Consider the following 107,272-nt stretch of genomic DNA (forward strand, 5'->3'; position numbering starts at 1 on the left):
AGAGAGGGAGGGGGGGACAGAGAGAGAGAGAGGGAGGGGGGAACAGAGAGGGAGGGGGGGAACAGAGAGTAAGGGAGGGGGGAACAGAGAGAGGGAGGGGGGGAATAGAGAGAGAGAGGGAGGGGGGGAACAGAGAGTAAGGGAGGGGGGGAACAGAGAAAGAGGGGGCGAAACAGAGATAGAGGGAGGGGGGAACAGAGAGAGGGAGGGAAGGGGTCTTGCTGAGAGAGAGAGGGAGGGCGTGAGAGAGAGGGGGGAGGGAGGGAAGGAGGGGGGCTGAGAGGAGAGTGAGGGGGGAGATTGGAGAGAGACCTCTTCAAATCCGTTGCACTGGCTGTGTGGGCAATGACAGCTAATCACCCTCGGGGCAAGTACAGGGGGTGGAAGGAGGGCGGGCGGGGTGAGATTATAGGGCATTAGTTTACATTTTAAATTTAATTCTGAAAGCACCAGCAGCTCTCAAGTGAGCACTCCAGACCAGACCACAAAATATAGTCACAAATTCAAATTATACCAGCAAAACACTCACCTTTATCTATTATATAAAATGACAACCTTGTCAGAAAAAATGAAGAGATAAACGAACACCCAGCACCCTCCCCACTGTACTTACCTCCATGGGTGATGGGCTGATAGTGATCACTCAGCCAGTGTAGCGGTCTGGGGGGTTCGATATCCTCTGTCTTCTTCACCTTCTTTTTGAAGTACTTCTGGGACAGATCAGAGAAGTGCCAATTTCTCAGTGCTGTACCATCCAAGAAGCACGACAGAATGACAATGACAGCTAATCATCCATGGAGGAGCAAAGTACAAAATATAGCCACAAACTCAAAATATAACAGTAAAATAAACATATATGCAAGTTGCGTGCTGCCACCTAATGGCACGTGATATATCTGTATTTATCAACAAAAACAAATGAATATAATAAAATAAAATGTAAACATAAAAGAGGAAAGTGAACAGAGAGCTGCTGCTATCACTTATATGTGTTCTCACATCAACACCAGAAATGTCATGAATATGTAATATGTGATAGCGCTGCTTATCCACTTCCGGACTGGCTCACGCCGATATACGTCGGCATTTTGAAGAGGGATATCGTTGTTATGGCAGCAGCTAACTGCCATAAACGCGGTATCCTCTTCTTTAGTGAGCGGTTTCCCATAATAGTGGTCTCTGCGGGCGGATTCGCCGCTCTCCGGTGCCCTCCGCCACTTACTGGAGCCGACGTTAGCAGCGGAGAATCGGGTCCTCTTCCTGGCTTGGTATGGAGACGAGTGAGGGGAAGATGGCCCCCACCCGTCTCCATACCATTGCAGGGCAGAAGCGGCGTCAAAACTTCACTTCCGTCTATAACTTCTAAAGCAACATTTTTTTATTTTTTTTAAATTAATTTCATATTTTTTATTGAATTTTAGTGTAAATATGAGATCTGAGGTCTTTTTGACCCCAGATCTCATATTTAGGAGGTCCTGTCATGCTTTTTTTCTATTACAAGGGATGTTCCTTGTAATAGGAAAAAAGGTGACACATTTTTTTTTTAAAAGAACAGTGTAAAAATAAAAAATAAAAGGTGAAATAAATAAGAAAAAAAAATGAAATTTTTTTTAAACGTGCCCGTCCCGCCGAGCTCGTGTGCAAAAGCGAACGCATACGTGAGCAGCGCCCACATATGAAAATGGTGTTCAAACCACACATGTGAGGTATCGCCGCGATCGGTAGAGTAAGACTAATAATTCTAGCCCTAGACCTCCTCTGTAACTCAAAACATGCAACCTGTAGAATTTTTTAAATGTTGCCTATGGAGATTTTTTTAGGGGTAAAAGTTTGTTGCCATTCCACAACAGGGCGCAATTTTGAAGCGTGACATGTTGGGTATCAATTTACTCGGCATAACATTATTTTTCACAATATAAAAAAAAAAAAAAAAAATGGGCTAACTTTACTGTTGTCTTATTTTTTAATTCAAACAAGTGTATTTTTTCCAAAAAAAGTGCATTGTAAGAACGCTACGGTGTGACAGAAAGTACCGCTATTTTATTCTCTAGGGTGTTAGAAAAAAAAAAGGTATAATGTTTGGGGGTTCTAAGTGGTCGTGCGACGCTGTACCCAAAACAAAATGAATGTCCTTTTTTTCCCCACACATAGAGCTTTCTTTTGGTGGTTATTGATCACCTCTGCTGTTTTTATTTTTTGCGCTATAAACAAAAAAAGAGCGACAATTTTGAAAAAGAAAACAACAATATTATTTACATTTTGCTATAATAAATATCACCCAATTAAAAAAAAACAAAAAACATATTTCTTCATCAGTTTAGGCCGATATGTATTCTTCTGCATATTTTTGGTCAAAAAAATATCCCAATTGACGTATATTGATTGGTTTGCGTAAAAGTTATAGCGTTTACAAAATCGGAGATAGTTTTATGGCATTTTTATTAGTTTTTTTTTTTTTTTTTACTAGTAATGGCGGAGACCTGCGATTTTTAGCAGGACTGCGACATTGCGGCAGACAGATCGGACACTTTTTACACTATTTTGGGGTAACAAGTGCTTTAAGGAAACATACCTGAACAGAACATTTATTTTTTTTTAAACCAGAGTTTAGTGTCACTCTTGTAACATTTTGCAACAAAGGAGCGTGATTGGCTGGCTTTAGGGGGAGGAGGAGGCCAGATTTTTTTTTTTATAACATCTTGCAAAAAACAGTGTGATTGGCCAACTACAGTGCCTTGAAAAAGTATTCATACCCCTTGAAATTTTCCACATTTTGTCATGTTACAACCAAAAAATGTATTTTATTGGGATTTTATGTGATAAACCAACACAAAGTGGCACATTATTGTGAAGTGGAAGGAAAATGATAAATGGTTTTCAAAATGTTTTACAAATAAATATGTGAAAAGTGTGGGGTACATTTGTATTCAGCCCCTCTGAGTCAATACTTTGTACAACCACCTTTCACTGCAATTACAGCTGCAGGTATTTTTGGGGATGTCTCTATCAGCTTTGCACATCTAGAGAGTGACATTTTTGCCCATTCTTCTTTGCAAAATAGCTCAAGTTCTGTTAGATTGGATGGAGAACGTCTGTGAGCAGCAATTTTCTAGTCTTGCCACAGATTCTCAATTGGATTTAGGTCTGGACTCTGACTGGGTCATTCTTATGCCATGTACACACGACCGGACTTTTCGATAGCAAAGGTCCGACGGAACGAATCTGCCGGACAATTCGATCGTGTGTGGGCTTCATCGGACCTTTGCTTTCCAAAAATCAGACGGACTTTAGAAATAGAACATGTTTCAAATCTTTCCGACGGACCTGAGTCCGGTCGAAAAAATCAGTTTGTCTGTATGCTAGTCCGACGGACCAAAAACGACACAAGGGCAGCTATTGGCTACTGGCTATCAACTTCCTTATTCTAGTCTGGTCGTATGTCATCGCGTTCGAATCAGTCGGACTTTCTCGTGATCGCGTGTAGGCAAGTCCGTTGCGTCGGAACTCCGTCGAAAGTATGTCAAAAAGTCCTTCGGAGTTCAGTCCGTCGAAAGTCCGCTCGTGTGTACACGGCATAACACATGAATGTGCTTTGATCTAAATCAGCCTTTTTCAACCACCGTGCCCAGGCTCTCGGGGGTGCCTTGAGGTTTCTTCAGGGGTGCCTTGGCAAAATGCCTAAAATTTGCCCAAAAATTGTATACAAGCCGGTGTGTGGATGAAGCTGCAACCTTCTAGCTGGCAGAATCAATGACCTCATCAGTTGATAATGAGGATGTCCGTTGTTTGCATAGCGTCCTTGTTTGACCCTCCCCTGCTCCTCCCCATCAGCGTTGGGGTCACATTAGCTGAGTGATAGAGAAAAACTAAGGGAGAAGAGAAACATTGGAATACTAGTCAGTAGCAGTTTACAAAAGTGTATTTGCTTTGGAAGAATAAATCCCCACTAATGCTGGGTGTCCTACTTGGATTTGTGGATGTTGCTGCGTTAGAATAGCACTAGAATTAGAATTCAGTATTAGAATAGCTTTTACATTTTAGAATGAGGTGCCTTGAGATTGTCCATAAGTTTTAAAGGGTGCCTTGACTGAAAATACGGTTGAGAAACACTGATCTAAACCATTCCATTGTAGCTCTGGTTGTATGTTTAGTGTCGTTGTCCTGCTAGAAGGTGAACCTCCACCCCAGTATCAAGTCTTTTGCAGACTCTTAACAGGTCTTCTTCTAAGATTTCCCTGTATTTGGCTCCATCCATCTTCCCATCAACTCTGACCAGCTTCCCTGTCCCTGTTGAAGAAAAGCATCCCCACAACATGATGCTGCCACCACCATGTTTCACGGTGGGGATGGTGTGTTCAGGGTGATTTGCAGTGTTAGTTTTCCACCACACATAGAGTTTTGCTTTTAGGCCAAAAAGTTCAATTTTGGTCTCATCTGACCAGAGCACCTTCTTCCACATGTTTGCTGTGTCCCTCACATGGCTTCTCACAAACTGCAAATGGCACTTCTTATGGCTTTCTTTCAAAAATTGCTTTTTTTCTTGCCACTCTTCCAGTTGTGCCATACTCCTTCCATGTTCAGATGATGGATTGAACAGTGCTCAGTGAAATATTCAAAGCTTGGGATATTTTTTTTATAAACTAACCCTGCTTTAAACTTCTCCACAACGTTATCCCTGACTTTTCTGGTGTGATCCTTGGCCTTCATGATGCTGTTTTTTCAGTAAGGTTCTCTAACAAACCTCTGAGGGCTTCACAGAACAGCTGCATTTATACTGAGATTAAATTACACACAGGTGGACTCTATTTACTAATTAGGTGTTTTCTGAAGGGAGTGGATTCCACTAGATTTTAATTAGGGGTATCATGGTAAAGGGGGCTTGAAATTGTCCAAAATGTCTTCGTATGCTGACACCTTAAGAGTTCCCTTCACTGGAACTAAGGGGCCAAGCCCAACCCCTGAAAGACAACCTCACACCTTATCCCCCCTCCCCCACCACCAAATGGTTTGGACCAGTGCACAAAACAAGGTCCAGAAAGACATGGATGAGCGAGTTTGGGGTGGAGGAACTTTACTGGCCTGCACAGAGTCCCGACCTCAACTCGATAGATGGGATGAATTAGAGTGGAGACTGCGAGCCGGACCTTCTCATCCAACATCAGTGCCTGACTTCACAAATGCGCTTCTGGAAGAATGGTCAAACATTCCCATAGACACACTCCTAAACCTTGTGGACAGCCTTCCCAGAAAAATTTAAGCTGTTATAGCTGCAAAGGGTGGGCCAACTCAATATTGAACCCTACGGACTAAGACTGGGATACCAATAAAGTCATGTAAAGGCAGGCGTCCCAATACGTTTGGTAATATATTGTATTTATTGCAGTTAGCAAGTGGTTAATGGTAACATCAAAATAATTAAGATCCGGGCATGCGAAGACACACCGTGAAGCTGCGCAAGGTGTATTGGAAAAGATTCACAGATGGGCCGTGTCTCTCTGGCAGTTCTCTATCCTATCAGAGACCCCATGGTGTGGGCGCACATACACAACATCTCCTGGGTTGGATATTTACACATCCCAAAAGGCAGTTTGCAAGATGCTGTGCATGCACGCACATTCAGGGGTGCGTTATTTTGTTTTGACCTAGGCCCGAGCCAGAAAGATAAAACAAAAATTTTTTTTAACTTATTTCTAACCTAATTCTAATAATCTGAATGATCTTGAAGTTTGTAAACGTACTTTGTGAAGATCCGCACACATTTTATGTACCTCCTGGAATTCTGTGACACGTCCTCACTATGCCCTGTAGGAGGCACTGCTGTGTCACACCTTTCACAGAGCCTGCCTTCTAAACTACAGAGGTGGAGTGTCAGGAGGCGGAGTCAGTACAGGAAGCTGCTAAGCATGCAGGGAATCCAGGAAGTTGTGGGAAGAGATGACCAGCAGACAGGCAGAACAGATAACTTGAAAGGAGATTTTTCAAGTAAGCTTATATTGAATTGGCATTAATAATTATTGTTTTTACTGCTATTATAATGCTGATGTTATAGGATTAAAGCGGAGTTCTAGGCAAAAATTGAACTCCGTTTGAAACAAAAGCACACCCCACTCCCCCTCATTTTTGGATTTGTTTTTTTCATACCTTTTTGGTTTTCTTCAGGACTTCTGTGACTGTCCCATGTCACCACAGCGAGGTATGTCACTTCTGTGTTTTGTCCCCCTGAAACCTGGACATGTTGTTCAGACTGGACTGTGGCTTCCCATGTGGCCTCCCTATCACTCCTGGACAGGTGGAGCGGTTGGGGGGGGGGCATTTACTAGAACTGATCAGATGTATTTTCCTCCTGAAACCCCTGAAAGCTTCTCTTAGTCTCCCTCCCACTGCCATTCAGAGGCTGCAGCAGGAAAATACAGCCGGTCGGTCTAGTAAATTCTGCCCCTGCCACCCCTCCTGTCCAGGTTCCATTTCTTTCAGCTGCCTGGGCCACCCCCCGCCGTCCATGTTGTGGGATGGAGAGTGGGGGAAGGGGACAGTAAATATGTAATTTACCGTCCCCTTTCCTTTTCTGAATGAACACAGTGAGCGTTCAGTACCGATCGCTTCTGTGTCCATTCATAACTGAAGCATCATAAACTTTGTTAATGATACTTCAGTTTGTGCATGAACAGGAAGCTGCTCAGCACAGAGTACTTCCCATTCATTCACTGTCCAGTGCAGCTGAGGCTGCAAGGAAAAGGCTCTGGGAAAGCTCTGTCCTCTGTCCCTTCCTGTGTCTCAAAAGTGAGACATCAGAGGTCTGTTCTGATATTTCACCAAAGTCCCCCAACGGGCCTGTTAAAGTATTTAAAAAATTATTAAAAAAGTGAAACTACTGACACCATCCACTGCCCTACTGAAACCAACCCCTGCTCTACTTACACCATCCTCTGCCCTACTGACACCATCCACTGCCCTACTGACACCGTCCATTGCTCTACTGACACTGTCCACTGCCCTACTGACACCGTCCACTGCTCTACTGACACCATCCAATGCTCTACTGACATCGTCCATTGCTCTACTGACACCGTCCATTGCTCTACTGACACCGTCCATTGCTCTACTGACACCGTCCATTGCTCTACTGACACCGTCCACTGCTCTACTGACACCGTCCATTGCTCTACTGACACCGTCCACTGATCTACTGATACCATCCATTGCTCTACTGACACCGTCCACTGCTCTACTGACACCGTCCATTGCTCTACTGACACCGTCCACTGATCTACTGATACCATCCATTGCTCTACTGACACTGTCCACTGCTCTACTGACACCGTCCACTGCTCTACTGACACCGTCCAATGCTCTACTGACATCGTCCATTGCTCTACTGACACCGTCCACTGCTCTACTGACACCGTCCATTGCTCTACTGACACCGTCCATTGCTCTACTGACACCGTCCACTGCTCTACTGACACCGTCCATTGCTCTACTGACACCGTCCACTGATCTACTGATACCATCCATTGCTCTACTGACACCGTCCACTGCTCTACTGACACCGTCCATTGCTCTACTGACACCGTCCATTGCTCTACTGACACCATCCACTGATCTACTGATACCGTCCATTGCTCTACTGACACCGTCCATTGCTCTACTGACACCGTCCATTGCTCTACTGACACCGTCCATTGCTCTACTGACACCGTCCACTGATCTACTGATACCGTCCACTGCTCTACTGACACCGTCCAATGCTCTACTGACACTGTCCACTGCCCTACTGACACCATCCACTGCTCTACTGACACCGTCCAATGCTCTACTGACATCGTCCATTGCTCTACTGACACCGTCCATTGCTCTACTGACACCGTCCATTGCTCTACTGACACCGTCCACTGCTCTACTGACACCGTCCATTGCTCTACTGACACCGTCCACTGCTCTACTGACACCGTCCATTGCTCTACTGACACCGTCCACTGATCTACTGATACCATCCATTGCTCTACTGACACCGTCCACTGCTCTACTGACACCGTCCATTGCTCTACTGACACCGTCCATTGCTCTACTGACACCATCCACTGATCTACTGATACCGTCCATTGCTCTACTGACACCGTCCATTGCTCTACTGACACCGTCCATTGCTCTACTGACAACGTCCATTGCTCTACTGACACCGTCCACTGATCTACTGATACCGTCCACTGCTCTACTGACACCGTCCAATGCTCTACTGACACTGTCCACTGCCCTACTGACACCGTCCACTGCTCTACTGACACCGTCCAATGCTCTACTGACATCGTCCATTGCTCTACTGACACCGTCCATTGCTCTACTGACACCGTCCATTGCTCTACTGACACCGTCCATTGCTCTACTGACACCGTCCACTGCTCTACTGACACCGTCCATTGCTCTACTGACACCGTCCACTGATCTACTGATACCATCCATTGCTCTACTGACACCGTCCACTGCTCTACTGACACCGTCCATTGCTCTACTGACACCGTCCATTGCTCTACTGACACCATCCACTGATCTACTGATACCGTCCATTGCTCTACTGACACCGTCCATTGCTCTACTGACACCGTCCATTGCTCTACTGACACCGTCCATTGCTCTACTGACACCGTCCATTGCTCTACTGACACCGTCCACTGCTCTACTGACACCGTCCATTGCTCTACTGACACCGTCCATTGCTCTACTGACACCGTCCACTGATCTACTGACACCGTCCACTGCTCTACTGACACCGTCCACTGCTCTACTGACACCGTCCACTGCTCTACTGACACCGTCCATTGCTCTACTGACACCGTCCATTGCTCTACTGACACCATCCACTGATCTACTGATACCGTCCATTGCTCTACTGACACCGTCCATTGCTCTACTGACACCGTCCATTGCTCTACTGACAACGTCCATTGCTCTACTGACACCGTCCACTGATCTACTGATACCGTCCACTGCTCTACTGACACCGTCCAATGCTCTACTGACACTGTCCACTGCCCTACTGACACCGTCCACTGCTCTACTGACACCGTCCAATGCTCTACTGACATCGTCCATTGCTCTACTGACACCGTCCATTGCTCTACTGACACCGTCCATTGCTCTACTGACACCGTCCATTGCTCTACTGACACCGTCCACTGCTCTACTGACACCGTCCATTGCTCTACTGACACCGTCCACTGATCTACTGATACCATCCATTGCTCTACTGACACCGTCCACTGCTCTACTGACACCGTCCATTGCTCTACTGACACCGTCCATTGCTCTACTGACACCATCCACTGATCTACTGATACCGTCCATTGCTCTACTGACACCGTCCATTGCTCTACTGACACCGTCCATTGCTCTACTGACACCGTCCATTGCTCTACTGACACCGTCCATTGCTCTACTGACACCGTCCACTGCTCTACTGACACCGTCCATTGCTCTACTGACACCGTCCATTGCTCTACTGACACCGTCCACTGATCTACTGACACCGTCCACTGCTCTACTGACACCGTCCACTGCTCTACTGACACCGTCCATTGCTCTACTGACACCGTCCTCTGCTCTACTGACACCGTCCACTGCCCTACTGACACTGTTCACACACCATCCACTGCCCTACTGACTGACACCATCCATTGCCCTATTGACACCAACTTCCACTTTTAAGGAAGGCCGAAGTTCTTATTTTTACAGTGACAGTGTTCATCTAGGCATATTTTATTAATACAAGAATGCTTTGATTTTATTTAAAGCAGAGTTCCACCAATTTCTGTGTTTATTAAAAGTCAGCAGCTACAAAAAGTGTAACTGCTGACTTTTAATAAACAGACACTCACCATTCCCACGGTCCAATAATGTAGCCGTATGAAGCCTCGCTTCTCTCCTTCTCCTCTCCGCGGCGCTGGCATTGCTGTGACAGCTTGCGGCTTCACAGCCTGGTGCGCACTGCACATGTGCGAGTTGCGCCGCGTGTTCTGAATGGCCATGCAATCTTCTGGGATCTGTGACGTGTCCCAGAAGTTTGCAGGGAGGGAGGGGGGAGAGGAGAATTTCCGCTCGGCACCAGATCAAAACTAGGTACCCCCCCCCCCCAAAAAAAAAAATGACATGCCAAATGTGGCATGTCAGGTGGTCAGGAGTCCTTAAAGCGGAAGTTCCACTTTTGGGTGAAACTCCGCTTGAACCATGCTCCTTTAAGCCCCTCCCACTGTTTATGCAATTTGGCCACACCCAATGTTCAGCATTACTACTCTCCTTGGTGTACTCAGGTCTTTTGCATTTCTATAGTGTATACCAGTGGTCATCAACCCTGTCCTCAGGGCCCACTAACAGGCCAGGTTTTATGTATTACCTTGGGGAGATGCAGATTACTGCCGGTTCACACAGGGGCAACACGACTTGCAGGCCGACTCACCGAGGCGACCTGCACACGACTTCAGCGGCGACTTGCAAAATGACTTCTGTATAGAAGTCAATGCAAGTCGCCTGAAGTCGCCCCAAAAGTAGTACAGGAGCCTTTTTCTAAGTTGGAGCGACTTGAGTCGCTCCTATTAGAACGGTTCCGTAGTACAGAATGGGACGCGACTTGTCAGGCGGTTAAGTCGCCTGACAAGTCGCCCCTGTGTGAACCGGGGCTGAGAATACTGCAATCACTGAGCAGTAAATATCACCTGTGATGTATTTCAGTTATCTTGCAAACCTGGTCTGTTAGTGGGCCCTGAGGACAGGGTTGATGACCACTGGTGTATACTACAAAAAAAAGTGTTCAGGTTTGGCTTGAAGAAAAGGTGGCTGCATGTGTGCCCTATGCACACATGTCGTTCAAAAGAAGCTCCTGCTCCTTTCTGGGCAACAAGCTTTTTTTTTAACAGTGCAGTTCTATCAAGCGACAATCATGGCAGAATTGCCATTAAGAATAATGCCACCCAAAAGCACGTTCTGCAGCAATTTGGAATCGTGGGCAGTTTTACAGCGATTCTGCCCACAATTTAAAATCGCCTTACATGAATGGGGTCTTAGTGCCCGGACCTTGGAAACTCCCATAGCCAGGCGTGCCTCTAAGTCAGTATGTGTGTATAGGTACAGGACGACAGGAGAAACAACCTATGGAGTATGGAGGTTGGCCTGTTACAGATGAGCTCCAACGTGGGCTGAGTGTTGGAACTTCAGTGGACTCGGCCATAGGCCATCTACACTGCTGTTAGTGAGACATATCCTGTGTTTAGGATGGGAGACAGCTGGGGGGAGTTAGTTAAGCACTGGATCCCCTCCCTATACACAAGTACTAGATGGATCAGCAGAGAACATTAACAAATGAAAAGTCCCAGTATATTCCCAACATATATAAGAATTGTTCTTCACTTTTTGTAAACCTGCTCTGCAAAGTACAGGGCGAGTTTACAGCACAGCCAGGTAGAGTTTGGAAGGCAGAGCAGTGGGGACTCACATGGAAGAAAACTAACATCCATCCTGTGAGATCTTCATGTTGGGAGAGCTGTATGATGTATGCAGGGGGCGGAAAGCAATGATCGGAACTGCACTGTTGTATCATCTTGCTCCGCCCACCTGTAGAGGAGCTCTCAGTGTCACAGCCCGATCCAGCCAGCCAGACTGATGAGAAATCAAGGCCAGTAGAATGAATTCTTCTCCCTCTGTGCCAGAATGTGGTTGCCGCTGTAGAGAGGAGGCAAGCAATATGTATGGGTGCATCCTCAGCCCACTTTTTGGGCAGACTGTAGCATTGAGTGGAGCCATAACCTAAATATTCTCTGCATGCTCATGCTGCTGTCGGCGACCTAGAGCCCCCCTCCCACACTCCTCCCACACCCTGCCCAGGGCAGCCGATCCTCCCGCCCACCCCTTGTACCGGCCCTGCTGCCTATAGATGGCAGTGCTGAGCCGATGACGTCACTGAGAATCCAGCTTCAAGATAAAGAGAGCACTGCTATAACATTGCCGGACGCCGTGGCGTACGTCCTTAATCCAAGCCAACTGGGAGGTATATCGTCAGGTCCACGAGTTCTAGTCTACCCTGGGCTATGTGGATCGGGTGTGCAACGCACACTTTTTTTTTCTACATTTTTTTAATTATTCATTTTATTTATGGTATTTATGGTTTTCATTTATTATTTTTATACCCCTTTATATTTATTCATTATTCATTTCATCAAGCACCCATTTTTATACACCATTATTTATTTTTAGATTTACCCATTATTATATATTTTTTTTCTTTTTCTACACCATTTTTTATTTTTCATATGCATTTATTATTTTTATACACCCTGATTCATAGTTATTTTTATATTTATTAATTATTATCCTCATTATTTAGAGTTATTTTTATACACCCTTATTTAGAGTTATTTTTATATTTATTAACTATTATATTTATCATTATTATTTATTTTATACACCCTTTTTTTTATCTTTATTCTTTAAATTTATTCATAAATGTATCCTTTTTTATTTTTTTATATACATTTTTATTCATTATCTTTATTTTTTTATGTATATTTATACTCTCTTATTTTTTTATTTTATATTACTTTTATTTGTTTATATTTTTAACCTATTTTTTTCCATTCACAATCTTTTATTTATATTTATTTATTATTAATGTCATCACACACCCATTTTTATTTTTATACACCGTTATTTATTTTTAGATTTACTCATTATTAAGAAAGCGGGGCCCCATTCACAGGGGCCCTGGGGCCCAGGAACCATTCCTAACAAGGAAGAGACCTGGTGTAGTATAAAAGGGGTTTTTAACCGATTCAGCCCTCGGAAGATTTTACCCCCTTCCTGACCAGAGCACTTTTTACGATTCGGCACTGCGTCTCTTTAACTGACAATTGCGCGGTCGTGCGACGTTGTACCCAAACAAAATTGACGTCCTTTTTTTCCCCCCACAAATAGAGCTTTCTTTTGGTGGTATTTGATCACCTCTGTGGTTTTTATTTTTTGCGCTATAAACATAAAAATAGAGCGATAATTTTGAGAAAAAAAAAGCAATATTTTTTTACTTTTTGCTATAATAAATATCCCCAAAAATATAAAAAAAACCCTTTTTTTTCCTCAGTTTAGACCAATATGAATTCTTCTACGTAATTTTAGTTAAAAAAAATCGCAATAAGCGATTGGTTTGCGCAAAATTTATAGCGTCTACAAAACGGGACAGTTTTATGGCACTTTTATTAATAATTTTTTTTTAATTAGCAATGGCGATCTGCGATTTTTACCGTGACTGCGACATTATGGCAGACAATTTTGACACTATTTTGGGACCATTGTCATTTATACAGCGATCAGTGCTTTAAAAATGCACTGATTACTGTGTAAATGACCCTGGCAGGGAAGGGGTTAACCACTAGGGGGCAGTGAAGGGGTTAAGTGTGTCCTAGGGAGTGATTCTAACTGTTAGGGGGGGGGTGGGCTTCAACACACAGGACAGTGATCACTGCTCTCGATGACAGGGAGCAGTGATCTCTGTCATGTCACTAGGCAGAACGGGGAAATGCTTTGTTTACAAAAGTATCTCCCCGTTCTACCTCTCCGTGACACGATTGCGGGCATCCGACCGACATCGAGTCCACGGGACCCGCTGTCACGGAGGACGTGGCACTCGCGCGCCCGCAACACCGCTTCTTAAAGGGGACATACCTGTTTGCCCTTTTGCCCCCAGTGCCATTCTGCTGATGTACATCAGCGTGCGCTGGTCAGCAAGCGATTAAAATAGAAATGGTAAGCAAAACATTTGTGTATAGATATAAAAAATAAAAAAATTATAAATATCTTTGTTGCCTTTTTTATAAGTGATCACATTCCCTCTGTTCTCAGCTGCATAAGAGCTTGGGGAGGAGAAGCAGCAGCACACTGATCTTCTCAGTGAAAAGCTGTGCAGTGGGGGGGGGTGTCAGGACAAGTCTGATCATTGGAGGAGAGCAGGCTGAGTTCCCATCATAGCTAGAGAACTGACCACGCTGTGCTCTCCTGCTTAGTGTGGTCAGTTTTTATTAGGAAAGCAGAGGGACTGACAGACACACCAGGGATTTCACATAAAGGAAGCAAAACAAAGAGAACAGGAGACTTTCTCATACAAGTACATGGTACAGCAGGCACATATCAGGAATAGGAAATGTTGGGGTAACAAACACCTTCCATTCTGGGCCAATTCTGACATCTCTCTCATACACGGTACAATTCGTTTTTTTTTTTCTTGGAACCCACAAATATTATATATTTTATAATCAGAGACCTTGGAGATTAAAAATGGTGGGTGTTGCAGTTTTTTATGTCACAAGATATTTGCATAGTGGATTATCAATTATCAAACTTTTTAGGAAAAAAATACACTGAGTTTTAGTACATAGAAATGCAGTCTAATACTCAGTTGTTTGGTAAAAAAAAAAAAAAAGTTCCGCCGAGTATATAGACACCTAACACGCCATGCTTTAAAATTGTGTATGCCCGTGGAACAGCGCTAAACTATATTACCTAAAAATTTTCATAGGAGACACTTTAAAAGCCTTGACAGGTTACCAATTCAGAGTTACACAGGAGGTTTAAATTTTTTTTGGATTAACTTTATTGCTATCACAAGGGATGAACAACATCCCTTGTGACCGCATGAGCCTTGACAGGTCCTCTTTATGGTAAGATCTGGGGTCTTTCAGACCCCATATCTCTCCTATGCCCTCCAAAGCATCCGATCTGAGTTTGGTTTGATCGCCTGTAGAATTAAGATGCTGTTGCTCCCAACGTAGAACTCAACATTTTATCTGGCATAATGCAATGTCCGATAAAAGCAGGAATGTGTATTAAGCCAATTTGTCTCCATACACCTTCTTGGACTGGGTGTTTGCTAGGCGCTGACAGTATGGGGGAGATTTACTACAACTGGAAAGTGTAAAACCTGGTGCAGCTCTACATAGAAACCAATCCGCCTCCAGGTTTTATTGTCAAAGCTTCATTGAACGAGCTGAAGTTAGAAGCTGATTGGCTACCATGCACAGCCGCTCCACATTCTGAGTGCTCCAGTTTTAGTAAATCTCCCCCATTGCACATGGCACCTTTTCTGTAACCCGTGTGAATGTAACATTACAGGACTATATATATACAATTATTTTGCCATGTGTCTTTGTATATTTAACTTGCTCTCCAACAATTGTTTTTCTTTGTCGCAGTCCTAATTGGCTGTTTTACTTTTGATTGACAGGCCAGATTCTAAAGCCGTAGTTCTGGTGGAATCCGGGATCAGAATTCACACCACGGAGTTTGAATGGCCCAAGAATATGATGCCATCTGGGTTTGCAATGAAGGTTTGAAGGAAATCAATTACAGTCTCACTCAAAACATTAGTCATGTCATGGTCTTCTGAAGCTAGTCATAGTCATTACATTCTTAGTGCACAAACTCCTTTTGGAATAGTTATGTAGTATATGGTAGGCCCTCAGACTACATGGTAGGCCCTCAGACTACATGGTATTCCCTCCGACTACATGGTATGCCCTCCGACTACATGGTATTCCCTCCGACTACATGGTAGGCCCTCAGACTACATGGTAGGTCCTATGGTAGGCCCTCAGACTACATGGTAGGCCCTCAGACTACATGGTATTCCCTCCGACTACATGGTATTCCCTACGACTACATGGTAGGCCCTCAGACTACATGGTAGGCTCTCAGACTACATGGTAGGCCCTCAGACTACATGGTATTCCCTCCGACTACATGGTATTCCCTCCGACTACATGGTATTCCCTCCGACTACATGGTATTCCCTCCGACTACATGGTAGGCCCTCAGACTACATGGTAGGACCTCAGACTACATGGTATTTCCTCAGACTACATGGTAGGCCCTCAGACTACATGGTAGGCCCTCAGACAACATGGTAGGCCCTCAGACAACATGGTAGGCCCTCAGACTACATGGTAGGCCCTCAGACTACATTGATGGCCTTTTTCTGGCACCATCCTTCTATGTTTCTCACGAGCTTCCCAAGTATTATTTGATTGGTATGGTTGTCTGTTGAGCAGTTGGATCTTTTTTGAGATGGCCTTGGGCCAACCTTGTTTAAGAAAAGCCTTTTGGCATTCCAGCTGTGTAGGGTTTAACCACCTCCTGCCTGGTCTATTGTAAAATTACAGCCGCCCCGGAGCCTCTGTCTTCTGGGTGGACGTTATATGACACCCTCCCGGTTGCGTGCCTTGTGTGTCCTCTAGGGGTGTTTCGTCACATATGGCGACCCATCACATTTGGCTGCCCGCTGGAGTGGGCATGCGCGACGCCGCCATATGCGTTCCAACACTTATAAAACTTTTGTCACTTTTAACACTTTTTTAAAAGTGTTTAAAAAAATAAAAAGTGTTTTTGTCACTTTTAACACTTTTAAAATGTAAAGTTTTAAAAGTGTTGGAACACATATGGGGCGCTGTCGCGCATGCGCACTCCAGCGGGAAGCCAAATGTGATGGGTCGCCATATGTGACAAAACAGGGGCCGTGCAGTGGCACAATCTGTGACCTGCTGTGTCCACCAGACACAGCGGAAGACAGATCGCTATACCGGGCCGGCCCTGGTACCATGTGATGGCTGTGACCAATCACAGTGACATTGTTGCCAACCATCAGTATTTATACTGGCAGCCAGTAAAAAACAGGCACTTTTCTACTGCCAGTAAATGCCAGTGACAGGAAGAAGTTGCCAGTAAAAAAATGTCTGACGGTTGGCTTGATACTGCACATGTACAATTCTGGTCTGGAGCCGGCCGAGACTATTGAAGTGCCTGCTACAGTGTGTTCGGGCAGCACCGGCAGGGGCGGGTCTACCACAGGTGTGCCTGAGCATGTCGTGTGAGGGTGCAAGGGAGCTGAGCAGAGCGGCCGGAGCCTCGTGTGCAGGTCTGTGGGACAGGAGTGGGGCTGTCAGTGCTGTTTGGACTGAAGGGACCACCTGGTGTGGAGAGAGACTGTGATTCAGGAGGAGACGCGTGGTGTCGGTGAGGTGTCATCATCATCTGTGCTGCTGCACACTGCTGTCAATGTCATTGTGAGAGTCAGTTTCATGTGTGTGCGTGCCTCCCCATTCTTATTTCTTGCCTCGTGAGCTACTTACTATATCAAAAATAAGATAGAAATATATTTTTTTTAAGTTAATATCTACTTTTGGAAAATTCCAGTAAAAACTTGGCTGTGCCAGTAAATTTTGGATGTTGTGTCAGTAAATTTCAATCTGGTAGGTTGGCAGCACTGCACAGTGATCACATGTCAAATGTACACAATGGCTTATAGTCATAGCCAATCATTGTGTACTGTTGTGATCTCTGTGATTGGTCCCTGTGATCACATGGTACAGACAGGGCTAATCACAGCACACCTGTACCATGTGATAGCCAATCACAGTTATTGCAATAATACATAATGACACATGAATTGATGCCATTCATAAAAAATAAGCGAGTACACCCCTCACATTTTGTAAATATTTTATTATCTTTTCATGTGACAACACTGAAGAAATTACACTTTGCTACAATGTAAAGTAGTGAGTGTACAGCTTGTATAACAGTGTAAATTTGCTGTCCCCTCAAAATAACTCAACACACAGCCATTAATGTCTAAACCGCTGGCAACAAAAGTGAGTACACCCCTGAAAATTGTGAAAAAGTGAAAATGTCCAAATTGGTCCCAAAGTGTCAATATTTTGTGTGGCCACCATTATTTTCCAGCACTGCCTTAACCCTCTTGGGCATGGAGTTCACCAGAGCTTCACAGGTTGCCACTGGAGTTCTCTTCCCCTCCTCCATGACGACATCACAGAGCTGGTGGATGTTGGAGACCTTGCACTCCTCCACCTTCCGTTTGAGGATGCCCCACAGATGCTCAATAGGGTTTAGGTCTGGAGACATGCTTGGCCAGTCCATCACCTTTACCCTCAGCTTCTTTAGCAAGGCAGTGGTCGTCATGGAGGTGTGTTTGGGGTCGTTATCATGTTGGAATACTGCCCTGCGGCCCAGTCTCAGAAGGGAGGGGATCATGCTCGACTTCAGTATGTGACAGTACATTTTGGCATTCATGGTTCCCTCAATGAACTGTAGCTCCCCAGTGCTGGCAGCACTCATGCAGCTCCAGACCATGACACTCCCACCACCATGCTTGACTGTAGGCAAAAAACACTTGTCTTTGTACTCCTCACCTGGTACCGCCACACAGGCTTGACACCATCTGAACCAAGTAAGTTTATTTTGGTCTCATCCCCAAAAATGGGGATATTTATTACAGCAAAAAGTACAAAATATTGTTTTTTTTTCAAAATTGTCGCTCTTTTTTTGTTTATAGCGCAAAAAATAAAAACCGCAGAGGTGATCAAATACCACCAAAAGAAAGCTCTATTTGTGGGGGAAAAAAGGACGTCAATTTTGTTTGGGTGCAACGTCGCACGACCGCGCAATTGTCAATTAAAGTGACGCAGTGCCGAATCGCAAAAAATGGCCTGGTCATTCAGCAGCCAAATCTTCCAGGGCTGAAGTGGTTAACCACTTGTTTACTGGGCACTTAAACCCCCCTCCAGACCAATTTTCAGCTTTCAGCGCTGTCGCACTTTGAATGACCATTGCGCGGTCATACAACACTGTACCCAAATTAAATTTTTATCATTTTTTCCCACAAATAGAGGTTTCTTTTGGTGGCATTCGATCACCTCTGCGGTTTTTATTTTTTGTTAAAAAAATTTAAAAAGACTGAATTTAAAAAAATATATATATTTTTTTTATATTTTGTTATAAAATGTTGCAAACAGGTAATTTTTCTCCTTCATTGATGTACGCTGATGAGGCTGCACTGATGGTCACCAATAGGCTACACTGATAGGCACCGATGGGCTGCACTGATGGGCACCGATAGGGCAGCACTGGTGGGCACTGAGAGGTGACACTGAGAGGTGGCACTGAAGGGCATTGATAGGTGGCATTGGTGGGCACTGAGAAGTGGCACTGATAGGTGGCACTGATAACTGGCAGTGATGGGCACTGATAGGTTACACTGAAAGGCAGCACTGCTAGGTGGCACTGATTGGCACCACTGGTGGGCATTGATAGGTGGCACTTGTGGGAATTGACAGGTGGCACTGTGGCACTGGCAGGTGGCACTGGCAAGCACAGAGGAGGAGGCAGATGTGCCTCCTTCCTCTTCGGGACCGATGTCCCTTGAACATAAGCCGGTGATCAGCTTTTTTTTCTCCTCACACTGTCAGCGTGAGGAGAAAAAAAAACAATTACCGAGCTTTTGTTTACACACGTGATCAGATGTCATTGGCTGACAGCTGATTACGTGGTAAGGGGCCGCGATCGGCCCCTTACTCGGATCGGTGATCACCCGAGTCTCGGTTAATCACGCCGCGCGTGCCCTGCAGGGGGAGCGCTGGGAGCGCGCAAAGGGGAGGACGTCCTATGATGGCCTCCCAGAAATTCAGGTCAACGCTGGGGCCATCATTCGGCTACAGCACGGACCTCAAGTGGTTAAAGTATAACTAAAGGCAAAACTTTTGTTTTTTGTTTTTTTTTTTAGATAGAGGGCAGAGAGATTAGAACACCTGTCAATTTTGATTGCTGTCTCTGCCCCCATTATGGAGATTCTCCCTCTGTTTGTCCTGTTTACCATTATCATTGAAAAGGAAAAAAAAAAGGAGATCCCACATTTTTGGATTGTCCCCTGAAAAGTAATAGAGGGGGAAATCTTCCAATGGGGCATGAGTTCTGGTGACCTGGGGGTCCCCAAGGGATTCCCCTCATTTTCTGGTATTTCCTCTCACTTCCTTTTTTGGCTATGGGACAGGAAGTGAAGGGAAGTCTCCCTGCATTGGGACACAAATGGTGAAAAAAAAAAAAATCTGACAGGGGTTATCATAGTTGCCAAGATTGTAAAAAAAAAAAAAGAAAAGTGGAACACTTTTGTGGCTGTAGGCGGAGCCGTACAATAATTAGGGGGAGAGGGGGAAAGGGGAAGAGGGAAATGACGCGACAGCAGCCCCAGATCCTACACAATAAAAATATGTGTATTCTAGAAAGTTTAACAATCAGCAGATAAAGTCACTCCAAAGACATGCTGGTAGGTTAATTGGATCCTGTCTAAAATTGTCCCTAGTATGTATGAATGTGAGTTAGGGACCTTAGATTGTAAGCTCCTTGAGGGTAGGGACTGATGTGAATGTACAATGTATATGTAAAGCGCTGCGTAAATTGACGGCGCTATATAAGTACCTGAAATAAAATAAATAAATAAATAAATAAATAAAGTTACTCCAAACACCTGGTGTTAGCACTTCAATCATCCCGGCACCATGGTTGTTATGGTGTCAGGATGATTAAAGAGCCCCCCCTCACACCAGAAGTCCCCGGCGGAGCCCCCCCTCACACCAGAAGTCCCCGGCGGAGCCCCCCCTCACACCAGGAGTCCCCGGCGGAGCCCCCCCTCACACCAGGAGTCCCCGGCGGAGCCCCCCCTCACACCAGAAGTCCCCGGCGGAGCCCCCCCTCACACCAGGAGTCCACGGTGGAGCTCCCCCTCGCATCAGGAGTCCTCGGCGGAGCCCCCCCTCGCATCAGGAGTCCCCGGCGGAGCTCCCCCTCGCATCAGGAGTCCCCGGCGGAGGCCCCCCCTCGCATCAGGAGTCCCCGGCGGAGCCCCCCCTCGCATCAGGAGTCCCCGGCGGAGCTCCACCTCGCATCAGGAGTCCCCGGCGAAGCCCCCCCTCGCATCAGGAGTCCCCGGCGGAGCCCCCCTCGCATCAGGAGTCCCCGGCGGAGCCCCCCCTCGCATCAGAAGTCTCCGGCGGAGCCCCCCCTCGCATCAGGAGTCCCCGGCGGAGCCCCCCCTCGCATCAGGAGTCCCCGGCGGAGCCCCCCCTCGCATCAGGAGTCCCCGGCGGAGCCCCCCTCGCATCAGGAGTCCCCAGCGGAGCCCCCCCTCGCATCAGAAGTGTCCGGCGGAGCCCCCCTCGCATCAGGAGTCCCCGGCGGAGCCCCCCCTCGCATCAGGAGTCCCCGGCGGAGCCCCCCTCACATCAGGAGTCCCCGGCGGAGCCCCCCCTCGCATCAGGAGTCCCCGGCGGAGCCCCCGCTCGCATCAGGTGTCCCCAGTGGAGCCCCCCTTACGATTCCCAGAGCTTTTCTTCCAATAATAATAATCCAAAAAGTGACAAAAAAAAACAAACGAAACTCCATATTAAGTGTAACTAATGAATTCATAGAACCACTGTGCAAATAGAATATAAAAAAGCAATAAATACGGCACTCTAAAATAAGTAATGGTAGTGCAACTATGTGATCTGTGCAATAATAATATAGAATAAATATATATAAATAATGACAGATAAAAATCCACACAAGTGCAATAAATAATAATTAAGTCCAATGGTATCAAAAAGGTGCTTAGATCAGTGAAGAAACGTGCCCTTGGTAAAAAGGTCCCATAGACGATACAATCAAAATTGATAAAACAGCTCCACGATCCTCCTCAAAATGACTCTCCTAGGGATCTCTCGTCCTAACACCGCATAGGATTTTCCCTATAGAACCTCCATTCACGTGGTTGTTTTACATTTCTATTATATTCATTTTTTTGAGCAATATTTATTATACTTTTTTGAGCGTCACTTAATCATCAGTTTTTTACACCATTTATATTTTAATTTGATTGAGCGCTACATTCATTTAATATTTTGTTACCTACATTTACTAGCGCCTGGGTTGTCCACTATTTGCGCCTGAATTATGCCTACTCTACATGAATGGGTGCCCGGATTGCGCCTACTTGACCCCTATTAGCGGCTCAGTTGCTGCTGCTCTGTACCAGCCGATTTAGATAGCTACAGCTTGTGCGCAAGTGTGGTAGAGCAGAGAGCGCCCCTTCAAGCCCAGCAGCGTGCGGGTGTGATTTCCAATGCTGCCTATCAGTGCCGGGACAAGGTCACCCAGTGCCCAGGGCGAACATACCAGATTGCGCCCCCCCCCCCCCCCCCATTTACAGTGCAAGGGTTCAGTAGCAAGTGATGCAGAGCTCAGGAATGGAAAAAAAAAACATATTAAGGATTGTGGAAATAGGGTTCAGAAGACTGGTATAAAACCCAATATGTTATATATTGCAGTTTAACAATCATTAGATGTGGTGGCTGCATTAGTTTTATTTTAGGCTTTTCCCCTCTGTTTTCACCTGGCGATCTGGCCAGTGGCATATGTCCTGTATTAGAGTGCCCCCAATCTGGATAAAGGAGCACAGAAGGCACAGCTGATAGCAGCATAGTCAGTCTGGGAAGGAGGGTAGTGTTAGATGTACTAGCAGATTTAGCCAAACTCAATAGCCTATGAAAAACAGGATCACACATTCTCCACACTTCAGCACACTGGACTCCTCTACTTTCTGCTCTGCTGTCTAAAGTCAACATGGGAAAGAGAATGAGGAGGACACGCTCTGACACACAGGGGGCTCTGACACACAGGGGGGCTCTGACACACAGGGGGGCTCTGACACACAGGGGGGCTCTGACACACAGGGGGGCTCTGACACACAGGGGGCTCTGACACACAGGGGGCTCTGACACACAGGGGGCTCTGACACACAGGGGGGCTCTGACACACAGGGGGCTCTGACACACAGGGGGGCTCTGACACACAGGGGGGCTCTGACACACAGGGGGGCTCTGACACACAGGGGGCTCTGACACACAGGGGGGCTCTGACACACAGGGGGGCTCTGACACACAGGGGGCTCTGACACACAGGGGGCTCTGACACACAGGGGGGCTCTGACACACAGGGGGCTCTGACACACAGGGGGGCTCTGACACACAGGGGGGCTCTGACACACAGGGGGGCTCTGACACACAGGCATAGTTGCCAACATTGAAAAAAAAATATGTGGGGCACTTTTTTGGCTGTAGGCGGAGCCAACCAATAATTAGGGGGCGGGGGCATTCGTTTGTAGGTGTGGTCTAGCAAAAAATAATAATTGCGTCGCGCGAAACGAAAAATGGGCGTGGCTTACGCAAAAAGTGGGCGTGATTTGCATGAAAAGTGGGTGTGGCTTGCATGAAAGTGGACGTGGCTTAAATTGGCGTGGCTTAAGAGGGTGTGGTTATAGTCTGAGATGAATGAGGGATGGAGAGGGAGAGGGAAAGGGGGAGAGGGAGAGGGGGAGAGAGGAATGACGGGACAGCAGCCCCAGATCCTACACAACAATAGAAATATGTGTATTCTAGAAAGTTTAACAATCAGCAGATAAAGATACTCCAAACACCTGGTGTTAACGCTTCAATCATCCCGGCACCATGGTTGTTATGGTGTCAGGATGATTGAAGCGCATTATTTCTATTATTACATTGTAATATAAAATTAAATCATTCAACTCACCATAATGCCGAATCAGTGGGATCCCTGAGCGTGTCACTAGCCACGTCGCCTGCCACCAGCAGAGTCTGTCCTTGCATCAGGTGCCCCCGGCAGAGTCTGTCCTTGCATCAGGTGCCCCCGGCAGAGTCTGTCCTTGCATCAGGTGCCCCCGGCAGAGTCTGTCCTTGCATCAGGTGCCCCCGCCAGAGTCTGTCCTTGCATCAGGTGCCCCCCGCCAGTGCAGCCCCCCCCTCAGTTAGTGCAGCCTCCCCCCCTCAGTGAAGCCCCCCTCAGTTAGTGCAGCCCCCCCTCAGTTAGTGCAGCCCCCCCTCAGTTAGTGCAGCCCCCCTTCAGTTAGTGCAGCCCCCCCCTCAGTGCAGCCCCCCTCAGTTAGTGCAGCCTCCCCCCCTCAGTGCAGCCCCCCCTCAGTGCAGCCCCCCCCTTAGTTAGTGCAGCCCCCCCTCAGTGCAGCCTCCCCTCAGTTAGTGCAGCCCCCCCCCTCAGTGCAGCCCCCCCTCAGTTAGTGCAGCCCCCCCTCAGTGCAGCCCCCCCTCAGTTAGTGCAGCCCCCCCTCAGTGCAGCCCCCCTCAGTTAGTGCAGCCTCCCCCCCCTCAGTGCAGCCCCCCCCTCAGTTATTGCAGCCCCCCCTCAGTGCAGCTCCCCCCTCAGTGCAGCCCCCCCTCAGTTAGTGCAGCCTCCCCCCCTCAATGCAGCCCGGCCCCCGCTCAGTGGAGGAGCGGCCGGTGTTCTACCGAGAAAGTTCCCCTCGGCAATGGCGGACCCCCTGTACTGCGCAGGCGCAGCGCTTGCGCAGTACGGGGCTGGGGAACTTTCAGGAAGACACGGCGCCGGCGCCGTGTCTTCTGCTCGCTTCAGTGGAGAGGGGAGGGGCCGTGCAGCCAAAGAAGCCACTTCACTGGCTGCACGGATCGAGCCCCCTTCCCCTCTCCACTCAACACTAGAGGCAGATAGAGCGGCGGCGCCGGCCGCCATTTTGCTGGAGCCCGCTGCTCCAAAAAAACAAAAAAAAAACATTCCCGATTTTCCTTATGGAAAATCCCGATTCGGGACACTCTCCAATCGGGACGAGGGTCCCAAAATCGGGATTGTCCCGGGAAAATCGGGACTGTTGGCAACTATGCTACACCCGGGCAGACCCCAGTGGCCACAGCCTGGCGTGATCATTCCATTTCCTGCCATTAAGGGGAGTCGGCTCTCTACTTGGTCTACAGGCAGCGGTGCATTAACGCCATCGCAGCACTTCATAAAGCGGAACTTCACCTGAAAATGGAAAATCCGTTACATGTCCTCCTCCTTCTCATTTCCTCCTTTCCTTTTTTGTTGGGAAGGAGTACCTAGTTTTGTCAGGTACCTGCTTTCCTCTCCTTCACTGTCCGCAGCCGCCTGACATTCACAAAGCGCAGAGTGACTCCCGCATGCGCAGAGGGGATCCGGCTGTGAAGCCACAAGGAGTCACAACTGGCTTCTCAAAGTAAACATGTTGAAGGCGGGGACCCAAACACCGGCGAAGAACCGGCCCGGGTGAGGACAGTGGTGGACAGATAAGTGTCCTTTTATTAAAAATCAGCAGCTACAGTATTTGTAGCTGCTGACCTTTAATTTTTTGGTCGGACTGAAGATCCTCTTTAAAGTGACAATAAATTCTGGTTTAAAAAATAATTCTATTTGAGTATGTATTCTTTATTTAAAAATATCCCTTCTATTGTTCTCAGCCTCCTGAAAATCTCCATATTCTCTCTTTTCTTTTTTCATGCTGCTGGGATCTGACTGTTTAGAAAGCGGATCGCTCTTCAGTGAGCACCGCTGGTGTGAATATGCCCTAAGGGCTCATTTACCCTTGTCTCACCCTCTGAAGAGCGATCCATGGTGGATTACTTTTCAGACGGCATTTGACAGGGGATGAGGAGGCATTATGCTGCCTCCTTGGCACCTGTTTTAACACCATACCATTGTGCTGCAACCACATGCGTAGCACACAGTGATCCCATTCAGTTGAATTGGTCACATTCAGTGGGTGGCACTGCCTTCCAAATATGATGGCAGAGATAACTTTTGCCCCCCCCCCCCCCCCCACTGCCTTTGCAGCTTAAGGCTCCATTCACACCTGAGCGTACTGGAATCTTGTGATTCTGCCCGAGATTGCAGAATCACAGCAAAACACCCCAAATGCAGTGCGATGTTGCTGCGTTTGTCGAGCGAGAAAACGCGCTAAAATCGTGGCCAAAATTGCCATTCTAAACGCACCTGGCTCTGTGACAAAATTTGCTACATGAGCTTCTTTTTAGCGTTTTTAAAGCAGAGGGAGGCCCATTCAAATGAATGGTGCCGCTCCAAAAACACACAAAAAATCGTTAAAAAAACGCGGTGCAGCGGGTGTCACTGCAGTACGCTTAGGTGTCAATAGAACCTAAAGGCCCGTACACACGGTCAGAAAATCTGAAGATAAATTTTTTCCGATGAACGATCTGCTGATTTTCTGATCGTTGGTATGCTGCTTTTGACAGCCGATTACGAATTTTCGGCAGGCAAAAACTGGATGTGCAGGCTTGAAAATTTTTGTCTGATGTGACCACAGCGTCTGATTTTCTTTTCATTAGTACGGTTTTCTGACAAAAAAAATAAATCTGAAGAGCAAGACTAGGCATGCTCAGAAATGAAAGAACACATGCAAAACAATTCAACACATGACTGCTGAGGTGCAATAAGCCCAGGTCCCATCCGACTTACATGACCACTTAACATACCTTACCCCTTCTTCCCATCCAATAAAAAACCACATACAACCATTAACGTTGGAAAGGGCAAGGCCACAGCTTTATTTTAACTCAAACATACAGCAGATATTTAAACCGTGCCAGTCACAGTTGCACTGTGAGCACTCAAAAATACAAAAATAAAAGGGAGATGAAGGAGGGGCCTGTCCTTACCATAAGTGACCGTGTGTACAAGGCTTTACTGCCCCCAGCTGCAAGTATACACAAGACCTAGCTGGAGGAAGAGTCTGCAGGAGACTTTGCAATGCGGTTTTAATGCTTTTCAGGCATATTTGCAAAAATAAACAATAAATGTAAATTTTTTTAATGGCAAAATGTAGGAGCATTTATTAGTTTTTCTGGATTTTTTTTGGAAAAGTCAACCACATCAGCTCATAATTGTCCAAGTTTCCCTTTTTTAAACTGTATTTCTTTCTTTCTTTTCTTGCCCCCAATGATTTTTTTTACTCACCTGTTACCTGTTGAACCCGCCCGGACACCTGCTATCTGTACATTTGCATGCCAAACGGGATCAATGACACCCTGCAGATTTGCTACAATTTATGGCTGACCCTCCCTGTGATCTATTTCACGCTTCACTTACAAGTGCTTATCTGATAATGTGATTGGTGGGAGCCGTACAACCAGTAAAATATAATTCCATTAAGGGTCTATTTACAACATCATGTTTTAACACAAGTATTCAGAAGTGCTAAAGCGCAGGTACCATGGTTTTCCCTTCCTATAGATAGTGTTTGTTCCCAGCCCAACGTATTTTTAAAAATTTAAGTCCGATTTTTCCCGTGTTTCAGGCTATGTTTCCACTATTGTCGTCCCCAAAGTCGCGCGATTTACACTGCGACTTTGCTATGCGATTTGGGATGCGATGTCATGCGACCGGTGAAAACCATATAAGAACAAGTCGCACCGATGTCGGAACAAAGTAGTGCAAAACCTTTTTTTGGAGTCGCTGTGACTTGAGTCGCACCAATTAGAACGGGGACCATTGAAATACATGGGTTTTGACTTGTCATGCGACTTGACACATGTGTCAAGTCGCACAACAACTCGCAGTAGTGGAAACAGAGCCTTATGCCCCGTACACACGGTCGGATTTTCCGACGGAAAATGTGTGATAGGACCTTGTTGTCGGAAATTCCGACCGTGTGTGGGCTCCATCACACATTTTCCATCGGAATTTCCGACACACAAAGTTTGAGAGCAGGATATAAAATTTTCCGACAACAAAATCCGTTGTCGGAAATTCCGATCGTGTGTACACAAATCCGACAGACAAAGTGCCACGCATGCTCAGAATAAATAAAGAGATGAAAGCTATTGGCCACTGCCCCGTTTATAGTCCTGGCGTACGTGTTTTACGTCACCGCATTTAGAACGATCGGATTGTGTGACCGTGTGTATGCAAGACAAGTTTGAGCCAACATCCATCGGAAAAAATCCATGGATTTTGTTGTCGGAATGTCCGAACAAAGTCCGACCGTGTGTACGCCCTATTAGTGTGCTGGGACACCCAAAGAAATCTACAGCAACACTTAAGAAGCACATGATCAGAAAATCATACGAAAAATGCCAATTTCGGAGCGATCGTACGATAATCTGATCGTTAGTACAGAGCTTTCGGGAGCCGATCATGACAGTTCATCCGATATTATTTGATCGGACATGCACAAAATGTTTTTTTATACGATGCCAGAACTTACGATTTTCATATAGTCAGTACAGCTGCTGTTCGAAAATGCATTACAACACATGACATCACTTCCAATTTTTTATTCTGTTGTACGGGAATTTTCGTGACTTTAGTAAACCCTTCAGATTCGATCTGAGATTATCATGCAAAAAATTAAAAAACAGGCGATCATTCATCCGATAATCTCATCGTGTTTACCGGGCATTAAAACATGTTTTGGTGAATTTGCAACAGGTATTAACCCTTTCACTGACACCAACATATGACACATGTCGGGGCAGCGAGGGGTTTTACACACACACTTCCAGCTGCTGTAATCTGCGCATATCAGACAAGCTGACTATTGGCTGTCAGGTGGAAGTGATCAAACTGCCTGATTGTTTCCTCGCACCCCAGGAATATTCCACCCCCCACCACCACCATGTTTCCTGGGCTTCGTACTCCCATCAGTGGAACCAGGACCACCATAGCAGGTGTTGCCGGGTAGAAGAGAGAGAGACCAGTGAATGTCCATTCTTCCAAGCTGCAAAGAACCTGGAAGCAACGTGTCATTTCCTGTTTCTGCCGTCACTTTCCCCGCCGGCTGTGGCACAAACTGCGCTCCGTTAAAGCCGGACATAGATGGTTCAAATCTCCGCCGGTTCAGTAGGGACGAGCCGAGATTCGAATCATGTATGGACAGGCTAAATGTACCCAAGATGATCGGTCAACTTGGGTACAACCAGCCTGTTGGATTTAAATGCGATTATTCCTAGCGGCTATTATGGCTGGGAGAACACAATGGCTCCGTGGGATGGACTGACTGTTGATGGAGGAATTTCGTTTGGAAAGAAAATCGCTCCATCTATGGCTGGCTTAACTTCAATGGAGGACAAGTGAGACATCAGGGGTCTGAAAAACTCCTCATTAAAGAGAACCTGTCATGCCAAAATAGTAACACATTGGGGACTTTTTTGGGGGACTTTTTGTCCCCTGTGTGATAAAAAATGAAATTCAGAGCACTTAAAATGCGCTACAAAAAAGTATCCCAAGGCCACATAAACACACAGATGAAAACATGTGCTCTACACGTTACATATCACTGCAATCATTTTATTCACAGTTACAGTGCCTTGAAAAAGTATTCATACCCTTGAAATTTTCCCCATTTTGTCATTTTACAACCAAAAATGTAAATGTATTTTATTGGGATTTTATGTGATAGACCAACACAAAACGGCACATAATTGTAAGGAAAGAAAATGTTAAAAATGTTGATGTCTTTTGAAATAGCACTTCTCTCCTGTAAGCGGAAGATCCGTGTACCCCCATTAGCCCTCCTCATTCTCCCAACCATATTATGTGGGAGTGTGACGAAGGCACTTATTCCCCTGAGAGAGATATTTATTCTCTTTCACGGGTAAATTGTGATTACTTGCAAAAAATAATTTATACAATGTATCATCTAATCTCATATGTTTTTTGTTTACTCTTTACTCCAGAATTCACTGGTTTCTTTTCTATCTATTCATCTCTTCAGTCCACACAGGTTGATCTGCGCAGTCAGCTCTGCAGAACAAAAAGTAAGTCAAAACTATTTGATCTGTTGCCATGGCACCACTGAATATACTTTCCCTGAATGTTCAGGGAATAAATGTCCCTCAAAAAAGGACCAAAGCCTTCCGTACTTTCCATAACAAGAAGGCTCACATAGTATTCCTCCAAGAAACACACTTCACCAAAGATTCTACTCCAAAATATATTTCTCCTTTTTATCAACAAATTTACACGGCTTCTGCCTGTACCAAGCAAAGGGGAACTCTAATAGCATTTCACCGATCCACACCATTCACCTTATCATCAGAAATTAAAGACCCAGAAGGTAGATACCTGATACTCATGGGTTATATAATGGATACAGCAATCACGGTGATTTCCTACTACGCTCCTAACAAACAACCTACACCATTCCTCTCACATATATTACACGTGATTAATACACACAAAATAGGAACAGTGATAATGTGTGGGGATTCAAACCAGGTCCTCCTCCCATTTCTAGATAAATCACCTTTTACACCATCCAAAATAACCTCTAGATTACCTTTTTCTCAACTTCTTTCCAAATACAATCTGGTAGATTCGTGGAGAGAAAGTAACCCAATGAAAAAGAAATTCACTTATTTCTCGCACCCTCATCAAACCTTCACCAGAATAGATCATATTTTTCTAACAATAGGAATGATACCAGAAATTATTGCATCAGATATAATTCCGATTCCGTGGTCTGACCATAATGCAGTATACACTACTATAGCCTCAGCCATACCAAAAGCGCATGACCCAACGTGGTACTTACCGGACATAATGCTCAAACACCCACTACATCAGATGGCCATTGAACAAGCTTTAAAGGAATACATATTAATTAATAATACAACAGACATCTCCCCAATAACACTGTGGGAAGCTCATAAGCCTGTCTTGCGTGGTACAATACAAAGACAAATGGCACTATTTAAACGGGAACGCAAAAATCTAGCAAAAAAACTAGAACTCAATTTTAATGCAGCCTACATATAATTTCAAGATAATCCATCTCAGAGTACAAAATCTCATCTGGAAAAATCTAGATTGGAATACGATCTATTTCTCACTGAGTCAGTTGATAAATCCCTCAAACGCTCCAAACACAATTTCTACATGAATACAAACAAACCAGGTACATATTTGGCTCGGGCATTAAATTCAACTAACAAATCTTTCAAACCAATACGTTTGAAATTATCAAAAAATGTTTATACTTGTAATCCAGTTAAAATAGTCCATAAATTTCACTCACATCTCGCAACTTTATACAAGACAAACAATGAATTTAATCCTACAGAGGCTGAATCCTTCTTCTCAAAAATAACCTTACCTGAGTTGTCTCAGAATCAAAAAAGCAGTTTGGATGAGCCTATAACTATAGATGAAGTTGCTAACGCCATAAAAGACCTAAAACTTAACAAAAGACCAGGCCCAGACGGCTACTCGGCTTTATACTATAAAACATTCTCAGAAATACTCTCTCCCATTCTCACTGAAACTTTTAACAAACTTCTAGAAGGACATTCTTTTCGGCAAGAAACACTAATGGCAATTGTTTGTATGATCCCAAAACCCCTTTCTGATGATACTTCCTGCGTGAATTATCGGCCTATCTCTCTCTTAAACCTTGATATTAAATTATTAGCAAAAATAATAGCAAAACGCCTCAATAGCATTATAGGAAAATTAATACATAGAGATCAAGTAGGCTTCATGCCAAATAGACAGGCAGGCGATAATATACGCAGGGCAGTGTTATTGGCACATATTGCTAAAAAACGGAAAATCCCTTTATGTTTTCTATCTCTCGATATTAAGAGGGCATTTGACACAGTATCCTGGCAATATATGCAATATTCATTACAAAAATGGGGTTTTGGACCCCACTTTTTAACATGGATCAAAGCATTATATAATAAACCCAAAGCCTATATAAAATATGCTGGATACAAATCTGATGCCTTTAATATCGAAAGAGGTACCCGACAGGGTTGCCCATTATCTCCCTTATTATTTGCCCTTATACTCGAACCCATGGCCCAATACATCAGAACAAACCAAACTATAACTGGCATTGAAGTAGGAGGTATTACACACAAATTATGTATATTTGCAGACGATATATTACTTTTTCTATCATCACCACAGGTCTCTGGTCCTAACTTAATACCAGCTCTTGATGGATTTGCAGCCCTATCCGGCCTTATGATTAATCCTAAGAAATGCCTAGTGCTTAATATTTCGCTCACAAACATGGAATTGATCCCGGCTAGGGCTGCACTCCCATTCACATGGGCAGAAAAATCAATCCCATATCTTGGAATTCATTTAACAGCATCTCATTCTGACTTATTCTCAACCAATTATCCTCCTGTATTAAGACAGATCACAAATCTAATAAAACAATGGTCGCAACTTCCTTTTTCCTGGATAGGGAAGATTAATGCAATCAAAATTACTATTCTACCCAAATTGCTTTATCTATTCAGAGTCCTCCCTATTCCAATTCCTTCCTATTTTTTGGGAATAGTACAAAAAAGAGCAACTTCGTTTATATGGGATTCTTCTAAACCACCTATACCTATACACAAACTACATCTTCCCAAAAATAAAGGAGGCCTGGGATACCCTAATTTTACTAACTACTACAGAGCAGCACATTTGGCCAGTCTGTCCAAATACCATGCAAAACAGGAAATCCCATTATGGGTATTTATAGAGGCTTCAGAAAATGACCCTCTATTAATATCAAACTTGTTATGGCTTGATCCTAAAGACCGCTTTAAAATTCATAATCCCATAACTAAACACTTCTTATCTCTCTGGGATAAACTAAAAACCAAATATCAGTTACAATCTCCACACAATCCTCTCCTTTCTTTTATCAGAAATCCGGCCTTTTATCCGGCATGGATCTACCCAAATTCTTTTAAAGCTTGGATAACATCAGGCATTCAGACACTAAATGACTTCATAGCATCTAAATCATTCCTTTCATTCCCATCGCTTAGAGAAAAATATGATCTACCAAACTCTGAGATATTTAGATATCTCCAAATCAAAAATTTCTATACACCATTCCTAAAGGGGGATACACCATTATCCCAATTATCCATTTTTGAATCAATCTGTACAAAAGATCCATTTGCTAAAGGTACAATTTCATCACTTTATAATCAATTATATGGAGTAGCAAATCTTAATAGACCCTCTTACGTTCAGAGGTGGGAGGAGGACCTGGGACGAACTTTAGAAGACACGGACTGGTCTAACATATGGCTCACATCTAAGTCATCTTCACCCAACATCTTGGCACTGGAGACAAATTATAAAGTCCTAACTCGCTGGCACCTTGTACCCGCTAGAGTGGCAAAATATTCACCTAATACCTCAGCTCTTTGTTTTCGAGGATGCCCAGAAATAGGCACATATTTACACATATGGTGGACGTGCCCAGTAATCCAAACCTTCTGGAAGGAAGTCTTCGTGATTGCATCTAAAATATTTAAAAAAATAATACAACCAGATCCATATTTAACTTTACTTAATCTAAAACCGGAATGGTTAACACTCTCTCAATTCAAACTTATGATCCAACTAATAACGGCTGCAAAACAAACAGTGGCCGAGGCATGGAAATCTCCTACATTGGTACTAGCAGAAACAATTCACAGAATGAATAATACAATGTCCCATGCTAAGATGGTAGCCATCGATCAAAACCAAATTCCAAAATTTGAAAAACTTTGGCATCCTTGGATAAAACAACAGTTCCTGTCAAACTTCAATGACTCTGTCCTGTTGCCATGGTAACAGATTAAATGACTTACAGAGACACCCATTCTAAGGCTTCAAAGAGAACTAAAAAGAATAATAAACTGACGAGCGGGACAACCTTGTGGACCATACCTCTGCCTTTCTACCCTTTTTCTTCTTTCTCTTTCCTTTTCTCCACCTTACCATTAAAGCTCATTATCAGAATTTATTTGACCTATATACACTCTACCTGTAAACAATATGTATAGTAGGTATAAATCATTTAAATACCTACAAAAGTAACTAAGGAAATGATATATATCTTTAATTTAGGTTTACGTGAACCCAATGTTTAATATTTGAAATTTCATGATATTTACCTATATAAACCCCACTGTAAAACAATGAGCTTACTTTATAGATCCTTGTAAACTTACTTTATGTATCTTTATAATATTGTATACTCAATAAACTTCTTTTGACAAGGAAAATGTTAAAAATGGTTTTCAAATTTTTCTACACATAAATATCTGAAAAGTGGGGAGTGCATTTGTATCCACCCCCCTTTTCTCTGTTACCCCTTAGAGCCCTTTCACACTGCCAGCGAGGGGGTGTTGGTGGTAAAGCGCCGCTAGTTTTAGCAGCGCCTTACCATTGTTTTCACAGCATTTTTCGGGCGCTTATAACCCCCGCTAGCGGCCAAATAAAGGGTCAAAAGCGCCTACAAAGCAATGCTGCCGAGGCGCTTTGCAGGCGATTGGGCGGCGCTGCCCATTAATTTCAATAGGCGGGGCGCTTTAGGAGCGGTGTATACACCACTCCTAAAGCACCTCAAAGCTGGTTGCAGGACTTTCTTTGACCTTCTGCCAGTGCAGCATGCAGTGTAAAATCATTCTGGCTTTCACACTGGCATTGCAGATGAGGCTTTTTTCAGGCGCTTTCCAGGCGCAATAGTGCCTGAAAAATGCCTCCAGTGTGAAAGGGGTCTGATTAAAGTCTAGTGGAACCAATTGCCTTCAGAAGTCACCAAATTAGTAAATAGAGTCCATCTGTATGTATTTTAATCTCAGTATGAATACAGCTTTTCTAAGAGGCCATCAGAGTTTTTTTTTTTTTTTTTAAGAGAACCTTAGTGAACAAACAGCATCATGAAGGCCAAGGAACACACCAGACAGGTCAGGGATAAAGTTGTGGAGAAGTTTAAAGTAGGGTTAGGTTATAAAAAAATATCCCAAGCTTTGAACATCTCACGGAGCTCTGTTCAATCCATCATCAGAACATGGAAAGAGTATGACACAACTGCAAACCTACCAAGACATGGCCGTCCACCTAAACTGACAAGGAGAGCATTAATCAGAGAATTAGCCAAGAGGCCCATGGTAACGCTGGAGCAGGGTTGCCAACCTCCCGCAGCATGTTTTACTGACAAAACATGGAAAATGTATTGGCGGATCACATTTTTTTTTACTGGCAACCTGAGAAATTATAGAACTCCTATTGAAAACTAAGGCCCCTTTCACACTGTCGGACCGTTCAGGTCCGCCTGTCAGTTTTGTCGGCGTACCTGAACGGGTCGCTCCATGCTAGTCTATGGAGCGACGGATATCAGGGGTGACATGTCCGCTGACATCCGACCCGGTCCGATCCTCTAAAATCAGATGGATGCCCCAGGGAGAATGTGACAAGGTGACAATGCAGGAGAAAAATAAGGGGACAAGGACAGGGCATTGTCACCCCATAACAAGAACTTTCATGGCAGGATTATTGGGTTTTATTTTATTTTTTTAAAGCAGCAGATTTAAAAATGTTGAAGACTCTTATAAAATGATTTTCATGCTTTAAAGCTTATTTGAGATTTTAGTGATCAGGTATACATGTCCTTTAAATTAACATCTGTGAACTGTATAACATTCTTCGTCTAATGTAAGGATTTATTAAGCTGATTAAGCTGATTTCATGAATGAAGCCTCTCCCAGGCCCACCTTGGACGTGGCAATTATCAATATCAATGGAAAATAATGGATTGTTCCATGTTTAGAGGATGAAAAGTCATAATTACTACATTCAAAATGATTTGGTTAATCGGCTCGCCTTCCTTGCCCATTGCTTCCTCCCAAGGATGACCCCGGGCCCTTATACTATGTGACATATCAATCAGCACGGTACTAGCAGCTCATTGGCTGTTTCCCGGTCAGAATGTGAATAAAAACGGGGCATCTTGCTGGTGACAAGCAGAAGAAGACGAATTCTACACAGCACAAGTGTACCAAGACATATCCACTTGAAGATATCTGCTGCAAGATGGGCATCAGGAGGGTTCCTTTAGTTCTCTTGGCCTCTCTAATTCACATTTGTATTGGAATTCCCCTACAGGTAAGCTAAAGGCTTTAATTTCTAGACTTTGCAAACAGAAGTGTACATGAATGTGTGTGTATGTGTGTGTGTATATATATATATACTGTATACATGTGTATACCTTTTTTTTTTAGTTAAATATAAAATGCTGCATATTTATGGATATTTTCTACTTACATTTTCAGCCAGCAGGTAGAGCTCCAAGTTGTTTTTTACATGTTTACCTGTCTATTTTTAGCTGCTCTGTTGCATACCTCCCAACCTTCAGAGATGGGAAAGTGGGACACCCGTTAGCATTAAGTGTATAGGCAAAGGGCACACCCCTGCTATGCCCCCAGTTATGTGGCCCATGAAGAATTAATAAGCAAGAAATGATTGGCTAAACCCAAAAGTCCTTTTTTTCATTACAATGTTGCCTTTATACCGTCTTTCTAAAACAATAATTTGTTATTAAAAAGGTTTGTGTGAAAAGTTTGGTGTTGTGTAAAACTTTTGATAGTTAAAATTGAGCTCCACCCAAAAGGTTGCTTGTCTGCCTCCTCCCCCCACTCCAGTACCATATTTGGCACCTTGTGGTGGGGAACGGTTACCTGGTTTTGACCAAAACCAGGTGCTACCCACTCCCACTTCCTGCTTGCAGCGGCAAATTTAGCCATAAGTTCGGGCCTCGCTGTGGCCGGCCCATTGAGAAAGTGCAGCGTGATTCACGCATGCGCAGTAGGAAGCTTGTTGTGAAGCCACAAGGCGTCACTGCCGGTTTCCCTTACCCAAGATGGCGGTGCCAGCACCGAGAGCTGATTCAAGAATCGGCTTGGTTGAGGACACTGTGGGATCCCTGCACAGGTACATGCAGTATTTGTAGCTGCTGACTTTTAATTTTTTGGTGGGGGGGCTGGAACTCCGCTTTAAGTATTGCATTTATTATAGAGGTCTACACATCTGACCAAAGGAGGGATGGTTGGGTATTAAGCTGGCCATACATGGATCGAAACTGGGTCGGTTCAGCGGGGTCCGGCCAAATTTCAATTCACGTATGGGCCCCCTGGATGTACACAAGTCGATAGATCAGCAACATTGTGTTTGTCATTGTGTTCTGCTGGCAGGGAAGGCTCCCCACTGGCAGAATATAATAGCGAGCGCTGCAGGAGGGATTCCCCTATCAACACTGACTTTGATGATGGAGGAATCAAACTATTTTCTTTCTTTCCACCCATGATAATTTATGGCCTGCCTAATGCTTTTGCAAAAAAAAAAGGGAAGAAAAAAAAGGATACAGTTTACAAAATAAAATGATTATGATTGGGCTGCCAGTGCACCACAACAGATTCAAAAATGTAAATGACCCTTTTTTAAAAACCGTAGCATACCACAATGTATGTTATATGTGCTGTGGTGTGCTGGTATGTGTTAGGCTCTGCTGCACAATGCATTGGGGTGCTTTGGACTCTATACAATGTGTTGGGGTGTTTTGGGTTCTACTGTGTAATGATTTGCATTGGGCTCTATTGTACAGTGGGATGTATTGAGCTCTACTGTACAATGGAGTGCATTGGCCTCTATTGTACAATGGGATGCATTGGACTCTATTGTACAATGCGGTGCGTTGGGCTCTACCGTACAATGGGATGCATTGGGCTCTATTGTACAATGAGGTGCATTGGGCTCTATTGTACCAGGTGCATTGTGCTCTACTGTACAATGGGATGCATTGGGCTCTATTGTACAATGGGGTGCGTTGGGCTCTAAATTTGTTCATAGGATGCATTAGGCTCGCTCTACTGTACAATAGGATGCATTGAGCTCTACTGTACAATGGGGTATGTTGGACTCTACCGTACATTGGGATGCATTGGGCTCTATTGTACAATGGGATGCATTGGGCTCAATTCTATAAAGGGGTGCATTGGGCTCTATTCTACAATGGGATGCATTGGGCTCTATTGTACAATGGGGTGCGTTGGACTCTACCATACAATGGGATGCATTGGGCTCTATTGTACAATGAGGTGCATTGGGCTCTATTGTACAATGAGGTGCATTGGGCTCTATTGTACAATGAGGTGCATTGGGCTCTACTGTACAATGAGGTGCATTGGGCTCTATTGTACAATGGGATGCATTGGGCTCTCTTGTAAAATGGGATGTATTGGGATTTACTGTACACCGTATTGGGCTATGTTGGACACTTCTGTACAATGCATTGGGCTCCACTGTATAATGGGGTGTGTGAGGCTCTACTGTACAATTTTTTGGGATACGTTGGGCTCTCATGTACAATGGGATGTATTTGGCTAATGTGTTGGGATGTCATTTACAACGAATGGCAATGCAACGCTCATAGTGAACACACCGCACACCGTACGAGTGTGAATAGGCCCGTATTTTTATTTTGATGAATGTATAAAATTCATTCACCCTTTAAGAATTTTGACCATGTTTTGCTTAATATGTTGATTTCCTATGATTGTCAGCTCCATCTAGTGGCCATGATTCAGTATTTTCCAGACTGAGATATTTCAGGAAAATACTGTGTTATGGCCACTAGAAGAAGCTGACAGTCACAGGAAACCAACGTATTAAGCAAAGGACTGAGTATTTTTTTTTTCACGAATAGAACAGTCAAGAAATACAATATTCTTGCAGAGTTCATAAGAACAGCGAGCGGCTTGTATATTAGAGTCATGGTCATTAAACCTATTACTGGGCTATGCTGTTGAAAAGTCTGACTGTCATTTGACTCTGTACTCATAATATTATGATCTTATAATTACTTTACTTATGCTTTGTTTTCCAGATTCGTTTAGAAAATGTTGTGGAAAAGGAAGGTAAGTGTCATTTGGTGTTGGTGTGCAGGTTGGGGTATGTATTCTGTGCTGTTCATAAAATGCAGACTTCAGAATGTCCTCATAGCTTATTAAAAGGAAATTAATTAGAACATGTCCCAGAAGAATCTGATGGAAGCTGAGCTTTGTTCATATCCTGGAGCTGCATGCTGGAGAAGAAGAGAGGTGGAGGTGTTTTGTAGTCCCTGTGTGTCAGTGATGATCCTCCATTGATAAGAAGTCATTCTAGAGCAGGCTAGGTGAACCTCGACACCCCAGATGTTTTTGGAACTACATTTGCTCGTGCACTGTGCAGTGTAGCTGAGCATCATGGGAAATGTAGTTCCAAAACATCTGGGGTGCCAAGGTTCGCATATATATATTGCACCGTACCAGTCCTTAGGTGTGGTGGCTGCATTAGTTTCTTTTTCCCTCCCTACATATTGAAGCTAAGGAGTGGAGGAGGGGTTAGTAGTCTAAACCCTGGTTCACACGGGAAACACAGAGATTCCTGAGCATTTCCCGCACAGCATAGCAGTCGCGATCTGCTGCAGGTGTCAATGGAAAGTTATTGACACCCAAAAAGCAGGTCGCAAACACAGTGCGTTTTCCTGAACTGGATCACATCTGGTTCCAGTGCAAATAAAAAAAAGCTGCCTGCACCATACTGATCTGGATATGGTGTGATTTAAGCCATCCAAAATAAATGGGTTCAAATCACACTACACAGAATCGCATGTGCTTTGCACAGGAATGCAGTGTGATTCCTGTGTGATTGACATACAGTTCACAATGTGAACCTAGGCTGATACCGAAGAGCAGCCAGGAGTGACAACATTGTTCCTCCAGTGATACAGTGGGGTGGGTGAGCGTTGTCACCCAAGGGCAGGAAATGTGTTAGTGGCAGGGTCCAGAAATCCAGAAAATGAATGCAGCCACCACATCTAAGGGCGCATGCACACAGGATGTTTTTACAGCTGCTGTTAGGGGCGTTTGACTTTTTTTTTTCTTAAATGCCTCTAAAAGCCCCTCCATGTTAGCCTATGTATCCATGCACACCTAAACTGTCAGAGGCGTTTGGAGGCCTAAGTGTTTAGGGGCAGTAGAAAAAAACAACAGCCTGTGCTTCCAGGAGCAGTAAAAGCAAAAAAAACGACAAAAAAACGCGGCTAAACACGTCAAGCCGCGTTTGACGTTTTTAGGCGTTTTTACATTATAGGGAGTGTTTTTAATGAAAAGATGCCCAAAAACGTGCAATAATGCTAATGTAAGAAAAATGAAAAAAAAAAACTGGCGTTTTTAGCACTGCTGTAACACTGGTGTTTTTAAAATGCCCTGTGTGCATGAGCCCTAAGGATTGATAAGCTGCATTTTTTTAAATTCTTTGTTTTTGTGTTCATTAATTGGGAACCTGTACAGAGAACAAAATAAGTGAACAGTATGGATCTTTAGACCCCTTTCACACTGGGGCTGCGGCCGCATTGGCGCTAAAGCACCGTTTGTTCTAGCGGAGCTTTACTGCTGATTAAGCGGCGCTTTTGCGCAACTTTGCGGCTGCTAGCGGGGCGCATTTAACCCCAAAAAAGGGGTTAAAGACTCTGTTTTTCGGCGCTTTCAAAATGCTTTTAAGGTGCTTTGAAAGCGCTGCCCATTTATTCCAATGGGCAGGGCATTTTGGGAGAGCTGTATACAGCGCTCCCAGCCCGCCCCGAAGATGCTGCTTGCGGGACTTTTTTTTCCGTCCTACAAGCGCACCGCAGCGGGGTGAAAAGGCAAACTGCAATGAATGAGAGGCGGTTTTCAGGCGCTTTGCAGAGGCTATATCTAGCACTAAAGCACCTGAAAACCGCCCAGTGTGAAAGGGATCTTAAAGTTAAAGTTTAAAGTTAAAGGTATTTCTTGTAAAAAAAAAAAAAAAAAAAAAAGTTAAAGGTTCGTTTAAAAAAAAAAAAAAAAAAATACCAAACAGGTCATACTTACCTGCTCTGTGCATTGGTTTTGCACAGAGCAGACCCGATCCTCTTCTTGGGTCCCCTGCCAGCGCTCCTTCTCCTTGACCAGAGCCCCCATAGCAAGTCGCTTGCTATGGGGGCACTGGCACGTGCTTGCTCCTGAGCCCTGCTCTATGTATCCATAAGGCACATAGAGCCACGGCTCGGCCCCGCCCCCCGCTATCACCTCATTGGCTCACTGGCTGTGATTAACAATGAGGAGAAGTAGTCTAGGGACAACTGAGGCTCTCGTGCACATCACTGGATCGAGATGGGGCTCAGGTAAGTATTAGAAGGTTTTTATGCATTTTATGCAGGAAGGTAAAAAACCTGCAGCTTTTACAATCACTTTAAAGCGGTTGTATAGCCACAGAATAAAAAAAATGTTAAAAAAAAAAAAAAAGCCTGTAAGGCATAATGAGCTAGTATGCACCGCATACTTGCTCATTATGAAATACTCACCTTTGAACGAGGTCCCCGTATCGCAGGCCGGTCCACGCCGAGGGAATTGACATTTTGCCCTCGGCGTGTCTTCCGGGTTCACGGCTCCAGCGTTGTGAGTGATCGGAGCTGCGATGGCGTCACTCCCATGTGCGCGGGAGACTTCTTCCCGGCAAGGTCCGGCAGCCAGGTATTCACAGCGCATGCACTGCTGAGGTCAGAGGCTGCATGCAAAGTGAATATCTCCTAAACCGTACAGGTTTAGGAGATATTCATTTTACATACAGGGAAGCCTTATTATAGGCCTTATTATAGGCTTACCTGTAGGTAAAAATAAAAAAAAAAATGGGTATACAACCACTTTAATGCAGAAGAGACATACTGAAGTTGATTTATGAAAGGCAAATAGATTGTGCACTTTGCAAGTGCAGTTGCTCCAGAGCTTAGTAAATGGGGTAAAGTTTAACTTTACAAAGAACACCCAATCACACGCAAAGAAAATGAAAAAACAGCATTTTTGCTTGCACATGATTGGATGATGGAAGTCAGCAGAGCTTCCCCTCATTTACTAAACTCTGGAGCAACTGCAAAGATCTTGGTCTATTTTCCTTTAGTAAATCGGCTCCAATAAATCATTGAAAAATCAGTGAAGGTTTCTGTGTCATTCGAAGTGATAGTTCCTGTTGTTGGTGTTGATGTTCTCACCGTCTTTCTGTCTTTCAGATGGGACTATGGCGGAGCGCCCGGAGGTGGAGCCTCCTGATGTTTTCAGTCTCATCATTGCGTCCAACAAAGGTAAAAATACGAGCGCACTGATGTAGGCACCCATTGACTGACTGAAAATGCTAGTTGCCTGGCTGTTATTCGGATCCCATGGCTTCCATTCTTTCTGCCTTATGGGCTGGAAACAGGAATGTAGATCTGGAGTTCATCCGCTGCACTCATCTGCTCCGGGTCTTGTGACTCCAATGAAGCCAGAGACAGCCAGGTCATCTGCATTTTCTGACCCAGGTATATAGATTAAATCAGTCCCAGATTATATATACATCTTTCTGCTTGTCTATCTGCTAAAGCAAACAAGTGGTTCAAATTAAGGACTGGTTTACACTTGCATTGTGGTCTGAAAAGCGATCTGCGATATTGCGGCAGACAAATTGGACACTAACTGACATCTTTTTTGGGGACCAGTGACACTAATACAGTGATCAGTGCTAAAAATATGCACTGTCACTGTACTGGCAGGGAAGGGGTTAACATCAGGGGCGATCAAAGGGTTAACTGTGTGCCTAGCGAGTGTTTCTGTGTACTGTGGGAGGTGCTTGTACTAGAGGAAGGCATGGATCAATGTTCCTGCTTTACAGGAAAACAGAATCAATACCTTCCTTACTGACAGAACAGCAATCTGCCTTGTTTACATAGACAGACTGCTGTTCTGCCTCTGTACTGAAGCATTGGCTGGTCCCGGTGGACATGGAGTCCGTTGTACCCGCTATGTATATGTAAGTTATACGGTCGGCAAGCGGTTAACAAAGCCAGATATTACCTTGTCGCAGTATCAGTGACATCGTTACTGTGCTGTACATAGTCTGAGCAGAAAGCAGGGATGTGGGAGGGGCCCAGCAGGCTCCACCCACTACAGGCTGCCTGCAGAAAATGACAGGAGGGGGCGGAGACAAGATTACAGAAAAAGTCTCACGCTAGATTGCTGCACAGATCTGGAAAAAATACACAAAGCACACCGAGATACAAGGAAGAATTCACATGACGAATGTATTTGGACAATATTTGCTGATCCCAGGTTTCAGCTGTACCAGTGAGACCCGGAGCGATAATGACTAAAAGGAGGGGTAGTGTAGGGCCGGTCATGACAGTGTGGCTAAGGGAGACACAGAAGGGGTTAATATTGGAAGGAAAACATGGTAAGAAAAGGGGAGGTAAAAAAACAGTCTTTTGGAAGGAAGGGGGAGGAGTTATATTTAAAGGAGGGGTGGAGCAAGGGGTCAGTGTGAAAAAGAGTTAGACGGAGGAGGCAGTTTTTCCCACCCTCCCTCCCTATATATATATATATATATATATATATATATATATATATGTTATATATGTGCCATGTGTTGTGTGTAGTGTGTAGTTTTTCTGATTTCAGGAATGGGAGAGGGTCGTCATGACAGCACAGATGGTCCATTTTGGGTAGGGGCTGTATTCTTCTGGTGGTCTTTGACGGGGGCAGTAAAAGGAGGGATAAAATAAGGGGTGGGGGGCTCATCGTTAGCATGTGCCCCTCCGGTGTATTCCTGAACGTTGGATGGAATACTGGATTTTGTGGCGCTGCGGGAAGCGGTTGTCTCCGAGCGGCTACAGCTGGAGGCCTATTAGTTTGGTAAATGTCCCGCAGTGCGTTGGTGTTATACGATGGTATACGTTGGTTATATTGGAAAGGTGGGTCACCGTCAGAGACCATCAGACTGGGACTAACAGGTTATGTTATTACGTTATTATTTATGTTTATTGGTTATTTATTGGAGTTATTATTATTTGGAAGTGTTTTAATAAAAGAGGCTGTTATGGCCATTTTACTCCAACAAATAGAAGGTGTGGTCTCATTATTTCAGGTGGGTAAGATATTGGGTTGGAGTATTACGGTGACTGAATGTAGGGGACATTTGGTCTACACTGGTCATGGGGTTGCCTTTACTCCTGTCTGTCACTTCTGTTTGATAACCTTTTGTGACTTTCCGAAAATGAGTATTGTGCTTTTTTTATCTGCCAGTTAACAATACAAATGTCTTATCTGTTTGTAGAGAGCAAAGCCCTGCTGTATGAAGGAGACATCGCTGTGGATTTCGGACGCAACGCTTTAAAGTGTAATGACAACTCCTGTAGATGGACTAAAAACAGCACTGGATTCGTCAACGTGCCCTACAACCTCTCCTCCACCTACAGTGAGTATTCTGACTCCTCCCACAATGAAACATCCATCTGCAGTGCTGGGGCCCCTGGGGGCCATTTCCCAGCAGGACACTATGAGAATGAAGGCTTTGTCTACTCTCTGTGCCTGGGAGCAGCGCCTGTAGAAGACAGTAGGACCGGCATCTAGAGTAGAAGGGGCATCACCTGGATGAAATGTTGTCTATGTCTGATTATTTCACAAGATGCACCTAATAAAGGGGGTCTTCTGGTTCCACAGGTTCCTCTGATATCGCGGTATTCCTTGGCGCCATGCAAGAATTTGCAACTCTCACCTGCGTGCGCTTCATCCCACGCTCCACGGAATCAGACTATGTGCAAATTATGGACGACGACGGGTATGTGAAAAATTCTTCTCCAACTACTTGTTTTTATGCAGCTGCCAAAAATGTAAATTTTACTTTCTTGCAACCATCGCAGCCGTATTTAGTGGAGATCTCCTGGAATTGGCATTGCTCTGCTCTTCCACTTGTATCTCTGTTCTCTTGAAAGTCTCTTGAAAGTCTTGAAAGTCTTACCAGAGCTTGAGGTCAAGTTGCAGACAGCCTCTGGCACAGAAAACTGTCTTCATAGTGAACTTTAGGCTTATTGCACCAAGAGTTTTGTTTCTGAGACCCTTTTCTAAGGTCTCATTCACATGTGTGGCTCTTGTTGGGCGTTTGACAGGTGGTGGTGCCTGCTGCCTGTGTCAACCCTCAAAATGCCACCCCCACCGTGCCGCAACCACGTGCACTGCATGCGGTTTCAGGACAGTTGTGGCGTGGCCCCGTTGAATTGGTCATATTAAGCACCAGTACCACCCGTTGAATGCAACATGACTTTTAACTGCTTACCTACCTGGGCAGTTTTTTTTTTTACTTTTCACATACATGTTAAAATCTGAATTTTTTTTTTAAAGAAAATTACTTAGAACCACCAAACATTTTCAGAAAGTGGATGCCCCGGAGAATAAAATGGCGGCTGTTGCAATTTTTTATGATAGTTACTAGGGATGCGCCGATACCAAGCATTTGAGCGAGTATCGATAGTCGCCCAAATGCTCTGCAGTGCAATTTGAGTTTATACAAAATAAATGGGTGCACATCACACTGGCGGTCCGCTTCCAAGCTGACATCACTTCTGCCTCCTACCCACGGTGTCCCAGAACTTCTCCTCCAGCTGTGAGCACCTCCAGAGGCCCTGATTTGTTACCATTGGCGGACCTGAACACCTATGTAGATATTGGGCCTATTAGACCCCTGCTGTCTCCCTGGACTTTTAAAGCATCTGATCCAGCACAGATCGGGTTTGATCAGATGCTTCCTTGGCTGTACCGGCCAGGCCAGGACCGCCCTGAAACCTGAAGTGACAAAATCCTTGTGGCTTCCTCCTTCATTGTCACAGAGAAGATGGGGGATCATGGCTGCAGCAGCCCTGGCATACACCGTTCCCTACACTTTAATGTGATTGGCTACTGGTTGCAGCACTCGGCGCATCACCCTTTGTGATGACATAATAATATGGTTTTCTCCCGTTCCCCACAGATGTTGGTCCTTTGTTGGTAAACAAGGAGGAAGTCAAATAGTATCGGTGTCGAGCAGCTGCATGGTCCAAGGCTCCATCGAGCATGAGCTGAACCACGCTCTGGGATTCTACCACGAGCAGAGCAGGAGCGACCGCGACAACTACGTCAATATCATATACAGCAACATCATACCAGGTATCCGACTGGGCGATATTATTACACTAAGGCAGGGGTAGGCAACCTTGGGCCCTCCAGCTGTTGCAGAACTACAAGTCCCATCATGCATCTGGGAGTAATTGTAACTACAAGCCTTGCAAGGCCTCATGGGAAATGTAGTTTCACAACAGTTGGAGGGCTACTGGTTGCCTACCCCTGCACTAAGGGATGTATCATTACAAATATTTTCATAGCTGTTCGTCCATAGAAACTGCATGTAAATTAGTTCTGTGTGAATGAGGCAAAATCAAATGTTCTCAGGCTACAGTATATTCTCTGTGGATCAAATGAGTGAATGAGGAAAATACTACATTGTAGCCAAAAGATGGCGCTGAGTATCATAGGAAATAAATATGGTCTTCGGTGCCACCCAGTGGCCATAATGCAGTATTCTTCTCATTTACATATTTAGTTTACAGAGACTATAGCCTGAGAACATTCAATGTTGCACAAAAGGAATTTACATACATTTTTGATGGAGGATAAGCTATGCATTTTAATTTTTTTTTAAATAGAAGTATATTATCTGTGTAATTCAGGCCGGTTCACACCTTAAATCGCACAGGAATGCGATCTGCGTTCCTGTTCAACTCAGGGCAGTGCGATTTTTTTTTTTTTTCAAATGAAAGGGCTGATATCGCACTGGAACGCACTACTTTTCAAAAATGCACTGCACCAAACTGCATGGTAGTGCGATATCATGTGATCCGCCGCAGCAAATGCAATTTGCATTTGTGGTTTCATTAGGAATATATTGACACCCACAACAGTGCATTTTGAAGGCGGTGTGGGAAACGGGTGTGGAACGTGGGTTTCCCGCACTGCATTCTGGTGTGAACAAGCCCTTACAACATATTTTAGATCATAAAATGCAAATTCTCATTTGCATCGCTGGAATGCTTTGTTTTCAGGTAAGATTCACATAATTATAACATTACCTTGCAGATAAGGGGAAAAAAAAAACGTCCAGTGGTTTACAACCACTTTAAAGAGGATCTTCTGTCAATATTTTGAAAAATTAAGTCAGCCGCAACAAATACTGTAGCTACTGACTTTTAATAAAGAGACACCTGTCCAGGGTTCCAGCGCTGTCCTCACCTAGGCCCGGCTCTTCGGGTCCCCGACACCAGCTGTGACTTCCTGGAGATTCAAAGCTAGCTCCTCACTGTGCATGCGCAAGCTGCGCTGTGCTGTGTCAATGGTCTCACAGCTTCTTGAGACCTGTGAAGTGTGGAAGTGGTTACAGGTACCTGCAGAAATAGCTACTCGCTCCCTAAAAAAAAGTGTCTAAGGTGAAGAGGGGGATCAGTGGAGCTTTTCGGTGAAAATTCTGCTTTGGAGCAGAACTCAAGCCTACAATTTTTAGGCCACACTGAAGCACTTTCAAGGGTGTTAGGCTTTTTTTTTTTAAAGGCAGAAAAAAGTCAATGTGTCCATGCAGACATAGACGTTTAGAGGCAGAAGGAAAACATTGTGCGTTCAGAAGCGGTACATTTGAGCGAAAAAAAACAGCAAAAGCACATTAACAATGTTGGCGTATTAATGCACGTGCATAGGATTCGTACACACTGGGCATTTAGCCATGGGCAGAGGGCATAGGCGCATCTTCCAGCCTGGCTTCCTGCAGCCTGTCAAAAATCTGACTGCTGCTGGACGATGCGCCTAGCAATATGTACTTTTGGGGCAGTATGTGCCCAGGGATGAATGCCCACAATGCAAGTAGTCTGCGTTCCAGGCATTCATCCCTGGGCACATACTGCCCTAAACTGAAGTATCGCTAGTGGCGGCTGGTGCTCAAAATTTCAGGGTGGCAGCACAAACCAACATCAGTCCCCCACCACACCCCCTGAGAGCCGAATAGCGACTATCATTCCCTCCCCCACAGGAGACAAGCAGCAGCGATAAGCTAACATCACACACTCCTCCCCCACCCCCGCCGTCCTAAGACTCCCTGGCCAATAGGGGCTTCCTGATTAGCCGGGAGGAGGATCAGTGTGACAATAGTGAATATTCATTCACTATTGCCACACAACTGGGTGGGATTGGGGCACAGTGCTCTGCGCCCCAAACCCACCCTTTTTCGAAGCCTATTAGAGCCTCTCTGGCTCTAATCACGTGCTTCAAAAAAAATCCCCCCCCATTGGAATCCATAGTCCAGCGCCCTGTATGTAGATCAGGGGGCCGGATGCATGGGTAGGGGGGCGGCCTTATGGAGCGGCCACCACTGAGTACCACTGAAGTCACTGCCCAGCCACATCCCAGCTGTCAGACTCCTAGAGTCTAGGCTGGACGGTGCGCCTATGCCCTTCGCCCAATGCTAAATACCCAGTGTGCATGAGGCCTAATACTATTTATGTCACTGATCCTGAACAAGCATGCAGCAAGTGATGTAAAGATTCCTGATTCTATGTTTGCATTGAGTCTTTGAACACTGGATCATCATGGCAGCCAGCCAACTAGCATTTTTAGGATGTGAGCAATGAAAGCCAGCCCATATCTCTGTGAAGGTTTCCTTTTATTAGAATTGAATTGCTATATAATATTGCTGCTGCATATTTTGTCTCCTTCAGGGAACGAGAACAATTTTCAGACATTCGACACATTGAATCAAGGCATAGAATACGATTACGGCTCCGTCATGCATTATCCAAGGTACAAATGGTTACATTTCATAGAAATATCAAACGACTTTCACTTGCCACTTTGCATTGGCCAGAAACACAGTTTTATTAAACTGCTGCGATATCCTTGTAGGTGGCACAGTCGGATCTATTAAAGTGGGAACATTCACTGATCCTGATACATCGAGCTCCAACAGGCACCTTAAAGTCTATTTAGACCAAAAACTTAATATATTGCAGATTACCAGTCGTCAGATGCATTTTCTTTTTTTCAGGATTATTCCTTTATTTTCACCTGGGGATCCTGCCAGTGACACGCTTCCTGTCCTATGGACACAATCGGGGTCGGGACAAGGGGTGGGCAGGAGGGGCGGTTGCCCTGGGCACTGTGGTATCATGTGAGGTGAGGAGGGGTGCTGCAAGGAGATTGGTGGGGAGGGAATTTGTTTTGGAAGAGGGAATTTGGGGTGTGGCAGGGGGTAAGTATTGTCCTAGGAGAGAACATTTTGGAGAGGGAGGTTGCTAAGAGTGATGATTTGTGTTGGGAGGAGGGGATGGGAGGAAAAAGATTGGGGAATAGGGGAGACTATTTGTGTTGGGATGATTTGTGTTGGGAGGGGGGATTTTAAGTGGGGGAAAAGATGTGTGCTAGGAGGGGAAATTTTAAGGGTAGAGTACTTGTGCTAGATTTTTTTTTGGGGGGGTGGCATTTGGAAGATGGGCAGGACAAAAATGGTGGGGGGGAGAAGATGATGTCATCTTTCTGTTCCCTTGCCCGCCGGTGTTCTGCCAAAATAGCCAATTCATCAAGATCTCCAATTACGTCACTTCCGGTTACTGTAAACCATCAGTAATTGGAGATTTGGATGAATCGCTGTTTTGACACAACACCGGCAACCATATACACTCGGGTACACAGTATTATCAGTGGATATTGTTACTCCACTCCTTTACTAACCAACAAATGGCCGCCTCCGCAGCAGCAACAACTTTTTCCTCGTTATCCGCTGTTGTGTCAAAACAGCAAAGTCTTAGTGTACCGGAGTGTACATGCTTGCCGGTGTTGTGTCAAAACGACAAGTCCTCAATCTAGAGCATGTGCGCTAGGAGGGGTGAATTTGTTTTATGGGGGGGCATTTGAGCCGGGGGGAATTAGGAGGTGGGGGCAAAGATTGGTGCTGAGAGGGGGATTTCAGCAGGGGGGGCAGATTTGTACTGGGAGGAGGATGAATTTATGCTTAGGGGGTAAGCATGCAGATTAATGCTCAGAGTCTTTGTGGGGGGGATTTTTGCTGACACATAATGCTCATACATCTTGAAGGGGGGGGCACAGTTTGGCATGTTCGTCTTGGGCTCTAGATGACCTTGTCCCGGCACTGGTGACAACGCTCAATCACTGCACTGTATGTATGGAGGAGGAGTTGTCAGCCGAGGGTGCTCTGCTGATTTAGACTGCAAACACCTCCCCCCTCTCTTCTCATATCCTTACATTGGAAGGAGAGGTTGTGCAGTTTACAGAAGGTAGCTGGAAAAGCTGATAACAATGTTTGAGATTTCAGCTCAGGGCACGGACACTGGATTTCTGACAGGATCAACAGGCTTTTTTCTGTAATTCCAAAAAATGTATTTAGCCTGAAAAAGAAAGATGCATTCCGGCGTTTCCCATCATGTGACCACCATGCAGGGCTGGACCAAGACATTGTGCAGTCTGGGTACAAGAATGAAATGCTGCCCCCCCTCAAAAAAAAAAAAAAATATACCCATCCAGCAAAGACATTTCCATAAGGTAAAGAGACATCCCCAAATAGTGAAGAGACATGCTCAATCCAGCAAAGAGACATGCCCAATCCAGTGGAGATGCCAATCCAGCAAAGATACATGCCCCCTCCAGCAAAGAGACATGCCCAAAAACATCCGCCACTGACCAACTAAGCTCAGATCCCGGCACAATGATGCAACATGCGGCGACAGCAGCTCTGCAGTGGCGGCGGGTGCTCCTACTATTGAAGCCTGTGCTGCTCCACCCCTCGCCCTGCTCCCCAGCAGTACAAGTTGTATTGCTGGGGAGCGGAGTGGAGCGGAGCGGGACAGGGGAGCGGAGCATGATGCATGGATGACGCTACATGCCAGAGGGAGGGAGCCTCGGGTCCTCGGGCACTACGCCCCTGTTGCCGCACCTCATAAAGTGCCGCCTGGGTCCCATGGACCCACCAGGACCCATTGTACTCTGCCGCTGTGACAGCCCATCACGGCGGTCACATGACTATAAACCCCGCCCCACCTCCCGGCATCCTAAACCCCTTAAAGGTCTGGGAGACGCTGGCTCTAAGGGGTTAAAGAACAATTCTATTCAAGAATGTATTTTTAACTCCTTTCTATTGATCTCAGCCTGCTCCAAATCTTCTTTTTTTTTTGGTGTCATCATTCGACTCGACTTCCTGAGGGTGGCAACGTTGGTTCTCAATGGTTCTACGGTATGTAGGAATGTAGCCACCTTCTCTTGCTTGCTCCCAAATGGGCTATGGACTAGAAGAGTACACAGAGCAGTCCACATGACTGCAACTAACATGCACTGCTCGTTCCAAACAAACAGAAGTGAGAGGGCTTGACAAATACATTACAAGGAGGCAGAAAAACACAGTATGAAACAATTTAATAAAAAATAGATTCCAGGGCCGTGTATGGATTATTATAGGTGTATGAGGATATTGTGTAGTGTCACCCTAATTCTAATGACTTTATAGTGCAAAGTTTGCACTATAATACCTGTTTTCCCCTGCAGGGGGTGCTGCAGAGAAAGTCAAGGATTACAACTCCTAATTCTTGTATAAAGAGGAAGAGAAGCTGGAGGCACCTGAAAAGCTTTTCTTTTACCTAGAGGACCCCCTTTTAGCTAAAGCCATGATAATGGAAGAGTGTGTGTAAAATATATAATTTTATTTGTTTCTAGGACTGCTTTCTCCGTGGATGGCATCTCTGCTACCATTGTCCCGAAACCAGATGCCTCTATCGCCATCGGACAGCGGTATGGACTCAGCAACTTGGATGTCGCCAAAATTAACAAGTTATATGATTGCGGTAAGAACGTGGAATTCATAGAGCTCTACATATCAGGGTAGTCACTATTTTTCAATTAAATATACCTTGAGTGAACCCGGAGCATAAGAAAAAAAATCCAATCATACCTCTGTATGTGAATGGCCTGATTCTTGCTGTTGCCGATGTGCTGCTCTGTCTTGCTTTTTATACTGACAACCACTTTGAATTTCTAATCATGTAACTTTTATAGGTCTCTGCCGAACATTGCTCTCCGATCCTTCAGGATCCCTAGCATCTTCCAACTACCCCAATAATTATCCCACTGCCAGCAGCTGCTTGTGGCTCATTCGTGTTCCATCAAACCAGGTAAGGCCACAATTCAGAGTATCAAAGGGTTAAAAAGTTATTACTTAAAGTGAACTAAACTCATTCAGGGCCAGTTCACAGCAGAACGTGGTGCAGGAAACCTGCATTCCGTGTGCATTTCCCACACCGCGTTCAAAACGCACTGCAGTTCCCATCTGCAGCAGGTGTCAGTGTTAGGTTAATGACCCCCCAAACGCAACCTGCAAGTGCAGTGCGTTTGTCTGCACTGGGTGGCGTTGTACAGTAGTGTAACAACACCCCGAGTATGAAAGGGGTTAACATCGTTTAGGACATTCCATACCCGAACACAAAGGCAGCTACCGAACACTTCAATCAGCCGAACAAGGAACCCATACAAATAATTCTCCCCCAAATACGAGACAAGGCTCTGTCTTGAGGTTCAAGCAGGAATAAACCCATTTATTATCACACATGGACAAACCAGATAAAATAACTCAGAGACTCTTCCCCCCTACCCTTGGAAAAGAGGGCGGGTTAAACTGTCCAATGACAATAGACACACAAGTCAGGTGTGTTCAAACTTATCATTAAACCATCTTATCAGCAGGGGCTGCTGGAGGAATCCCCCTCCCTCCATAGAGATAAACATCCCAGAATATCAGACACAATAGAACATTGGAATACAGCCACACCCCAAACATCACAGCAAAGAGTACACAAGATAATGAGACAGCACACATTATATATACATATATACAGCATTGAGTCTGACTAGCACAGATCATATTGAGGTTCTCATTCACCTTGTGCCCCTATTAGTGACTCCCATCACAGTGGCATATTCAGGGTCCCCAGAGTCTGTGTCTTGGGGGACATGGACCTGAATCTAAAGTAATGCCACCGCAAGGGTCCCCAGGCATACAGCTCACAACAAGCACCGTTCCCCCAAATGCCAGGGCCCATAATCGGTAGGCAAGAGGCTTGCATTCAGTCCCCTCCAAAAGCCTCTGTCCCGGCTAGGTCTGTCACAAGTAGTACCATGCAATCTGGTTGCTGTGCATTTTCTAAAGTAGTGCAAGTCCTACGTTTGGTGCGGTCTGGCGCCCATTCAAATGAATGCGTCCCTGTGCGATTCATGGTGTGAACCGCCCCTTAATCAGCATTGACTATTTTTCATCCTTTTGCTGCTAGCATTAGTAAACAGATAGGAAGGAATATTATAATTACCTATTTTGAACTTTTTTTTTACATTTCTTCATTTGCTTCCTGGTTTCAGGCCTAGTCCAAAATGATGCCATACATCCCAGAAGTCTTCATGGGCATTTATTTTTAATTTACCTGGAGGAGGGGCTTTCCAAGCTAAGCACACCCTCCTTCCTGCATGCCTGAGCTAAGGGCAGATGGATTCCAGGAAGTAAATACTACGTGAATCATCTGCCCTTACTCAAGATTGCCACAGCTAGAAATGCTAGGGGGGGTGTTTTTTTTAAAGGATTTCTCTACAAAATAAATAACAGAGGGATGGATGGGTGAGTTTTCTGTAAATATTAAAAATGAATGAAATAGCGTTTTCAGTTTGTGGAGCTCAGATACAATTAAGTTCCACTTTAACCACTTGCCCACTGCGCTATAGGTGAATGACAGCTACAGCAAGGTTGTCCAGTTCTGGAAGGGCATCTACTGATATCCTCCCAGAACCACGCCCCCCCTCCCACTCGCGCCTGCTGCGGCATGCACCCGACATGCTCTGTGATCACTGTGTCCTTCAGACACAGATGATCACAGATCGGAGTAAAGAGCCAATCACAGCGACTCTTTACCACATGATCAGCTATGTCCAATCACAGCTGATCGCGATGTAAATACACTTGCCACTTATCGGCATCCCTTTCCTCGCGCTGCCACATCGTGCAAGTGTGATAGGGGACATCTACACTGATAATCAGGGCACTGATCATCCTTGTCCTGATGATCAGTGCAGCATAGCTCCCAACTGTCCCTGATTTGGAGGGACTGTCCCTGATTTGGAGCAATGTCCCTCTGTCCCTCATTCCTCCTCATTTGTCCCTCATTTTGGTCTGATCCATATAGATGTATATAAAATGCACTTTATATCTTTCAAAAAGTGTTTCCCAGTGCTAAACCTTTCCTCCAATTTCTAAATTGTTGCATTTGTACATTTTAAAAGCCAATATAAAGTTATAGTGGTAAAAAAAAAAGTCCTTGTGGATTTAATTAACCTTTTTTTTGGTTATTCTCCTTTAAGAGGGTGTGGTCGGGGGCGTGTCCTATGCCTACATACATTTGTTAGTAGGTGTCCCTCATTTCCATCTCAAAATATTGGGAGGTATTAGTGCAGTCCCAACAGTGCCCATCAGTGCTGCCCATCCGTGCCGTCTATCAGTGCTTCACATCAGTGCCCTTCAGTGCCACCTATCAGTGCTGCCTCATCAGCGCACATCTGTCTGTGAAGGAGAAAAATTACCTGTTTGCAAAATTTTATAACAAAAAGAAAAACGTGTTGTTTGTTTCTTTCCAAATTTTTGGTCTTTTGGTCGTTTGTTTAGCAAAAAAAAACACAGTGGTGATAAAATATCACCAAAAGAAAGCTCTATTTGTGTGCCCGGTAGGCACAGGGGCGGATCCAGAGTCTAGTCTCGGGAGGGGCACTGCCAGAAAATATATTTTTTGGGGTACATCTATCCGGGAAATGGCTGGTGTTGGCGCTTCAATCATCATGGCACCATGGTTGTTATGGTGTCAGGATGATTGAAGCGCGTTATTACTATAATTACATTGTTATAAAAAATTAAATAGTTTAACTCACCATAATGCAGAATCAGTGGGAGCCCCGAGTATGTCACTTGCCACGTCACCTGTCACCAGATGCAGATTGTCACTTGCCACGTCGCCTGCCACATGTTGCGGATTGTCACTTGCCACGTCGCCTGTCACCAGATGCAGATTGTCACTTGCCACATCGCCTGCCACGTTGTGGATTGTCACTTGCCATGTCACTTGCCACGTCGCCTGCCACGTTGCGGATTGTCACTTGCCATGTCACTTGCCACGTCGCTTGCCACGTTGCGGATTGTCTCTTGCCATGTCACTTGCCACGTCGCCTGCCACATGTTGCGGATTGTCACTTGCCACGTCGCCTGTCACCAGATGCAGATTGTCACTTGCCACGTCGCCTGCCACGTTGCGGATTGTCACTTGCCACGTCACCTGTCACCAGATGCAGATTGTCACTTGCCACGTCGCCTGTCACCAGATGAAGATTGTCACTTGCCACGTCGCCTGCCACATGTTGCGGATTGTCACTTGCCACGTCGCCTGTCACTTGCCACCTGCTAAGGTGGTCTCTTGTGTCCCAGAGACAGGCAGCAGAGAGATGATGTAATCTCTCTGCTGCCGCAGCTGCCTGCATGGAGGAGGGGAAGTTGAACTGCAGGGATGCAGGGCGGGCGCCGGGCGGTGAGAGATGATGTCATCTCTCTGCTCCCCCGCCCGCCGGCTCCCTGATTGGCCAGCAAGCAGCAGCCCGCCCACAAACACATTGAGCGGCACATGTCAGTCAGCGGCGGCTCTCTCTCACCTATGGAGCCGCCCGGCGGCTCCCTCACTCACGGAGCCGCCCGGCTCCTCCTTCACTCACGGAGCCGCCCGGCTCCTCCTTCACTCACGGAGCCGCCCGGCGGTTCTCTCACTAACGGAGCCCCCCCGCCGGCGGGCTCTCTCTCACACCCTGCTCTCACAGTCACCCGCATTTCTCGGAGGGGGCAATTGCCCCGTTGCCCCCCCCGGATCCGCCCCTGGGTAGGCAAGTGGTTGACAGAGAGACGCTCCTCTTGCTGACATCTTTTTTTTCCTCTAGATCTTCCTGCAATTCCTTGCCTTTGATGTCCAGAACTCAGCAGGCTGTTCTTCTGATTACCTGAGGATCTACGATGGGCCCACCACATCCTCCCCAGTGTTATTGGACAGAGCCTGTGGAGCCGGCCAGCTTCCCCCTATGGTCTCTACAACCAACAAAATGCTCCTTGAATTTGTCAGCGACAACAGTACCACGGCCACTGGGTTCAAGGCTTCATACAGCACTGGTAAGGGTGCACTCATTCACGCAAACCTTGCAAAGCAGTCTGCTTTCGGATCGCTGTTCAGAGAGCATTTGATAAATGGCAAGGAGGTGTTGTATCATTGTATCACCTTCTCACTGCCTGCTGTGACCCTTTGAACCCTGTGACCACTTGAATGGGTCACGCTTGGCGGGTGCTACGCCAAACAAAAGCGGCAGGGGTAGAATTCCTGCCACAGCTGTAAAGCATGTGTACAACCCCCGGCCTCTGCAGCTAAAAGGGGTGAGGTTGGGGAAACCATAAAAATGCAGCTTAACTGCGGGGCATTACCACCTCACAGCCGCTATTATGAACAAGCCCTTGCTGGGGGCTTTACAAAGGCTTCCATTGCATAGCTCCCTATGAGATGCTAGTTGTCACCATCCTGGTCACTGGTGTCACTGGCAGGGATAGGCATGCAGATCTGGAGCAGCAGAATAAAGTCAGGGCACCTAATTCTATACTTATTCTATGTCAGTGACTCAGAAATACTGCCATGGAATCAGATCAGCCAGGAAACTAGCAGCAGCAGTGAGCAGTATATTATATCAGTAAGGTCTCATTCACACAGGACATTTTTTTCCTCTCTTGGATGCCTTTGCTCTAGGGAAGGAAAACGCAGCTTAGAAACGCTCCTAAAGCCTCATTTTTCTATAATTGTATGCGCATTCGCGCTTTTGGCTTTAATGCATTCTACTGGCCAGAATATTAATCTACTCTGGCCATTAAAATGCATTAATGTGCAAACGCGTCTAAATACATTTAGCCTTAATGTGCATTTATGCATGTCTGCCTTTTTTTCCGTCCAAATTTACCAACTTCTGATCATGCAAGTAATGGGGGTGTGGGGGGGGGGGTTCTGCCTCTAAATGCTCCTGTTGAGCAGGAGCGGCCATAGATGAATGGGAATTCAGCCCATCCCTGCTGAACTGGCCAAATTTCAATCCAGCTTTGGCCAGCTGGGACAAATTTAGAGAAATCTTTTCAGCAGGAACATAGACAGCTATAAAAACCTGACAGGCATTGTAACCCTTTACTGGTCAGCTCTTTGGCTGAAGGCTGCATGGCCTTATATCCATTTCAGTAATCTACTGACATAAGTGCTATAATGGTATAATGTCAATCAAGATCTGTCTTTTTTTTTTTTTAAGATATATTTATTGAGTTTTTCCACAAAACATACATAAAAAACACAAGTCAAAAGAAAGAGAAAAAAAGGGAATCTACATTCCAATTAGTGACCACGCAGGGTCTCACAAATAAAGGATTGTTAGTATGTGACAACAGAGAATTACACATGTAACAGGGTTACACACTCCAATTCAAAATTGCATGGTAAATATAGACAACAATGAACAAATCTTAAAGTGATTGTAAAGCTTTAATTTTTTTTTCATTAAAATAATAACCATGTTATACCTTATTTATTGGCGTATAATTTTAAGAGGGAGGTTTCAGCGAAAAAAATCTTACATTTTAAATAAAGAACTTTGAGGCAAAATAAGGGTCAGTGCCCATCATTGAAGCCTGATTAATGCCCATCTGCAGCCTCGCCATTGCCCATCATTGCAGCCTCACCAGTGCCCATCTGCAGCCTTACCAGTGCCCATCTGTAGCCTTGCCATTGCTCATCATTGCAGCCTCACCAGTGCCCATCTGCACCCTCACCAGTGCCGGATTAGACAGAGCCGGATCTCCTGTGTACTCGGCTCGCAGTTACGCCCTGTCCCGCCTCCTATGATGGAAATCTGTCCAATGCGGTCATTTCCTGGAATGTCTGAAATGCCTTTACCAAGGCTTCTGTATATTTCAGTGGGTTCTGACTGCAAAATATATATCTTTCATGTGTTTCTATCTTATCTCTTATTTGTTTAATAGTTTTGGTTTGATTGAATTGCATTTCAGTAATTTTATTTTCCTTATTTTAGTGACCTGTGGCTCAGTGCTGAGCAACCCAACGGGCACATTCTCTACTCCCAACTACCCCTCTAACTATCCTCCCTATATGGACTGTACCTGGGTAGTGACGGCCCCGATTGGTTATCAAGTGAGTACCCAGAATGACAGGTTATAGAAACCCTAACAATGTACTTTTTCAATTTGGTCTTATTTGGTGTGGATCCGGTGATGAGCTTTCTGTAGTATGAGAGCACCTTGTATTAAAACGGAGTTCCACCCATTTTTTCATGATCATTGCAAGACAATGCCCACCCGCAGAACAATATGTAATGTACAGTTGCACGATTCTGGCTAAAATTGGCTAAAAGATCACGATTCTCGCAACGTAACATCATCTTTCACATTATACAAAAACAATTGGGCTAACTTTACTGTTTCCTATTTTTAAATTCATTAAAGTGTTTTTTTTCCCCAAAAAAAATTGCATTTGAAAGACCGCTGCGCAAATGTAGTGTGATCTAAAATATTGCAACAACCGCCATTTTATTCTCTAGCGTCTCTGCAAAAAAAAAAAAAAAAAATATATATATATATATATATATATATATATATATATATATAATATTTGGGGGTTCTAAGTAATTTTCCCAGCAAAAAATACTCATTTTAACTTGTAAGCAACAAGTGTCAGAAAAAGGTTTAGTTTGGTTAAACGGACCTCATTTACAGACCGAAGTTCATTCCTTTGATCTAAAAGAAGCCTAAGTGATGTTGTCAAAAACTTGGCAGGTTGTCAGGTTTTTTTTTGACAGCTGTCAGTTGTGAGCAGAGAAGGCTCTGCGCTGACTCGAGGAAATGCTGTTTTAAGATCGTGAGGGGGGTTGAATCACGATCTCGATTCTTTAACGATTAATCGTGCAGCTCTAATGTAATGGCAATCATTTTTTATTTTATTTTGTTGCTAAATATCTTCTTTTTCTCTGTGTAGTCTGCACTTCCTGTCCCGGCCGCCTAGGCGATTTCCTCATTAGGCATTTCCCTAGGACTCCTGGGATATCGTCACCACCTATCCCAGAAGTCCTAAGAATGGCTAACAATGAAATCTCGAGATACAGAAAGTTCTGTGTTCATGGACAGGTTGCCATAACAACGGGGCGGGAAATTCTGCCAATGCCGACAAACAGTGCGCAGCGCCACGCCATTACTACAAATCTTAAAAGAATGGCACAGACTGGTCTGAAAAAAACAACTAGTTGATCCATTTATCACTTGAAATTATCCAGGGAAGTCCACCCAGTTTGCTGAGTGCAATTGTCCAATAATCGTATGTTTTAATTCCATTACAGGTCTCTGTAAATGTGACAGACTTCAACGTGGAGTACTGGAACACCTGCAGTTTTGACTATATGCTTGTTTACAATGGACCAAAGACCACCTCCCCTTTGATGGGAAAATTTTGTGGAAAAAGCACCATACCTACCTTAACCTCCACAGGAAATACCCTTGTTTTTCAGTTCCACAGTGATGAGTCCATTCAACTCAACGGGTTCTTCGCAAAATATGCCTTTGGTAAGTATATCGGAAAGGTTTTTTGAGACCTGAGACACATTTAATGCTGGGTACTTTATCCTTTGGTAGTAAAACGAAGGGATTATAATTAAAGGCTAAGGCCAGCTAAAGCCTTTTATATTATTTTGGAAAGAGTGGTGGTGTAGTTGCTCTCAGTGTCCCCATTGGGGAGATTTTCCCTCTTCATATCAGGACAAGAAATGATGATTCAGCAAAAGAACAAGCAGTACTAGGGGCCCTGTATGCAGATAGTATACTAGTAGAACATAAAGGGGTTGATTTACAAAAGACATTTAGGCTGTTCACTTTGCATGCTAAGTTGCACTTCGCCTATTTGCCTTTAGTAAATCAGCCTCAAAGTGTGACTGATTGAAGTGTGTGTAAACTCTAACAAAGCAGCAGCGCTGATTTCCTGCCTTTTGGTCTGTTAAATATTCCATTCCATTTATTCCTTTTCCAACCATTCTTTTTGAAAAAGTTTCCGATGATTCTGCCAGAAATCTTGACAGCTGATAACTTCCTTTAGAACAGCTATTCTCAAATAGGATTTCATGGAACCCTTGGGTTCCTCCAGAAGTTTCTAGAGGTTCCTTGAGCTGTGGCTGGTTGACCTCCTATTTGATGATGCCTCCATAGTTCTGGGGTCAGTGCTACTTGGCAGTACCAGCTGCAGGATACCAATGATCTTTTTAACTTTCTGTAAGAGCCCATTCTGACCACTTCTGTAAGGAACATTCTTTCCATTGATCACCAATGTAAGAGGCATTTTTAGAACTAACCCTCAAAGAATTGGTTTTAGCAAGGGTTCCCCCAAGACCTAAAAATTCATTCAAAGGTTCCTCAAAGGGTTGAGAAAGTCTGCTCTAGACTCTGCCTGTTTGCAGTCTCCTGAGTTACATTGTTCCCATTTATCTCTATAGATTTCAGAACCCCCTTCGGCAGCCATTCACAACTCTATAGGTTGGTATGTGTTCATTTAGCTGTGAGTGATTGGCCTCCCTTTTGATGGTCCTTGCATCATTCTGAAGCCAATGCCATTTTGGCATGACATCAGTGATGTTTTAATCTGTAAGAGTGTCTGCAAATTTATTTAAAGGGTTACTCCTGATTAAAAAGGTTAAGGAAGTCTGCTCTACGCTATGGAGAAGGGGGGTTTCTATAGTGCCGTCATAAGGTGACACTGCTGCTCCTCCATAATTACAATATGGTAAGCGAATGTTGTCGTGCAAGGACAGGAAGTGTGTTCCAGGCAGACTCACTTGGTGAAAATAAAGGGGGAAAAAATCCTAGAAAAGGAAAGCAATGCTCCCATCACATCCATCACATCTAAGGACTAGGAAGCTACAATATATAATTGTGTTCCTGGATTTGGATAGGCTTTCATTTATTCATTGCGTAGGCATTTTTTTTTTGTGCCTTACAATTGTGGTACAATTCTAGATGTCAGCAGAAGAAGCTATAGGTGAAATTAGAGGTTACAGCTCCTAGTCTAGGTAAACCCAGTGGGATCCGCTATTGAGCAGTAAACACCTGTTCATATCTGGAACACCGTCTTGCTTTTATTTAAAATTTGATCAATACTCTAAATCCATTTTTATGTTTTCTTTCTAGTGAAACAAAAATAAGAGGAGGAAGCCAAATCTATAAGAGAAGATATACTGCAATTCAAGTTTTGGTTTTATTTGTTATTTACACATGCCTACTCTTGGTTGTGTCCGCATGTTGATAATTAAATAAATTATAATGTGATTTTTAAGTGATTTAATAAATATTAAATACCATACATTTGTGTTGGTGCACCATTGTCTTTGCTTAAAGTTCTATTACTTTGTCATGTAACGTAGCAGGACTGAGATATTTACAATAAGGGCTTGTTCACACTTGGCAAAATTTCTGACGCTCAACAAACGCTCCTATAGCGTTTGTATGGTGTTAGTATGGGTGTCAGAGAGGCGTCAATGAGCTTTAGAATGGGGCATTTTGCAAGCGCTAAAAACACGCCGTATGCATGCATGCATGCAACGTTTCATAGCGTTTGATTAGCATTAGGGCGCATTAAACTGCTGCACAATGGAAAGTGACAGAAATAAACAAAATTTAATGCACCGCAACCGCACCAAAAACGCCTGCCAGAGAGTTTGCCGAGCGTTACCATAGACTTAAATGGGAGGCATTGAAAGTTTTCCAACGCCTCCTGACTTGACATGAGGCTTCAATTTTGAAGCGACGCGAACGCTTAGTGTGAACAGCGCAATGAACTGATGTTTGGGTTAAACTGACTTTCTTTTTGTCCATTGAGGGCCACTTGAATTCTTAAACCTTCGGGTTATACTGTCACCTACAGCAGGATTGGATAATGGAAAACAAAAAAGACTGTTGGCCACCCCAGGATAACCCCTCACATTACCAGCATGCCTCAGATGTTTGCTAGTGTCCTGGAGAGATGGACATCTTTTTGTCCTGCTCTGCTGTAAAAGACTAACCTATTATTTATTACTACTACTCTTCTCTACATCACTGCTAGAGCCAGTTTCTTTGAATTGAACTGCTGCATCCACAACCCATTAGCTTTGACGTTGCAGGGCTAGCCTGGAAGTGACCTTTTTGGCGATTGGGTTCCACATAAGGCATATTCCAAATCCCATTTTGGTAACAAGTTGGTTGCAGACCGCTTTCCAGGTCCATAGCTCCTAGCATTGCCTGAGTGTTTACCTTGTCACCGGTGCCTCACTCTGGGAGTAGGCCAGACAGGTTGAGCACCAGGAGCTACCCAATTTGCTTGGATCGTCGGGCAGCTTTTAAAAAATTCCCACTTACTGCCAGTTCTCACCATGGAGGGGTTTAATGCTGCGGAGCTGAACGTTCATGTCATCAGAGCCACATGAACCTCTAATCTTTGATCAGTGCCTGCTGCCTGTTTTCATGGACTGTGTTCACATCTGATTCTCTCCTGCTACCAGCTTTTTGGGTTTCATGAGTGTTTGAGGCCTTGCCTAATACTCACCACTTAACTGGATTCTATACACGTGGCAGGGAATTGCAGTCCCGCTATACTGGATGCTCATACCCACACACTACTAATGCTGCTTACAGCATGCACATTGATGTCGCCCAACATCATGTTGGCTTCTGATCTTTGAGTCCTTCCAATCTTATTCAAGTTTACGGTCTCAAGGATCAGGTTCAACCTTTCTTGTCAAGATACAGGCTACTAGTTCTGTGATATGAAATCAGAGATGGATTAAGGCAGAATGGGGCTTTGGCATTCCCATCTCTTCCATTGACAGGCACATAGAGGCTGCCCTATTTCCTCTGCCTGTACTGGCATGGCCCCATCAGAAGGTTGCAGCTGGGAGCCCTGAACGTCCATACCCTAAGCTCCTGTCTATGTTGTGGATGATCCAGCTCTGGTTAGAATAAGGCACCCAGCTAGATTAAAGCTAAATTCCAGGTATGTATTTTATAGCAACGTTACATTGGTCCAGCGTGGACCAATGTAAGTATGCATAATCCATACCTGTACGATCTAGGGGACTCCAAAGATGCAGTGATCATTGTATTAGCTGAGATTACTACAGGGATCCTCTGGTTCCACAGTGGTCCCATGTGTATGGCTTATGCATATTTACATTGGTCCAAGTTGGACTGTAACTATGTAACTATGCTATAAAATTCATACCTGGAATGCAGCTTCAAAGAAGTACATAATGGAAGCTACTAAAAGACATGGTGAAGGTGTTACTTAGATATTTGTTTTAACATGGGACAGGAAAATTAGAGCTTGATATAGAAATGATTCTTTATATTGTGCATTTACATTAAGATAATCCTATGCAACTATGGAGTCTGCCATTATGCCATTTTGCCTGGCCATCATGCTGATCCCACAGATCTAATTCTGACCCAAAACTAGTAAGAGTTGAATTTAAGTGGGCGGCGATGTACTGGTCAGCATATAAATTGCTTTGGTCCACAATCAAATTATACAGATCTTCTGTGAAAAATAGCTAAAAAAAATAAATCAAAGGGAGTTGTTAAATTTGCTGTTTCCACCTGAATTCCAGGTTGGGCAGTGAATAGGGGAAGTATGATGGTGAAGAATCTGGGGGATGCCAATCAGGATTTGTAAGCACATCAGGAAGGACATTCGGGGGGGGTAATTTATGAAAGGCAAACTGAAAATGCACTTGGAAGTGCAATTGCTGTAGATCTGAGGGGAAGATCTGAAATGAGGGGAAGCTCTGCTGATTTTATCATCCAATCATTTGCAAGCTAAATGCTGTTTTTTATATTCCTTGCATGCCCCCCTCAGATCTACAGTGACTGCACTGTATTTTCAAGTGCCCTTGTAGTGCAAAGTGGATTTGCCTTTCGTAAATAACCCCCTTGAAAAATTCGTATTTCAAGGTGGATTCTATCAGACAGGCTTCCCCTTCGCTCTCATCTGACATGCTCAGAATCCTGCAGAATTCTTCATTAGTGTACCTTTGTTTGGACATTTTTTGCCACTAAATTAACAGGTACCTAGTGCGATTCATGGGAAAAAGAGCACATGGCTGTAAAGGACCACTATAAATAAAATTCACCTGCTAGTGCTAGCAGAGTTCAGGCCTGATTTTGCTAACACTGAGGTTTTATGTGCAATGTATCACATGTGACAGTGATCTAATGACACTGCACTTGTTCAGGGGGCATAGGGGCTAAACATAAGTGCTGGCAGCGAACGACTAACACTGTGTTTTAGAACACTATACTATACACCACGTCTGCTCTACTGACACTGTCCACTGCTCTAATGACACCATCCATTGTCCCACTGACACCAACCTCTGCTCTACTGACACCAACCTGTGCCCTACTGACCCATCCACTGCTCTACTGACACCGACCACTGCCCTACTGACACTGTTCACACACCATCCACTGCCCTACTGACAAAGTACAAGTACATCGCCCTACTGACTGACACCATCCATTGCCCTATTGACACCAACCTTCACTTTTAAGAAAGGCCACGTTCTTATTTTTTACAGTGACAGTGTTAATACACTGTTAATCAAGGCATATTTTATTAATACAAGAATGCTTTGATTTTATTTAAAGCAGAGTTCCACCCATTTCTGTGTTTATTAAAAGTGAGCAGCTACAAAAAGTTTAGCTGCTGACTTTGAATAAACAGACACTCACCATTCCCACGGTCCAACGATGCGGCTGTCTAAAGCCTCGCTTCTCTCCTTCTCCTCTCCGCAGCACTGGCTTTGCAAGGGTGGGCACCCGGCTGTGACAGCTTGCGGCTTCACAGCCTGATGCGCACTGCACATGCACGAGTTGCGCCGCGTGTTCTGAATGGCCATGCAATGTTCTGGGACCTATGACGTGTCCCAGAAGATTGCAGGGAGGGAGGGGGGGAGAGGAGAATTTCCACTCGGCACCACATCAACACTAGGTACCCGCTCCCCCGCCCCCCCAAAAAATGTGGCATGTCAGGGGGTCAGGAGTACTTAAAGCAGAAGTTCCACTTTTGGGTGGAACTCCGTTTTAACCGTGCTCCTTTAAGCCCCTAACACTGTTTGTGCAATTTGGCCACACCCAATGTTTAGCATTACTATTCTCCTTGGTGCACTCAGGTCTTTTGCAATCCTATAGTGTATAATACAAAAAAAGTGTTCAGGTTTGGCTTGAAGAAAAGGGCTGCCCTATGCACACATGTCGCTCAAAAGAAGCTCCTGCTCCTTTTTAGGCAGTGCAGTTCTATCAAGCGACAATCATGGCAGAATTGCCATTAAGAATAATGTCACCCAAAAGCTTGTTCTGCAGCAATTTGGAATCGTGGGCAGTTTTACAGCGATTCTGCCCACAATTTAAAATCGCCTTACATGAATTGGGCCTTAGCGACCAGACCTTTAAAACTCCTATAGCCAGGCCTGCCTCTAAGTCAGTATGTGTGTATAGGAACAGGACAATGGGAGTAGGGATGAGCTTCGAGTTCGAGTCGAACATCGCCTGTTCGACCGTTCGTCGAATTGCGAACGTTAGGGGCCGTTCGCACCACATTCGAGTGGCGCGTCATGGCCCATAATTCACTGCGGCATCGCAGTGCATTGCTGGCTGACGATTGGCCAAGCATGCACTATGACCCGCATGCTTGGCCAATCATAGTGCCGTCTGTACAGAGAGCCGTAATTGGCCAAAGCCAGGGTGGTTTGGCCAATTATGGCTCAGGGGGTTTAGTACACGCCCCACACTATATAAGGCCGCCTGCGTGGTGGCCTTGTGTAGTCATTTGATTTAAGTTAGATAGAGTAGGCAGGCGAGTCAGTTAGCTGCACTTACAGTGTATTGTATATATATACAATGTATATATGCATCCTAGGTGTTGTATATATAAATATAAATATATATACACTGTATTCAGTTTATATATACACTGTATCCGTTCCTGTTATTCTCTTCCTACTGACAGGCAGGCAGGTGTATTTACAGCTGCCTGAAGAAAATTGCTGGTGTTCTTTTGATCCTATTAGTACCACAGGCAGGCAGCTACAGTATTTACAGTTAGTGTACTGTGTCCTCTGCACAGTGTGCACCTAAAGCTACCTGAAGATAATTGCTGTTGTTATGATCCTATTAATACCACAGGCAGGCAGCTGCAGTATTTACAGTTAGTGTACTGTGCCCTCTGCACAGTGTGCACCTAAAGCTACCTGAGGAAAATTGGTGGTGTTCTTCTGATCCTATTAGTACCACAGGCAGGCAGCTGCAGTATTTACAGTTACTGTAGTGCGTCCTCTGCACAGTGTGCCCGTAAAGCTACCTGAAGAAAATTGGTGGTGTTCTGATCCTATTAGTACCACAGGCAGGCAGCTGCAGTATTTACAGTTAGTGTAGTGCGTCCTCTGCACAGTGTGCACCTAAAGCTACCTGAAGAAAATTGCTGTTGTTCTGATCCGATTAATACCACAGGCAGGCAGCTGTAGTATTTCCAGTTAGTGTAGTGCGTCCTCTGCACAGTGTGCACCTAAAGCTACCTGAAGACAATTGCTGTTGTTCTGCTCCTATTAATACCACAGGCAGGCAGCTGCAGTATTTACAGTTAGTGTACGGTGTCCTCTGCACAGTGTGCAACTAAAGCTACCTGAAGACAATTGCTGGTGTTCCCATACTAATAATACTACAGGCAGGCAGTTGATTCTGCTAGCTGGCCTATCAGTATATATACATCCCAGCTTTGTGCAGTTATATCTCACTGCAGGCCATTAGTATGTCTGGAAGGCCAACAAGGAGAGGCAGACAGTCACAAGCCAATAAAAGAAGGCAAGCAGGCTCTGTGTCTAAAGGCAACAGTGCTGGTCGTGGAGACGGTGCATCCTCATCAGCACGTGGCCGTGGAACACGCTTGTCGTTTTTTTCGGCAGCTGGCCGTGTTGAGCCGCAACATGTGAAAGACTTGGTAGAGTGGATGACCAAGCCGCTCTCATCCTCCTCATCCTCTCTCACCCAGGCTCAGGGTACTTTGTCTGGCAAAGCAGCTGCCAATGTGGCCTCTTCCCTCGGCTCAATGGCATCAGTCATTCCTTCCCTAGCCCCACCATGTCCTCCTGAGGAGTCCACTGAACTGTTTGACCACAGTGTTGGGTACATGCTCCAGGAGGATGCCCAGCATTTTAAAGGCTCCGATGTTGGTACCCAGCTAGAGGAAGGCAGTAACGTAAGCCCAGAGAGAGAGGGTGCCCAAGAAGGACAGCAATCTGGCAGTCATGTTCCCCCAGCTGCAGCATACTGCCAGGTTTGTTCCAGTGATGAGGAGGGAGGGCATGATGAGGTCACTGAGTCCACGTGGGTGCCTGATAGGAGAGAGGAGGAGGAGGAGGCACCTCTCCAACGAGGCAGGATGCCCCCAGGGGCCAGCTTAAGGGCAGCACACCGACTGAATCACACCGCAGAGCTCCGCATGTGCAGGGCGCTGCTGTCTCTGCACGTTATTCCAAATGTTCTTTGGTGTGGGCCTTTTTTGAGACAAGTGCATCAGATCCCACTGCTGCTATTTGTAACATATGTCTCAAGCATATCTCGCGTGGCCAAAACATCTCCCGCTTGGGCACCACATGCTTGACCAGACATATGTCGACCTACCATGCAGTTCATTGGCAAGCGTACCTAAAAGACCCACACCAAAGAACAAAGCGGACCTCTCCTTGCTCCTCATCAGCTGGGATCTCCAACCCCTCTATACCTTCAGTCCTCTCTGAAACCTGCACTGAGAGGAATGAAGGTGTAGAATTAGGTGTGTCACAGCCAAGTACTTGCGGGCAATCTACTATCGGTACACCGACGTCAGATTGTACCAGGCAAATTTCCCTGCCCCAGCTGCTGCACCGCCGAAAGAAGTTTGCTCCATGCCCAGCAGTTGAATGCTAGCTTGGCTAAATTTCTAGCACTTCAACTGCTGCCTTTTCAGTTGGTAGACTCTGCCCCCTTCCATAAGTTTGTGGAATGTGCGGTTCCTGAGTGGCAGATTCCCAAACGCCACTTTTGCACTTTTCCGGCTCTCTACCGGCATGTGGAAGGCAATGTCTTGGCCTCGCTGGACAGTGTGGTCAGCGGTAAGGTGCATATTACCGCTGACTCATGGTCCAGCAGGCATGGACAGGGACGTTAACTATCTTTCACCGCACACTGAGTAACTCTTCTGGCAGCTGGGAAGGATGCAGGACAGGGTGCAGTAGTGTTGGAGGTTGTTCCGCCACCACGCCTCCAAATTTCTATTAGTGGTGATTCTGCCACACCTCTCTCCTCCACCCCCACCTTTTCTTCTTCCTCCATGGCCTCTTCCTGTGCTGATTTGTCCTCGGAACCAGTGGTGCTTCGTAGGCGTTCAAGGGGCTCTGCCAGCACGCAGGCAAAAAGATGCCATGCGGTGTTTGAGCTGGTGTGCTTGGGGGGACAGGAGCCATACTGGGGCAGAGATTCTGTCAGCTCTGCAGGGGCAGGTTCAGAGGTGGTTGACGCCACGCCAGCTTAAGCCAGGTATGGTGGTTTGTGACAATGGCACCAACCTCCTCTCCGCCCTCCGACAGAGACAACTGACCCATGTGCCCTGTTTGGCTCATGTCCTTAAGTTGGTGGTGCAGCGGTTCTTGGGCAGGTACCCGGGCTTACAGTCCTGAGGCAGGCCAGGAAAGTCTGTGTGCATTTCCACAAGTCATATAATGCCAGTGCTCGGCTAGCTGACCTCCAAAAGGAATTTAACCTGCCCAAGAACCGCCTAATCTGTGACATGCCCACCAGGTGGAACTCAATGTTGGCCATGCTGCCTCGGCTGCACATGCAGCAGAGGGCCATCAATGAGTACCTATGCGACTATGGCACCAGGACAGGGTCAGGGGAGCTTGTTTTTCTTTCCCACGCCAGTGGGCTATGATCAGGGATGCATGCACTGTCCTGTCACCATTTGAGGAGGCCACGAGGATGGTGAGCAGTGACAGTTCATGCATCAGTGACACTGTCCCTCTTGTCCACTTGTTGGAGCATGGACAGGGCACTTGAGGCAGAACAGAGGGAGGAAGAGGAGGACTTCCCTACCTCTCAAAGCCCCCATTATCCAGACAGTGTTCCTGCATGCCCGCCGATCACACAGGAAGAGGAGGAGGAGGATTGTGTCAGCATGGAGGTGGAGCCTGGCACTCAGCACTAGCAGCAGTCTTCAAGGGATCATTTACAGTCCAAAGAAACCCATGGACTTGTACATGGCTGGGAGGAGGTGGCTGCGGATCATGTCGTCCTTAGTGACCCAGAGGACTCCGGACCGAATGCCTCAGCAAACATATGCTGCATGGCCTCCCTGATCCTGCAAAGCCTGCGGAAGGATCCTCGTATTTGTGGTATCAAGGGGAGGGATGATTACTGGCTGGCAATCCTCCTTGATCTACGTTACAAGGGTAAGGTTGCGGACCTTATCTTGCCAGAGGGAGCAGAGGATAAAACATCTTCAGGAGGCCTTGCAGAAAGGTTTGTGCAACGCGTTTCCAGAGCCTGGGAGGTTACTATTTCCTGGTCCTCCTGGACAACGTGTTGCTGAGGCTTGGGTCAGTCACAGAAGGAGCGGTGGAGAAGGTGGCCATCTGACCAATGTGTTCAGACAATTTTTTAATCTGCAGCCCCAAGGTCTGATCGGTTCCAGCAACCATCGCCAGCATCTGATTCACATGGTGCAGGATTACCTAGGGGCAAGATCAGACCTGGACACCTTTCCCACCGAAAATCTTCTGGGTTACTGGGTCTTGAGGATGGATCACTGGCCAGAGCTTGCACAGTATGCAGTTGAGATACTGGCCTGTCCTGCATCCAGCGTTCTTTTGGAACGCACATTCAGTGCTGCTGGAGGCTTTGTAACCGATCACAGGGTGTGCCTGTCCACCGAATCGGTCGATCGGCTGACCTTCATAAAAATGAATCAGTCTTGGATCACCAGCTACCAAGCACCTGATGCTGATGTAACCGATTGATTTTTTTTTTAATGTGAGATCCCCCCAAGACTGCCTATGCTGATGCTGAGTGACTATCCTGTTATGCTGAGTGACAATCCTCTTCCTCCTCAGTTTTCATGCTGATAGCTTGTAAGAACATTTTTGATTCTGGGCACTGCCACCAGTGGCCAAGGCCCAATTTTTCTGCCCCTGTTTAACAGGGTCATGTAATTACAATTTTTGATGCAATACTTTGCAGCAGGGCTCATTCCTGCGATCCAACTACAGTATCTGTGAGGGGTTGTAGTGTTGTGTCACCAGCACCAGTGCCCAAGGCCCAAATTTTCAGCCCCTGTTTAACAGGGGCATATAAGTACAATTTTTGATGCAATACTTTGCAGCAGGGCTCATTCCTGCGCTCCAACTATAGCATCTGTGAGGGGTTGCAGTGTTGTGGCACCAGTGCCTAAGGCCCTATTTTTCTGCCCCTGTTCAACAGGGACATGTAATATACAATTCTTGATCTAATATTTCACAGCAGGGCCCTTTCCTGCTCCCACCAAGAGTAACTGTGAGGGCTTACAGTGTTGTGGCAACACCAACACCTAAGGCCCTAATTTCTGCAGAGTATATAGGGCAGGCCCCTACTTTCAAACATCCAACTTACAAACTTTCGGTCCATTCGCAGGTTGTGGTGCGAACCGAACCGGGGGGTGTTTGGCTCATCCCTAGACAGGAGAAACAACCTATGGAGTGTGGAGGTTGGCCTGTTACAGATGAGCTCCAACGTGGGCTGAGTGTTGGAACTGCAGTGGACTGGTCCATAGGCCGTTTAAACCCGGGCAGACCCCAGTGGCCACAGCCTGGCGTGATCATTCCATTACCTGCCATTAAGGGGAGCCGGCTCGCTACTTGGTCTACAGGCAGCGGTGCATTAACGCCATCGCAGCACTTCATAAAGCGGAACTTCACCTGAAAATGGAAAATCCATTACATGTCCTCCTCCTTCTCATTTCCTCCTTCCCTTTTTATTGGGAGCGAGTACCTAGTTTTGTCAGGTACCTGCTTTCCTCTCCTTCACTGTCCGCAGTCGCTTGACATTCACAAAGCGCAGAGCGACTCGCACATGCGCAGTGGGGATCTGGCTGTGAAACCACAAGATGTCACAACTGGCTTCTCAAAGTAAACATGTTGAAGGCGGGGACCCAAACACCGGCGAAGAACCGGCCCGGGTGGGGACAGTGGTGGACAGGTAAGTGTCCTTTTATTAAAAATCAGCAGCTACAGTATTTGTTGCTGCTGATCTTTAATATTTTGGTCAAACTGAAAAACCTTTTTAACCGCTTCCCGCCCGCCGGACGTCAAATGACAGCTGGGTGGCGCAGCTCTCGTTCTGGGTGGACATCATATGACGGCCCTCCAGAAAGACCGCTCTTGTTCGCCTGTGGGGGCGTGTATCGCTGCAATCGCTGGTGCGGTGCTTCAGAATGACGGAGGCTCTTTACCACGTGACCAATCATGGCTGATCATGATGTAAACAGGAAGAGCCGTTGATTTACTTTTCCTCACTCGCATCTGACAGACGGGAGTAGAGGAGAGCCGATCGGCTGCTCTCCTGACAGGGGGGTCTGTGCTGATTGTTTATCAGTGCATCCCCCCCTCGGATGACCACCAGGATACTGCCATGTCCACCAGGGATGGCCACCACACTGGACTGCCAGGTATGCCACTCTAGACCACCAGGGAAATGACAATCAGTGCCCAGGCAGCTGCCAATCAGGGTCCATCCCTGATGCCTGCCAGTGCCATCAGTGATGCCTAACAATGCCATCTATCAGTGCCACATATCAGTGCCCAGCAGTGTCGCCCATCAGTGCCACCCTTAATTACCCATCAGTGCAGCCTTTCAGTGTCACCTATCAGTGCCCATCAGTGCCCACCAGTGCCACCCATGAGTGCCCATCAGTGCCGCCTATCAATGCCCATCAGTGCTGCATATCAGTGCGTGTACCAGTTCCCATCAGTGCTGCCTGTCAGTGCCCACCAGTACCAACTTATCGGTGCCGCCTTATCAGTGCCTGTCAGTGCCGCCTTATCAGTGCCCATCAGTGCTGCATATCAGTGCCACCCATCAGTGCCACCTACCAGTGCCCATCAGTGCCGCCTCTCAGTGCCCATTGTGAATGCCCATCAGTGCCACCTCATAGGTGCCGCCTTATCAGTGCCCATCGTGAATGCCCATCGATTCTAGAATTCTGCCTGTGATTCTATGATCTGTGATTCTGCCTGCGATTCTAGAATCATAGCAAAACACAGGACATATTTGGCATGCTATTATTTCTTAACGGCACCCCAAACGCAGTGCGATGTTGCCGTGTTTGTCAAGCAAGAAAACCCTCTAAAGTCGTGGCCAAAATCGCCATGCCAAACACGCCTGGCTCTGTGCTAAAACTTGCTACATGAGCTCCTTTGGAGCGTTTTTGAAGCAGAGGGAGGCCCATTCAAATGAATGGTGCGGCTCCAAAAACACACAAAAAAGCTTTAAAAAAACGTGGTGCAGCAGGTGTCACTGCAGTACGCTTAGGTGTCAATAGAACCTAAGGAAGAGCAGTTGGGGGGGGGTAGTATCATGGCTCTTACTGCCCCCAGCTGCAAGTATACACAAGACCTAGCTGGAGGAAGAGTCTGCAGGAGCCTTTGCAATGCGGTTTTAACGCTTTTCAGGCATATTTGCAAAAAAAACATTAAATGCACATTTTTTTGGGGCAAAATGTAGGAGCATTTATTAGTTTTTTGGGGGGGGGTTTTTGGAAAAGATGCAATAAGTCAACCAAATCAGCTCAGAATTGTCCAAGTTTCCTTTTTTAAAAAAAATGTATTTATTTATTTCTTTATTTTCTTGCCCCCAATGATTTTTTATTTTACTCACCTGTTACCAACCTGTTCACTTGAACCCACCCGGACACCTGCTGTCTGTACATTTGCATGCCAAACAGAATCAATGACACCCTGCAGATTTGCTACAATTTATGGCTGACCCTCCCTGTGATCTATTTCACGCTTCACTTACAAGTGCTTATCCGATAATGTGATTGGTGGGAGCCGTACAACCAGTAAAATATAATTCCATTAAGGGTCCATTTACAATATCATGTTTTAACACAAGTATTCAGAAGTGCTAAAGCGCAGGTACCATGGTTTTGCCATCCTATAGATAGTGTTTGTTCCCAGCTCAGCGTGTTTTTAAAAATATAAGTCCGATTTTTCCCGTGTTTTAGTGTGCTGGGACACCCAAAGAAATCTACGGAAACACTTAAGAAACACATGATCAGAAAATCATATGAAAAATGCCAATTTCAGAGCGATCGTACGATAATCTGATCGTTAGTACAGAGCTTTCGAGAGCCGATCATGACAGTTCATCCGATATTATTTGATCGGACATGCACTGATTTTCGTTTAGTCAGTACAGCTGTTGTTTGAAAATGCAATACAAATGTATTACAACACATGACATCACTTCCGAATTTTTTATTCTGTTGTACGGGAATTTTCGTGACTTTAGTAAACTCTTCAGATTCGATCTGAGATTATCATGCAAAAAATAAAAAAAGGACGATCATTCGTCCGATAATCTCATCGTGTTTACCGGGCATTAAAACATGTTTTGATGAATTTGCAACAGGTATTATTAACCCTTTCACTGACACCAACATATGACACATGTCGGGGCAGCGAGGGGTTTTACACACACACTTCCAGCTGCTGTAATCTGCGCATATCGGACAAGCTGACTATTGGCTGTCAGGTGGAAGTGATCAAACTGCCTGATTGTTTCCTCGCACCCCAGGAATATTCCACCCCCCACCACCACCATGTTTCCTGGGCTTCGTACTCCCATCAGTGGAACCAGGACCACCATAGCAGGTGTTGCCGGGTAGAAGAGAGAGAGACCAGTGAATGTCCATTCTTCCAAGCTGCAAAGAACCTGGAAGCAACGTGTCATTTCCTGTTTCTGCCGTCACTTTCCCCGCCGGCTGTGGCACAAACTGCGCTCCGTTAAAGCCGGACATAGATGGTTCAAATCTCCGCCGGTTCAGTAGGGATGAGCCGAGATTCGAATCCTGTATGGACAGGCTGAATGTACCCAAGATGATCGGTCAACTTTGGTACAACCAGCCTGTTGGATTTAAATGCGATTATTCCTAGCGGCTATTATGGCTGGGAGAACACAATGGCTCCGTGGGAGGGACTGACTGTGCTGATGGGGGAATCGAGCGATTTTCGATTTGAAAGAAAATCGCTCCATCTATGGCTGGCTTAACTTCAATGGAGGACAAGTGAGACATCAGGGGCCTGAAAAGATCTCATTAAGAGAACCTGTCATGCCAAAATAGTATCACATTGGGGACTTTTTGTCCCCTGTGTGATAAAAAATGAAATTCAGAGCACTTAAAATGCTCTACAAAAAAGTATCCCAAGGCCAGATAAAAGCACAGATGAAAACATGTGCACTACACGTTACATATCACTGCAATCATTTTATTCACAGTTACAGTGCCTTGAAAAAGTATTCATACCCTTGAAATTTTCCCCATTTTGTCATTTTACAACCAAAAATGTAAATGTATTTTATTGGGATTTTATGTGATAGACCAACACAAAGCGGCACATAATTGTAACGTGGAAAGAAAATGTTAAAAATGGTTTTCAAATTTTTCTACACATAAATATCTGAAAAGTGGGGAGTGCATTTGTATCCACCCCCCTTTTCTCTGTTACCCCTTAGAGCCCTTTCACACTGCCAGCGAGGGGGTGTCGGTGGTAAAGCGCTGCTAGTTTTAGCAGCGCTTTACCATTGTTTTCGCAGCATTTTTCGGGCGCTTGTAACCCCCGCTAGCGGCCAAATAAAGGGTCAAAAGCGCCTACAAAGCAATGCTGCCGAGGCGCTTTGCAGGCGATTGTGCGATGCTGCCCATTGATTTCAATAGGCAGGGGCGCTTTAGGAGCGATGTATACACCGCTCCTAAAGCGCCTCAAAGCTGGTTGCAGGACTTTCTTTGACCTTCTGCCAGTGCAGCACGCAGTGTAAAATCATTCTGGCTTTCACACTGGCATTGCAGATGAGGCTTTTTTCAGGCGCTTTCCAGGCGCTATAGTGCCTGAAAAATGCCTCCAGTGTGAAAGGGGTCTGATTAAAGTCTAGTGGAACCAATTGCCTTCAGAAGTCACCAAATTAGTAAATAGAGTCCATCTGTATGTATTTTAATCTCAGTATGATTACAGCTTTTCTAAGAGGCCATCAGAGTTTTTTTTTTTAAAGAGAACCTTAGTGAACAAACAGCATCATGAAGGCCAAGGAACACACCAGACAGGTCAGGGATAAAGTTGTGGAGAAGTTTAAAGCAGGGTTAGGTTATAAAAAAAATATCCCAAGCTTTGAACATCTCACGGAGGCACTGTTCAATCCATCATCTGACAATGGAAAGAGTATGGCACAACTGCAAACCTACCAAGACATGGCCGTCCACCTAAAGTGACAAGGAGAGCATTAATCAGAGAATTAGCCAAGAGGCCCATGGTAACTCTGGAACAGGGTTGCCAACCTCCCGCAGCATTTTTTACTGACAAAACGTGGAAATTTTATTGGCGGATCACATTTTTTACTGGCAACCTGAGAAATTATAGAACTCCTATTGAAAACTAAGGCCCCTTTCACACTGTCGGACCGTTCAGGTCCGCCTGTCAGTTTTGTCGGCGTACCTGAAGGGGTCGCTCCATGCTAGTCTATGGAGCGACGGATATCAGGGGTGACATGTCCGCTGACATCCGACCCGGTCCGATCCTCTGAAATCAGATGGATGCCCCAGGGAGAATGTGACAAGGTGACAATGCAGGAGAAAAATAAGGGGACAAGGACAGGGCATTATCACCCCATAACAAGAACTTTCATGGCAGGATTATTGGGTTTTATTTTATTTTTTTAAAGCAGCAGATTTAAAAATGTTGAAGACACTTATAAAATGATTTTCATGCCTTAAAGCTTATTTGAGATTTTAGTGATCAGGTATACATGTCCTTTAAATTAACATCTGTGAACTGTATAACATTCTTCGTCTAATGTAAGGATTTATTAAGCTGATTAAGCTGATTTCATGAATGAAGCCTCTCCCAGGCCCACCTTGGACGTGGCAATTATCAATATCAATGGAAAATAATGGATTGTTCCATGTTTAGAGGATGAAAAGTCATAATTACTACATTCAAAATGATTTGGTTAATCGGCTCGCCTTCCTTGCCCGCTGCTTCCTCCCAAGGATGACCCCGGGCCCTTATACTATGTGACATATCAATCAGCACGGTACTAGCAGCTCATTGGCTGTTTCCCGGTCAGAATGTGAATAAAAACGGGGCATCTTGCTGGTGACAAGCAGAAGAAGACGAATTCTACACAGCACAAGTGTACAGTACCAAGACATATCCACTTGAAGATATCTGCTGCAAGATGGGCATCAGGAGGGTTCCTTTAGTTCTCTTGGCCTCTCTAATTCACATTTGCATTGGAATTCCCCTACAGGTAAGATAAAGACTTTAATTTCTAGACTTTGCAAACAGAAGTGTACATGAATGTGTGTGTATGTGTGTGTGTATATATATATATATATATATATATATATATATATATATATACCTTTTTTTTTTTTTTTAGTTAAATATAAAATGCTGCATATTTATGGATATTTTCTACTTACATTTTCAGCCAGCAGGTAGAGCTCCAAGTTGTTTTTTACATGTTTACCTGTCTATTTTTAGCTGCTCTGTTGCATACCTCCCAACCTTCAGAGATGGAAAGTGCGACACCCGTTAGCATTAAGTGTATAGGCAAAGGGCACACCCCTGCTATGTCCCCAGTTATGTGGCCCATGAAGAATTAATAAGCAAGAAATGATTGGCTAAACCCAAAAATCCTTTTTTTCATTACAATGTTGCCTTTATACCGTCTTTCCAAAGCAATAATTTGTTATTAAAAAGGTTTGTGTGAAAAGTTTGGTGTTGTGTAAAACTTTTGATAGTTAAAATTGAGCTCCGCCCAAAAGGTTGCTTGTCTACCTCCTCCCCCCACTCCAGTACCATATTTGGCACCTTGTGGTGGGGAACGGTTACCTGGTTTTGACCAAAACCAGGTACTACCCACTCCCACTTCCTGCTTGCAGCGGCAAATTTAGCCATAAGTTCGGGCCTCGCTGTGGCCGGCCCATTGAGAAAGTGCAGCGTGATTCACGCATGCGCAGTAGGAAGCTTGTTGTGAAGCCACAAGGCGTCACTGCCGGTTTACCTTACCCAAGATGGCGGTGCCAGCACCGAGAGCCAATTCAAGAATCGGCTTGGTTGAGGACACTGTGGGATCCCTGGACAGGTACATGCATTAATACTAAAAGTCAGCAGCTACAGTATTTGTAGCTGCTGACTTTTAATTTTTTGGTGGGGGGGCTGGAACTCCGCTTTAAGTATTGCATTTATTATAGAGGTCTACACATCTGACCAAAGGAGGGATGGTTGGGTATTAAGCTGGCCATACATGGATCGAAACTGGGTCGGTTCAGCGGGGTCCGGCCAAATTTCAATCCACGTATGGGCCCCCTGGATGTACACAAGTCGATCGATCAGCAACATTGTGTTTGTCATTGTGTTCTGCTGGCAGGGAAGGCTCCCCACTGGCAGAATATAATAGCGAGCGCTGCAGGAGGGATTCCCCTATCAACACTGACTTTGATGATGGAGGAATCAAACTATTTTCTTTCTTTCCACCCATGATAATTTATGGCCCGCCTAATGCTTTTGCAAAAAAAAAAGGGAAGAAAAAAAAGGATACAGTTTACAAAATAAAATGATTATGATTGGGCTGCCAGTGCACCACAACAGATTCCAAAATGTAAATGACCCTTTTTTAAAAACCGTAGCATACCACAATGTATGTTATATGTGCTGTGGTGTGCTGGTATGTGTTAGGCTCTGCTGCACAATGCATTGGGGTGCTTTGGACTCTATACAATGTATTGGGGTGTTTTGGGTTCTACTGTGTAATGGTTTGCATTGGGCTCTGTTCTACCATGAGATCCATTGGGCTCTACTGTACAATGGGATGCATTGGGCTTTATTGTACAATGGGTTGTATTGGGCTCTGTTCTACCATGGGATACGTTGGGCTCTATTGTACAATGAGATGCATTGGGCTCTACTGTACAATGGGGTGTGTTGGGCTCTCCTGTACAATGGGATGCATTAGGCTCTATTGTACAATGGGATGTATTGAGCTCTACTGTACAATGGAGTGCATTGGACTCTATTGTACAATGCGGTGCGTTGGGCTCTATTGTACAGTGGGATGCATTTGGCTCTATTGTACAATGAGGTGCATTGGGCTCTATTGTACAATGAGGTGCATTGGGCTCTATTGTATGAGGTGCATTGTGCTCTACTGTACAATGGGATGCATTGGGCTCTATTGTACAATGGGGTGCGTTGGGCTCTAAATCTGTACAATAGGATGCATTGAGCTCTACTGTACAATGGGGTGCATTGGGCTCTAATGTACAATGGAGTGCATTGGGCTCTATTGTACAATGGGGTATGTTGGACTCTACCGTACATTGGGATGCATTGGGCTCTATTGTATAATGGGATGCATTGGGCTCAATTCTATAATGGGGTGCATTGGGCTCTATTCTACAATGGGATGCATTGGGCTCTATTGTACAATGGGGTGCGTTGGACTCTACCGTACAATGGGATGCATTGGGCTCTATTGTACAATGAGGTGCATTGGGCTCTACTGTACAATGGGATGCATTGGGCTCTATTGTACAATGGGATGCATTGGGCTCTATTGTACAATGGGATGCATTGGGATTTACTGTACACCGTATTGGGCTATGTTGGACACTTCTGTACAATGCATTGGGCTCTACTGTACAATGGGGTGTGTGAGGCTCTACTGTACAATTTTTTGGGATACGTTGGGCTCTCATGTACAATTTGGTTGTATTTGGTTAATGTGTTGGGATGTCATTTACAACGAATGGCAATGCAACGCTCATAGTGAAGGTGTGTTGTAATGCAATGCCCATTATTACATGCGCTGGCACACCGTACGAGTGTGAATAGGCCCTTATTTTCATTTTGATGAATGTATAAAATTCACTCACCCTTCAAGAATTTTGACCATGTTTTGCTTAATATGTTGATTTCCTATGATTGTCAGCTCCATCTAGTGGCCATGATTCAGTATTTTCCAGACTGAGATATTTCAGGAAAATACTGTGTTATGGCCACTAGAAGAAGCTGACAGTCACAGGAAACCAATGTATTAAGCAAAGGACTGAGTATTTTTTTTTCACGAATAGAACAGTCAAGAAATATAATATTCTTGCAGAGTTCATAAGAACAGCGAGCGGCTTGTATATTAGAGTCATGGTCATTAAACCTATTACTGGGCTATGCTGTTGAAAAGTCTGACTGTCATTTGACTCTGTACTCATAATATTATGATCTTATAATTACTTTACTTATGCTTTGTTTTCCAGATTCATTTTGAAAATGTTGTAGAAAATAAAGGTAAGTGTCATTTGGTGTTGGTGTGCAGGTTGGGGTATGTATTCTGTGCTATTCATAAAATGCAGACTTCAGAATGTCCTCATAGCTTATTAAAAGGAAATTAATTAGAACATGTCCCAGAAGAATCTGATGGAAGCTGAGCTTTGTTCATATCCTGGAGCTGCATGCCGGAGAAGAGAGGTGGAGGTGTTTTGTAGTCCCTGTGTGTCAGTGATGATCCTCCATTGATAAGAAGTCATTCTAGATCAGGCTAGGTGAACCCTGGCACCCCAGATGTTTTGGAACTACATTTCCCATGATGCTCGTGCACTGTGCAATGTAGCTGAGCATCATGGGAAATGTAGTTCCAAAACATCTGGGTTGCCAAGGTTCGCATATATATATTGCACGGTACCAGTCCTTAGGTGTGGTGGCTGCATTAGTTTTCTTTTTCATGGTAAGAACATTTTCTGCCAATAAACTATATAGTATATCCTGCCAGAATTCCAGTCTTCTTGAGCACTAAACTGATATATAGAAAGTATTATTGTTCCCAGGTATCTTCTGTGAACTACAAAGGAGTCCCTCCCTATATATTGATGCTAAGGAGTGGAGGAGGGGTTAGTAGTTTAAACCCCGGTTCACACTGATGCGGTGCGGGAAACACAGCGATTCCTGAGCGTTTCCCGCACAGCATAGCAGTCGCGATCTGCTGCAGGTGTCAATGGAAAGTTAACGACACCCAAAAAGCAGGTCGCAAACACAGTGCGTTTTCCTGAACTGGATCACATCTGGTTCCAGTGCAAATAAAAAAAAGCTGCCTGCACCATACTGATCTGGATATGGTGTGATTTAAGCCATCCAAAGTAAATGGGTTCAAATCACACTACACAGAATCGCATGTGCTTTGCACAGGAATGCAGTGTGATTCCTGTGTGATTGACATACAGTTCACAATGTGAACCTAGGCTGATACCGAAGAGCAGCCAGGAGTGACAACATTGTTCCTCCAGTGATACAGTGGGGTGGGTGAGCGTTGTCACCCAAGGGCAGGAAATGTGTTAGTGGCAGGGTCCAGAAATCCAGAAAATGAATGCAGCCACCACATCTAAGGGCGCAGGGGCGTAACTAGAAATAGCAGGGCCCCATAGCAAAATGTTGTATGGGACCCCCCTGCAAACAGTCCCCCCCCACAGCTGCCCTAGTGTCAATGTAGTGTGACCTGTGCCACATACAGCATGACCTGTGCACAATGCAGCGTGACCTGTGCCCAATACAGCGTGACCTGTGCCCCATGCAGCGTGACCTGTGCCCTATGCAGCGGTACCTGTGCCCCATACAGTGTGATCTGTGCCCCATACAGCATGACCTGTGCCCCATATAACGTGACCTGTGCCCAATGCAGCATGACCTGTGCCCCATGCAGCGTGACCTGTGCCCCATGCAACGTGACCTGTGCCCCATGCAACGTGACCTGTGCCCCATACAGAGTGACCTGTGCCCCATACAGAGTGACCTGTGCCCCATAGAGCCTGGTCTGCATGTGCCCCATACAGCATGACCTGTGCCCCATACAGCGTGACCTGTGCTCCATACAGCGTGACCTGTGCTCCATACAGCCTGGTCTGCCTGTGCCCCATACAGCCTCACCTATGCAGAGGAAGAGGCAAGCCACCCAGATCAGCAGAGAGCGTGATTGCCCGCTGTAATAGCTTTCATTTAAATCTCCCGTCTTCCCAGGGCTCACATCACATTTTGGCCCGACGCCTTTGATGACGTCACATGTCCCATATTGGATAGGCGTTCTGTCTATCAAAGGTGCCGGGCCAAGAGGTGGAGCTATGTGACGTGAGCCCCGGGAACACTGGAAGTTCTAATGAAAGCTCTTACATGGGGCAATTCAGCTCTCTGCTGATACGGACAGCTCCTCTCTTTCTCTTCTCTCTCTTCCCCTGGCTGGGAGACTGTGCCGGCGGTGCTCTCATCCTCACCGGGACCCACTCGGCTGCGGGCCCCATAGCGCCCGCATGGGTCGTTATGGTGGTAGTTACGCCCCTGTAAGGGCGCATGCACACAGAACGTTTTTACAGCTGCTGTTAGGGGCGTTTGACTTTTTTTTTTTCTTAAATGCCTTTAAAAGCCCCTCCATGTTAGCCTATGTATCCATGCACACCTAAACTGTCAGAGGCGTTTGGAGGCATAAGTTACATAGTTACATAGTAGGTGAGGTTGAAAAAAGACACAAGTCCATCAAGTCCAACCTATGTGTGTGATTATGTGTCAGTATTACATTACATATCCCTGTATGTTGCGGTCATTCGGGTAATTATCTAATAGTTTCTTGAAGCTATCAATGCTCCCCGCTGAGACCACCGCCTGTGGAAGGGAATTCCACATCTTTGCCGCTCTTACAGTAAAGAACCCTCTACATAGTTTAAGGTTAAACCTCTTTTCTTCTAATTGTAGTGAGTGGCCACGAGCCTTATTAAACTCTCTTCTGCGAAAAAGTTTTATCCCTATTGTGGGGTCACCAGTACGGTATTTGTAAATTTAAATCATATCCCCTCTCAAGCGTCTCTTCTCCAGAGAGAATAAGTTCAGTGCTCGCAACCTTTCCTCATAACTAAGATCCTCCAGACCCTTTATTAGCTTTGTTGCCCTTCTTTGTACTCGCTCCATTTCCTGTACATCCCTCGTGAGGACTGGTGCCCAGAACTGGACAGCATACTCCAGGTGCGGCCGGACCAGAGTCTTGTAGAGCGGGAGAATTATCGTTTTATCTCTGGAGTTGATCCCCCTTTTAATGCATGCCAGTATTCTGTTGGCTTTATTAGCAGCAGCTTGCTGCCATTGCTGAGCCTTTCATCTACTAGGACCCCCAGGTCCTTTTCCATCCTAGATTCCCCCAGAGGTTCTCCCCCCAGTGTATAGATTGCATTCATATTTTTGCCACCCAAATGCATTATTTTACATTTTTCTACATTGAACCTCATTTGCCATGTAGTCGCCCACCCCATTAATTTGTTCAGGTCTTTTTGCAAGGTTTCCACAGCCTGCGGAGAAGTTATTGCCCTGCTTAGCTTAGTATCGTCTGCAAATACAGAGATTGAACTGTTTACCCCATCCTCCAAGTCGTTTATAAACAAATTAAATAGGATTGGTCTTAGCACAGAACCCCGGGGGACCCCACTACCCACCCCTGACCATTCTGAGTACTCCCCATTTATCACCACCCTCTGAACACGCCCTTGTGGCCAGTTTTCAATCCATGTACTCACCCTATGGTCCATGCCAACGCACCTTATTTTGTACAGTAAACGTTTATGGGGAACTGTGTCAAATGCTTTTGCAAAATCCAGATACACCACATCTACGGGCCTTCCTTTATCTAGATGGCAACTCACCTCCTCATAGAAGGTTAATAGATTGGTTTGGCAAGAAGGATTCTTCATGAATCCATGCTGCTAATGATATCGTTCTTATTACTAAAATCTTGTATATAGTCCCTTATCATCCCCTCCAAGAGTTTACATACTATTGATGTTAGGCTAACTGGTCTGTAATTCCCAGGGATGTTTTTTGGGCCCTTTTTAAATATTGGTGCTACATTGGCTTTTCTCCAATCAGCTGGTACCATTCCAGTCAATAGACTGTCTGTAAAAATTAGGAACGGTCTGGCAATCACCTGACTGAGTTCCCTAAGTACCCTCGGATGCAAGCCATCTGGTCCCGGTGATTTATTAATGTTAAGTTTCTCAAGTCTAATTTTAATTCTGTCCTCTGTTAACCATGGAGATGCTTCCTGTGTTGTGTCATGAGGATAAACACTGCAGTTTTGGTTACTGAAGCCCCCCAATTCACTCGCGAAGACTGAGGAGAAGAATAAATTCAATACCTTTGCCATCTCCCCATCCTTTGTAACCAGATGTCCTTCCTCATTCTTTATGGGGCCAATATGGCCTGTCCTCCCTTTTTTACTGTTTACATACTTAAAGAATTTCTTGGGATTTTTTTGCTCTCCTCCGCTATGTGTCTTTCATGTTCTATCTTAGCTGTCCTAATTGCACCCTTACATTTCTTGTTGCATTCTTTATAAAGTCTGAATGCTGATGATGATCCCTCAACCTTGATTTTTTGAAGGCCTTCTCCTTTGCTTTTATATGCATTTTTTACAGTTAAGCCATCCAGGATTTTTGTTCGCACTTTTAAATTTATTACCCAATGGGATACATTGGCTAATGCCCTTATTTAATATGCTCTTAAAGCAAACCCATCTCTCCTCCGTATTTTTTGTTCCTAATATTTTATCCCAATTTATGCCTTTTAGCAAGGTTTGTAGTTTAGGGAAGTTGGCTCTTTTGAAATTCAGTGTCTTTGTGTTCCCTTCATGTTTCCTATTTGTGTGATTTATACTGAAACTAATTGACCTGTGATTGCTGTTACCTAAATTGCCCCATATTTCTACATCTGTGATCAGGTCTGTATTGTTGGTAATCAGTAGATCCAGTAATGTTTTATTTCTAGTTGGTGCGTCTACCATCTGACCCATAAAATTGTCCTGCAAGACATTAAGGAACTGGCGAGCCTTAAATGAATGCGCGGTTCCCTCCGCCCAGTCTATGTCTGGATAATTAAAATCCCCCATTATGATAACACTTCCCATCCTTGCTGCTAATCCAATTTGTGATAGGAGATCCGTCTTTAGGGGCAGTAGAAAAAAGTGTTTAGGGGCAGTAGAAAAAAACAACAGCCTGTGCTTCCAGGAGCAGTAAAAGCGAAAAAACGACAAAAAACGCGGCTAAACACATCAAGCCGCGTTTGACGTTTTTTGGGCGTTTTTACATTATAGGGAGTCTTTTTAATGAAAAGACGCCCAAAAACGCTAACCCCGGAGAATGCGCAAAAACGTGCAATAATGCTAATGTAAAAAAAATGAAAAAAAAAAATGGCGTTTTTAGCACTGCTGTAACACTGGTGTTTTTAAAATGCCCTGTGTGCATGAGCCCTAAGGATTGATAAGCTGCATTTTTTTAAATTCTTTGTTTTTGTGTTCATTAATTGGGAACCTGTACAGAGAACAAAATAGGTGAACAGTATGGATCTTTAGACCCCTTTCACACTGGGGCTGCGGCCGCATTGGCGCTAAAGCGCCGTTTGTTCTAGCGGAGCTTTATGGCTGATTAAGCGGCGCTTTTGCGCATCTTTGCGGCTGCTAGCGGGGCGCTTTTAACCCCAAAAAAGGGGTTAAAGGCTTTGAAAGCGATGCCCATTCATTCCAATGGGCAGGGCATTTTGGGAGAGCTGTATACAGCGCTCCCAACCCGCCCCGAAGATGCTGCTTGCAGGACTTTTTTTCCGTCCCACAAGCGCACCGCCGCGGGGTGAAAAGGCAAACTGCAATGAATGAGAGGCGGTTTTCAGGCACTTTGCAGAGGCTATTTCTAGCGCTAAAGTGCCTGAAAACCGCCCCAGTGTGAAAGGGGTCTTAAAGTTAAAGTTTAAAGTTAAAGGTTCGTTTTAAAAAAAAAAATACCAAACAGGTCATACTTACCTGCTCTGTGCATTGGTTTTGCACAGAGCAGCCCCGATCCTCTTCTTGGGTCCCCTGCCAGAGCTCCTTCTCCTTGACCAGAGCCCCCATAGCAAGCCGCTTGCTATGGGGGCACTGGCACGTGCTTGCTCCTGAGCCCTGCTCTATGCATCCATAAGACACATAGAGCCACGGCTTGGCCCTGCCCCCCGCTATCACCTCATTGGCTCACTGGCTGTGATTAACAATGAGGAGAAGTAGTCCGGGGACAACTGAGGCTCTCGTGCACATCACTGGATCGAGATGGGGCTCAGGTAAGTATTAGAAGGTTTTTATGCATTTTATGCATGAAGGTAAAAAACCTGCAGCCTTTACAACCACTTTAAAGCGGTTGTATATCCACAGAAAAAAAAATGTTAAAAAAAAAAAGCCTGTAAGGCACAATGAGCTAGTATGCACCGCATACTAGCTCATTATGAAATACTTACCTTTGAACGAGGTCCCCGTATCGCAGGCCGGTCCACGCACAGGGAACTGACATTTTGCCCTTCGCGTGTCTTCCGGGTTCGCGGCTCCGGCACTGTGAGTGGTCGGAGCTGCGATGGCGTCACTCCCATGTGCGTGGGAGACTTCTTCCCGGCAAGGTCCGGCAGCCAGGTATTCACAGCGCATGCACTGCTGAGGTCAGAGGCTGCATGCAAAGTGAATATCTCCTAAACTGCACAGGTTTAAGAGATATTAATTTTACATACAGAGAAGCCTTATTATAGGCCTTATTATAGGCTTCCCTGTAGGTAAAAATGAAAAAAAAAATGGGTATACAACCACTTTAATGCAGAAGAGACATACTGAAGTTGATTTATGAAAGGCAAATAGATTGTGCACTTTGCAAGTGCAGTTGCTCCAGAGCTTAGTAAATGGGGTAAAGTTTAACTTTACAAAGAACATCCAATCACATGCAAAGAAAATGAAAAAACAGCATTTTTGCTTGCACATGATTGGATGATGGAAGTCAGCAGAGCTTCCCCTTATTTACTAAACTCTGGAGCAACTGCACTTGCAAAGTTCTCGGTCTATTCTCCTTTAGTAAATCGGCTCCAATAAATCATTGAAAAATCAGTGAAGGTTTCTGTGTCATTCGAAGTGATAGTTCCTGTTGTTGGTGTTGATGTTCTCACCGTCTTTCTGTCTTTCAGATGGGACTATGGCGGAGCGCCCGGAGGTGGAGCCTCCTGATGTTTTCAGTCTCATCATTGCGTCCAACAAAGGTAAAAATACGAGCGCACTGATGTAGGCACCCATTGACTGGCTGAAAATGCTAGTTGCCTGGCTGTTATTCGGATCCCATGGCTTCCATTCTTTCTGCCTTATGGGCTGGAAACAGGAATGTAGATCTGGAGTTCATCCACTGCACTCATCTGCTCCGGGTCTTGTGACTCCAATGAAGCCAGAGACAGCCAGGTCATCTGCATTTTCTGACCCAGGTATATAGATTAAATCAGTCCCAGATTATATATACAGCTTTCTGCTTGTCTATCTGCTAAAGCAAACAAGTGGTTCAAAATAAGGACTGGTTTACACTTGCATTGTGGTCTGAAAAGCGATCTGCGATATTGCGGCAGACAAATTGGACACTAACTGACATCTTTTTTGGGGACCAGTGACACTAATACAGTGATCAGTGCTAAAAATATGCACTGTCACTGTACTGGCAGGGAAGGGGTTAACATCAGGGGCGATCAAAGGGTTAACTGTGTGCCTAGCGAGTGTTTCTGTATACTGTGGGAGGTGCTTGTACTAGAGGAAGGCATGGATCAATGTTCCCGCTTTACAGGAAAACAGAATCAATACCTTCCTTACTGACAGAACAGCAACCTGCCTTGTTTACATAGACAGACTGCTGTTCTGCCTCTGTACTGAAGCATTGGCTGGTGCCAGTGGACATGGAGTCCATTGTACCCGCTATGTATATGTAAGTTATACGGTCGGCAAGCGGTTAACAAAGCCAGATATTACCTTGTAAATGTAGCAGTGACATCGTTACTGTGCTGTACATAGTCTGAGCAGAAAGGAGGGATGTGGGAGGGGCCCAGTAGGCTTCACCCACTACAGGCTGCCTGCAGAAAATGACAGGAGGGGGCGGAGACAAGACCGGTCACCCTACACAAGGAGAGAGAGCAGCAGTGAGCGGTCTTTATTACAGAAAAAGTCTCACGCTAGATTGCTGCACAGATCTGGAAAAAATACACAAAGCACACCGAGATACAAGGAAGAATTCACATGACGAATGTATTTGGACAATATTTGCTGATCCCAGGTTTCAGCTGTACCAGTGAGACCCGGAGCGATAATGACTAAAAAGAGGGGTAGTGTAGGGCCGGTCATGACAGTGTGGCTAAGGGAGACACAGAAGGGGTTAATATTGGAAGGAAAACATGGTAAGAAAAGGGGAGGTAAAAAAACAGTCTTTTGGAAGGAAGGGGGAGGAGTTATATTTAAAGGAGGGGTGGAGCAAGGGGTCAGTGTGAGAAAGAGTTAGACGGAGGAGGCAGTTTTTCCCACCCTCCCTCCCTATATATATATATATGTTATATATGTGCCATGTGTTGTGTGTAGTGTGTAGTTTTTCTGATTTCAGGAATGGGAGAGGGTCGTCATGACAGCACAGATGGTCCATTTTGGGTAGGGGCTGTATTCTTCTGGTGGTCTTTGACGGGGGCAGTAAAAGGAGGGATAAAATAAGGGGTGGGGGGCTCATCGTTAGCATGTGCCCCTCCGGTGTATTCCTGAACGTTGGATGGAATACTGGATTTTGTGGCGCTGCGGGAAGCGGTTGTCTCCGAGCGGCTACAGCTGGAGGCCTATTAGTTTGGTAAATGTCCCGCAGTGCGTTGGTGTTATACGATGGTATACGTTGGTTATATTGGAAAGGTGGGTCACCGTCAGAGACCATCAGACTGGGGTTAACAGGTTATGTTATTACGTTATTATTTATGTTTATTGGTTATTTATTGGAGTTATTATTATTTGGAAGTGTTTTAATAAAAGAGGCTGTTATGGCCATTTTACTCCAACAAATAGAAGGTGTGGTCTCATTATTTCAGGTGGGTAAGATATTGGGTTGGAGTATTACGGTGACTGAATGTAGGTGAACATTTGGTCTACACTGGTCATGGGGTTGCCTTTACTCCTGTCTGTCACTTCTGTTTGATAACCTTTTGTGACTTTCAGAAAATGAGTATTGTGCTTTTTTTATCTGCCAGTTAACAATACAAATGTCTTATCTGTTTGTAGAGAGCAAAGCCCTGCTGCATGAAGGAGACATCGCTGTGGATTTCGGACGCAACGCTTTAAAGTGTAATGACAACTCCTGTAGATGGACTAAAAACAGCACTGGATTCGTCAACGTGCCCTACAACCTCTCCTCCACCTACAGTGAGTATTCTGACTCCTCCCACAATGAAACATCCATCTGCAGTGCTGGGGCCCCTGGGGGCCATTTCCCAGCAGGACACTATGAGAATGAAGGCTTTGTCTACTCTCTGTGCCTGGGAGCAACGCCTGTAGAAGACAGTAGGACCGGCATCTAGAGTAGAAGGGGCATCACCTGGATGAAATGTTGTCTATGTCTGATTATTTCACAAGATGCACCTAATAAAGGGGGTCTTCTGGTTCCACAGGTTCCTCTGATATCGCGGTGTTCCTTGGCGCCATGCAAGAATTTGCAACTCTCACCTGCGTGCGCTTCATCCCACGCTCCACGGAATCAGACTATGTGCAAATTATGGACGACGACGGGTATGTGAAAAATTCTTCTCCAACTACTTGTTTTTATGCAGCTGCCAAAAATGTAAATTTTACTTTCTTGCAACCATCGCAGCCGTATTTAGTGGAAATCTCCTGGAATTGGCATTGCTCTGCTCTTCCACTTGTATCTCTGTTCTCTTGAAAGTCTCTTGAAAGTCTTGAAAGTCTCTTGAAAGTCTTACCAGAGCTTGAGGTCAAGTTGCAGACAGCCTCTGGCACAGAAAACTGTCTTCATAGTGACCTTTAGGCTTATTGCACCAAGAGTTTTGTTTCTGAGACCCTTTTCTAAGGTCTCATTCACATGTGTGGCTCTTGTTGGACGTTTGACAGGTGGTGGTGCCTGCTGCCTGTGTTAACCCTCAAAATGACACCCCCACCGTGCCGCAACCACGTGCACTGCATGCGGTTTCAGGGCAGTTGTGGCGTGGCCCCATTGAATTGGTCATATTCAGCACCAGTACCACCCGTTGAATGCGACATGACTTTTAACTGCTTACCTACCTGGGCAGTTTTTTTTTTTTTTTACTTTTCACATACATGTTAAAATCTGCATTTTTTTTTTTTAAAGAAAATTACTTAGAACCACCAAACATTTTCAGAAAGTGGATGCCCCGGAGAATAAAATGGCGGCTGTTGCAATTTTTTATGTTACTAGGGATGCGCCGATACCAAGCATTTGAGCGAGTATCGATAGTCGCCCAAATGCTCTGCAGTGCAATTTGCGTCGATACAAAATGAATGGGCGCACATCACACTGGCGGTCCGCTTCCAAGCTGACATCACTTCCGCCTCCTACCCGCGGTGTCCCGGAACTTCTCCTCCAGCCCTGTGAGCACCTCCAGTGGCCCTTATTTGTTACCATTGGCGGACCTGGACACCTATGTAGATATTGTGCCTATTAGACTCCTGCTGTCTCCCTGGACTTTTAAAGCATCTGATCCAGCACAGATCGGGTTTGATCAGATGCTTCCTTGGCTGTACCGGCCAGGCCAGGACCGCTCTGAAACCTGAAGTGACAAAATCCTTGTGGCTTCCTTCTTCATTGTCACAGAGAAGATGGGGGATCATGGCTGCAGCAGCCCTGGCATACACCGTTCCCTACACTTTAATGTGATTGGCTACTGGTTGCAGCACTTGGCGCATCACCCTTTGTGATGACATAATAATATGGTTTTCTCCCGTTCCCCACAGATGTTGGTCCTTTGTTGGTAAGCAAGGAGGAAGTCAAATAGTATCGGTGTCGAGCAGCTGCATGGTCCAAGGCTCCATCGAGCATGAGCTGAACCACGCTCTGGGATTCTTCCACGAGCAGAGCAGGAGCGACCGCGACAACTACGTCAATATCATATACAGCAACATCATACCAGGTATCCAACTGGGTGATATCATTACACTAAGGCAGGGGTAGGCAACCTTGGGCCCTCCAGCTGTTGCAGAACTACAAGTCCCATCATGCATCTGGGAGTAATTGTAACTGCAAGCCTTGCAAGGCATCATGGGAAATGTAGTTCCACAACAGTTGGAGGGCTACTGGTTGCCTACCCCTGCACTAAGGGATGTATCATTACAAACATTTTCATAGCTGTTCGTCCATAGAAACTGCATGTAAATTAGTTCTGTGTGAATGAGGCAAAATCAAATGTTCTCAGGCTACAGTATATTCTCTGCGGATCAAATGAGTGAATGAGGAAAATACTACATTGTAGCCAAAAGATGGCGCTGAGTATCATAGGAAATAAATATGGTCTTCTGTGCCACCCAGTGGCCATAATGCAGTATTCTTCTCATTTACATATTTAGTTTACAGAGACTAGAGCCGCCTGAGAACATTAAATGTTGCACAAAAGGAATTTACATATATTTTTGATGGAGGATAAGCTATGCATTTTAATTTTTTTTAAATAGAAGTATATTATCTGTGTAATTCAGGCCGGTTCACACCTTAAATCGCACAGGAATGCGATCTGCGTTCCTGTTTAACTCAGTGCAGTGCGATTTTTTTATTTATTTTTTTTTTCAAATGAAAGGGCTGATATCGCACTGGATCGCACTACTTTTCAAAAATGCACTGCACCAAATTGCATGGTAGTGCGATATCATGTGATCCGCCGTAGCAAATGCAATTTGCGTTTGTGGTTTCATTAGGAATATATTGACACCCACAACAGTGCATTTTGAAGGCGGTGTGGGAAACGGGTGTGGAACGTGGGTTTCCCGCACTGCATTCTGGTGTGAACAAGCCCTTACAACATATTTTAGATCATAAAGTGCAAATTCTCCTTTTCATACATCTAGTGTGTGAAAAGTAATGTTTTTGGCTACTATGAGAAGCATAAGTTGTACTTTTTAGGTCACTTTCATAAATGAGGGTCATTTAGCCACTTCAATAAAAGGGACTTATGCACCTTCCCGCCCAGACCAATTTTCAGCTTTCAGCGCTCTCACACTTTGAATAACAATTACTCAGTCATGCTACACTGTATCCAAACAAAATGTTTATCATTTTCTTCTCACAAATAGAGCTTTCTTTTGGTGGTATTTAATCACCACTGGGTTTTTTATTTTTTGCGACATAATCAAAAAAACAGCAACATTTTTTAAAAAAACATACTTTATTTTAGTTTCTATTATAACATTTTGCAAATAAGTAATTTTTCTTCATAAATTTGTGCCAAAATTTATATTGCTACATATCTTTGGTAAAAATAACCCAAATCAGTGTATATTTGGTCTTTGTGAAAGTTATAGAGTCTACAAACTATGGTGCCAATCGCTGAAAATTGATCACACCTGATGTACTATCTCACCTGAAGGCCTATCTCATTTCTTGAGACACTAACAAGCCAGGAAAGTACAAATACCCCCCAAATGACCCCTTTTTGGAAAGTAGACAGTCCAATGTATTTACTAAGAGGCATGGGGAGTTTTTTGAAGTTGTAATTTTTTCCCACAATTCTTGGGAAAATTAAGATTTTTTTTTTTTTTTTTTTTTACACAAACTGGTCATATTAACAGGTTATATCTCTCACACAGCATACGCATAATTGCAACTTCACCCCAAAATACATTCTGCTACTCCTCCTGAGTATAGCAATACCACATGTGGGAGACTTTTTCATTGGCTGTTTACCGTGATCGGGGAAGCGCTGTGTCCAAGGGACACACGACATCCCCGATCGCCGCGCTGCGCGCCCCCGCGCCGGCGTGTTATCCTGCTGGACGTCATATGACGCCCAGTCAGGATAACGCAACCACTTCCCGGATGTCAATATTCTATTGACCGGGCGGGAAGTGGTTAAAGAGGAAGTAAACTTTCATCACTAAATTGTACCTATAGGTAAGCCTATAATAAGGCTTACCTATAGGTAGTGTAATTATCTCCTAAACGTGCGCTGTTTAGGAAATATTTAGTGTACAGGCAGCCGGTGACATCAACCAGCCGTGCTGCTTCTTCAGAGCCCTGTGCAGGGAACGGTGGCTCACGTGCGCATGTGTGAGAGTGACGTCACGCGGCTCCAGCCAATCACACAGGCGGAGTTTGCGAACCCGGAAACAAGACGGGTAAAGATGGAATTGGCCTCCAGCGATGACATTGCATCGCTGGAATGCTTTGTTTTCAGGTAAGATTCACATAATTATAACATTACCTTGCAGATAAGGGGAAAAAAAAAACGTCCAGTGGTTTACAACCGCTTTAAAGAGGATCTTCTGTCAATTTTTTGAAAAATTAAGTCAGCCGCAACAAATACTGTAGCTACTAACTTTTAATAAAGAGACACCTGTCCAGGGTTCCAGCGCTGTCCTCACCTAGGCCCGGCTCTTTGGGTCCCCGACACCAGCTGTGACTTCCTGGAGATTCAAAGCTAGCTCCTCACTGTGCATGCGCAAGCTGCGCTGTGCTGTGTCAATGGTCTCACAGCTTCTTGAGACCTGTGAAGTGTGGAAGTGGTTACAGGTACCTGCAGAAATAGGTACTCGCTCCCTAAAAAAAAAGTGTCCAAGGTGAAGAAGGGGATCAGTGGAGCTTTTCGGTGAAAATTCTGCTTTGGAGTGGAACTCAAGCCTACAATTTTTAGGCCACACTGGAGCACTTTCAAGGGCGTTTGACTTTTTTCTGCCTTTAAAAAAAAAAATGCAGACATAGACGTTTAGAGGCAGAAGGAAAACATCACTTGTGCGTTCAGAAGCGGTACATTTGAGTGAAAAAAAACAGCAAAAGCACATTAACAATGTTGGCGTATTAATGCACGCGCATAGGATTCGTACACACTGGGCATTTAGCCATGGGCAGAGGGCATAGGCGCATCGTCCAGCCTGGCTTCCTGCAGCCTGTCAAAAATCTAACTGCTGCTGGACGATGCGCCTAGCAATATGTACTTTTGGGGCAGTATGTGCCCAGGGATGAATGCCCACAATGCAAGTAGTCTGCGTTCCAGGCATTCATCCCTGGGCACATACTGCCCTAAACAGAAGTATCGCTAGTGGCGGCTGGTGCTCAAAATTTCAGGTTGGCAGCACAAACCAACATCAGTCCCCCACCACACCCCCTGAGAGCCGAATAGCGACTATCATTCCCTCCCCCACAGGAGAGAAGCAGCAGCGATAAGCTAACATCACACACTCCTCCCCCACCCCCGCTGTCCTAAGACTCCCTGGCCAATAGGGGCTTCCTGATTAGCCGGGAGGAGGATCAGTGTGACAATAGTGAATATTTATTCGCTATTGCCACACAACTGGGTGGGATTGGGGCACAGTGCTCTGCGCCCCAAACCCACCCTTTTTTCGAAGCCTATTAGAGCCTCTCTGGCTCTAATCACGTGCTTCAAAAAAAATCCCCCCCCCATTGGAATCCATAGTCCGGCGCCCTGTATATAGATCAGGGGGCCGGATGCATGGATAGGGGGGCGGCCTTATGGAGCGGCCACCACTGAGTACCGCTGAGGTCACTGCCCAGCCACATCCCAGCTGTCAGACTCCTAGAGTCTAGGCTGGACGGTGCGCCTATGCCCTTCGCCCAATGCTAAATGCCCAGTGTGCATGAGGCCTAATACTATTTATGTCACTGATCCTGAACAAGCATGCAGCAAGTGATGTAAAGATTCCTGATTCTATGTTTGCATTGAGTCTTTGAACACTGGATCATCATGGCAGCCAGGCAACTAGCATTTTTAGGATGTGAGCAATGAAAGCCAGCCCATATCTCTGTGAAGGTTTCCTTTTATTAGAATTGAATTGCTATATAATATTGCTGCTGCATATTTTGTCTCCTTCAGGGAACGAGAACAATTTTCAGACATTCGACACATTGAATCAAGGCATAGAATACGACTACGGCTCCGTCATGCATTATCCAAGGTACAAATGGTTACATTTCATAGAAATATGAAACGACTTTCACTTGCCACTTTGCATTGGCCAGAAACACAGTTTTATTAAACTGCTGCGATATCCTTGTAGGTGGCACAGTTGGATCTATTAAAGTGGGAACATTCACTGATCCTGATACATCGAGCTCCAACAGGCACCTTAAAGTTTATTTAGACCAAAAACTTAATATATTGCAGATTACCAGTCGTCAGATGCATTTTCTTTTTTTCAGGATTATTCCTTTATTTTCACCTGGTGATCCTGCCAGTGACACGCTTCCTGTTCTATGGAGACAATCAGGGTCGGGACAAGGGGTGGGCAGGAAGGGCGGTTGCCCTGGGCACTGTGGTATCATGTGAGGTGAGGAGGGGTGCTGCAAGGAGATTGGTGGGGAGGGAATTTGTGTTGGAAGAGGGAATTTGGGGGGTGGCAGGGGGTAAGTATTGTCCTAGGAGAGAACATTTTGGAGAGGGGGGTTGCTAAGAGTGATGATTTGTGCTAGATTTTTTTTTTAGGGGGGGTGGCATTTGGGAGATGGGCAGGACAAAGATTTGTGCTAGGAAGGGAGATTAGGGGGAGACTTTGCACTGGGAGGGGGGATTTGAAGTGGTGGGGGGGAGAAGATGTGTGCTAGGAGGGGAAATTTTAGGGGTAGAGCATGTGCGCTAGGAGGGGTGAATTTGTTTTATGGGGGGGCATTTGAGCCGGGGGGAATTGGGAGGTGGGGGCAAAGATTGGTGCTGAGAGGGGGATTTCAGCAGGGGGGGCAGATTTGTACTGGGAGGAGGGTGAATTTATGCTTAGGGGGTAAGCATGCAGATTAATGCTCAGAGTCTTTGTGGGGGGGATTTTTGCTGACACATAATGCTCATACATCTTGAAGGGGGGGCACAGTTTGGCATGTTCGTCTTGGGCTCTAGATGACCTTGTCCCGGCACTGGTGACAACGCTCAATCACTGCACTGTATGTATGGAGGAGGAGTTGTCAGCCGAGGGTGCTCTGCTGATTTAGACTGCAAACACCTCCCCCCTCTCTTCTCATATCCTTACATTGGAAGGAGAGGTTGTGCAGTTTACAGAAGGTAGCTGGAAAAGCTGATAACAATGTTTGAGATTTCAGCTCAGGGCACGGACACTGGATTTCTGACAGGATCAACAGGCTTTTTTCTGTACTTCCAAAAAATGTATTTATCCTGAAAAAGAAAGATGCATTCCGGCGTTTCCCATCATGTGACCGCCGTACAGGGCTGGACCCAAGAATGAAATGCTGCCCCCCCTCAAAAAATAAAAAAAAAATACACCCATCCAGCAAAGACATTTCCATAAAGTAAAGAGACATCCCCAAATAGTGAAGAGACAGCCCAATCCAGAAAAGAGACATCCCCATGTATTCAACAAAGAGACATGCTCAATCCAGCAAAGAGACATGCCCAATCCAGTGGAGATGCCAATCCAGCAAAGATACATGCCCCCTCCAGCAAAGAGACATGCCCAAAAACATCCGCCACTGACCAACTAAGCTCAGATCCCGGCACAATGATGCAACATGCGGCGACAGCAGCTCTGCAGTGGCGGCGGGTGCTCCTACTATTGAAGCCTGTGCTGCTCCACCCCTCGCCCTGCTCCCCAGCAGTACAAGTTGTATTGCTGGGGAGCGGAGTGGGACAGGGGAGCGGAGCATGATGCATGGATGATGCTACATGCCAGAGGGAGGGAGCCTCGGGTCCTCGGGCACTGCGCCCCTGTTGCCGCACCTCATAAAGTGCCGCCTGGGTCCCATGGACCCAACAGGACCCATTGTACTCTGCCGCCGTGACAGCCCATCACGGCGGTCACATGACTATAAACCCCGCCCCACCTCCGGCATCCTAAACCCCTTAAAGGGCTGGGAGACGCTGACTCTAAGGGGTTAAAGAACAATTCTATTCAAGAATGTATTTTTAACTCCTTTCTATTGATCTCAGCCTGCTCCAAATCTTCTTTTTTTTTGGTGTCATCATTCGACTTCCTGAGGGTGGCAACGTTGGTTCTCAATGGTTCTACGGTATGTAGGAATGTAGCCACCTTCTCTTGCTTGCTCCCAAATGGGCTATGGACTAGAAGAGTACACAGAGCAGTCCACATGACTGCAACTAACATGCACTGCTCTTTCCAAACAAACAGAAGTGAGAGGGCTTGCCAAATACATTACAAGGAGGCAGAAAAACACAGTATGAAACAATTTAATAAAAAATAGATTCCAGGGCCGTGTATGGATTATTATAGGAGTATGAGGATATTGTATAGTGTCACCCTAATTCTAATGACTTTATAGTGCAAAGTTTGCACTATAATACCTGTTTTCACCTGCAGGGGGTGCTGAAGAGAAAGTCAAGTATTACAACTCCTAATTCTTGTATAAAGAGGAAGAGAAGCTGGAGGCACCTGAAAAGCTTTTCTTTTACCTAGAGGACCCCCTTTTAGCTAAAGCCATGATAATGGAAGAGTGTGTGTAAAATATATAATTTTATTTGTTTCTAGGACTGCTTTCTCCGTGGATGGCATCTCTGCTACCATTATCCCGAAACCAGATGCCTCTATCGCCATCGGACAGCGCTATGGACTCAGCAACTTGGATGTTGCCAAAATTAACAAGTTATATGATTGCGGTAAGAACGTGGAATTTATAGAGCTCTACAAATCAGGGTAGTCACTATTTTTCGATTTAAATATACCTTGAGTGAACCCGGAGCATAAGAAAAAAAATCCAATCATACCTCTGTATGTGAATGGCCTGATTCTTGCTGTTGCCGATGTGCTGCTCTGTCTTGCTTTTTATACTGACAACCACTTTGAATTTCTAATCATTTAACTTTTATAGGTCTCTGCCGAACATTGCTCTCCGATCCTTCAGGATCCCTAGCATCTTCCAACTACCCCAATAATTATCCCGCTGCCAGCAGCTGCTTGTGGCTCATTCGTGTTCCATCAAACCAGGTAAGGCCACAATTCAGAGTATGAAAGGGTTAAAAAGTTATTACTTAAAGTGAACTAAACTCATTCAGGGCCAGTTCACAGCAGAACGTGGTGCAGGAAACCTGCATTCCGTGTGCATTTCCCACACCGCGTTCAAAATGCACTGCAGTTCCCATCTGCAGCAGGTGTCAGTGTTAGGTTAACGACCCCCCAAACGCAACCTGCAAGTGCAGTGCGTTTGTCTGCACTGGGTTGCGTTGTACAGTAGTGTAACAACACCCAGAGTATGAAAGGGGTTAACGTCGTTTAGGACATTCCATACCCGAACACAAAGGCAGCTACCGAACACTTCAATCAGCCGAACAAGGAACCCATACAAATAATTCTCCCCCAAATACGAGACAAGACTCTGTTTTGAGGTTCAAGCAGGAATAAACTCATTTATTATCACACATGGACAAACCAGATAAAATAACTCAGAGACTCTTCCCCCCTACCCTTGGAAAAGAGGGCGGGTTAAACTGTCCAATGACAATAGACACACAAGTCAGGTATGTTCAAACTTATCAGTAAACCATCTTATCAGCAGGGGCTGCTGGAGGAATCCCCCTCCCTCCATAGAGATAAACATCCCAGAATATCAGACACAATAGAACATTGGAATACAGCCACACCCCAAACATCACAGCAAAGAGTACACAAGATAATGAGACAGCACACATTATATATACATATATACAGCATTGAGTCTGACTAGCACAGATCATATTGGGGTTCTCATTCACCTTGTGCCCCTATTAGTGACTCCCGTCACAATGGCATATCCAGGGTCCCCAGAGTCTGTGTCTTGGGGGACATGGACCTGAATCTAAAGTAATGCCACCGCAAGCGTCCCCAGGCATACAGCTCACAACAAGCACCGTTCCCCCAAATGCCAGGGCCCATAATCGGTAGGCAAGAGGCTTGCATTCAGTCCCCTCCAAAAGCCTCTGTCCCGGCTAGGTCTGTCACAAGTAGTACCATGTAATCTGGTTGCTGTGCATTTTCTAAAGTGGTGCAAGTCTTAGGTTTGGTGCGGTCTGGCGCCCATTCAGATGAATGCGTCCCTGTATGATTCATTGTGTGAACCGCCCCTTAATCAGCATTAACTATTTTTCATCCTTTTGCTTCTAGCATTAGTAAACAGATAGGAAAGAATATTATACTTACCTATTTTCAACTTTTTTTTTTTACATTTCTTCATTTGCTTCCTGGTTTCAGGCCTAGTCCAAAATGATGTCATACATCCCAGAAGTCTTCATGGGCATTTATTTTTCTTTTACCTGGAGGAGGGGCTTTCCAAGCTAAGCACACCCTCCTTCCTGCATGCCTGAGCTAAGGGCAGATGGATTCCAGGAAGTAAATGCTACATGAATCATCTGCCCTTACTCAAGATTGCCACAGCTAGAAAAGCTAGGGGGGGGGGGGTTTAAAGGGATTCTCAACAAAATAAATAACAGAGGGATGGATGGGTGAGTTTTCTGTAAATATTAAAAATGAATGAAATAGCGTTTTCAGTTTGTGGAGCTCAGATACAGTTAAGTTCCACTTTAAATACTTGCCCACCGCGCTATAGGCTAATGACGGCTACAGCAAGGTTGTCCAGTTCTGGGAGGGCATCCACTGATATCCTCCCAGAACCACGCCCCCCCCCCACTCGCGCCTGCTGCGGCACACACCCGGCATGCTCTGTGATCGCTGTGTCCTTCAGACACAGATAATTACAGATCGGAGTAAAGAGCCAATCACAGCGACTCTTTACCACATGATCAGCTATGTCCAATTACAGCTGATCGCGATGTAAACAAACTTGCCACTTATCGGCATACCTTTCCTTGCACTGCCACATCGTGAGGAGAGAGCCGGCAAGTTTGATAGGGGACATCTACACTGATAATCAGGGCACTGATCATCGGTGTCCTAATGATCAGTAAAGCATAGCTCCCAACTGTCCCTAATTTGGAGCAATGTCCCTCTGTCCCTCATTCCATCTCATTTGTCCCTCATTTTGGTCTGATCTATATAGTTGTATATAAAATGCACTTTTTATCTTTCAAAAAGTGTTTCCCAGTGCTAAACCTTTCATCCAAATTCTAAATTGCTGCATTTGTACATTTTAAAAGCCAATATAAAGGAATAGTGGTAAAAAAAGTCCTTGTGGATTTAATTAACCTTTTTGTTTTGGTTATTCTCCTTTAAGGGGGTGTGGCCGGGGGCGTGTCCTATGCCTACACACATTTGTTAGTAGGTGTCCCTCATTCCCATCTCAAAATGTTGGAAGGTATGAGTGCAGTCCCAACAGTGCCCATCAGTGCCGCCCATACGTACCGTCTATCAGAGCTTCACATGAGTGCCCTTCAGTGCCACCTATCAGTGCTGCCTCATCAGCGCACATCTGTCTGTGAAGGAGAAAAATTACCTGTTTGCAAAATTTTATAACAAAAAGAAAAACGTGTTGTTTTTTTCTTTCCAAATCTTTGGTCTTTTTTCGTTTGTTTAGCAAAAAAAAAAAAACACAGTGGTGATAAAATATCACCAAAAGAAAGCTCTGTTTGTGTGCCCGGTAGGCAAGTGGTTGACAGAGAGACACTCCTCTTACTGACATCTCTTTTTTCCTCTAGGTCTTCCTGCAATTCCTTGCCTTTGATGTCCAGAACTCAGCAGGCTGTGCTTCTGATTACCTGAGGATCTACGATGGGCCCACCACGTCCTCCCCAGTGTTATTGGACAGAGCCTGTGGAGCCGGCCAGCTTCCCCCTATGGTCTCTACAACCAACAAAATGCTCCTTGAATTTGTCAGCGACAACAGTACCGCGGCCACTGGGTTCAAGGCTTCATACAGCACTGGTAAGGGTGCACACAACAAAGCTGAACTTTACCCCATTTTTATGACGTGATGTTCTGAATTAAAAAAATCCTAAAATGTGATAAAAGAGAACCTTTAGGGCTCATTCACACAAACCTTGCAAAGCAGTCTGCATTCGGATCGCTGTTCAGAGAGCATTTGACAGGCGGCGAGGAGGCGTTGTATCATCGTATCACCTTCTCACTGCCTGCTTTGACCCTTTGAACCCTGTGACCACTTGAATGGGTCACGCTTGGTGGGTGCTACGCCAAACAAAAGCGGCAGGGGTATAATTCCTGCCACAGCTGTAAAGCATGTGTACAACCCCGGCCTCTGCAGCTAAAGGGGGTGAGGTTGGGGAAACCATAAAAATGCAGCTTAACTGCGGGGCATTACCACCTCACAGCTGCTATTATCAACAAGCCCTTGCTGGGGGCTTTACAAAGGCTTCCATTGCAAAGCTCCCTATGAGATGCTAGTTGTCACCGTCCTGGTCACTGGTGTCACTGGCAGGGATAAGCATGCAGATCTGGAGCAGCAGAATAAAGTCAGGGCACCTAATTCTATACTTATTCTATGTCAGTGACTCAGAAATACTGCCATGGAATCAGATCAGCCAGGAAACTAGCAGCAGCAGTGAGCAGTATATTATATCAGTAAGGTCTCATTCACACAGGACATTTTTTTCCTCTCTTGGACGCTTTTGCTCTAGGGAAGGAAAACGCAGCTTAAAAACGCTCCTAAAGCCTAATTTTTCCATAAATGTATGCGCATTCACGCTTTTGGCTTTAATGCATTCTATTGGCCAGAATATTAATCTATTCTGGCCATTAAAATGCATTAATGTGCAAACGCGCCTAAATACATTTAGCCTTAATGTGCGTTTATGCACGTCTGCCTTTTTTTCCGTCTAAAATTACCAACTTCTGAGTATGCAAGTAATGGGGGTGGGGGGGGGGGGGGTTCTGCCTCTAAATGCTCCTGTTGAGCAGGAGCGGCCATAGATGAATCGGAATTCAGCCCATCCCTGCTGAACTGGCCAAATTTCTATCCAGCTTTGGCCAGCTGGGACAAATATAGAGAAATCTTTTCAGCAGGAACATAGACAGCTATAAACACCTGACGGGCTCTGTAACCCTTTACTGGTCAGCTCTTTGGCTGAAGGCTGCATGGCCTTATATCCATTTCAGTAATCTACTGACATAAGTGCTATAATGGTATAATGTCAATCGAGAGCTGTCTTTTTTTTTTTTTTAAGATATATTTATTGAGTTTTTCCACAAAACATACATAAAAAACACAAGTCAAAAGAAAGAGAAAAACTCCAATTCAAAATTGCATGGTAAATATAGACAACAATGAACAAATCTTAAAGTGATTGTAAAGCTTTAATTTTGTTTTCATTAAAATAATAACCATGTTATACCTTATTTATCGGCGTATAATTTTAAGAGGGAGGTTTCAGCGAAAAAAATCTTACATTTTAAATAAAGAACTTTGAGGCAAAATAAGGGTCAGTGCCCATCATTGAAGCCTGATTAATGCCCATCTGCAGCCTCGCCATTGCCCATCATTGCAGCCTGATCAGTGCCCATCTTTGCAGCCTCACCATTGCTCATCATTGCAGCCTCGCCAGTGCCCATCTGCAGCCTCACCAGTGCCGGATTAGACAGAGTCGGATCTCCTGTGTACTCGGCTCGCAGTTACGCCCTGTCCTCCTCCTATGATGGAAATCTGTCCAATGCGGTCATTTCTTGGAATGTCTGAAATGCCTTTACCAAGGCTGCTGTATATTTCAGTGGGTTCTGACTGCAAAATATATATCTTTCATGTGTTTCTATCTTATCTCTTATTTGTTTAATAGTTTTGGTTTGATTGAATTGCATTTCAGTAATTTTATTTTCCTTATTTTAGTGACCTGTGGCTCAGTGCTGAGTAACCCAACGGGCACATTCTCTACTCCCAACTACCCCTCTAACTATCCTCCCTATATGGACTGTACCTGGGTAGTGACGGCCCCGATTGGTTATCAAGTGAGTACCCAGAATGACAGGTTATAGAAACCCTAACAATGTACTTTTTCAATTTGGTCTTATTTGGTGTGGATCTGGTGATGAGCTTTCTGTAGTATGAGAGCACCTTGTATTAAAACGGAGTTCCACCCATTTTTTCATGATCATTGCAAGACAATGCCCACCTGCAGAACAATATGTAATGTACAGCTGCACGATTCTGTCTAAAATTGGCTAAAATGAGAATCTTGATTTTTTTTGCTTAGAATAAAGATCACGATTCTCGCAACGTAACATCATCTTTCACATTATACAAAAACAATTGGGCTAACTTTACTGTTTCCTATTTTTAAATTCATTAAAGCGTTTTTTTTCCCCAAAAAAATTGCATTTGAAAGACCGCTGCGCAAATGCAGTGTGATCTAAAATATTGCAACAACCGCCATTTTATTCTCTAGCGTCTCTGCGAAAGAAAATATATATATATATATAATATTTGGGGGTTCTAAGTAATTTTCTAGCAAAAAATACTCATTTTAACTTGTAAGCAACAAGTGTCAGAAAAAGGTTTAGTTTGGTTAAACGGACCTCATTTACAGACCGAAGTTCATTCCTTTGATCTAAAAGAAGCCTAAGTGATGTTGTCAAAAACTTGGCAGGTTGTCAGGTTTTTTTTTGACAGCTGTCAGTTGTAAGCAGAGAAGGCTCTGCGCTGAATCGAGGAAATGCTGTTTTAAGATCGTGAGGCGGGTTGAATCACGATCTCGATTCTTTAACGATTAATCGTGCAGCTCTAATGTAATGGCAATCATTTTTTATTTTATTTTGTTGCTAAATATCTTCTTTTTCTCTGTGCAGTCTGCACTTCCTGTCCGGGCGCCTAGGCGATTTCCTCATTAGGCATTTCCCTAGGACTCCTGGGATATCGTCACCACCTATCCCAGAAGTCCTAAGAATGGCTAACAATGAAATCTCACGATACAGAAAGTTCTGTGTTTATGGACAGGTTGCCATAACAACAGGGCGGGAAATTCTGCCGGTGCCGACAAACAGCACGCAGCGCCACGCCCTTACTACAAATCTTAAAAGAATGGCACAGACTGGTCAGAAAAAAACAACTTAGTTGATCCATTTATCACTTGAAATTATCCAGGGAAGTCCACCCAGTTTGCTGAGTGCAATTGTCCAATAATCGTATGTTTTAATTTCATTACAGGTCTCTGTAAATGTGACAGACTTCAACGTCGAGTACAGGAACACCTGCAGTTTTGACTATATGCTTGTTTTCAATGGACCAAAGACCACCTCCCCATTGATGGGAAAATTTTGTGGCAAAAGCACCATACCTACCTTAACCTCCACAGGAAATACCCTTGTTTTTCAGTTCCACAGTGATGAGTCCATTCAACTCAACGGGTTCTTCGCAAAATATGCCTTTGGTAAGTATATCGGAAAGGTTTTTTGAGACCGGAGACACATCTAATGCCGGGTATTTTATCCTTTGGTAGTAAAACGAAGGGATTATAATTAAAGGCTAAGGCCAGCTAAAGCCTTTTATATTATTTTGGAAAGAGTGGTGGTGTAGTTGCTCTCAGTGTCCCCATTGGGGAGATTTTCCCTCTTCATATCAGGACAAGAAATGATGATTCAGCAAAAGAACAAGCAATACTAGGGGCTCTGTATGCAGATAGTATACTAGTAGAACATAAAGGGGTTGATTTACAAAAGACATTTAGGCTGTTCACTTTGCATGCTAAGTTGCACTTTGCCTATTTTCCTTTAGTAAATCAGCCTCAAAGTGTGACTGATTGAAGTGTGTGTAAACTCTAACAAAGCAGCAGCTCTGATTTCCTGCCTTTTGGTCTGTTAAATATTCCATTCCATCCATTCCTTTTCCAACCATTCTTTTTGAAAAAGTTCCTGATGATTCTGACAGAAATCTTGGCAGCTGATAACTTCCTTTAGAACAGCTATTCTCAAATAGGATTTCATGGAACCCTTGGGTTCCTCCAGAAGTTTCTAGAGGTTCCTTGAGCTGTGGCTGGTTGACCTCCTATTTGATGATGCCTCCATAGTTCTGGGGTCAGTGCTACTTGGCAGTACCAGCTGCAGGATACCAATGATCTTTTTAACTTTCTGTAAGAGCCCATTCTGACCACTTCTGTAAGGAACATTCTTTCCATTGATCACCAATGTAAGAGGCATTTTTAGAACTGACCCTCAAAGAATTGGTTTTAGCAAGGGTTCCCCCAAGACCTAAAAATTCATTCAAAGGTTCCTCAAAGGGTTGAAAAAGTCTGCTCTAGACTCTGCCTGTTTGCAGTCTCCTGAGTTACATTGTTCCCATTTATCTCTATAGATTTCAGAACCCCCTTCGGCAGCCATTCACAACTCTATAGGTTGGTAGGGGTTCATTTAGCTGTGAGTGATTGGCCTCCCTTTTGATGGTCCTTGCATCATTCTGAAGCCAATGCCATTTTGGCATGACATCAGTGATGTTTTAATCTGTAAGAGTGTCTGCAAATTTATTTAAAGGGTTACTCCTGATTAAAAAGGTTGAGGCTGGCTGCGCTACGCTATGAAGAAGGGGGGTTTCTATAGTGCCGTCATAAGGTGACACCGCTGCTCCTCCATAATTACAATATGGTAAGCGAATGTCGTCGTGCAAGGACAGGAAGTGTGTTCCAGGCAGACTCACTAGGTGAAAATAAAGAGGGAAAAAATCCTAGAAAAGGAAAGCAATGCAGCCATCACATCTAAGGACTAGGAAGCTACAATATATAATTGTGTTCCTGGATTTGGATAGGCTTTCATTTATTCATTGTGTAGGCATTTTTTTTTTGTGCCTTACAGTTGTGGTACAATTCTAGATGTCAGCAGAAGAAGCTATAGGTGAAATTAGAGGTTACAGCTCCTAGTCTAGGTAAACCCAGTGGGATACGCTATTGAGCAATAAACACCTGTTCATATCTGGAACACCGTCTTGCTTTTATTTAAAATTTGATCAATACTCTAAATCCATTTTTATGTTTTTCTTCTAGTGAAACAAAAATAAGAGGAGGAAGCCAAATCTATAAGAGAAGATATACTGCGATTCAAGTTTTGGTTTTATTTGTTATTTACACATGCCTACTCTTGGTTGTGTCCGCATGTTGATAATTAAATAAATTATAATGTGATTTTTAAGTGATTTAATAAATATTAAATACCATACATTTGTGTTGGTGCACCATTGTCTTTGCTTAAAGTTCTATTACTTTGTCATGTAACGTAGCAGGACTGAGATATTTACAATAAGGGCTTGTTCACACTTGGCAAAATTTCTGACGCTCAACAAACGCTCCTATAGCGTTTGTATGGTGTTAGTATGGGTGTCAGAGAGGCGTCAATGAGCTTTAGAAAGGGGCATTTTGCAAGCGCTAAAAACACGCCCTATGCACGCATGCATGCAACGTTTCATAGCGTTTGATTAGCATTAGGGCGCATTAAAACTGCTGCACGATGGAAAGTGACAGATATAAACAAATTTTAATGCACCGCAACCGCACCAAAAACGCCTGCCAGAGAGTTTGCCGAGCGTTAAAATAGACTTAAATGGGAGGCATTGAAAGTTTTCCAACGCCTCCTGACTTGACATGAGGCTTCAATTTTGAAGCGACGCTAACGCTTAGTGTGAACAGCGCAATGAACTGATGTTTGGGTTAAACTGACTTTCTTTTTGTCCATTGAGGGCTACTTGAATTCTTAAACCTTCGGGTTATACTGTCACCTACAGCAGGATTGGATAATGGAAAACAAAAAAGACTGTTGGCCACCCCAGGATAACCCCTCCCATTACCAGCATGCCTCAGATGTTTGCTAGTGTCCTGGAGAGATGGACATCTTTTTGTCCTGCTCTGCTGTAAAAGACTAACCTATTATTTCTTACTACTACTCTTCTCTACATCACTGCTAGAACCAGTTTCTTTGAATTGAACTGCTGCATCCAGAACCCATTAGACTTGACCTTACAGGGCTAGCCTGGAAGTGACCTTTTTGGCGATTGGGTTCCACATAAGGCATATTCCAAATCCCATTTTGGTAACAAGTTGGTTGCAGACCGCTTTCCAGGTCCATAGCTCCTAGCATTGCCTGAGTGTTTACCTTGTCACCGGTGCCTCACTCTGGGAGTAGGCCAGACAGGTTGAGCACCAGGAGCTACCCAATTTGCTTGGATCGTCGGGCAGCTTTTAAAAAAATTCCCACTTACTGCCAATTCTCACCATGGAGGGGTTTAATGCTGCAAATCTGAATGCTCATGTCATCAGAGCCACAAGAAAACTCTAATCTTTGATCAGTGCCTGCTGCCTGTTTTCATGGACTGTGTTCACATCTGATTCTCTCCTGCTACCAGCTTTTTGGGTTTCATGAGTGTCTGAGGCCTTGCCTAATACTCACCACTTAACTGGATTCTATACACGTGGCAGGGAATTGCAGTCCCGCTATACTGGATGCTCATGCCCACACACTACTAATGCTGCTTACAGCATGCACATTGATGTCGCCCAACATCATGTTGGCTTCTGATTTTTGAGTCCTTCCAATCTTATTCAAGTTTATGGTCTCAAGGATCAGGTTCAACTTTTCTTGTCAAGATACAGCCTACTAGATCTGTGATATGAAATCAGAGATGGATTAAGGCAGAATGGGGCTTTGGCATTCCCATCCCTTCCATTAACAGGCACATAGAGGCTGCCCTATTTCCTCTGCCTGTACTGGCATGGCCCCATCAGAAGGTTGCAGCTGGGAGCCCTGAACATCCATACCCTAAGCTCCTGTCTATGTTGTGGATGATCCAGCTCTGGTCAGAATAAGGCACCCAGCTAGATTAAAGCTGAATTTCAGGTATGTATTTTATAGCAACGTTACATTGGTCTAGTGGGACCAATGTAAGTATGCATAATCCATACCTGTACGATCTAGGGGACTCCAAAGATGTCGTGGTCATTGTATTAGCTGAGATTACTACAGGGATCCTCTGGTTCCACAGTGGTCCCATGTGTATGGCTTATGCATATTTACATTGGTCCAAAATGGACTAATGTAACTATGCTATAAAATTCATACCTGGAATGCAGCTTCAAAGAAGTACATAATGGAAGCTACTAAAAGACATGGTGAAGGTGTTACTTAGATATTTGCATTTGTTTTAACCTGGGACAGGAAAATTAGAGATTGATATAGAAATGATTCTTTATATTGTGCATTTACATTAGGAGAATCCTATGCAACTATGGAGTTTGCCATTATGCCATTTTGCCTGGCCATCATGCTGATCCCACAGATCTAATTCTGACCCAAAACTAGTAAGAGTTGAATTTAAGTGGGCGGCGATGTACCGGTCAGCATATAAATTGCTTTGGTCCACAATCAAATTATACAGATCTTCTGCGAAAAATAGCTAAAAAAAATAAATCAAAGGGAGTTGTTAAATTTGCTGTTTCCACCTGAATTCCGGGTTGGGCAGTGAATGGGGGAAGTACGATGGTGCAGAATCTGGGGGCTGCCAATCAGGATT

At 45.0% G+C, this 107,272-nt stretch overlaps 2 protein-coding genes across 2 annotated transcripts; both read left to right on the forward strand.

Annotated features, from left to right (window-relative positions):
* The first annotated feature begins 35,535 nt into the window (after nucleotides 1-35,535).
* On the forward strand, nucleotides 35,536-60,725 carry LOC141111696 (embryonic protein UVS.2-like). The gene is made up of 13 exons (XM_073603842.1): nucleotides 35,536-35,607; nucleotides 38,384-38,414; nucleotides 41,567-41,638; nucleotides 43,642-43,782; nucleotides 44,028-44,145; nucleotides 45,331-45,506; nucleotides 48,098-48,179; nucleotides 51,099-51,226; nucleotides 51,438-51,553; nucleotides 55,392-55,617; nucleotides 57,561-57,679; nucleotides 58,878-59,100; nucleotides 60,712-60,725. The coding sequence occupies exons 1-13, from the start codon at nucleotides 35,536-35,538 to the stop codon at nucleotides 60,723-60,725; spliced, it is 1,518 nt and encodes a 505-aa protein (XP_073459943.1).
* Nucleotides 60,726-76,071: 15,346 nt separating this feature from the next.
* Nucleotides 76,072-107,044, forward strand: LOC141111697 (embryonic protein UVS.2-like). The gene is made up of 13 exons (XM_073603844.1): nucleotides 76,072-76,143; nucleotides 79,151-79,181; nucleotides 85,887-85,958; nucleotides 87,985-88,125; nucleotides 88,371-88,488; nucleotides 89,689-89,864; nucleotides 93,771-93,852; nucleotides 96,385-96,512; nucleotides 96,725-96,840; nucleotides 99,480-99,705; nucleotides 101,618-101,736; nucleotides 102,932-103,154; nucleotides 106,971-107,044. The coding sequence occupies exons 1-13, from the start codon at nucleotides 76,072-76,074 to the stop codon at nucleotides 107,042-107,044; spliced, it is 1,578 nt and encodes a 525-aa protein (XP_073459945.1).
* The last annotated feature ends 228 nt before the right edge of the window (nucleotides 107,045-107,272 follow it).

The sequence above is a fragment of the Aquarana catesbeiana genome, linkage group LG11 (genome assembly GCF_042186555.1).
Source record: "Aquarana catesbeiana isolate 2022-GZ linkage group LG11, ASM4218655v1, whole genome shotgun sequence".
Classification (NCBI taxonomy): domain Eukaryota; kingdom Metazoa; phylum Chordata; class Amphibia; order Anura; family Ranidae; genus Aquarana; species Aquarana catesbeiana.

Bases quoted from the DNA above. Each gene is read 5' to 3' on its own strand.
- LOC141111696 (XM_073603842.1), top strand. From the start codon at position 35,536: ATGGGCATCAGGAGGGTTCCTTTAGTTCTCTTGGCCTCTCTAATTCAC. The intron at 43,783-44,027 runs GTGAGTATTCTG...CTGGTTCCACAG, and splicing joins CAACCTCTCCTCCACCTACA to GTTCCTCTGATATCGCGGTA. The intron at 51,227-51,437 runs GTAAGAACGTGG...TAACTTTTATAG, and splicing joins TAACAAGTTATATGATTGCG to GTCTCTGCCGAACATTGCTC.
- LOC141111697 (XM_073603844.1), top strand. From the start codon at position 76,072: ATGGGCATCAGGAGGGTTCCTTTAGTTCTCTTGGCCTCTCTAATTCAC. The intron at 88,489-89,688 runs GTATGTGAAAAA...CGTTCCCCACAG, and splicing joins CAAATTATGGACGACGACGG to ATGTTGGTCCTTTGTTGGTA. The intron at 99,706-101,617 runs GTAAGGGTGCAC...TCCTTATTTTAG, and splicing joins CAAGGCTTCATACAGCACTG to TGACCTGTGGCTCAGTGCTG.